This window comes from Chenopodium album, chromosome 18 (genome assembly GCF_948465745.1).
Source record: "Chenopodium album chromosome 18, dcCheAlbu1.1, whole genome shotgun sequence".
Taxonomy (NCBI): domain Eukaryota; kingdom Viridiplantae; phylum Streptophyta; class Magnoliopsida; order Caryophyllales; family Amaranthaceae; genus Chenopodium; species Chenopodium album.
Genome location: NC_137851.1, coordinates 28,345,105 through 28,489,283, shown reverse-complemented (window position 1 = coordinate 28,489,283; position 144,179 = coordinate 28,345,105). Strand labels below are relative to the sequence as shown.

Here is a 144,179-nt window from a genome sequence, read left to right as displayed (position 1 = left end):
TATTTTCTTTTGCGCTTTATATTCATTGACCTTAAAAGTTGCAAAACTGGATGTTAGTTGCAAAATTCGGTTTACATAGCCCACCAAAATTTTAAAACTCATCATCAATAAAAAATAAAAAAAAAGGTTTAGACTGTATAAAGGGTGAGTAAATTAGTAATTTCTTTTGGTTCTTGCCTTGTAAACAAAAAAGAAAGGTGCATACCCTTTCGTACAACCACTGACAAAGTGAACAAAATATCCCCTGCCCCCACTTCTGTACAGAAATTTTCAGATTATCAAATTAGTTATAGTTGTTTAGAGACCACTAGATCCTTTTCTCTAAACTCCCTGAATACTTATTTTTTTGTTTTTCTGGCAAAGATCACATTTATTTTTTCTTTAAACCTTGTTATTCCCTTTTCTTCTTTATTTTTCTTCCTGCTAGACTTTCTATGTATCATTTATACTTGACTTAATATTATATATATATAAATTAAGAAGTAAAAAAAAATGATAATTTCTTGTGAAAAATATCAGTTTACAAATAACTCATATTTTGATAACTCAAATGAAGTATGAAATTTGTTACTATTATTTGGCTATCATAGATTAAGTTAAACTATTATTACTCTTTTCAACTTTTATGTTACTGTAAACTTGTATAAGTGACGTCTAAAGTTGTATGCTAAAACTAATGTTACGGAATTTGCTAGCTATAACCTTTGAGAAGTTTTTATCGATACAATTTAATTTATATCTCCAATTGTATGCAGATTAGGATATGGAAGTTTGCTAAGGTGCCTTCGTTGTGGATGTTGAAAGAAGATGGGTATTAGTTTTTTGGGCATTGAATGAGCTGATGATGTATTTTTTTGGAATGATTGAAATACTATCTTGAATGTTGTGGTAGGAATAGATCAGAGTACTACCAATTTTTGGGCATGACATTAAACTATGTATATTTTGAATATTGTATGACATTGATGTCATATTTTGGGCAAAATGGAAAATGTTTGTATTTGGAACAACTTCCATTTTTTATATATCCAAAATTGTTAATACAAGTATCTTGGTAATTGTTATGATAAAACTAAAATAAATAATTACTATTAAAAATTAAATTAGGTAACAATAGTGTATAGTCGTTGCTAAAAAGAATCAAAATCATACATTACATAATTTTTGCGACGACTGTTGTTGTTGCAAAAACGTTGAAGTAATACAACGAAAAATGTCGTTGTCTTTCCTAAACTAATCATTGCAACGACTATTGTTGTTGCAAAAAACATGATGTAAAACAACGACATTTGTCGTTGTCTTTCCTAAACTAATTATTGCAACGACTGTCGTTGTTGCCTAAACTATTTACCATCGATCAAGTTTAATGCATATTCAGCAACGACAAATCTTTCACAACAACTAAAGTCGTTGCCAAAACAATATTTATCGCAACAACAAAAGTCGTTGCTAAAGTCTTTGGCTACAGGCTTACCGGCAACGACAACTGTCGTTGCAAAATACATCTTTAGCAACGACTAATCATATATTGCAACGACTTTAATCGTTGTGAAAAATGTGTTTTTTTGTAGTGATTGCATAAAAATTAAGGAAAGAACCAAATACATAACCACCATAAATATGCCATAAAGATTCAAGGTTAGAAAGACTTAAAAATTTTCGTCAAAACGAAAAATCCCTCGAAAAAGGCATTTTTGGTTGGATTTTGGCCAAAAACACAGTGCTTAAAGGGTAAAACCATTTCTAAAACACCTTTTCCACCCAAAATTCACTATTTTTGGGCAAAAATCTGGGTTTTGGGCTGAAGACAGCTCTAATACGGGCTTAAAATAATAAAATCGAGTTACTAATGTAATTAGCAACATAAAACCAGAAAAATTAAGCCATAAAAACACCTTGAAAAATATGATTATAAAAATAAATGAGCAAGGCTCCGATACTGCTGTTGGGTTTCGATGAGTCCGACTCACCGCGGAAGAAAACCCGAGCCTAGACCACACTCACAATTAATATAATCACAAAGCATAATTAACTTAAACAACAAGAATTAAGAAAAGATTAATACCTTTGACCCGTGCTTCGCTCACTACAAGAGCTCTTACTTCGAAAGCTCTAAGTCTCGCTCGCACGAAGACCTCCAACGGAAGTCCACCCGCAACTCGACCCTAACAATGGTCCAATGCTTAGAGGTTAGCTAAGCCCGACCTAAACACGAGTAATTATATGTGTTTAAAGGTTTTCTCAATGGAGATGCCTTTTTTAACACCTTACACAAGTGAGTAATCCCAACTCCTAAGGTTGGTATTTTTAGGCAAAGGCTCTCCAAAATTCCCATCATCCTTCCACGTGGGAGAAATAATAATATGAGAAAAATAAGCAATTAATTTAATTCTAAATTAAATTAAATAGCAACACAAATAGTCAAACAACACTTGGCACACACATGGGAGTGGTTAGGTTTGGACCACAAGGAGGACCACATGTTTTCCATAATCCCCAAGCTACCAAACCCATAAATTACAAGGAGGCATGACCGGTCAACATCCTTGGGCACCAAGGAAAATCGGTCAAGGCCATCCTTGACTTGGTTGGGCCTCATAGCCACCTGCAAGCCTATTTGCCCACTTGTGCGCTGCTCGGCCTTGGCCTGCCAGCACGCACCGCAAGCCCACACGTGCTGCTGGGCTACTGTGCGTTGCTCGGCTGCCATGCCGAGCTTGCTAAAAGGCTTCGCAAGCCATGCTTGCTTAGCGCATCACTTGCTAGCTTTGTGCCAGCGATGCCCGTACTCGGCCAACACGCCCATGCTTGCGGCTTGCTGGGCTTGTTTCTCGTTATTTGACTCTATTTGTTATTTGACTTATTTGTTATGTCTCGTTAATTCCTAGAATATAACTCGACTTACAACGCTCAGTTTCGACGCTCCAAGCTCGACATTCCGACGTCTAAATATTAATTACTCGAGTGACTCATTAATTCCTTCCGAATTAATTCATCGCGTCGGTTCGTTAGTTTCTTGGGTGTGACCCGAAGGGTTCAGTGAAGATTAAGCTGTAATATTAATTATACATTAATATTACTGACCGGAAGCCCTCCACCTAGGCATTCCGATCACTAGACCTCACAGAATAATTAGCTTCCTAATAATTTCGAACTCTCTATTGGAATAATACACTTGTTCGAAGGACACCATTCCTATCATCAATAATCTCGGGATGATAAAGATCATAGATCCCATAGATGAATGCACCAAGACAAGATTCAAGCAAAGAAGAGGAGCAGCAAGGGCGCGGGCGCGCAGCCAAGCCATTCGGGCGCGTACCCCTGCTGCGCGGCAGCACAGGTGCCTAGGCCGCACCTATTTCTTCTTCTTTCTCCTTTCTTTCCCTCATTTCTTTCTTACCCTCACCCTCGTCCGCACTCTCCCTCCTCCCAAACCAAAACCCTAACCCCTCAAAAAACAAATTTCATCACTCAAATCCTCTAAACAACTCACAAAATCAACAAATTCTTTCTCAAATTTCATCATTTTCATCTAAAGTCATACTACTTTCCTCCGATTCATCTTCTCCATTCTCTATCCTCCATTAAAGAGCAATTTGGGGAATTTCGTTTTGCTGTATTTTGGAGCTTGAAACATGATCAAATTTACTTCTTGTATGGTATAATCATCTTCTCTACCTTTATTTTACATTATAACATCAATTTGTAGCAAGAATTTGATTATGCATACTTGTGAATAGTAGTAGTATTGTTTTGGTTGAATATGATGATTGATTGAGTAATTTGGTTGCTTATATGTATTGTTTGTTGATTAAAGTTGCCTTACATTGTGTTATTGTTGATTGTATAAATTGATTGTGAAATTTGGTGGCTATTTGTGGAAGATTGAAATTTGGTATTTTTGGTAGTAAGTTGTGGTTGAAGTGGTGGTTTGTTTAAACCAAGTGGTGTGGTAGTGTTGTGGTTGCATTGTGATTGTGGTGGATTGTGGAGTTGTGATTGAATTTTGGTTGTGAAAACTTGGTGAAGCAAACATGTCAAAAATCATGAAAGCCCTTACTTCCAAAAAGAGAAACAAACCATAAAACCCTCACGACACTATCATCGAGAGAGTATGATTAAGTTGGGAATCGATAAGGACTTGTAGGTTTGTTCGACAACCTTCGGTTGGATAGCTTTGTCAACAAGTGCTACCGAACCTACCTTAAGCCGAATAGGGAGTTCTTAGCTTCATTGACTTCCACTCCGGCCGGCGACAAGGACTACCAAATTTCCTTTCAGCTCTTCAATGTGGTGACGACCATGTCTTTTGCCGAATTTAATGCGACCCTTGATTTTATTCTGGGGGCGGATATCCTTTTTCCCGAGCATGAGTATTTTGATGGGTTCGCCCAAAATGCATGGTGGCGTGATATCTCGGGGTTGGATGAGTTCACCACTCACTACTCTCTTGCTAGTGACATTTTCCAATCGTGCCTTCGAGTGCTTCATCGGTTATTGGGTTACTCGGTAATCCCAAAGCAAGACTTGGGAAAGATGTCGCAGGTCGAGTTGCATGCTCTTTGGATTGCAACTTGAGAAGAGTTGCGTGGAAGGGTTAACTTTGGGAACATCTTTTTGAGAAATTGCATGGACATGCGTGGTAAGAAGTCGAGGGACATTCCATGTGGTAGCATGGTGACAAGATTAGCTACCAAGCTTGGTTATGGTCGATATCTCCCTTCTTGTACTTCGGTGGGGGATGTCGACACTCTCTACCTCGACATTGGTCAGCTGAAGCAAGTTCAATTCATAGCAAAGAGCAATGACGATGAGGTTTTTTATTGGTTATTGAGGAATTCTCATCGTTCTTACCTTCCTAACCCCTCTTTGACCTCCCTCCACTGGCATGTTCCAAATGTCTGGTTGTTTCCCTAAGCAACCGCATCCCTGGTGAAGATGAAGACATGTAAGATGTCCTCAATGAAGAGCAACAAATCAAACAAAATCAACGTCAACGTCAACAACAACAACAATAAGAACAAGAGCAAGAAGTGCCTCAACCTCACCATCAACAACATCAATTCTCTAACCCCGACATGGAGGCTTTGAGTGCCCAAATGGCGGGCATGCAAGGTCGAATGGAGGGGATGTACAATCAAGACTTTGAGGCGATCTACAACCAAATGAGAGGCATCTTCGAAATGCAACAAGGTATGTTTCTCCAACAACAACAACTCTATGATGCGAGTGTTAACCGTGGGGAGATTACCCCCGCGGTTAACTACCCGTATTTCCCTGCTCAACTCGGTCCCGTACCTTCTTGGGGAGATGATGGGAAGGCTACCTACCCATATTGGTAAGGATCTCAAGAGTACAACACCGTGACTCGCTCATTTTCGGATGAGCACGGTAACTATGATAACACTGTGCCCGGTGGGAGTGACTATAGGGTGATCCTAACTACCCCTATGTCGATCCCACCCATCCGTTGCCACTTGAGTTGGCCGATCAATATACTCCCTTGTCCCCTTGGCAACAAGATAATTTTAGGGGTCACTATGGTTGGTGTTGGGTTTCGATGAGTCTAACTCACCGCGGAAATAAAACCCGAGCCCAAGGAAAAACTCACAATTAATATAACCAAAATACATAAATAACAAGATTAGAGAAAAGACTAAATTACCCTTATAGTGTGCTTTGCTCGACCACCGAAGCTCTTACTTGAGAAAGCTAAGCCTCTCAAGCGCAACAGCCTCCGACGATATACACTGATGAGGGGTCATTTATGGCACTCTTAAGCTAGGTTTTATATGTAGTTTTATGCTCGTTTTTAGTCTTTTATGTCATGTTTTTACATAATAATGTTTGTTTTGTGTGTTTGTGTGTAAGTTTAGAGAAATGTGTGCCTTTGATGGTTTTCTTTCTATTTTATTCATTTCTCGGTTATTTTTCTCGCTTCTTTGTTTCTTTGACTTGTTTTGTAGGTATGTTGAGTTTCCCGAGGTTAAATTATCAAGGAGGAAGCTCGAACACATTCAAGGAAGTTGATGGAGCTAAGTTCGGGAATCCAAACATGCAATTCAAGCTAGCTCCGCAAGTTTAAGCTCCTAGGAAGCAATGTTTTGGTTCGAAGTGTTTAAATACTTAAAGAATAATAGGACTTCCCTTCTCGAGGGCATCACCTCGAGTGCACCAATGATAGGGATGCTCGATAGCACGGAGATCGATCGAGCAAGCGAAGGAGGCAAGCCACGAGCACCACAGCAGGGGTGCGCGCGCGCAGGCCTCACTGTGCGTGCACGAAGACCCTGCTGTGCACGCGCGCGGCTTGGGTGGTGCGCACGCACCAGGGGCTCCGTCCTTCTTCGCTCGATTTTCTATTTATAGCTTTTAAATTTTCCTTTTTTGGGGGGGGGGACGACTTATTTTGTACTTGACACTTATTTTCTAGAATTAGAAGAGAGAGAAAGTAAAGAGAGAAGCTTAGGATTACTTGATTGTACTTGAATTTGATCTTTGATTTAAACTTGAACTTGGATTTCTTCTTCAAATCAATGAAAGTTTGTGAGATTTCTTTCCTTTAAAATTACTTTTATTGCAATTTCCTTTTATTCTTGATGTTTGATTTGAATTTCAATCTTTGTTTTAGAAATTGTTGAATGATTGATTTTCTTCTTGATTAATCTTGAAATTAATATATTTGTGATTCAATTTGTTTGTTTTTCAATTTCACCATGATTAGTGAGTAGATTAGTTTCTAGGGAGAAGGGGAAGCATGCTTGATTGATGATTTTTGCTAGTTGATGATCCTTGATTGATTGAATTAATGCAATTAAATTGGTTGACATAGTTGTGCATGTGATTAGACTAGGAGTGATCAACCTATAAGATTAATCAAGATTGCATTGCAAATTTCAATGATATGAACCCTTGATTTGAGAATTGCTTTAATTGATTGAATTTGATTGTGATTTTCCTAGTTAACCATTCAAAGTGAACCCTAGCTTGGATTATAGGAGATAGCTTTTGGATGTCTTTGGTTGCAACTATTGTTTGTCCTTTGTAATGTTTGAATTGATTGAGTGATCCATTAATTAGCATAATCATTGAGCTTGGATGTGGAACCTATATCCCTAGTGTTTAGTATATTGAATTTATCGATTTATCTAGCTTTCTCGATACCTTAGTTACCAACCATATCTTTCTACAATCTTCGAAGTAGCTTGACCTAGGCTATAGCTTGCACCTACTCATTCCTTTGGGTTCGACCCTTGACTTACCATATACTCGTATTAGCTTGGTCGAGTGTTTATAAATTTTGTTTGGCTCTAGGGGAGGGGAGAAAACGACCTACTTTTCCCTACGTCAAAAATTGGTGCCGTTGCCGGGAGTGTTACTGGTGCTTTGTTATAGTTGTTGAGTCTATTTTATCCTTAATTGAAAATACAAAAAGATTTTTCTTTTAGGCTACACTTGTAGCCATGCTTCTAATCATTTCTTTTGAGATTGATTGCATAGAGCACGTGGTCGTTCACTAGTGCCATTTGATCCGGAAATTGAGAGAACTATTGCAAGGATAAGGGTTGCTAGACGATCTTTGAGCCCTAGCACTTCAAGTGAAGAAGAACCATAACAAGAGGAAAAAGCAAGTATGGGAGAAAATTCAAGGGTGGCGTTGAAAGAATTGGGGATTCCCGGTGCATATAGATTTAAGAGTGGGATTGCTCCACCTACAACACCGGCAAATGATTTTGAAATAAGGCCGACAATGATCACTTTGATAGAGAGGCGACAATTTAGTGGGGCCAAGCATAAAAGCCCGCTAAATCATCTCAAGGAGTTCGAAAAATATTGCAATACTATCAAGGTGAATGGAATTTCCCAAGAATTCATTCGCCTCAAGCTTTTTCCCTTTTCCCTCATTGGGCGTGCCTTGGAATGGCTACACAAGGAGGTCAAGCCGAATTCTCTAAGGACATGGGACGAAGTGACCAAGGAATTTCTATCCCATTTTTATCCACAAAATAAAACGGCGGAGGCTAGAGGTTTGATTTAAGGTTTCAAGCAAAAGCCTAGTGAGAGCCTCTATGAATCATGGGAGAGATACAAAGAGTATTAAAGAGAATGTCCTCACCACAGGATTCCTACTTACCAAATTATTCAAATTTTCTATGGAGGCCTTAGTCCTCAAGGAAAATCATGTTTAGATGGAGGAGCCGGAGGTCCTATCATGAATAAAACGGAAGAGGAAGTGGTAGACATAATTGAAGACGTAGTGAGGTATTATAGAGATTGGCAAGATGGAGAAAGAGATTCAACTAGCAAGAGTAGCTCTTTGGTGTACTCGGTTGATCATCTAAATGCAATCAACAATCTATCCTCACAAATGATAAACTTGGGGAAGGAGATGTCCCCTATCAAGGCAAAGTTGGAAAGTGCTACCTACCAAGTTTCAAGTCTTCCCTCCAAACCTAATGGGAGAGGTATGTCTTCTAATTCTCAACCCCCTCCCTCTTCTAATAACATTCCTAGTGGATGCTTGTTTTGTGATGATTGTGGATCGTATGATCATGATGTTTCTAATTGCCCTTATGCATGTATGGATGTTTGTGATGATCAAGATGGAAATGTGAATGAGCATGTGAACTATGTGTCAAACAATAATGATTCTAGGTTTGCGAATCAAAGAGGTCAATGGAATAGGAATTACAACAATCATGGAAATTTTGACAACTACAACCAAGGTGGTGGTATTAGGAACCATGGGAACCAAAATTCCCGAGGTAACTATAACAACCAAGGTTATAGTAGCCAAAATCAAAACCAAAATTATAGTAATCATAACCAAGGTTATGGTAACCATAATCAAGGTAGAGGTAATTGGAACAATCAAAATAGGGGAAATTTTCAAAATAGCTTTCAAAGGGGTCCCCCACCCGGATTTGCTCCAAAGACCCAAAATGATAATTCCTATGTTCAATCCTCTTCTTCTTCTTCTCATAGTACTAATTTGGAAGAAATCATTGAAAACCAAACAAAGTTGTTGAACACTTACATGGCCGTAAGTGACAATAAATTTAATGAAATGATGACTCATAATAAGATGCTTGAAAACCAAATTTCTCAATTTGATAATACTTTAAAAGACCATGCTAGTCCTTCTTCTTTACCTTCCCAAGGCCTAGATCCTAAGAGACTGGTCAATGCTATTGTTACAAGGAGTGGTAAGGTTCTTGAGGAGAGTTTTCCTAGGAAGAGTGAGACCAAAGAGGCCACAAAAGAGGTTTTGGTAGAAGACGAGAGAGATGGTGCATCTTTGAGTGAGGTTGTGATTGAGAAACCTAGTGAGGTGAGAGTGGAGAAAGAATTGTGAAACCCAAGCTTCCTTATCCACAAAAATTAATGAGACACAGGTTAGATGAACAATTTGGAAGATTTATTGACATGCTCAAGCAACTTCACCTTTTTCTACCATTTACAGAAGTTGTCACTCAAATGCCCAACTACGCAAAATTCCTCAAAGACATTTTGAGTAGTAGGACTTGTGATGTTGTAGAGACGGTGAACTTGACCAAGAATTGTAGTGCAATCATAATGAACAAGATGCCACCTAAGCTAAAACATCCCGAAAACTTTTCCATCCCTTGTGCCATTTACAAAATGCAAATCGAGAACTCCTTATGTGACCTAGGAGCTACTCTTAGCCTTATGCCATATTCGGTGTACCAAAGACTTGAGCTAGGGAAACTCTTACCTACTAACATCACCTTGCAATTGGCCGATAGGTCAATTAAGTTTCCTAACGGTAAGGTGGAGGATGTCCCTTTGAGGGTTGGGAAATTTGTTATTCCGATGGATTTTATGGTGCTTGAGATGGACGAAGATGCTAGTATTCCTATCATTCTAGGAAGACCATTCCTTGCTACTTAGGGTGCTATGATAGATGTGAAGAGTGCTAAAATTTCACTCAAAGTAGGGGATGAAGTGATAGAATTTGACTTGAATGGTAGTATGAAGTATCCAAGTTCTTCTTTAGAAAATTGTATATTGATTGATTCTCTTGATCATATTGTGTCTTCCATGCATGAGCAATTGCTCACCCTTAACGATGCTCTTGAGAATGTTTTGTTGAATAAGGAAAAGATAGGTGCTCCTAGCAAGGAGATGGCTTTGTATGAAGATGTGCTCAATGGAAGCCTTGAGGATGTTGAAGCGTAAATGTGTATGAGAATTTCTAGCCAAGATGCGTTGCAAGTGGCTACATCAAAGGAAGGTAAAGGTGTTCCAATGGTTGAGCTCAAACCTCTTCCTTCACACCTTAGGTATGAATTCTTGGGACCTAACTCCACCTTTCCCGTGATTGTTAGCTCTTCTTTGATTGAGCGCCAAGCTCAAGAGTTTTGTAATGTTTTGAGAAAGCACCAAGGTGCTTTGGGTTATTCCATTGATGAACTCAAAGGTATAAGCCTCGCTTTATGTACACATCACATAACCCTTGAGGAGGGTGCTCTACCTTCTATTGAGAGACAACGAAAGTTACATCCCTAAATGGGAGAGGTAGTGAAGAAGGAGATCACCAAACTTTTGGATGCGGGAATTATATTCCCCATCTCGAGTTCTAGGTGGGTCTCCCCCGTTCATGTTGTCCCAAAGAAAGGAGGCATGACCGTCGTCGAGAATGAGAGAGGTGAGCTCATTCCGACGAGGACCGTCACGGGATGGAGGATGTGTATAGACTATAGACGTCTAAACACGTCCACCAAGAAAGATCACTTCCCCCTTCCTTTCATTGATCAAATGCTTGAGAGACTAACGAGGCACAAGTTCTATTGTTTTCTTGATGGTTATTCGGGATTTTTCCAAATCCCTATCCACCCGGATGACCAAGAGAAAATAACCTTCACTTGTCCCTATGGAACATTTGCTTATAGGAGAATGTCGTTTGGCCTTTGTAATGCTCTCGCAACATTTCAAAGATGCATGATGAGTATATTTGGAGATATGTTGGAGGAGGAGATGGAGGTGTTTATGGATGACTTCTCCGTAGGAGGTGTTTCATTTGAAGCATGCCTTGAAAATCTTGAGAAATGTTTTGCAAGGTGTGAGAAGGTGAACTTGGTTTTGAATTGGGAGAAGTGTCATTTCATGGTGGAAGAAGGCATAGTCCTTGGCCATAAGATTTTTCACAAGGGGATAGAGGTGGACAAATCAAAAATTGAAGTTATTGAAAAGCTTCCACCTCCGATTAATGTGAAAGGAGTGCGATCTTTCTTAGGACATGCCGGGTTTTATAGAAGATTCATCAAGGATTTCTCGCTCATTGCAAAGCCCCTCAATGATCTTCTTCAAAAGGATGCCGAGTTTGTATTTAATGATAAGTGTTTAGAAGCATTCAATAAATTTAAGAAGGCTCTAATCTCTACTCCTATTGTTCAAGCCCCAAGATGGGATTTACCTTTTGAGTTAATGTATGATGCGAGCCGACAATTGGAGGTGCCTTGGGTCAAAGATTGGAAAAGAAGCTCCATGTGATCTATTATATGTCCAAGACTCTAAATGGTGCTCAAAGGAACTACACCACAACGAAAAAGGAGTTTTTAGCTATTGTTCATGCTTTTGAGAAGTTCCGTTGTTATTTGTTGGGTTCCAAGACCATTGTCTTCACGGATCATGCGGCTCTCAAGTACCTTTTTGCCAAGAAGGAATCCAAGCCTAGGTTGATCCAGTGGGTGCTCGAAATTCAAACTTTTGATATTGAGATTAAGGATAAGAGTGGAGCGAAAAATGTCGTGGCGGACCATCTCTCTCGCCTTGAGGATTCTCAAATTCATGATGATGGTTCTCCAATTGAGGATAGAATGCTTGATGACTTCTTATAAGCTATTGAGGCAAAAGAGCTCCCATGGTTCGCCGACTTAGTGAACTTTCTTGCATGTGGGGAGTTTCCACCTTCCTTTTTTAAGAATCAACAAAAGAAGCTCAAGAGAGAGGCAAGACACTATGTGTGGGATGATCCCATCTTGTACAAGCGAGGAGTCGATGGCTTACTTAGGTGTTGTGTTCCAAATGAAGAGATGCCTAGTGTTTTGAAGATGTGCCACTCGGATCCTAGTGGTGGCCATATGGGTGTTTCTAAAACCCGCCACTAAGATTCTTCAAAGTGGTTTATGGTGGCCACATCTCTTCAAGGATTCATGGGGTTTTGTTAAGTCATGTGATCGTTGTCAACGAGTTGGGAATATCTCCAAGCTAAATGAGATGCCTCAACAACCTATCCTTGAGTTGGAGGTATTTGATGTATGGGGAATTGATTTCATGGGACCGTTTCCCTCATCCTTTTGAAATTAATACATTCTTGTGGCAGTGGATTATGTGTCTAAATGGGTTGAGGCCATTGCTTCCCCAACAAACGACCACAAGGTGGTAAAGAAATTGTTCAAAGAGATCATTTTTCTAAGGTTTTGTGTACCTAAGGCGGTGATAAGCGATAATGGTTCTCATTTTATTCACAATACCTTTTAAAAGATGTTGCAAAAGCATGGAGTTCATCAACGATTTGGCCTTCCGTATCATCCTCAAACAAGAGGCCAATTCGAGGTCTCCAATCGTCAAATCAAGTTAATCCTTGAAAAGACGGTTGCAAGAAATAGGAAGGATTGGTCGGACAAGTTGGATGATGCTCTTTGGGCCTATAGAACGGCTTTCAAGACACCTATAGGTACTACTCCATACCGCCTAGTCTATGGCAAATCATGTCATCTCCCGGTAGAACTCGAACACCGTGCTTTGTGGGCAATCAAGAAGATAAAATTTGACTTGGCAAGTGCGGGGGAGAAAAGGTGGTTAGATCTTCATCAGCTAGAGGAGCTTCGACTTGATGCTTATGATTGTGCTAGTATTTACAAATCTTGTTCCAAGGAAACTCATGATAAGCTTATCGAGAAGGAAGAGTCTTGTGTTGGTGATAACGTTCTTCTCTACAATTCAAAAATGAAGTTGTTTCTCGTAAAGCTAATGTCAAGATGGAGCGGTCCTTACTTGGTTCAAAACGTCTTTCCTAGTGGTGTTGTAGAGGTTTTAATGATGGATTCTTCATCTCCGTTTAAGGTCAATGGCCATCGGCTAAAGAAGTATTTCGATGGTGCTTTTGTTGGCCTTATTCACATATTGCTTCTTCGACAACCACGTTAATAGGAGGAGAACGTCGAGCTATGACGTTAAACAAGCAATTCCCGGGAGGCAACCCGGTTTTCTAACCCTTTCTTTTGATTTTTCTATTTCTTTCCATTTCTGTTATTTTTGAGAACTTCTCTTACCTTTCCTTGTTTTCTTGATTTCAGGCACCTCGAGATTAAATCGATGATGATTTCCGACAATTTTGATGTTTATTCAAGGTTTCTTGAGGTTTGGTTAAACATAGCACTCGACCATGACGCTTTTTAGAGCTGATGAAAGCGCAAGCACGAGAGTGTGTTCAAAGAGCGTAATTTCCTTCCCTATGCTTTGATTAGTACGCACGCACCAAGGGGGTCAGAAATTTGGCTCGTTTTGGTGCAAAAATCTCAAAATTTGAGCCCCCCCATGTCCATACCTGGTGCGTACGTACCACCAGGCTGCGCGCACGTACCGTCAGATTTTTTTGCTTGTGTTGCGCAATTCCGAGCAAGAAACTTCCCCATGCCTTGGCTGTTGCGCACGCACGAAGGGGTGTGCGCGCGCGCACCAGCCGTGACAGCACCCCAACCCAAATCTTTCGTGCCCACCCTCACAAGAATCCCCCCTCATACCCCTTTCTCTCTCCTCCATTTCCCCCTTATTCACCATTCACTCTTCTCTCTTGAAACCCTTCCAAACCTTTGCAAATTCACACAAATACACATTTTTAATCTCTTTTCTTCACAAATTACATAAAAACATAACCAAATCTTTTAAAAAACAACAAAAAAATTTCAGAATTTTTGAGCTTGTAATTCAAAGATTGGGCATAAATTTCGAAATTTTGGGGTTTTGTTTTAGTGCTTGGAACTTGACTTTGGGTGTTCTATTTGGTCTATATTCTTCATTTCTCCAATTTTTAAGTGATTTAAAGCTTCATTGAGGTATAATTTCTTATTCTCTAGTCATCTTCTTCCTCATTTTTGAAGCTTGAAACCCTTGTTTTTGCTTTCATGGTAGAACTCCATTGTTGGTTATTTTAGCTTGTATTTTTTGTTGAATGATGTTATTGGATGTTAAATTGAAGCTTTTTTCATGATGAATTTGTATACCTTGCTTGAATCCTTGAATCACCATTGTTGGTCATTTTCTCTTTCATGGGTATTCTATATGATAGTTTCATTTCTTTGATAATTCAATGTTTTGGGATTAATTTGCTCATAATGATTCATGATTTGGTCTCTTATGTCCAATTTTTCCTTTCATTCTTGACTAGTTGTTTCAAGCTTATGTTTCTATACTCATGGCATAGTTCATGTGTGACCATTTCTTGTTTCATTTTTTATTGAATTATATTTATGCTTGATTCTTGAGCAATTTCTTATGAATATTCTTGAACAATGATAATTGTAAACGAATTGCTCATGAAGCTTTGCTTCTTGTAGATGGCCCCTATTTTTCATAAGAAGCGTGCTAGATCAAGTTCAAGCAAAGCTCGGCACGTTGTTCCACCTCCTCCCGAGGTGGTAGAAACGTATGGCATTGAATTTTCCAAAGAAATGCATTAGGATAGGTTCAAGCAACTTACCAAGAGGAAGCTTAATTCGACAAGATTTTATGATCAAGCAACTACCAAATTACTTGGAATTGATGATGACGTCCGCCTCCTTGCCAAGAACCTCGGTCTTTTGGAGTTTTTAGACTTGAGTGCTCCTACTTATGCTAGGGTGACGTATGAGTTTCTATCATCCCTCGAAGTTGTTCGAGAGACAAGTGGTGACTCTTCAAGAACTTTGACCTTTCAACTATTCAACAATGATCGTCAGTTTTTGGAGTCACAACTTTGTTCCTACTTCCGGTTTCCTTGGGCCGTCGATGAAGACCATCTTGTCTATCCGGCCAGTGGTAAAATGTCTAGTGACCATGGGTATGATGAACTCAAGTGGTGGCGGTGTATCTCCGATGAAGGGAAATATGAGCCTCAAACTTTCAAGTCCGCATCGATCATTCATCCGGCTATGAGATACTTTAATCGTATTCTCACCTATGCCCTATTCTCCAAGGACTCTTTGGGAGCTATTTCCCGTGGGGAACTTTGTTGGCTATGGATTACCGACCAAGAGTCGCATGAGATCGAGCTTGTAGATTTCACTCAACATTTGATCAACCGATTTCTAGACATCCAAGATGGTGTTTCACTTTCGAGGAGCATCCAAATTGGAGGCATGATCTCTATCCTCGCACCTTGACTCAATGACTCATATAAAGATTTGCTATGCGAGCTCCCTCCAATAGTCGACCCTCGGGAGAGGACACCTTCTCATTTCCTCAATGTTTACGCCCTTGTAAACCAAAAATTCATTGATCATACCAAGAGGCGTAATATTTTCATATGGAAGGTATCCCGAGTGAAGGATTGGTTCTTGATTCCGAGCAAGGAGGCTACAAACCTTAAGACGAAGATGGATTCATTAGCTCAGAGACCTCCAAGGTGTAACATCGATCCCTCTCTTTGGCTGAAGACTAATCATACAAGAACCGCCTCCAATGATGCTCTCTCGACGGACTTCCAAGCTTTACCCCCTGTTGAACGGGGAGGTACTCCTATCCCTCCTTCTACTTTTTCTTCTACATTTGATTTATCTACTATTCATGCTAAGTTAGATTCCATCACTAATGTCTTGTTTTCCAGGACTTCGGGGCGAGGTTCGTCTCTTGGCTATGATTTTCATGCCAATCAAGTGTATGACTATCATGTGAGGAGGGGGGAGATTGACCCTTACTTGAACTATCCATACCTCCCGGTCCAACAAGGACCTATCCTTCAATGGGAACCCTTTGACCCATCCATTGGTCTTAGACCTTGTTACCCCTATTGGGAGGGTCCTCATATCCATCCTAGTGCTATTGTTGGCACCACCCCGGCCACTTACGATTATAAGCGGTCCGATGGTTGCGATTATACTTATGATCCTGCGAACCCTATGCCTTTCCCGAACCCCGAGACTTTTGTTAGGTGGGGATTATTGGGCGCGCCGGTCTTGGATGATTGGTCTCATTTCTTCGCGATAGATCGTGCTAGGAGGGAGGGGAGGCTAAAGGAAAAAGCTCCTATAGAGGTGAGTGAAATGGCTAGCTCTTGTCATGTTTTAGAGACCGATGAGGGGAGTTCTCATTCTACCCCTTACTATAGTGCGGAGTGAGACTATCGTGGCTACCCCCCCCCCCCTTTCTTATGCGCTTTATATTATGTTCTCTTTTGCCTATATGTTATTAGGTTTAGAGTTTGGGGGGTAGTTCATTTCGAGCTTGGGGGTGATTCATGTTGTTTGTGTGCTTCACCGTTTCCCCCCTCGCTTTTGTAGTTCACTCTTGGTCTCTTTTGCTTTTGGTATTGATCACTATGTATCTCTTTCTTCTCTAATGATGATGATGATGTACTTTTAATGATTTCTCTATCCTGTTCTTGGTATTGTTGTTTGTTTCACTGATTGCTATCTGTTGTGTATCTCTGCTTCTTTATATTATGCTTCCTAATGATGATTGTTTGATGTCTTGTTTCCTGACTCTGCTTCTATCTAATGATTCTATGTCCTGATTTCGTTACTTGACCCTATTCCTGATGCTATCATATATTACTTTTTCTTTATTTGCATACATTTTCTCTTTTATTTCTTTCTTTTCTTTTGTATTGAAGTTACTAACATTTTTCTTTGTATATAGTTTATTTTCTTTCTCACCTTGCTTCGTCGCTTATGCTTTGGATATTGGTGCTTCATTAAGGTGCTCTTTCACTTTGTTTGATGTAGCATAGCTTCGACGCCCGGTGAGATCCTTCTAATATTCTTCTTTTTATTTTCTTTTCTTGGATGCTTAGTTTAGGTTTAAATTAGGAGAAGTTGAACGGTTCGAGGATATTTGCTTTTTAACACCTTACTGTGTTTGGGAACATTGGCGTTGTAGCCGAATGTTCACTTGTTTGTCGATTGGGATTTATGTGTTGGCTTACTTCCTCGATACATTTCTATTTCTCCTTTGCTTTTCTATTTTTCATTTTATTTCTTTTTCCTCCTTTTCTATTTTCTTTTGTTTTTCCTTTTTCTTTTTGTTTCCTTTTTCTCTTTTCTTCTACATTCCTTTCTGCATTTTGCTTTCATACGTTTTGATTTTAAACTTTCCTTTTCTTTAAAAAAAAATAAAAAAAAAATAAAAAAAAAAACAAAAAAAAAAACCGAAAAATAATAATGAAAACAAAAGAAGAAAAAAAAGAGCAAAAACAAATATCACAAAAATTTTTGTAAATTAAAATAACATGTTTTTGAGGCATTGCTTTTCTTTCTTAATAATTTTGCTTTTGCTTTGGACTTAGTAACACTTGGACTTGCACATTGGCTATCATTCTTCCTAAAAATAATGGTTTGCACGGTTTGAGAGTATCTTTGGTTGACTCTAGGATAGAACATGCTAAGGTAGTCGTTTAGAACTAAGCTATTGGGACCTTGAAGTCGGATTCTTTTATTTTTGGAAACTCGCAATCGTTCCCCTTTGGTGAATTTGAAGCTTTTAGTGAGTTTTTGCCGCATCCTTGTGAGGTTTCAATGTTTTCAAGCCTTCTACAATCACTTGCATGAGCGGCATGGATCCTTGACTATTGCAGGCCTAATCTTAAATCTTGACTCATAATTCTCAAACACGAGACCAAACCAACTAGGGAGGGCAAAGACATCTTTTCGGGGTGGTAATTTTTATTTTCTAGGATAACTTTATTTATTTCTAGTTCTTGGGTTTACATTTGCCTACTTGATAACCATTTGAGCCTTTTCCCTTCTTTTCAAGCCACATCTTTAGAACTTTGAGCCTTTTGTTTCTTTTTGTTCCATTTTTGGTTTTTGTGAAGCACATGATCATGTTCTTGGAGAGTGTGGTATATGAGTTTGGATATTGGTCCTCATTTGCAAGCAAGCTTGTGTTTTGTATATCTTGTGAATAATGGCAAGTGAATAAATGAAAAAGACGTCCATAGTTAAAAGAGGCGAGGACAATGAATAGACTGAATAATGAAAAATTGAAAAAATGAGTAAAAGCAAAGCAAATTCAAAGGGCTTTGGCAAAAATTGAAAAAAAAAAGTGAAAAATACAAAAGTCCAAAATCATTTTGATGTAAATGCTTCTTCCTATTTTACGCATTGAGGACAATGCTTTGTTCAAGCTTGGGGGGAAGCTTTTTACGCTTTTTTATATATGATTGTGGTTATAGCTTTGAATAAGCTTAGGGGTGTTAGTTTGTTTTTGTTTGGTGACTACTTGGTTTTGGTGTTGAGATTTGGCCAATCTTTGCCTCACAACTTAGGTGTACCACCAAATTCTAAATTTTAAGCCTACCCTCAACCTTTTTCCCTTATGTTACAACCTTTGGGAAAGCCCTTTCGACCTAGTGGCTGAGTCACATACCGAGGGAGGGCATTATGAGTTAAAGCCTAAGGAGAGGGGATGCAAAGTCAAGATGTCGAGAAAAGCTCAAATCTATTGCTTTTCCAGTTCCTTCGAGGAACTATAGAGATGCTTGCTAAAAGAAGATTTGAAGCCAATTGCGAAAAATGTGCTAAAATTTTTTTTAGATGAAAGTGAATTACGTTTTGGTAGTTCCCTATACTTAGCATGTCCTATGTTTCAATTAACCCTCGATATCTTGGAACGTGTTTACCATTGTTGTTTTAGAAAGTTTGATATCCTCTCGTGTTTTGACCATGTGCAAAAGTCCATTGTATAAGCACCTTTTTTCCTTTTAAGTTTTAACTTTCTCTTTTCTCTTTTTATGCTTTGCCTCCTTTTACTTAAGAATTATGGGTTAATCTCTTAGGAAACCCTTACGAGAGAATTACTCGTCCTCTAGAGCGATCTTGAGGTTTAAATGGCTTGTCAATTGTTGCTAAAATTGGCCGTGATTCCTACAAAAGTTAGTTAGTGTACATTCTTTTATTCTCTAGTCTTTCTCGTTTCTTGCTTGCCTAAATAATGTTATCATTTTCCTTTAAGTTTGATTTTGTTTTACTCGAGGACGAGCAAAAGTTTAGCTTGGGGGAATTTGATGAGTGTCATTTATGGCACTCTTAAGCTAGATTTTCTTTGTAGTTTTATGCTCGTTTTTAGTATTTTATGTCATGTTTTTACATAATAATGCTTGTTTTGCGTTTTTGTGTGTAAGTATAGAGAAATGTGTGCCTTTGATGGTTTTCTTTCTATTTTATTCATTTCTCGGTCATTTTTCTCGCTTCTTCGTTTCTTTAACTTGTTTTATTGGTGTGTTGAGTTTCCCGAGGTTTAATTATCAAGGAGGAAGCTCGAGCACATTCAAGGAAGTTGATGGAGCTAAGTTTGGGAATCCAAACATGCAATTCAAGCTAGCTCTGCAAGTTTAAGCTCCTTGGAAGCAATGTTTTGGTTCGAAGTGTTCAAATGCTTAGAGAATAATAGGGCTGCCCTTCTTGCGGGCATCACCTCGAGTGCACCAATGATAGGGATGCTCGGGAGCGCGGAGATCGATCGAGCAAGCAAAGGAGGCAAGCCCCGAGCACCACAGCAAGGGTGCGTGCGCGCAGGCCTCACTGTGCGTGCGTGCAGGCCCTGCTGTGCGCGCGCGCGGCTTGGGTGGTGCGCACGCACCAGGGGCTCCGTCCTTCTTCGCTCGATTTTCTATTTATAGCTTTTGACTTTTCCTTTTCTTGGGGGGGGGACGACTTATTTTGTACTTGACACTTATTTTGAAGAATTAGAAAAGAGAGAAAGTAGAGAGAGAAGCATAGGATTACTTGATTGTACTTGAATTTGATCTTTGATTTCAACTTGATCTTGGATTTCTTCTTCAAATCAATGAAATTTTGTGAGATTTCTTTTCTCTAAATTTACTTTTATTGCAATTTCCTTTTATTCTTGAATGTTTGATTTGAATTTCAATCTTTGTTTTAGAAATTGTTGAATGATTGATTTTCTTCTTGATTAAGCTTGAAATGAATATGTTTGTGATTCAATTTGTTTTGTTTTTCAATTTCACCATGATTAGTGAGCAGATTAGTTGTTAGGGAGAAGGGGAAGCATGCTTGATTGATGATTTTTGCTAGTTGATGATCCTTGATTGATTGAATTGTTGCAATTAAATTGGTTGACATAGTTGTGCATGTGATTAATTAGACTAGGAGTGATCAACCTATAAGATTAATCTAGATTGCATTGCAAATTTCAATGACATGAACCCTTGATTTGAGAATTGCTTTAATTGACTGAATTTGATTATGATTTTCCTAGTTAGCCATCCATAGTGAACCCTAGCTTGGCTTATAGGAGATATCTTTTGGATTCCTTTGGTTGCAACTATTGTTTGTCCTTTGTAATGTTTGAATTGATTGAGTGATCCATCAATTAGCATAATCATTGAGCTTGCATGTGGAACCTATATCCCTAGTGTTTAATTTCTCGATTTATCTAACTTTCTCGATACCTTAGTTACCAACCATATCTTTCTACAATCTTCGAATTAGCTTGACCTAGGCTATAGCTTACACCTACTCATTCCTTTGGGTTCGACCCTTGACTTACCATATACTCGTATTAGGTTGGTCGAGTGTTTATAAATTTTATTTGGCTCTAGGGGAGGGGAGAAAACGACCTACTTTTCCCTACGTCATCCACCCAAAACACGACCGCGACGGGTCTCTTACTTCGAGGTAAGCCAAGTCGGACCAAAACACTACTCGAGTAATTAATGAGCTTAAAGTTTTTCTTTCAACTGCAAATGCCTTTTTGAGCTGTTACTCAAGTGAGTTTTTCAAATTCCCAAGTGGGATATTTATAGGGAAACTCAAGTGAGAAATCCATTCTCCCATCAATGTGGAAGAGTTGGCAAAATCAATTTTCCCCTTTTATTTTTAAATAAAAAATAAAATAAAATAGGTAACAACTAATTAATCAACAAGTGGCATTCTAAGAGGAGAGGTTAGGTAACGACCACAAGGGAAAGGGGGAACCAATACTTGATCCCCAAGGCTTCCCTAAACCGGCTGGCATTTGGCAGGCCAAGCCTTGGCACCCAAGCAGCCTTGCTGGCGCTTGGTATGCGTGGCTGGGCCTGCTGCTTTGTGCGGCAGTGCTGCTTCCTTGGCCCAACATGCCACGCATTGCTTGCAGGCTGCTGGTCGAGGCCCCTGCGCGCCACGCTACTAGTAGTGCTAGCATGCTAGCGTGCTGCCAGCTAGCTAGCACTGCTAGCTTGATGCTGCTGCTGCTGCCTGCACATGCTGGCACAGCTTGCTAGCCATGTGCTCGCATCCTTGCTAGTAGTGGTGCGCTAGCACGCCGTAGCACCAACCAGCCAGCCTAGGCTGGCTTGGTACGCATGCTAGCACTTGGGGCATTCCGATGCTAGGGGTATTTTGCTTAATTGTCTATTAATTATTGATTTTACCGTCTCGTCTTTTATTTATTCAACTCGACTTGCGACGTTTGGTTTCGACGCTCCTAGCTTGATTTCTGACGTCTAAATATTTAATACTCGAGCGACTCATTAATTCCTTCCGAATTAATTCGTCGTGTCGGATCGTTAGTTGCTTGGGTGTGACCCAAAGGGTTCGGTCAAGATTAAGCTGTAATATTAATTATGCATTAATATTACTGATCGGAAGCGGCCTCCACCTAGGCATTCCGATCACTTGAACTAACTGAATAATTAGCTTTCTAATAGCTCCAAACCCTCTATCGGAATAATACACTTGTTCGAAGGACACCATTCCTTTCAATCTCCCACTTGTCCTTTCGGACAAGTGTGCCTTGAGTGTATAGCCTTTTTCCTATGTCACTTAATGTCTTTTCATGAACTATAAGGTAATATTATTTGTCATCCTTATTACATCCAGAAGTGTTTCTCGAAATCCAAGTTTGACTGTCGGGTAATAGATGAGAACGGCCATACATTTTCACAGTCTCGCTCTTCGAGAGGCCTTGTTAACAACAAAGACACGTTCCCTATTGTTAGTAAGGGGACATTCACCAGTCTTGTAATGTCAGCTTCTCTTACTAAGAGGACCTAGCCGCCCGAGTGTTGCCGTTATAATCTCCATATACGGAAGACGTTTGACTAACATCAAAACAGACTAGTAATCAAACAAGAGAACTCACAATACTCATGGTCGAGGAAAGAGGTTCCAATAGCCATAATGAGAAGTATACTTATGACGATTTTTAAATCTCTTAAAGTATTCTCATTGGTCGATCCAGAATGGTTCTAAACCATTACTTGTGCAAATGATTTATGACAATCATGTCCTTGTAGCACAAGAAACGGTGCTATAAATCAAACTACACACTAATCTCAAGCAGTCATTAATCGTCCATCATTTAAATTGACCTCAATTAGGGATATTTTTCGATTATAATATTCAATGTTCACTTAATAGGTGTTTTTTTTATCCAAGACTAGTCTTGATACCCTATTTTGAATATTCTCATAATCAAATGGACTCAATATTTAATTCTAAACCACAATTAAATAGAAACGGAGTGATAAAAATGCATAAAGTTAAATTACTCCAAAACCTGAATGGTTCATCTTAGTGTCTTACATTAAAATGTTCAAAAATTAATTAAAACACTAAATAGGGAAATCAAAGCCAATCTCCAACGTGCTTATTGTGATTCACTTGAGGCAGAGATTTAGTAAGTTGATCGGCTACATTGTTGTTCGTTCCAACTTTACAAATTCTTATTTCACCCTCTGATTTCCATTCCCTTAATGTTCCCTTGGCTCTCTGGCCTGAGCAATAGCTTCATTGTTGTCACAATAGAGGGCTATTGGACCCTTGATGGAGGGTACAACATCAAGTTCACCAACGAACTTACGAATCAAAATTGCCTCCTTAGCCGCTTCAACAGTTGCCAAGTATTCGGCTTTAGTTGTAGAATCTGTAGTTGTGTAGTCCTTGGCACTCTTCGAACTAAACGCTCCTCCATTTAGACAGAACACCTATCTAGACTGTGATTTGAAATCGTCTCTGTCTGTTTGGAAGCTTACGTCGGTATAACCTTCAACAACTAATTCTTCTGAGCCACCATATACAAGGAATTTATCCTTGTTCCTTTTCAGGTACTTTAGGATATTCTTAACCGCAGTCCAATGCGCCTCTCTTGGGTCTGATTGGTATCGGTTCGTAGCACTCAAGGCATACAATACATCCAGCTTAGTGCATATCATGGCATACATGATCGATCCAATAAGCGAAGCATATGGAATCTGATTCATCATTTCTCGCTAATCAGGTGTCTTTGGACACTACTTCCTGCTTAGGGTTATGCCATGTGACATGGGTAGGTGACCTCTTTTGGCCTCCTGCATACTGAATCGTGTCAGTACCTTATCGAAATAAGTACTCTAGCTAAATCCAATCATCCTCTTAGATCTATCCCTGTAGTTCTTGATGCCCAATATGTACTGAGCCTCTCCCAAGTCTTTTTCATTGAAAAACATTTTTCGAGTCAGGGCTTTATAGACTTTAACATCGGAATGCTATTTTCAATGAGCAATATGTGATCAACGTATAAGACTAGGAAGGCGATGTCACTCCCACTGACCTTCTTGTAAACACAAGATTCATCTAGATTCTTGATAAAACCAAACTTACTGATGGCTTCATCGAATCGCAGATTCCAACTTCTGCTAGCTTGCTTTAGCCTAGAAATGGACTTTTTAAGCTTATATACCTTCCCATCATTGTTTTGGTCTATAAAACCTTCAAGTTGTGTCATATACACAGTTTCTTCTAAAATTCCATTGAGGAAGGTGATTTTGACGTCCATCTGCCATATTTCGTAATCGTAATATGCAGGAATTGCTAGGATAATCCCAACAGACTTAAGCATTGAAACTACAGAAAAGGTTTCATCATTATCAACGTCGTGAATTTCCCTGTAACCTTTTGCTACCAGTCTAGCTTTGTATACAAATACATTTCCATCTTTGTCAGTTTTCATCTTGAAAATCCATTTACAGCGGATAGGTGTGTAACCTTCGAGTTAATCAACCAAGTCCCATACTTGATTTTCAAATATGGATTCCATCTAGATTTTCATGGCTTATGTCATTTTGCGAAGTCGGGGCTCGTCATAACTTGCTTGTAGGTTATTGGCTCATTTCCATCCATAACTAGGATGTCTTGATCCTCGGTTAATACAACACCAAGATATCTATTTGGTTGAGATCTTGGCCTCTACGACCTACGTAGGGTAACGGACTGAGAATTTGCATTGTCGGTTTAACTTTGCACATTTTAACTAGCGTTAACAGATGTTGTTTGAGCACTTTGACTGTCAATCTGATGTTGTTTCTTGTCCTCTCGAACTTCATCGAGTTCGATTTTCCTTCCACTTATCATTTTGGAAAGGTGTTCCTTCTCCAAAAAGACACCATCGCGTGCAACAAACACTTTATTCTCGGATTTGTTGTAGAAGTAATACCTTTTGGTTTCTTTTAGGGTAGCCCACAAAGAAAACCTTGTCAGATTTGGGGTGAAGTTTGTTAGAAAGTAAATTCTTGACATATGTTTCGCATCCCCATATCTTGAGAAAAGACAACCTTAGAGGTTTCTTCGTCCATAGCTTTTGATGTAGTCCTTTCTACAGCTTTTGATGGAGCACGGTTCAGTGTTAGTGTCGCGGTTAGAAGTGCGTGTCCCTAGAAAGAGATAGGAAGATCACTAAAATCCATTGTTGATCGTACCATGTCCAACAAGGTTCGATTTCTCCTTTCGGATAATCCATTCCATTGTGGAGATCCTGGAGGTGTTAATTTTTAAAGTATACCCTTTTCTTTCAGAGGGTCATCGAATTCTTTGATCAAGTATTCACCACCTCGATGCGATCAAAAGGCTTTGATTTTCTTGCCAAGATGATTATCAACTTCACTTTGAAATTCTTTGAAGTTTTCGACGATAAAAATTTGTGTGACATAAGGTAGACATAGCCATATCTACAATAGTCGTCTATGAAGGTGATAAAATATCGATGACCGTTTCTTGTGGTTGTGCTCATTGGTCCACATACATCGGTGTGTATTAGGCCCAACAAGTCAGCTGCCCTTTCTCCCACTTGGGTAATGGCTTCTTTATCATCTTACCTAATAAACATTCTTCACAGACTACAATGTGGCTAAGACTACAATGCCCAAGTACGTCTGATTTGACTCAATAGTCTTAGCTTTCTTGGTGGTATTATTAACATTATAAACTTGTTTGTCTAGCGAAAGGACACATTTTAGATAAACGTGTCATACCATAAACATATAAGCAAGACTTTTAAAACAATAGTCTTGTGGTCAAAACAAAATGACATCCAACGTCTGAAGATTAATGTATGGTTGATAGCAAAAACTTAAACAAGTTCTATATCAAGACAAACTCTGTGATTACAAGCCTTCCCGAAAGATTATCTTTGATGAGTGTCATTTATGGCACTCTTAGGCTAAGTTTTCTTTATAGTTTATTCTCATTTTTAGTCCTTTTTGCCGTGTTTTTACATAATAATGCTTGCTTTGCGTGTTTGAGTGTATGTTTAGAGAAATGCATGCTTTTATTGGTTTTCTTGTCATTTTGTTCATTTCTCGACTATTTCTCTCTATTCTTTGTTTCCTTGATTTGTTTTGTAGGTATGTTGAGTTTCCCGAGGTATGATCACCAAGGAGAAAGCTCAAGCGCATTCAAGAAAGTTAATGGAGCAAAGTTTGGGATTCCAAAAACGCAATTCAAGTTAGCTCCGCGAGCTCGAGGGCCTTGGAAGTTATGCTTTGGCTCGAGGCATTCTAATGCTTGGAAGATAAAGGAGCTGCCCTTCTTACGAGCATCGCCTCGAGTGCACCAATGATAAGGATTGTCGGGAGCGCGGAGATTGATCGAGCAAGCGAAGAAGGCAAGGTCACGAGCACCAAGCAGGGGTGCGTGCGCGCAGAACCACCTATGCGCGCGCGGCCTGGTGGTGCGCGCGCACCAGGCGCCCCGCCCCCCTTCGCTCATTTCTTCTATTTATACCCTTAATCTTTTCCTTTTTGAGAGGACGACTCATTTTTTGTACTTGACATACATTTTTCCAGAATTAGTAGAGCGAGAAAGTACAGAGAGAAGCTTAAGATACTCGATTGTACTTGAATTTGATCTTAGATTTCAATTTGATCTTCGATTTCTTCTTCTCATCAATGAAAGTTTGTGAGATTTCTTTCCCTTGAATTTACTTCTATTGCAATTTCCTTTAATTTTGAATGTTTGATTTGAATTTCTGTCATTGCTTTAGAATTTGTTGAGAGATTGAATTCCTTCTTGATTAAACTTGAAATGAATATCATTTTGATTGAATTTGTTTTGTTTTTCAATTTCACCATGGATAGAGAGTAGATTAGTTGCTAGGGAGAAGGGGAAGCATGCTTGATTGATGATTTTTGCTAGTTGATGATCCTTGATTGATTGAATTGTTGCAATTAAATTAGTTGACATGGTTGTGCATGTGATTAATTAGACTAGGAGTGATCAACCTATAAGATTAATCTAGATTGCATTGCAAATTTCAATAACATGAACCCTTGATTTGAGAATTGCTGTAATTAATTGATTTTGATTATGATTTTCCTAGTAAGCCATTCATAGTGAACCCTATCTTGGCTTATAGGAGATAGCTTTTGAATTCCTTTGATTGCAACTATTGTTTGTCCTTTGCAACGTTTGAATTGATTGAGTGATCCTTCAATTAGCATAATCATTGAGCTTGCATGTGGAACCAATATCCCTAGTGTTTAGTATATTGAATTTCTCAATTAATCTAGTTTACTCGATACCTTAGTTACAAACCGCATCTTCCCTCAATCTTCGAAGTAGCTTGACCTAGGCTACATCTTACACCTACTCATTCCCTTGGGTTCGACCCTTGACTTACCATATACACGTATTAGGTTGATCAAGTGTTTATAAATTTTCTTTGGCTCTAGGAAAGGGTAGAAAACGACCTACTTTTCCCTACGTTAATCTTCTTCTTCTTCTTGTATATCCACATCCACTTTGTAAGCCCTTCTCACTTGGTTCTTGAAATACGAGCATATAGTGAATCATTAATGGTATCTAATACCTTATGAATTGCTTGTATTCAAGTGTAAGTTTATAAAGAAGATACCTAAGGTAGAGATTTCTCTTCCTTTTGCCTTATCTTCTAGGTACATGATGCAATCTCTCTTATAGTGGCCCTGCCGATTACAATAGAAGCATCGCATCTTTTCCTTATTCTTGAACTCCTTCTTCTTTGCCTTTAGAGCAAGCTTGAATTTATCACTTTTGCAAGGATCGGCCCATTGAAGCTCGTGGACAACCTCTATCAAAGAGAGTTTGTCCCGATTAGAAGTTAGCCGTATCTTCAATGCAATATAGCTTGAGTGGAGAGAACTCAATAGCATGTGAACCGCTTGCTCATCCTCCACCGCCTTGCCAATGAGCGCCAAGTGAGTGAATATTCTTGTCATTCGAAGCACGTGGGCTCAAAGTGGCATTCCGGGTCTTAGTCTAGCATTGCAGACTTGTGCCCATACCTCTTGCCTCTCCTTGGTAAGGCACCCTTCTTGCGGTGGCTTGATCTTCATGTTAGAGAGCGACCTAGTCACATCCTCCACAAGACCATCATAGTTGCCTTTGATGCTCTTGGTGACCCTCAAATTGACTATATCCTCTAGAGCTTTGAGAAGCATGTCCAGAAAATAGTTGGAGAACTTCCCCTTCCATTGTTCCGGGATGGAGTTTGTCATAAGTCGTGAGACTCTTTTGCAATCCCAACTCCATTCCTCATGAGCCTTATCGCTCATAACCCCTTTTGAGTACAAACTCGAGATGAGTTGTCGAGAATGTGCTCAAGGTAGCAATTTCGAAGGGTCTTTCGAAGTTTTTCTTCCCACTCCTTAAAGTTCACCAAGTTCAAGGAAAATGGTAACTTTCTGGGAAGTTCCGGGCATATTAGATTGTTGTCGTTGTTAGTTGAATACATGATTTAACAATTGAAAGAATTTAAAATGAAAAACCATTCATAATACTTAAATAAGATTCAAATCATGCATATTAATAAAACTTATTTAAACGGCTTATTCACAAATTAAATTGTCCCCATTTGGTAAGAATAAGTCGATTCCAAGATCCAAAGAATCAATGAGTAGTTAAGCATGCTTTGGCTTATCTTAACACTCAATATTCTAAGGTAAGAAACTCTTTGCTAATGGCTCCAAGCCACTCTTGGTTAGATAAATCGTCGCATCTAATGCTCTCTCAACAATTTATCCACTTTACCATGACATGTTAGGACTTTATCACTCATATCGTTGAGTATAACCAAAACCAACATGCATACCCGGTATGCCTTACGTGTCCTAGGATTTATAGTGATGCCTCGCTTTGGCGTAGCCCATCACTACTTTCAATAAGTCGGTAAGTGTTGTTTTGCAATGGCGAATTTTACTCAATATTTTAGGGACCTAGGGTTCTATGTTGGTTGATTTAAGTAAACTTAATTAACCATCGCAACATTCGAAATCCTAAATGTTTTGGGTGTTTTTGTCCCGCGGGAGAGTTACAGCTCGAAGACTGGTCCGGCGCGGTCCGTACCTGCAAAACACGGAGATTCCGATTGGATGGAGCTCCGCCTCCGACGATCAAGTTAGAACGCGTTGGTGAAAGTAAAAAGTTTGGAAAGGTAAAAGTAAGATCTTCTCGGATTCCGAGATCAGGTGTTTTCTCTGATGTGAGAAAATTTAGGGTAGGCTATAATAAATTGTAGATGTCCCCAAAATAGGGGAAATCTCCCTATTTATAGGGTTATTGGTAATTGTGCCCCTAATTAGGTCACTCTGACCTAATTCTAATGGGTTGCGCCGAATTACGGGTTTCTCGGGACTTGGGCCCTGAAGGCCGTCTTTTTTCCTAAAGTCTGAGAACGCCACGTGTCAAATGGTGATAGGTCCAGTTTGAACAAATCCGGGCTGACACGTGTCGCCTTCTGATTGGTCCACGTGGCTTGGGTAAAAATTACCCAAAACATTTGCCCCTTACAGATGTGACATGGCACGCTATGTGGCATCTTTAACACGTGTCACTCTGCCACTGGTTGAATTTTAACTGTGAATTTTAACTTTTCACATTCTGGGGAAATTACAAGAATGCCCTTGTATTTACCCCTCAATAAATACAAGTTTTACCCCTCTTATTTTGGACGTTTCCAAAAAGTTTTTAGAGAGAGAAAGTCAAAGAGTTCTAGAGAGAGAAGCTCTGACCACCGTTTGTGTTAAACACAAACAACTCCTTTTTCACCCGCCTGCCCAGCTAGTTTAGCAACTGCTTGTGCTATTTACAAGCAAGATCACCTTCAACTTGTGTGTTGTAGCCGGTCAACGCTTGACCCCTTTAAGAGTTAAATTTAAAGGTACCGTCTCTACCCCTTTAGCTCATACTTACTTTTTCCGTTTGTATACTTTCATTCAATAAATGGACTCATCACCAACACACACGGCACAACCTAGGTCAGTAGTCAGCCAGTCTCCTGGTACTGCTGACTCTATGACTGGGGGTGCCGGCTCTGGGTGCATGGAGCAATTTTGTACATCCCCCAAACCGACCGTCTTTGTGTCTATGCAGGACACAATGACTAGAACTAAACAAACAGCAAGTTGACTCGGGGGAATACTCCCCGTCTGATGAAGTGACCCCAGTTTAGGGGGAAGACATGGAAGTCGACTCGGGGGAATACTCCCCGTCTGGGATCCCGAGGACCCCAAGTGACGGGATCTTGAATGAAAATGAGAATAGAGACGTTGAGGAGGCCGCCTTCAATGCTGGGTCTGAAGAAGTTGGCCCCGAAAATGGAGACGGGGAGGAAACCGCATCTGCCTCAAGGTCAGACGGTGAAGAGGTTTCCTAGGAGAGAGACGGGGGAAACAACGCCTCAGAGTCTAGCTCTAAGGATAGTAATGATGATGATGATCTTCCTCCGCTTTAGAACAGCGAGGAAAAAGAACGCAAAAACTGGAAAGAGAAAAACAACCCGGTTGAGATCCATGTGTCAGCCAAAGATAGAGCTGCAATGGAGAAGGGTTTAGAAGATTTTAAGCTTAAGTACCCTCTAGGAGACGGATTCGACATCCGGGTGCCGCCTAAATTAGGCACCATTTCTTGGGAGGACGAACAAGTGAACGGCAACAAGTACTTTGGCTATTATGAGGCAGCGTTCCTAGCCGACCTCCGCTTCCCTCTTCATCATGCAATTAAAGCCATCCTTAGGGTATATGGCTTGGATGTATGGTAGTTGACTCCAAATTCTTAGGTCAACATTTTGGGTTATATAGCCGCCTACGAATGGCAAGGGCTCCACCCCGATTGGGAGGCTTTTGCGCACATGCATTACCTCAGTCGAAGCCTATGCGGATGGAGATCGTGGTACACTCTTACCACATACCCTAAGTACCAAATGACCTTAAACAAGCTGTCTAAGTAGGATAACTGGAAAGAGCGCTTCTATCTGGTGTCCAATGTGTATGTTCTAACAGGCGTTCGATAGACGTATGTCTAATGTGTATCCGGCAGTACTTATGCAGTCTGCGTTAAATTCTTGATTTTATTTCTGTTATGTATGTTTTAACAGGCGTTTTGTTTGCAGAGACGGGCAGGAACATGGTTTCTGAAGAAAAAACCCCCAGAAGGTCTGCAGCATAAATCCGCAAGGACAAAGCGGAAAAACAAAGGGCGAAAATTGCCGCCAAGGGTCAGGTATTCACCGTTTGACCTGTTTACTTCGAATTTCATTTTAATCTTCTACTAGAAGCGGCTCATTCTCGGCTGTATACTCATTGTACCATTTGTCTTTTAGAATGTTAATGTGTTTTAGTTCATGGTATGTCAATGAATTTGAGTATTGGTTTGTAACTTTGAGTAATGTTTGTATGACTCAATATTATGCACATTGAGGAAGATGAAGGCATTTGTTCTTTTAGGTTGCCTTCAGATGATATTAGATACATTTGTTCCCTTCTTGCTACCCATGTTGTTGCCTTGACTTTTTGTAGTTTATTAGCCACATTACAAGCCGATTTTTCCCTACTAGTTACTAGTCCAAAGCTTGGCTTGGGGGGAGCTATTAGTGAGTGAGGTGAGGGAATTTGTAGTGTGCTTGTTGTTTGCACAGTGTGGGTGGGTGTTGAGAAGTTGTTTTGTTCTGAATTGTGTTTTGTTTTTGATGGTTTTGAAAGTTGAAATTCTTGAGAAAAATAAAGCATGATAGTGAAAATAAAAAGAAGTTCAAAGAAAAAAAATGAAAAAAAAAAGTGAACTTCAAAAGAAAAGAAAAAAAAAGAGCAAAAAGAGGAAAAAAATTGTTAAATGTTCAAATGTTCTAAGAGAAGGTTGATTAAAAGAAAAAAAAAATGATGATGATCAGTTTCAATGAAAAAAATCAAGTTTGAAAATTAAAGTTTGTTTATTCACTCAAGTTCTACATTGTTATATTTTTATGAGTGAAATTGTAAGTGTTGGGAATTATTGTTATGATAAGAGTTGTATTTGGTGAATTTTTGGTGGAGTTGAGTATGTTAGAGTTGTTTGATCATTATTTATTTTTTACCTTGGGTTTTATTAGGATTTGGCTCCCTTAAGCATGGCTTTTCTCTCATATTTTCCCAAATATTTCCTACCCTTTTACCTCCTTAAGCATGGCTTTTCTCTCACATTTTCCCAAATATTTCCTACCCTTTTACCCTAGCCTCACATTACAAGATTTAAAGACCTTCCGATCTTTGTGCATACAGTTTTATGAATGTGAAATTAGTTGTTTATCAATGCAAGAATGATTTGACATATTTCGAGTCGACTATTAGGTTGAGTGCTTGTCTTTTTAAACACACGAGAGTGTGAGTTGGGAGGGCATTGCTCACATATAAAGGGGTTGGGATGGAGAGTGATCGAGTACATCTTTTACTCGCCACATAAATGAGAGTTGAGTGTGTGAGCACTAGTCTTGAATTCTATATGCTCTTGTGGTTTGCTCTACTTGGCAATTGTTAGGGAGGATGAGTGATTGGATGGATGAGATTGGTTGATGTTGAAGCATATTTGTTAGATTCGCCTTGAATTTGTTGTTCTAGATTTTGATTATTTGGGGTGAGGCATGTTTTATTTATTCATTGATGAGCTCTTTGATTAGGGACAAGCAAAGGTTTGGCTTCAGGGAGTTTGATATGTCTGTTTTATATAGTGATTTACCCCCGTCCCTTGGTCATAATTAGTAGTGTTTTTGGCTCTTTAGAGCCACTTTTATTACTAATTTGTGTTTTCTAGTGTTTTCATTATTTTGGTTGAGTTTTGTAGGAAATTGCACACTTGGAGCATTTTCCAAAGATTATTTAGAACAGCTACGAGCATTGGAAGAGCACGATCACCTTTTGTAGCCCAAGGCCGGTTGGAGTCATTAAACTGGTGATTAAGGGCTCGACATATGAGAAGACGAGGCATTGAACCGAATTATCAAGTCCCAAGGGGAAATCCGGAGTGGGCTAAGAAGTGAAGCCCAATCGAAGTACAAGAGTGCCCAAAGACTCGTCGTCCGGTTCAAGGGGGGTTCGCCCTGAGGCGCGCCCGACCGGGCAGGGCGGAAGAACAAGTTTGCAGCTTCTCTTGCCCTGTCTCGCGCCTGACCGGGCGCGAGAGAAGCATACTTGAAGAGGGCCTCGCCCGATCGGGCACGTGTTTCTGGAGGGAGATTAGGCGTCGTTTTACTTTGTTTTAACTTAGGATTTTCTAGCTTAGTATAAGTACACTTTTGTTAAGCGAGTTTAGCACTTCTTCTTACTCTCTTTCTCTCTCTCTAAATTTTCTCTCTCTCCCCTTAATTAAACTCTTAGTATTATTTTCTCTCTTGTTTTTCTCTCTACAACTCTTGGTTTAATTCAATCCTTTATTTCCGTTAACTTTGGTAACGATTTCTTCTCTATTATTTTTAGTACTTTCATTTCTTTAATTCATCATGTCTTGTTTATTTGCTTCAATTAGTTTAGATTTAATTATGTGTGAGTAGTTTTCTTTCTAGGGTTTGTGGGGATCCATAAATAATATGAAGGGGTAATTTATTATTGTTGATTGTCAATGCTTGATTAATTTCCTATTGATTGTTTTAATGTTATACAATTAGATTTGCGCAGATTTAATTTGTATGAGTTTAGCAATATTAATTCGAGATTCGAGAGATGAGAATTGATGTTAAGGCTTAGTTTCAATAGGCAGGTTAATTTATAAATGGTTAAGTCAAGATTCGAGAGATGCGATTTAATACCGGTAGATTAATTCTGTGATTGTAATACGTAGCGAAAGCCCTTTATAATCTGATTAATTAATGCATTGATGATTGATTGTTATGTTTTACCCTGGAATATTATTTATTGGTGAACCTATACCCTAGGCCTCTTTTTCATTGATTCTCCCTATTCTTAATCTTAGTAGTTTAGTTCCCTTTTAATAATAATAATTCGATTACTAATAATTTAGAATGCTTTAATTAATTAGGAATAAATCAACTTGTTTCCCTGTGGTTCGACCCTTCTTCCCTATCTGCATAGTTAGAGGACTTAGGAATTATTTTTGATTAGGTGATACGACTTTAGCCTGTCAGTACCGGTTCCTAAGAAGGATGGTAGGGTAAGAATGTGTGTCGACTACAAAGATCTAAATAAGGCAAGTCCAAAGGATGATTTTCCTTTACCACACATCGACGTTTTAGTAAATAATACAGCGAATCACGCTCTTCTCTCGTTTATGGATGGATACGCAGGATATAACTAGATTCTCATGGCCGAAGAAGACATGGAAAAGACCACTTTCATAACACCTTGGGGCACTTACTGTTACACGGTGATGCCATTCGGGTTGAAAAACGCGGTTGCCACTTACCAAAGAGCAGCTACTACTTTACTCTACGACATGATGCATAAAGAGGTTGAGGTATATGTTGACGATATGATTGTAAAATCAAAGGACCGTCCAGGACACCAAATAGCCTTAAGGAAATTCTTTGAAAGATTAAGAAAATATAACATGAGGCTAAACCCAGCCAAATGTGCATTCGGAGTCACTTCAGGAAACCTTTTAGGCTATGTCATTAACTCTAGAGGAATAGAGATAGATCCAACTAAGATCAAAGCAATCATGTCAATGCCGCCGCCCAAAACCGAGAAACAAATTTGAGGATTTATTGGCCAGTTGTAATATATAAGTAGGTTCATATCTAAACTCACTACGATATGTGAACCAATATTCAAAAAGCTCAAAAAGAATGTACCAGTAATATGGGATGACAAGTGTCAAGAAGCTTTTGATAAGATCAAATCCTACCTCACTAATCCTCCTGTATTAGCACCTGCGCTTCTAGGATCCCTCTTTAATTGTACCTAACAGTTACCAAAGAGACAATGGGAGCTATGCTAGCACAAGAAAGTAGAAAATAAAGAAAACGCCATCTACTACTTAAGCAAAAGGATGCTTGAATATGAAGTTTGCTACACACCACTTGAAAAATTACGCCTCGCATTAGTATTTCAAATGGATCCTCTTAAATACCACTTTGAGAAGTCTACACTCAACGGGCGAATATCTAGATGGATAGTCAACTTAGTCCAATTTCACGTAAGATTCATGCCTCAAAAAGCTATCAAAGGATTAGTGGTTTCGGACTTCTTAGCGGATTTCCCGATCAAAGATTCGACACTAGTGCATGAAAATGACTTTCTGGACGAAAATCTAATGGTCACGGAAGATGATACTTGGACATTATACTTCAATGGAGCCTCAAACCATAAAGGATGTGGTGTAGGAGTACTATTAGTATCACTAAAAGAAGAACACGTCCCAATCTCAATAAAGTTGGATTTCGACGTTACCAACAATGCTGCGGAATACGAAGCATGTGTGGTAGACCTTGAAACCGCTTTGGTGTTGGGAGTAAAGAAGCTATGCATATTCAAAGAATCTTCTCTCATCATCAACCAGATCTCCAAAACATGGAAAGTAAGGAGTGAATGTTTGGCCCCTAACCAAACGTACTTAGAAACCTTTACCGACCAACTCGAGAAAGTAGAATATACATATTTACCAAGAGAAGAAAATCAATTTGTTGATGCCTTGACAAGACTAGCCTTGATGGTTAGAATTCCTAAGGAGATTGAGCAAATTCCTTTAACAATGGAAAAAAAGCAAAAGCCAGCTTAAATTCAAGCAATAAAAGATGATGAAACCGTTCAAGAAGAAGAAGAAAAGGAAGAGGAACCTTGGTACACTGACATCCTCAACTATGTCACCAAACGAAAATATTCGCTTCATGCTGGCAAGAGAGCAAAACGCGCTCTAAGATTTTTGGCTTCCTAATTTGTGCTCATAAACGATGAGCTACGCAAAAGGGTACCTAAAGGAAGAGCTCTCTTATGTGTAGGCAAAAAGAAAGCGCAAAGAGTGATGAGAATAATCCACGAAGGAGCGTGTGGAACTCATATGAACGGAAAAATGTTAGTCCAAAAGATAATGCGTCAAGGATAATATTGGACTACCATGAATAGGGATTGCCATCAATTTGTAACAAGATGCCCTAAATGCTAATTATACGCAAACTTGCAACATATTCCACCATCACTACTTTACACCTATACATCTCCATATCCATTCTCAACGTGGGGAATAGATATCATTGGAAAAATCACCCCTCCTAGGACAGGAGGCCACGAATACATCCTAGTTACAATTGATTACTTTACAAAATGGGTTGAAGCAGCATCATATGCGAAACTCACTGCAAAGCATGTAGCACTCTTCATCGAAAGAAACATTATATGTCGATACGGAGTCCCATATGAAATGATAAGTGACAATGGAACTCACTTTCAAGCAGAATGTGAAGAATTACTGCAAAAATACGACGTTCAACATCATCACTCTTCTCCATACAGACCTCAAGCAAACGGCGCAGTGGAAGCAGCCAAAAAAAAACTTAAAGACTATCATCGAAAAGACGACGAAAAACTACAAGGATTGGCCTCACAAACACCATTTTTCTCTTTGGGGTTATCGCACGTCAATTCGCTCATCCACAGGAAATACGCAATTTTCCTTAGTATATGGAATGGATGTCGTACAACCTTTAGAATTGGAAATACCTTCCTTACGCATTGCATTAGAAAGTAAACTCGATGAGGTTGAATGGACAAAAGCAAGATATGAGGAGCTAATTCTACTCGATGAAAAACGACTAGAAGCTCTACATCATACTCAATGCTATCAAACTCGCATGGCTAGACACTTTAACAAGAAGGTCAAGACAAGAAACATCAAAGTAGGATACTTGTGTTAAAAGCATTAAGAAAAAATGTTCTACACCCAAGAGGCAAATTTAGGCCTAATTGGTCTGGACCATACATAGTTAAACCATTCTATCATGAGGTGCTGCAAAACTAACTGATATGGATGGTAATGAGTTCTCGAACATGACAAATCTTGACCAACTTAAGAAATTCTACCCATGATTGCTTGAATCTTGTACTCAAAAGCGCTACGTTTGGCCTGAATCCTAAGGAAAGGATACGTAAGCAACCCTTTACGGGGCGCAGCCACTTTAATTTTATAAATATCGCATGTTTACATCAGCACGCTGAACTAGAGTCAGCATCGCACAAAAACACAAGCCATCGTGCCACGACAAGGACTGTTACGCCGCGATGGATTTTTATTTCCAGCGTCGCAATATTTTCGTCAATCTGGGCAAGTTTCAGTGAATTTCGGAAAATTTGGACTTTCGTACTCGAATTATTTTTTCGAAATTATTTCAAGTTGTTTTCCATTTCTTAAAATAAAATAAAATTTTTATATAAAAGTTAATTTATTTTTTTAAAGCTGAAAAATGTATTAATAAATAAAGTAAAATTATTACATTATTAATGGAATTAAAGAAAGCTTAAAAATAAAATTGACTTGAAATAAAAATTATCTAAAAAAAAATTGAAAGTAAAGCAATGCTCTAATCGGCCTTCTCTTTTCTAGCCCTTTTCCCATTCTTGTATGCTTCCTCTACATCATCCATCTCTTTCACCAACAGGGATCCCTCAGATGATCAGCATACAATTTTAGTAGAGATAGTTTCCCCCTTGGCCATTACACCAATCTTTTTCTCAACCCATGCTTTCTTCTCTGTAGAGTCGGCTTTTCTTTTTTCTTTGCCTTTTGCAATACTTTTCTTTTTAGGCATCATAGAAGTCTTGAATCTAACTCTTGAACCTAGGAGATCCTTAGGAGGAATTTTATTATCCCCTAGGCGGTTTTAATGTTCGCTTTGCCCTTATTCAAGTTCCGAACATTGTTCTTGTCCTTGTGAGATCTGCCAAGTAAACACTGCTTCACATCTCTAGATAAAGGGGGAGGAGCTTTGTAGGACACAACTTCCCATAAAGGCCTAGCGCACCAATACTCATCAAATCTTTCCGCATCCTGAGAAACAGAAAATTCATAAGGGCGGCGAAGGTCTCCCGAAGGAGTGGTTTGAGCAAGACCTTATTGTCTCTTTACCCTAGAAGGGCAATAAGAAGTTTGTTTTGATAAACTTGTAATACGGCAGAAGGGTTGAGCATTGATACCGATTATCTTCTCAATTCTCCACCAAGGAACGGTCCACTTGATGGAAAAGTCGCGAGTTTCAAAGATCCTACTCCACTCCCAACGCCCCATCTTTATGGAGAAGTGTTTCTTCCTTCTTACAAGACAATTAGGAGTATATTTTTCAATGTTGTCAGGAGGGCTAATTAGCTCTAACCTTTCCATTAGCCAAATCTGCAAAAGTTCAATGCAATAAATTATTATTACTATACAAAGTTATATATTTTTTATTTCTATAATTAAAAATATTGATTTTCTACCTATAATTAATTTGGAGAGCCTCAAAGAGGTGCTTTTGGATCTCTTTTTATCTTATCTAAGCTAAGCATTGTTTCTCCAACGATTAGTGGCATGAGAATCCTCCCGGCATCAAATTGCTCCATGACACAAGCTAAAATAGCTTAACCTTTATGCATACTACCATTAGTGAGCAAATATTGGCTAAACATAGAAAAAAGGAAGGCTCTTCTCTTGTAAACATGAAAAGATTCTGACTTTGGTCTATTAAAATAAAAAGATGCAAACTTTCTAAGATCAACGTCAGTACCATCAACTATGACTTTCAAATCATTACCCTTGAGGATAAGAAATTGCTCAAAATCTTTGTAGTAATATTCATCCAACCTAGGAATTACTGCGAGATCTAGAGAAGGGAAGCCAAGGATGGCACTAAATTCTCCCGACATAGGGGAAATTTCATCATCTCCTAGTGTAGGGAATATTTCAAGCATTATCCCAAACTTGAACCCCACTGTGATCATGCACTTAAGCATGGAGGCGTCCAAAGGGAAGGAAGCTAGAGCAAAAGAGTCGCCAACAAGTTTTAGGAACTTGTAAACCGATCACAAGGTGAAGATTACACCCCTTAACGATCCAAGAGATCGTCAACTCCAAAAGGTCTTGAACCAAATAGGGTTCGGGGATGAAGGTACAAATCCAACCTAAAAGAGATTGAACCTGCCCTAATAATAGGCCTCTACTTCATTCTACTCGTATTCATGTGCGCTTTCTGACTAACATGCAAACATTAGATTAACCCTAAACCTGTTTATCTATGTTGGTTGAATTTAATGCACAGATAAAACTATTATTGGCGATCACTTGAATTATAATCAAATTAACCCTAAACAAGATTATTAATTATCCTATTAAGCGTGATTACAAGTACAAATTCCCTTTAGACGTGAATAAAAGGCGTGATCAAGCAATAACAATAAATAAGCATCAAGCAACATGATAATCATAATAATCATAACAATCATAATTATCATAATCATGTTAAAGCATAATATTAATAGCAAGATCCTAGGCATGATACTAACAAGATTAATAACAAACCCTAGCATGTCACTAAACATCAAAGAATCAAAGCTTTAGCCCTAACACGATACTATCATGATATTAGAAAAGAGTAAAAGGCATCCTAAACATGTTACTAGAAAGCAATAATAACATTCTAAGCATGATACTAGGAATTAAACAAATTTAAACATGCTTTCTACAAGAATAGAGCAACAAGATTACATACTTTGATGCCTCGTACCTCTTTCTAATAACAAAATACACGCGTTAGTAACTTCAAGGAAAAGTATAAAACAAACAATCAAATGAAATAATGGAAATAGAGATTAGGGACCAAACCCTCAGAAATTATAACCTTCCACGTATAGGGCGAAGGCAACTTCGAACTTGGCTAGGTGTGTCTGGATCTCGTGTATGCGGAATCGTGTAAGAGGGAAGGTTTAGAAAAAAAATAAAGAGAAGGAAAGCTTCTAGCTTTAGAGAGAGAAAGATGATTGTTATAGATAATTAATTGATTGTAAATGATTGTTGATGAATAAAAACGGAGGTTTAGGACCCTATTTATAAGAAAACAGTCCGGAAATAGGTAGAATTTGATAAGGAATAAAACTCCACGCTGTCGCCGCAAAACCGACCTTGTCGCTTGGCGACAAGCCTTGTCGCGTAGCGACAGGCCTGTCGTTTGGCAACAGCCTGGATTCCTACGCGCTTTCAATCACGAAGTCCGCTTATCAACCAAAATCGATTTGTAAAGTCCGTATGGAAATCGAAATCGTATTTTCCATAAAATAATATTTTATTCGAAATAAAATTTATCAAAATATAATTATTAATTCTAATTCTATTAGGACTAAAGAGAACCTTCTAAAGAATTCCAGAAAACTATAATTAATTCTAATAACTTTAGGAATAATAATTATCATTGGGCCCTCCCCTAGATCATTGGGCCGCATGTAAAGATCAAACCGAGCCCAATTTAGTATTTTGGCCATAACTTCCTCATTATTCATCGGAATTGGGCTTATAATATATCGTTGGAAAGGTCTTTTCAAGCCCCATCCAACTACACTATTATTGCACCTGTGTCGTGGACTAAACTAAAGTAGATTGGCTGTTTTTATAAAATAGAGTTGTTTTCGAAAACAGAAAGAAAGAATTTTTAAATAAAAACCAACCTCAACACTTGACCTTTCACACTTTCACCTCATTCGATTATGATTCGATGCGAAAGGTATTCATCACCGGGTTTGGTTTTGGGGAGACACATTTGGGTGTCTACAAAAGCCCCCACATTGACTGAGTTTGGAGAAACGCAAGTTTCGAAAACAAAAGTCAAAGTAGCGATAGGGACGGAGAATGATTCAGAACGTTCTGCGATCCCAAATCACTCTTGTAACGCCGATACCTGTAATGCCGTCGAAGACTGCCCATCTCGTGCTATCTTCTCAAATCTTGGTGACAACCTCCATAATCTTAGCGAACGCTGTCGAAGATCGCCCATCTCGTGCTATCTTCTCAAATCTTGGTGACAACCTCCACAATCTTAGCGAACGCTATCGAAGATAACTTCGCTTGAAGTCATCCTCAGTTGTTACGATAATGTTCCAAAGGAAATTACCGAAGACCAACGCTTATCAATCTTAAAGCTCGCTTGAACTTTGCTTCCGATATGCCAGTACGTCGGCGCTTTTGCTACTTGTGAACCTTTATGTTGGTGCCTCTATTGTTTATGAACCAGTATGTCGGTGTCTTGCGATGAGCCAATGTTTAGGCACTTTAAGCTAAGTGAGACGATCTTTCGTCAGGTCGATCACTTATTGCGATTGTAATCAAGCCGACTACTTAATCATGTCAAATTGCTTATAGGGGCTAACTGGCGTACCAAGGAACCCGAAATTGCTGAAAGAGGTTGAAATAATTGCTCTGAGTGGTTGAGCGTTCTGTCGCCACTACAATGCCTCTGGCGCCGTGATTTGGCTCTGTCGCCAGACGCTGGGATCTAGCGCCAGGCGCTGAAATCTGTTGCCAGACGCTAGATGTTGTCGTCTGGCGCTGGAGTAGGGTCTTCCCTATTCTGCTCTTGTTGTCGCTGGGATGCACCTGTATTTATCTTTGACTATAGGACTTTGCTTATCTTTCTTTAGGGTAAACCTAAGACTTAGTGTTGCTTGACTCATTGACTTGACATGACTTAAGGTATAAACTTGACTCGCTGTGATTGACTCGAGGTTGACTCGACTCGAAGTGAAATGACACGTGTGACTCATGACACGTGTGTGCAAAAATTTTCCGTCATTTAAGAAAGACGCGAAAAAGAATGAAAGTGAAGTTTTTGAAGGTGCATGTTGAATGAGCTTAATCCGTTAATGTTGTCTCTCACAGTACAAGGATTGTAACATCTTAGACTATCCTAGTTGACTTGATGATGAAAGTATTTAGGTAGCTTAGGCGCGGAGGCTAAGTACTTCATACTTTGTGATGCAATGATGATTGATCTTGATTTTGACATGACAAGGCATGCTTCAGCATTGTGTTAAGATTTCATGACAAAGGGTTCCTAAGGGAAGTATATTTGGTCATGTATCTGTGTAGTGTGTGATAGTGACACTTAAGTTAGGCCACAAGGGCTAAGTGTTTGGAAAAAGTATTTTGAGAAGAGTCAAATGATGATGACTCTTAGGCTAGGTAAGCTAATAATGTAGGGATCAAGCCCCCAAGTCTAGCCCTAAATGGAAAAGGATGAGCATTGGAGATCTTTTGATATGATCATGGTGTGAGTGTGTGAATGTGAATATGAATGCATGTTTATTACGACCGCACCTCGATGCGAGGTTGCCTACGTATCCGTTAGGAATCAGGCCGAACGTAGCTCTAGCCGAACCTCGCACAAGTGTGTATACCTCAAAAAGGTCTTTTAAGGGTTGTAACGTGGTTAGGCTAAAGGTTTGAAGAAGAAAGGGATAAAGGCTCAACACCCTAGGTAAGCCCCCAAGATGTGTAACCTTGCTTTTGAATCTTTGTATTTTTATGCTTGAGTGTTTTAACTCTTTATATTTTGCTCTCTCTTTTTGCTTTATCATTTTTTATTTGGATAAGTGTGGGCAATCCCGATCATGCGGTCTATCACTCACTTGGCATTCATGTTTCTCAGGCACGGTACCGAGCACTCGATAAGAGACGCAATCTGAGACGTGTTCATATCAAAGATATGTTCATGTCAATGACATTGGAACACTTGCCCTTTTGTACACTTTTATCATTTTTTCTTTTTGAATTTTTGAGTTTTATGTAAAATCACTCAAGCTTTCGTTCTTTGAAAATTGCATAAGTTGCACACCATCCCATCCCAAGGTTAGGTAGATATGGGTTGAAAAATGTCAGGTCTATCGTTAGACGAGGCTCAAAGTGGTTTATCAAAAAAAGATTTATTTTTTAAAGGGTGAAAGGTGATATGATGTGGCTACAAGGGGTGCCTCAAATCATTGGTATACCTTATGCTTAGTTCGACGTTTTTTTTTTTTAATGCTATGCAATGCGATGATCATATGTAAGAAAATAAATGCTTATTTTATTATAGGGAAAAAGAGAAAAACCTAAAAAATAAATCTAAGAAAGGTGCCTGTGCTAGACTTATTGGGGAAAGGAAAAAATGAAAAAGAAATAGAAAAAGAGGTCATGAAATCTTGTCGTTGACGCTCGCCTCTTGTCTTGTGTCGTTTGCTTTATCATCACTCGCTCTTCTTGCTAGCTGGAGGTATGGAAAGCTTGTTATTATCGATCAAATGTTGGATAGCCTCTTTTAGCTTCCAACAACTCTCAGTAGTATGACCCCTACCTTGATGGTACTTGCAATGTGAATCTTGGTTCCAACTAGGAAATCTCTTCTCGGGTGCGGGATCTTGAATAGGTCCAATGGGAGTAATGAGTCCCTTGGCATGGAGTCGGTCGAAAGCAGCATCATAGTTCATCCCAATGGGGGTGAAGTCTTTCTTAGTTGTTTCTTAGATCCTTGGTTATCCATGGCTAAGACTTCATTGAGATCAAAGGTACTAACATTGTTACTAGAGTGGGCGTTTTCGGAAGAAGAAAGATTGTCGTTCTTCTTTCCTTTCCAGCCACTGTGGTTACTATTGTTAGCAGCTTTTTTCTTTGCGAGGTCATCTTCGATCTTGATGCCTATGTCATAGACGGCCTTGAAAGTATTCAAGTTGTGTTGATATTTTAAGTGCTTTGAATACTTTTCTTGTAAATTTTTAATGAACATCCTCACGGATTCTTTTTCAGTAGTCACCTCAACCATCTTTGCAGAAGTTTCCCTCCATTTATTAAAGAAAGAAGTAAATCCTTCATTCTCTTTCTGCTTAAGTATTTCAAGTTCCCTATGATCAGTTTCAACTTGAATATTGCATTTATATCTATCAATGAAAGCGTTTACAATTGACTCCCAACTAGAGGTTTTCTCTTTATCAAGAGAAAAATACCATTGCTGACAAACAGTTTCTAAAGATAGAGAAAACACAGAATGAAAAGCTTTCTTATCTATTCCCTTAATATTCATTACAGTTTCAAAGGCTCTTAAATGAAAATAAGGGTTATCCATTGCCTTGAATTTCGGGATGTCGTTGGCATTGAACTTCTGCGGAAGAAGATCCTTGTCCACCGAGACCCCTTGTGAGCTAATGCCCTGGAATCTATAGTCGTTGGATAATCTGCTCAAACTTTCTTGGATGACCTCCATTTGTTGTTGTCTCACAGGGTCATTGATTTGAAGAGTCAGATTCTTCAACATTTCAGCCATGTTAGCCACTTGTCCCTTGAGTTCGTTGACTTCTTCCTGACTTGCCATTATCTTCTTAGCTTTCCTTTTTCGACCGATTGGCTTATCGAAAAGTTGAACTTGAATAAAGATGTTGTCTTTGATTAATCGTCCTTCTCTCCTTGACCAAGTACTGTGGAAAGGGAAATTAAGGGATATTCATTGTTAATTATTTGACTCAACTCTATTCAACATGAAATAGATGGAAGAAGTTAGGAAGAATGAATATTGTGATATGGGGAAAGCATGTAGAGAATGGAAAGATGATGTAGATGGAGAGATATGAAAAAATTAGGAATAGAATGTACCCCCAATTCAAATGACGGAAAAAACCGACTCATGCATGAACCTAAGACATGGTCATGGTGACATATACAAAGTGGGTGCTAAGACTAGTGAGTGTATGTGACATGTTAAGGCTCTCGTGTAAGACCATGCGGCTAGACTATGTGACTAGACTCAATTAAGGACTTAACAAAGGTACTGTTTATTAGTAGAGTAATCGAACTGATTAGTAAACTGTTTAATTAGACTCATCGTGATGACTCGAGTAAGAATCTGGACTGTCGTCGGAACAACAAAACTGTCGCCATAGTTTGAAGCTTATCGCCAAACGACAAATTTATCGCCGGGTGACAAGCAGTAAACTACGGCGCCACAGCCCAAACTCCTGCGCCATTGTTGGAACATTAATCTGGGATTGTTTCTAGTAAACTTACTTTAGGGGACATGCCTACAGTCGTACTAAGTCAGATTAATTACTTTATTAGTCTTTAATTAGTCAAATTAATTAATTAATTACTTAGACAAAGTCCTTTTAAGTCATTAATTGGTTTATTTAGACTTAAACACAAGTCAAACAAACGGTTAGCACATATATGATATGCACAAACAAAGAATGCACAAATAGTTCAAATAGTCACAATATGATGCAATGAGTTTGCAACCTAACCATAGCTCTAGTTCTCTAAAGTTTAGGATATGGGTTAGTCAAAGAGGGTCCATGGTTATGAGTCCGGATGCACCGCGCAGAAGCCTTACCTTTGGAAGGTTTGGCGCGAGTGGATGGGACCCCGCAAGTTAAAAAACTTGCTTCCACGGTTTGGTGGATTCACAAACTCGGATGTACCCGTCAATGCCAGGAGCGTTCGATTGGGTAGATGGAGCGTGAACCCCCAGGGGGTTATGTTTATATGTAGAACACATATGGGTTTCAGAAAAGTGAGAAAAACTCAATCAGGAAGTAGAATCGAGCCAACAGTGCTAGAAATGGTCAAAACAAGAAGGCAGAGTTCTAGCTCGGTATTGGAAGAACTTGGCGCCAGACTACAGGGACTGTCGCCGCAAAAGTACTCCTGTCGCCAAGCGACAGAACTGTCGCCAGGCGACAGAAGAACTTTACAAGCGACAAGCCCTATTTTCTAGACGCTAGTTCCTACATGCCTCATGAGGTAGTTACGTTCTTAGAATTTTCCAAATTTCGCAGCATTATTTCAATTCTAGTTGTGAAAGATATTTCTCAAGTTTCCTACGTGTAAAAATCCTATGTTTTTTACTCATTTTGAATGGTCTCTCCAATGAGGACCTTTTTTATGCATATGACAATAATGCTAATCAAAATTACGCACATGAAATACTTAGAAATTTTCGAGTCTCATCCACTCATTCTAAATCATTGCCGAAATAAATTTCAGGAATTAAAATAGAAATCCTCCCCAGTGGAGTCGCCAAAAACTGTAGGGAATATTTCAAGCATTATCCCAAACTTGAACCCCATTGTGATCATGCACTTAAGCATGGTGGCATCCAAAGGGAAGGAAGCTAGAGCAAAAGAGTCGCCAACAAGTTTTAGGAACTTGTAAACCATTCACAAGGTGAAGATTACACCCCTTAACGATCCAGGAGATCGTCAACTCCAAAAGGTCTTGAACCAAATAGGGTTCGGGGATGAAGGTACAAATCCAACCTAAAAGAGATTGAACCTGCCCTAATAATAGGCCTCTACTTCATTCTTCTCGTATTCATGTGCGCTTTCTGACTAACATGCAAACATTAAATTAACCCTAAACCTGTTTATCTATATTGGTTGAATTTAATGCACAGATAAAACTATTATTGGCGATCACTTGAATTATAATCAAATTAACCCTAAACAAGATTATTAATTATCTTATTAAGCGTGATTACAAGTACAAATTCCCTTTAGACGTGAATAAAAGGCGTGATCAAGCAATAACAATAAATAAGCATCAAGCAACATGATAATCATAATAATCATAACAATCATAATTATCATAATCATGTTAAAGCATAATATTAATAGCAAGATCCTAGGCATGATACTAACAAGATTAATAACAAACCCTAGCATGTCACTAAACATCAAAGAATCAAAGCTTTAGCCCTAACACGATACTATCATGATATTAGAAAAGAGTAAAAGGCATCCTAAACATGTTACTAGAAAGCAATAATAACATTCTAAGCATGATACTAGGAATTAAACAAATTTAAACATGCTTTCTACAAGAATAGAGCAACAAGATTACATACTTTGATGCCTCGTACCTCTTTCTAATAACAAAATACACGCGTTAGTAACTTCAAGGAAAAGTATAAAACAAACAATCAAATGAAATAATGGAAATAGAGATTAGGGACCAAACCCTCAGAAATTATAACCTTCCACGTCTAGGGCGAAGGCAACTTCGAACTTGGCTAGGTGTGTCTGGATCTCGTGTATGCGGAATCGTGTAAGAGGGAAGGTATAGAAAAAGAATAGAGAGAAGGAAAGCTTCTAGCTTTAGAGAGAGAAAGATGATTGTTGTAGATAATTAATTGATTGTAAATGATTGTTGATGAATAAAAACGGAGGTTTAGGACCCTATTTATAAGAAAACATTCCGGAAATAGGTAAAATTTGATAAGGATTAAAACTCCACGCTGTCGCCGCAAAACCGACCTTGTCGCTTGGCAACAAGCTCTGTCGCTTGGCGACAAGCTCTGTCGCGTGGCGACAGCCTGGATTCCTACGCGCTTTCAAACACGGAGTCCACTTATCAACCAAAATCGATTTGTAAAGTCCGTATGAAAATCGAAATCGTATTTTCCATAAAATAATATTTTATTCCAAATAAAACTTATCAAAATATAATTATTAATTCTAATTCTATTAGGACTAAAGAGAACCTTCTAAAGAATTCCAGAAGACTATAATTAATTCTAATAACTTTAGGAATAATAATTATCATTGGACCCTCCCCTAGATCACTGGGCCGCATGTAAAGATCAAACCGGGCCCAGTTTAGTATTTTGGCCATAACTTCCTCGTTATTCATCGGAATTGGGCTTATAATATATCGTTGGAAAGGTCTTTTCAAGCCCCATCCAACTACACTATTATTGCACCCGTGTCGTGGACCAAACTAAACTGGATTGGCTGTTTTCATAAAATAGAGTTGTTTTCGAAAACAGAAAGAAAGAATTTTTAAATAAAAACCAACCGCAACACTTGACCTTTCACACTTTCACCTTATTCGATTATGATTCGACGCGAAAGGTATTCATCACCGGGTTTGATTTTGGGGAGACACATTTGGGTGTCTACACCTAGTCTAAAGCAATGGGTATTGGGATCCCAATAATCTAAGGCGGTATGAATAAAATCTATGTCAAGATCTACCCCCTTAATACCATATAAACCCCCCAAATGAAAAAAGTGAAGCTCTTTTCTCTCTTTAGCAGTCAGACAACGACACAACTCACAGGAATTAACAAGCTAAATTTTTGTTGGTTCGAATTATGCTGGAATCGGCAGATTTGGGGGCTATTTATAAACAGAAATTGACGCAGATCGAATTCTAGTCAAATTCGAAAAAAACAAAACCATCGCGCCACGACAGCCTTTATCCTCTACGACAGAATAGCGTGCTATATTAAACGCATTTTCTTCGACTTAGGCTCGGATCTATAAATTGACTTCACGGTTTCCCAACCCCTCCAACCTTATTCAATTTTATTTTTGGCATTTTTTCCATAATTGATTATTTTAAGTTTAATCAAGCTTATTTTAGTCAAATTTCATTTTATTTTACATTTTTTTCTTTTTGAGGGAGAAAGTCGGATACCCTCCAAGATAACAAAAATAATGACGGAAATTTTGCGCAAAATTTATCACATTCCTTTCACACATACACATGCATAAAATGAAAAATAAAAATGCAAAAGATAAAACTACATAGTAATACTAGTGTGTATATACATCGCATAAGAGTCAATAACATGAAAAGTCCTATATAGTCAAAAGAAATAAGCACAGGTACATCTACGAAGCCGAAGGACGATTACCAAACGTATCATAAAACTGCAAGGTCCGCGGAGTCACCTCATGTCCAACATCAGCCTCTCCAGCTGTAGGAATAAAAAGAGTAGGGTCAGCCCATCCTAGCTCACCCTGCTGAGGCTCCTGCCGCAATGGCTGCTGCGACGACGAGCCAACCTCGTACGTCCCACCGGCCGTGAAAGGGGAAAGTATCGGCGTACCCTGACCAAGTGGTCTCATCGCCGTACCCTCAGAAAAAGAGCCAGAGTCCTCCAAGACAACAGTATGATCCGACCCCTCTCACCCGTCCCAGTTCTCAACCGAGGTACGATGGCGTCGCGATCCAGATCTCTCCCTCCTACCCTCTGGCCTCAAACGAGTACGAGACGGAGGAACAGGTTGAAATTAAACAGTAAGCCAAGTCAAATAAGAAACAGAAATGCAAATATAAAACAAGATAAGAGACATACCTCTCTCGCACCACCATCTCGACGGCATGATGCCTGATGGCTCAACCTCACCAGCTGATAACGAAAGGCGTCCATAGCTCTTGCCATCCTCGTTACCACCTCGCGAGTAAACTGTTAAAGAAAAAGATTAGATACAATCAAAATATACATACGGACGGAAATAAGAGATAAACTTACCCAAGTCTGATGTCGGGGGATTGATCTCTCCACTAAGCGCCACTCCTCAAGAGCCGGGGGTATCATCTCCTCGACCGGTCCATAAGACCCCTGATAGGCGATGGACATAGTCGGAGGTACAAACTCCTCAGCCTGCGGAAATAAAATTCCAACAATTAAACATCATTGGGGGCTACCAAAGTAAAAATCAAAAAATACAAGAACATACCTCTGCTTCCTTCGATATCGAAGGTGGTGGAGCCAAACGCGGCAAAAGCCTCTCAGCGTAGTACTGGGTCGGGTAAATGAAAGTCTGCCAATCGACGCTAGCTGGCGACAAATCCATAAAAGTCGTGAGACTCGCCTGGTCCATCATGTACAATGGAGGACAAGTCGGAACAATGAAGAACGCGGACGAGTGCTGAATCGCAACCCTCTCGCCCAAATACACCACAACGTCGTACGTCCCCTGGAAGTAGCGTCGCCGAGCTGTATACTAAACAGCTTGCGTAAGAACGTCCAGTCCGACCCATGGATGGAAAACAAGCCTCAGGATCCTGTAAAGAAAGATAAGCAGAAATAATGATAAGTGATTCTTACCGCTAAAATCGACTCTCGCACGAGTCCGGTAGCAACCATGTAAGGATAGTGGCCTCCCCAACTAGAAGCAATAGGGAGCCCTCGAGGCAAAGACCTAGCTGGAGACAAGGTCGAAAAGTACTCGTAGAACCAAACCTGTAATAATAGAAAAGTCAGCAAAAACTAGCTAGCATAGAATAGTTAATTAGAGGAAAACAAGAGTATACCTCTACGATCCTCCAGAAGCTATAGAGGGTGACCTCCTCATTGTATCTCCGATGGCAACAGGCGAGTCGCAATCCAAGCAGGAAGTCATCATAAGCCAAGCTGACCCAATCAAAAGCCCCGACCTGTCTAAGGTCGCGAAGAGCAGGGAGGTAGTAGAGCAACGCTCGGCTACCCTTGTCAGGGGAGAAACTCCCTAATAGAACAATCAGAATAAAGATGCGCACCCGCTGCTCTAGGGTGGTCGTATCATCTCGGAAGGCCGCCATTAGCAAAGACCGGCGGACGGATCGACCGCTCAGTTGTCCCGCTCTAGTCTCAGCACGAGCTCGGACGACGATATGACCTAACAGCTCTTCCACCTCGGGAGAAGAAAGGGTAAGGTCCCTACCAAGAGGAACAGTAGTCGATCGGAACTCCAATCCAGTGATAACAGAGAAGTCAAGGGGGGTGACAATCATCTCACCCCAAGGAAAATGGAACGTGTTGGTGGTGTCCCAAAAGAACTCCACTAGAGCTCGCACCAGGAAGTGACTCGACTCTAGAGAGTGAAGCGTCTGCGTAGTCTGAAGCAGAGGAGTCAAACCGCATGACTCCCAAAGTGTGCGCAGCTCTACATTGTTGTGAAAGTAGGGTCGTAGAGATGCCCAATGTCGCTGTTGCCCGAGCCATGGCAATGAACGCGAACATCGATGATACCACGCTGAACGCGCTCCGAAATGTGAAAAGTGGGCGTAAAGTAAAGAGTACGTCTATCCCACTTAGGGAACTCCCCAAGACTGGTGGACATACCCTCACCTGCGTCGACAGGCTCGTCCTCTCGGTGAGCCCCACAAGAGCGTGAGCCGGAACCACGATGTCGAGCCATACTAATTATGTCCCAACATAAAGAAAGTAAATTAAAAGGTTCTATAGTATCTAAGGTTGCGTAGCAGCATGATACTATGTTCGTCCAAAAACAAAGTATGTAGTACTAAAACAGAGCATGTTTTTTATTCAAGCAATAACAGCATTTTTTCAACAATTAAACAATTTCTTACAATATTATAGCAAATATTGTGACAAGTTAAGCACAAAGAGCAATCAAAAACATGAAGAACAAGCCACATTTTGCTCACGAACTCAAAATGCCCAACAATGGCAAAACGTTCGTTTCTTCGCCAAATTGAGTCAAACAAGTCTCAAAACACTGCTAAGGTGATATACAAACATAAACAAGCGTCATGATGGCATGTAGCAGCACGCGTCGGCTTCTCTTTGTTCAGCGATACAATTCTTGGGCCCCATAAATAGCTTATGTGGACTTAAATCAACATTTTGGGTTCCTTAGTACGCCAGTTAGCCCCTATAAGCAAATTGACATGATTAGTAGTCGGTTCGATTACAATCGGAATAACTGATCGCCCTGACGACGAACATCTCACTTTACTTAAGCGCCTAAGTATTGGCTCATCATAAGCACCGAGGTATTGGTTCACAAGCAAACGCAAGCACCGAAGTATTGGCTCATCACAAATGCGCAGAGTAACTGGCACAGCAAAATCACATCAAGCATTCAAGCAAAGCATCAACACAGCAAATGTTCAAGCGAAGCATTAGCAAATTAAGGATCATTACAAGCAGCGATCTTCTACAGCGGCGAGGTACTACCGTGGCGAGGTAATGCCACAAAATTGGAGAGAGCTACAAGCAGCGACCTTCGACTATGTCTTGAGGTACATAGGAAATTGTCTACAGCGGCGAAGTACTGTCGTGGCAAGGTGTTGCCACAACAACTGAAGATGGCTACAAGCAGTCACCTTTGACGGTGTTCCCTAGCTTGAGGAAGATTGTCACAGCAAAAATTGAAGATGGCTACAAGCAGTCGCCTTCAACGATGGAGTTCCCTAGCTTATGGAAGATCGTCACTACAAAATGCAGCAACAAAACTGGCTACTCTAGAGACGTGTACTCGACGGTGCAAGATACGCGTTTCTAACTCTTTTATCTGTTTAACTAACGCTAGTTTGCAGGTATCGGCGTAACAAGAATGATTTAGGATCGCAGAACGTTCTGAATCATTCTCCGTCCCTATCGCTACTTTGACTTTTGTTTTCGAAACTCGCGTTTCTCCAAACTCAGTCAAAGTGGGGACTTCTGTAGACACCAAATTGTGTCTCCCCAAAACCAAACCCAGTGATGAGTACTTTTCACATCATTTGATTATCAAACGAGGTGAAATGTGAAAGAGTCTCGTGATGCCTCTATTTTTAATAAAAATACTTCTTTCTGTCTTCGAAAATATTTCTTTTCGTACTTTATTATGAAAATGTCCAATACAATTTAGTTTGGTTCATAACATGGGTCCAATAATAGTGTAGTTGTATGGAGCTCGAAAAGAGTTTTCCAACGATATATTATAAGTCCGATTCCGATGAATAGTGAGGAAGTTATGGCCCAAATATTAAATTAGATATTAAATGAGTTTTATGGGTGACCCAATGATCAAGTGGAAGGTCCATTAATTATCATTCTTAAAGTCATTAGGAATTACTTTAATTTTCTAGAATAATCTAGAAGGTTATTTTAAGTCCTAAAGGGATTAGGATTAATAATTATATTTTTTAGAAAAGATAAAGAATTTTAATTGGAATAAAACAAGTGTTTTAAAGGATTTAATCTAATTTTAAATGATAAAGTATGGACTCTCATTATCCAATTATATTAGAAAAAGGATTATGTACGACTAAAAATTATCCAGCAGCACCATCGCGCTGCGATAGAGCCATCGCGTCGCGATGGTCTTGACGCGCCGCGATGGGTGCAGTTTTATTTCGATTAGAATTCGATCTTCTCTGATTGTTTTCGGTCGTTTTTCTCTATAAATAGAGTCATATGTCCCCGTTTTCAATCATCAACAATCATCTTTCTATTCTCTCTGTCAAAGCTAGAAGCTTATTCTTTCTCCCTCTTTCTAAGCCTTCCCTTTTCAAACACCATTCGCCCATCACGAGACTTAGACACACATAGCCAAGCTCGAAGTTGCCTTCGCCCTAGACGTGAAAGGTTGATAACTTCTTAGGGTTTGGTCCCAAATCTTCTTTCAATTCTTTTATTAGATTTACTGTTTAATATTTTTATTGAAGTTACTAACGTGTGTATTGTTTTGATTAAAGAGATACGAGGCAATAAAGTAAGTAGTTTTATTGCTATATATCTTTAGGAAGCATGCTTATATTATCTTACTTCCTAGTATCATGTTAGGATGTTATTTATTGCTTTCCAATATCATGATTAGGTTGCTTCCTATTTCTTCTATCATGTTAGTGTCATGTTAGGGTTAAGGCTTTAATCTTTATTGTTTAGTGACATGCTAGGATTTGTTATTAATCTTGTTAGTATCATATCTAGGATCGCGCTAATATTATGATCACAGTGGGGCTCAAGTGTGGAATGCTTGAAATTATTCCCTACAATACTACATACAATTATATAAACTATTAGAGCATCTCAATTGTGTTTTTTAAAGACCTGCTTGCAAATATGAAAAAAAAAAAAAAATAAAAGTGTAGTTTAACCATTAGAGCACTATTGAAATACCTGCTCTCTTGAGCAGTACTACTGAATTAAGCTACACTGCTTTGAAATTCTAAGAATTTATAAATTAAATTAAAAACAACATTTTTCTTAAAAAAAAATTAAATTATTATTTTCATCATTATCAACTAACGTATAGCTAGGTAGACTATTTTCTTTTTTATTTTTTTATTACATTGACTATAGTTTACAAGATTATAGGTTGTACACATTCACTCGTACTGTATGTTTCCTTTTCATTGTTTTTTTTTTTTTTTTTTTTTTACAATTTTTAAATTAAAATTTTTTGATTACTTAATATAATAACAAACTTGACTTTGTCAACATAAGATTTTGCCAAAATTTTAGCCAACTTACAATATTTAGTAACCATATTTAGCTTTGAATTATTAGCTAATGCATCTATAAAAATAAGTTTTTAAAACTTAAGAATACAACCAGTATATTGTTTCATAAAAACATAATCTTAAAATACTTTCATATTTATGATTAGTTCCTTGTAAATTTAGATGAATGATACAGATAATCCATTTAGTCAATATTTTGGTTTGGGAAATTCATCAAACAGTGGAAATTTCACCTACGAAAGTTCCTACCCTCAAACACACTACCACCTTAGCTACTATTATCCCAATACTACAATGCCTAATTTGCAAGACACCATGTCAAGCTACTATCTTCAACCTCCATTTTCAAGTGAATCTAATGTGGTTCATGATGCTACAAGAAGAGAAAGTTTAGGGGCCTCTAGCATGCACTAAGAATCATCACTCCAAAGGTCTCAAATGGAATCTGACACTCCTCAAAGTGATAATATACAAGAGGTAAATGCACAAGCTACTAGTAAGTCGATAGATAAGCTTTCATGGACCCAATACATGGAAGAAGATTTATGTAATAATTGGTTAGATTTTACAATTGATTCAATCAAAGGCACCAATCAAAGTAAGACGGATTATTGGAAAAAACTTGTAGAGTATTATTACAAGTGGAGAAAGGAAGGCCCTCCAATAACCATTGAGCAAGCAACAAATCACTGGTATAAAATGAGTTCTGAGGTTAGAAAGTTCAATGGGTGTTATATACATATTAAAAGTGGTCACCCAAGTAGCAATGACGATGACCAAATGATTAGTAATGCCCAAAAACTTTTTACTAGCAAAAGTGAAAACAAGAAAAAAAAAATTTACTTATTTACATTCTTGGAAAATTCTTCGAAATGCCCCGAAGTGGAAGGATTATGTTTCTACACAAAGTAGTTCTACAAAAAGAACAAAGATTTCTATTCCTACAGATAACACTACCTTTTCCTCAAATCCTAATACTAGTGAAATTGATAACGTGGAAATAAGAGATAAACGACCAATGGGATGAAAAGCGGCTAAAGCAATTGCGAGGAATAAAAGTGAAGTAAAAAGAAAAACAACTCATCTTGACGAGAAATGGGGTAATTATCAAGAAATACAATAAAAAAAGACTTTCATTATGCAAAGAACACATTCGACAACAAGATTTCGTAATAATTTGCAAGGACACATCTAATATGGACGAAAAAGCTAGAAAAAAATCATGAGCAAGTTTGTGAAATCATTAAGGCCAAATATGGAATGTGATAATCACAAATCAGATATAAATGATGACTATTAAGTCAAGCATTTTTAAGTTATTTTCTTTTATTAGAGGGGAGTATTTTTGGTGTTTTTATGTTGAACTCAATAAACAAATTATTAAACTTTTCCTTTTATTATGTAATGTTTAATTTATTATTAAAGTTAGGTATTAAGTCTCATAGCATTCTTGATCTCTTTGTTATTTTTCTATCATTAGTGGTGGTGTTGAAAAATTTGGAGAGGTGTACATAAGAAGTCCCAATGCTAATGATGTCCAAGAATTGATTGAAATGCATGAGGAATATCATGGCTTTCTAGGCATGCTTGGAAGTCTGGATTGTATGCATTGAGCATGGAAAAATTGCCCTATTGGATGGAAAGGACAATACACCCGAGATGATTATGAATATCCAACAAGAATGCTTGGAGCTGTGGGCTCAATAAATCTGTGGATTTGGCATGCATATTTCGGTGTTGCAAGATCAAACAACAACCTTAATGTGCTATGTAAATCAAATTTTTTTCAAGAGAAATTGCAAGGACGAGCTTTGATCTGGAGGTTAATTTTTGATAGGAATGGTGTCCTTCGAACAACTGTATTATTCCGATAGAGGGTTCGGAATTATTAAAGAGCTAATTATTCAGTGAGGTCAAGTGATCGGAATGCCTAGGTGGAGGCCGCTTCCGATCAGTAATATTAATGAGTAATTAATATTACAACTTAATCTTGACTGAACCTTTCGGGTCACACCCAAGCAACTAACGATCCGACGCGACGAATTAATCCGAAAGGAATTAATAAGTCACTCGAGTATTGTGAACAAAGATGTCGGATTCCGAGCTTAGAGCGCGGAACCGAATCTTAAAAGTCGAGCTAAAATTTAGGAATTCGCGAGACGGGAAAATGCTTCAAATAACAAGTAAAAACCCTAGCCACGTAAAGGCTAGGGAAGCGTGTCACGTGGCAGCCACTAAGTGGCGGTGTGCCATGTGGCAGAGCGCCAAGGTGGCGGCGTGCCACGTGGCAGCACGCCACGTTGGCAATGCCATGTGGCAACGGACGTAGACCCGGGTGACGGGTCATAGACGCGGACCCAAAAGTGGCAGCCCAACTGAACCTAACTTGGGGCTCAAGGTTGGGTGGCACATGGTTAGCTCACAATGCATGTGAGTTGTCTTGGGGTGCAAGTGAGGACGTGGTCCTCACCTAACCATGTGACACTTGTTACTTTGTTATTCCTTGGTTTATTTAACTAAGGATTGAATTCAACATTCTTTCTATGTGGGATCTTTTTGTGAAAAAGTCCCACATTGAAAGATGAGTGGAATTCACAAGGAAGCACTCCTTATAAATAGTCAAGGCATACCTTGGGATTGTTCACTTGAGTAAGGTGTTAGAAAATACATCTCCATTGAGAAAACCTTTAAACACATATAATTACTCGAGTTTTTGGTCGGGCTTAGCTAACCTCTAAGCATTGGACCTTGTCGGAGTCGAGTTGCGGGTGGATACCGTTGGAGGTTTTGCCCGTGCGAGACTAAAGGCTTTCTCAAGTAAGAGCTCGGGATTCGAGCGAAGCACGCGTCAAAGGTAATTGATCTTTCCTTAATTCTTGTTAATTAAGTTAATTATGTCTTTTGATTATATTAATTGTGAGTGTGATCTTGGCTCGGGTTTTCTTCCGCGACGAGTTGGACTCATCAAAACCCAACAATTTTACCATTAATGGCACTGAGTATGAAACGGGACATTATCTAGTTGATGGTATATATGTCCTAAGTGGGCTCCATTTGTTAAAAAAATTTCACATCCTTGGGACCCGAAGAGGCTTTTGTTTAAAGAAAAGTAAGAGAGTGTAAGGAAAGATGTTGAGAGGGCATTTGGGGTACTCCAATCTCGTTTTGCTATAGTTCGTGGGCCTGCACGTTGTTGGCATAAACGTAATATCCACGATATTATGGATGCGTGTATTATATTACACAATATGATTGTTGAAGACGAGTGTCACACTTATAACAAAAACTTTTCTAACGATGAATTTTCACCAAGTGTTGTTGATGATGTGCATCAAGGACATGAGGAGAATTTCGAGTCATATTTTGAAAGAGATGCAACAATCCGAGATAGACAAATGCATCATCAGCTAAAGGCTGATTTAGTGGAGCATATTTGGTCACATTTTGGTAGCTATAACTTGAATTGGTCTTAGTTAAGTTTGATTTGATTTGATTTATTTTATTTTAATTTTAAATAAGGAATGTTGTTTTGTTAATTAGTTTTATTTAGTGTATTGTCAAATGTTGATTACAAAATATGCTAATAAATTTAGGGAAAAAAATTATCAATACTCTTGATGAAAATATTTAATACTTCATATAAGCTCAAATAATCAAATCGCAAGCATGCCATCTCATAGTACGAGTACAATACAACTTATATGAAATTATATTATTTGAGTAAATTTTAATATTGATAGTGGACACAACTTATGAAATTATATTATTGGAATTTTTTTTTGGTAAAAGTAAGTAAATCAGCATTGAAATTTTCAGTTCATATAGTGTAGTAAATAAAGTATTACATGCAAGCTACAAAATTTTATAGCCAATCATTGGAATACTTTATAGCTTGAAATATTGATGTGGCAAAACAAGTTATAACTTCTTGTAGCTTACCATTAAATTACTTTGTAGCTTAAAAATGTTGTAGCTTTAAAAGTTGACGTGGCAAAGCAAGCTACAATTATCATTGGAAATGCTATTAGATGCTACTCCCTCCGTTTTTAAATATTTGCTTCACTTTCCATTAGCGACCGTTTTTAAATACTTGCTCTATTTCCTTATTTGGAAAGTTTTTACAATATTTAATTCATTTCTCTCAACTAATGGAACCTAATTTAGATTTTCTCTTTCAATTTACCTTCCACTAACCCTACTACCTCCACATTTTATTACTTTTCTCCAATTTTTCCTAAAATTCTGCACATGAAAAAATAGAATTAGTATTTAAAACGGAGGGAATATTTGCAAGTAAAAGTAGTAACTCGAGAAACGCCCGGGCTAACCATTGGTTTTTTTTTCTAACACACGGTTTAGGGTTTTAGCATATTCGGTGCAAGCAAGAACTCCAGTAATCTGATCTCTTCATTTGCAATTCAATCAATAATTCCCCTACTATCCGTCCATGTTTCGTTGCAGAGTTCTATGGCGGAGAAATCTCACTCTCAGCCGCAAAAATCCCACTTCTGCAGCACCATTTTATGTGCATAACCCCATTTCAGGCGACATTGTGGAAAATGAGCATAATAGGTTGTTCAGTTCGATTGTTAGCAGGCTCAAAACCCCCGAATTTGTTCGAAGTTACTGCTCTGGGAAGCCGAATTCGGGTGAATGGACTGAGGAAATAGAGTATTTAGATGAGAAGGGAGGTGTTCTTTACACCGGTAAAGGCGTTCGTTCTGTCGAACCGGGTGTTGATGATCATGTAATGTCAGGTGGGGTTAAGAAACCATTTCTGAATGCTTCTGCAGTTGCAAAACTTGTGGAGATGGTGAGGAGGTGGAAATGGGGGCCTGAGATGGAAACCCAATTGGACAAACTTCAATTTGTTCCCAATATGACGCAGGTAATTCAAGCTATGAAGATAATCAATGATGGCGAAATGGCGGCTAGCTTGTTCCAATGGGCAAAGAGGCAACAATGGTATGTTCCAAATGATGAATGTTACTTGTTGTTGTTGGATGAATTGAATAAAAGTAGAGATTATGATAAAATACAATCATTGTTTGATGAGATGATTCGCGATTATGTTGATAATGGTAATTCTTCTTTTAGTGCTTATAATCGTGTAATTCAGTATTTAGCTAAAGCTGAAAAATTAGAGGTGTCATATTGTTGTTTTAAGAAGATTCAGGAAGCTGGTTGTAAGGTTGAGACACAAACTTATAATCATTTGATAACCTCATTTTTGAACAAGGGTTTGCCTTATAAGGCGGTTGAAGTGTATGAGGGTATGGAAGCAAGTGGATGTTCATTAGATAGTTCAACATATGAGTTAATGATACCTAGCTTGGCACGATCTGGTCGTCTAGATGCTGCTATTAAGCTTTTTCAAGAGATGAAGGAGAGGAAATTTCGTCCTAGTTTTTCTATATTTGCATCATTTGTTGATTTGATGGGGAAGGCAGGGAGGCTGGATATGTCAATGAAGCTGTATATGGAAATGCAGGGCTTTGGATATAGGCCATCAGCCACTATGTTTGTTTCACTAATAGAGTCTTATGTCAAGGCTGGAAAATTAGAAGCAGCTCTTCGGATTTGGGATGAAATGAAAAAAGCTGGTTTCAGGCCAAATTACGGACTTTATACGATGGTTGTTGAATCTCATGCAAAATCAGGAAAGCTTGAGACCGCAATGTCTGTTTTCCAGGACATGGAGAGAGCAGGGTTCCTGCCTACGCCCTCTACCTACTCTTGCCTATTAGAAATGCATGCTGCCTCTGGACAAGTGGATCCTGCCATGAAGCTCTATAACTCAATGACAAATGCAGGTTTAAGACCGACACTCAGTACTTACACTGCACTTTTGACCCTTGTAGCCAGTAAGAAGCTGGTGGATGTGGCTGCTAAAATTTTGCTTGAAATGAAAGCCATGGGTTATCCTGCAGATGTTAGTGCCAGTGATGTTCTTATGGTCTATATTAAAGATGGTTCTGTAGATCTTGCATTAAGATGGCTTCGGTTCATGAGTTCATCTGGGATAAGGACTAATAATTTTATCATCCGACAGCTTTTTGAGTCCTGCATGAAAAATGGTTTATATGATTCTGCCAAACCTCTTCTTGAAACATACGTGAACTCAGCTGCAAAAGTTGATCTGATACTTTACACATCAATTCTAGCTCATCTTGTCAGATGTCAGGATGAGCAGAGTGAGAAACATTTAATGTCCATTCTTAGTGCTACAAAGCATAAGGCACACGCCTTCATGTGCGGTCTTTTCACTGGCCCAGAACAAAGGAAACAACCAGTTTTACTCTTTGTTCGGGATTTTTTCCAAGGAATTGATTATGAACTAGAAGAAGGGGCAGCTAAGTACTTTGTTAATGTACTCCTCAATTATCTTGTTCTAATGGGACAGATAAATCGTGCACGTTGTGTTTGGAAGGTCTCCTATGAGAATAAGCTTTTCCCAAAGGCAATTGTCTTTGATCAGCATATTGCTTGGTCCCTTGATGTCAGAAATTTATCGGTTGGAGCAGCACTCATTGCTGTCGTGCACACCCTTCATAGGTTTAGAAAACGCATGCTTTACTATGGTGTTGTACCCCGAAGGATCAAACTTGTTACTGGGCCAACTCTGAAGATTGTGGTTGCCCAGATGTTGAGCTCAGTTGACTCTCCGTTTGAGGTTAGTAAAGTTGTTTTGAGAGCTCCAGGTGATTCTGTCCTGGAATGGTTTAAGAAACCTATAGTTCAAAAGTTCTTATTAAATGAGATTCCATCCCGAGCTGACATTCTGATGCACAAGTTGAATATATTATTCCCCAGTTCTGCACCTGAAATGCGATCTTTATCACCACCTAAACCTCTTCTTGGTGGGAAGACGTCTTGAATAGTATGTACCTATTTATCAATGAAATGTTGTGCTGTTTAATTTGTTCTTTAATTTAGGCATTTAAAAAAACAAGGTTAGTTTATAGACATAGAAGTAGAAGTTTTTGGTTCTCCTGTATTGATGGTACTCATATATGTTAATTGGGAGGATGTCATTCTCCTGTTCCATGTAAATCCTATTACCTTGTGGTTACTTTTGTTTGTCAATCTACATTTTTTTCACACAAGGTTTTTTTTTATTTTTTTATTTTTTTATTTTTTTTATTTTTTTTTCTCTCTTCTTTTTTATGCTTCTAAGAATAGAGTTTTAAAAGATTGTTACTATTTAACCGTCATCTATTAACAATTCAACGTTTTTATTTATCACATTTTTATTTATTTATTTTTTCCTAAAAAAAAAGAGGAATTAATGTGGGTGATCTGCTATTGATTATTAACTTGTTCTATTTCATCGAGTACAAATCACCACACCGTTAAAAAAGGTAAATTCTTCATCCCATTCTTCCACTGTTTTAATTCGGTGCTCAATTAAGTGTTGGTTTTGGTCGTTGAGGTAGTATCACACAAATTACAACCTCACAAAAGTTGAAACAAAGAATTTTCAGGTTTTCTAGAGTTCAGGGAAATCCTTGCTGTGGGTGCTGCAACGTGACCAGATGTCGAGCTTACTGTGACAGTATGGTCATCGAGCTTACCTTGACATTATATTCATGTTGTGATGAGTCTTGTAACTGTCTAATCAACATTGTCGTGGTCACTACCACGACTTAATTTTGCCATTGTTGGCATTCTAGCATGTGATCTCATTGCCTCAATTGATGCAAAATCTTGTGTTCAGCATTTTCTGCAGATTTAACGTGTCAAGTTGGTCATGTTGTGACAGTCAAATTGGCCACAATACTGTGGTCAGTTTTTGCCACCGTTGGCATTATAGCATGTGCATCTTATTGTCTCAATTGATGCAAAAATCTTTGTTGTTCAGCATTTCCTGCATATTGTGTTTGTTCTAATAAATTTTGCTTATTGCTACATAATCTCTCTGATTGTATAATCTTGCACCTTCTCTTTTATAAGATACTGTTTCTTGTATTAGGAGCCACATACTTTTTGGCTTAATTTTGACTCTATATTAAATTTACTATATATTCATGAATACTATCATAATATGTTGTTATGGAAGTACTTTATATTGTGATTGTGTTGCTACAACTTTTATCATCATACTTTTAGCTGTATGGTCAAAATTCATTCTTGACAGTAAGGTTCTTAAAATAAGAAGCTATTTTTGTTTTGTTCTTCTGATCGTTTTTGCTTTCTCAAGCCATGTTATGGAAGCATGATGTAAAAATGGTCTGATCACATTGTTTGGGGGGAAATAGTCACGTTTAATCCTGTTCTTAGTGTTCAAGAAAAGTAATTATCTATGTGGTACACATCATACCTTTCATGCATGGTTAGTTAATCTTATTACTTTTTTTTTGCTGTTGTCCCATTTATCTCCGACTGTTCTGTTGTTTCAAGCTGATTCTGCTGTGCTATTGATGGGCAATTTGTAAGTGATCATAACTTCTGGCAGCTAAACAGTTTATGATGAGGCGAAAAGACTTGAAAGAAAAGCAAGATGGTAATTCTGAACTTTTTCTTTCCTTTTCTTATGAAATTTCTTATTCGGAATAGAGTATATAATGATTTATGTATGTGCTCATTATGGTATTATGGTTCGGACATGTCACGTCAACTTTCTTCATTATGTTGGGTCTTCTCTAAATTCTGCTGGAAATGTTGAATCATCAAAAATAAAAAAATCATACACTTTGTTCTGCTCTTCTGTTATTTTGACTGATAAAAACTGCAGCAACATGTTTATGGTTAATTATATAGAAGTGAAATAAGCAAATATTCAAGGATCCACACACCATACGAAGGCTATGAGCATTAGGACTTCTTTTTTCCTTTTTTGGTACAAGCAATTTCGTGCCTATAAACAAGCTGATGAATTCTGTTTTGTTTCCAATTATTGCTATATGGCCTTGCCAAATAAGCCCAATTAGAACTTGAAGCTAAAAAATAGCTGAGTTTATGGGTGCTTATGTAGATTCATATATATCTTATGTTGTGGAAACTAAACAAAATAAATAATCATGAGGGTATTCAAGATAGGGTGATAGTGACTATTTTTTTGTTCAAAATAAGATGCCTGAGATGAGAATTTTTTGGTTTGAAATTTAGATAAAGGCAGCATTAAAGATACAATTGGAAAGGTCTAGATGTTGAGAATATGAAGATACTAGGGAAGGGGAACATTGGATGGAGTTTGGCTTAGCTAAATTTATTAATTTGCCTTTTATGTCTTCTTACACGTTTGCGGCTGACAGTCCTGCGGATCATTGTTGCTCATTTTAGTCGTGTTTTGCTCCTTTCATATATGTTGTACTGATTTATTATTATGTGTTTCTCATGCCACTCTACTAGCATTTGGCTTCATATTATAATTTACATCAATCAGACATCTTTAAGATTACATTAACTACTAGTACATTTTCTCTATAACCAGCTATTTCATCTTTTATGCATCATATTATCATTTTAAGTAATTCTGTTTGGGGTTTATGAATACTCTATCTCGTATTCAATCTATTCATAATATTATTACTAATGTTATTGATTGTTTAATGTCCAATTTTCAAAGACATTCCCATTGTCGAAGTTTTGCAAAATTAATTTGAGTAATACTCCGTATGATTTAATGGCGAAAAGGGTTCAATGGAGATGGGGTGTCAGGTGTGTATTGACAGAGCAATCATAGACTTGAACCGGCAATTTTTTGCTGTGCATGCCAGTAACGACAATTTTTTTGTCAGCCTCTCCTGTGATTGATTTCAGGTAACATACTCTATACCTTTGCGGGCCTAAAGCTCTATTTTTCAACCTTCTTAAATGAATGTGCTCCTTACAAGCCCAGGTGATACGCATCTGATGCATTGTACAAAGATTTACCATGCTATCTTTTTAAACTTCCTGTGCTTATGGTGAAAAGGTGAGAAACAAGTATAGATTGTCCTTATGGTTGCATTGTTGCAATCCGGCAAAGGTTTTGTTTTTTATTTGTTTGTGTTTTATTTTATTTATTTATTATTTGTAATCCGAGGTTTTTTCTGTTTCTCCCTCGATAAAAGTGAAATGTGAGTGTATTACAAAGTCTCCTGGCAATTGGTTACTTGTTAGGGATGTATAAATCGTACAAGGTATCATGTTATGAGAATAGTCCTTTTTTTTTCATTTTAAAATTATGTTTAGTTCCCGGATAGGAGGAATTGAAGACGAACCTGAAACTAGAGACGAAAAACACCAATCGTAAAAGATTTAATTGCGACTAGAATCGGGTTTCTTTTTCCCATGTTTGTTCAAAACACATATACAATTTTCAAGGCATAATAGATACATTGTTTTTTTTTTTTTTTTGCCCTATTAGTTTCTTAGGTCCTTGCAAAACAGATAGCCCTTGTTAGTCTGCCTACATTGCTGTTGTATATCAGATTAATCATTACATGATTGCTACAGGTGGCAGCAGGTCCAAGACACATTTTTCACCCGCCTGTTTCTCACATCCTTTGTTTTTTTCTTCTTATGTCTCTATTACTTCTTTTCTTTAAGGAAAAACTTTATCTTTATCTAGCTAGTACTAGTTTTTTGGAAATTGACAAGGTTCAGCTGTTATTAAATCAATTCTGTGAGTATTTATAGCAGTTGATTGAGAAAATCTAGATGAGTATCAGGAAACGGGTGCATTGCAACATCAAATGATGTATGGCCTTTTATAGTAAGTTTATTGATACCAAATACTGTTATACTATTTGCGAAGGAAAGCTCAATAGAATTCTAGACATGTACATGTTATCTGCCACAGGGTGCTTTCTAATACTATAAGGATGCCATGGCCGAAAGGTCTTATTGATTAAGCGGATGACATCAAACCTTCCTTTTTTTTTTCCCTCTTGGCCATCTTTACCAAGAGTTAGTCCTATTTTCTTGTGGGGAAGATCCTGCTGACAAGTGACAATGATAGATGCTGGTGTAGTATTGTAATTTTGTTCTTCTTTAAATTGACAAGGCTGTGCTGCAGCACTATTTAATTTATAAGGACGGATGAGGATGGCATTTTTTTCCTGCCTTCACTTTTGAGGAAAACTCATGATCAGGGAAAGATGTAGTAAGAGTTGTATAAGCTGTTGAAGTTGAGAGATGAGACTAACTTTGTGTGAGGAAATGGTCTTTGTGGAGCTTCAGATGCCCACCAATCATGCATACACAGAATGTATACGTAGTAAATAATATTAGAGAGCATGACTACAGGACTGATGGACTGATGAAAAGAGAATAAGCTGCTTCTTTTGTTGAGGGAGGTGAAAAACATGGCCGGCAAGTATAGCAGATGGAGTGATATGGTTGTCAAGGGAGCATGAATTTTGCTTTTGGGAATCTGCTACTGAAATGCAGGGAGAATCAGTTTGGGGTAATTGTTTGGTGAAGAAGGAAGAACTTGATGCAGAATGCGCCGCTGCTCACAAATCATTTGCAAAGAAGACAGAACATTGACATGTTCTTTAAGTAATATGAATAATTTAAATGTTGAAAGGTGAGGAAGCATGATGTGTATGCTTAGCTATAGCTCAACATCATGTTGATAGTGGATATTGGGGCTTGTCATACAGTACACCAATGGGATTGAGAAATAAGAAAGAATCTGTGTTTGCTTTACTGAAGCAATAGTTTTAACACCAGGAAGAGGCTACACACATAAGAATCAAGTCCTTTAAGAAAAAAGTGATTTGCCAAAATGAGGCTTAGTTTATGGATGAGAATGAATTTAGATGTGTAGAATTCTTCACAAACCCCTTACAGCGCTATTGGAATTCCTGTAACGAAGACTTGGTAGGGATTGCAAATCTAAGTTGTCTTGCATTGTTTAGGAAAATGCTTGTACATGCTTGTCTGGATGTTAAAAAGATGGGATATCCTCTAGAATTCATCAATACCGCTCTATTCGTCTGAAAATTTTGTAAGGATGTAAGTTGTGCATTGCTTCTGCAAATGCTTATCCATGCTAATCTGCGTATTTAAAGGAAATGGAAATCATAATATATGGAAGGATTAGGCCTGTTATGCTCAGCTGGTTTGTGAAGCTGTCAACTGCTGAGTTGCAGACAGAATTAAGGCAATTAACAATATAAGCTCTTGGCAAGCAAAGTCACACAAACCCTAAACCTTTGGCTTCATGTAGTAGAAATTATGCATGAATTTTTACTTCCATCAGTTTTACAGGTCTTATATGAGCTTATACTATGTAATAAGGTGCCATTGTGGTAGATGCTGCTTGATGCCGAGTATTTGGAGGGCATTAAGAGATATTTCTTCCATCTGTTTCTAGATGATAATTCTGATGATCAAAATGCTTGGTCAGTTTCACAGGGCAATAGCTTGGCAATTTTTCATTTGAGTCTGAAGCTTCAGCTATTCTTTACTCACCTTTTTTCAAACTCTTTTAAATGATGGTTTTGTTATGTCCGTTTCTTTATATCGTACGATTCCTTAAGACGATTCATGTTAGCTTATCCCGAATCATTTTGGGACTAAGGTTTTATTGTTGTTGTTGGTAGAAAGGAACGCTAATTAGATGAAAACAGAGTTTGTTACAAGAGTTGCCCTGCTAGCATTCGAGTCTAGCAAATTACTGTCATCCAGAAGAGAGTGAATTCCAAGTTTCACAGACAAAACGATATCATTCCAGACAAGGGGCAGGGTTTTGAAATATCATTACAGAGTTTCAAGCTTCAGCTATTCAACTATTGGAAGCATGACTCCTTCATTTGTGTGTTTGAACCTGTACTATATGGTAAGATCCGAAGGAGAATCTTGAACAGATGAGATAGGCACTGAACAACTGTTTTATAACAATGATCATAACCATGGAAGAAATTAATTAGTTGAGGTTATGGTGAATTTCTTACAAATGCCTTTACCGGTTTGATGCACGTTGAGGTGGTACAGCTCAGTAATAGTTTCTGAACCAGCTCTTTTTTCATAGTCTAGATGACTTGGCTTCCCTGAGGGTGGCTAATAAAATGTATGCTCTACCATTCGATTTTGTGGGGCTATGGAACAAGCTAAGCCTTGCATTAAGGTGCTGATTTATTACTTCAAGTACCTGTTTTTAAATAAGTTTTGTGGGGCGTATCTTTAGGATTTGTGATTTTTTTTTTTTTTTTTTTTTTTTTTTTTTTTTTCTTGTATGTGCTTTGGCTCCAAGGCTTTCTTTTCCTTTGCGCTGTAGGATTACGATACTTAGGATGTAGCTTCTTGCTCTTAATGATTATTGTTAAGATGTTATCAGTCTGTAACTACCCATGATTATTTCCTTTGTTTTAATTTGAGAAATGATCGATATAATTCTGATATTGTGTGCTTCTTATTTGACTCGTATCCCTCATAACCTGATTCTAAGTGAATAGGATTGAAGTTGTTCTTATATTTCCGTTATACATGTAGATGGAGTTGGCTGAAATTAATCTAAGAAAATTTGTTTATATTGTTTTAATCACCACTTGATGTATAGGATTTCGTAGCTTTGAAATATGAACTTCTATTTAGACTTTCTTTCACATTGCAAGTACAGTTGAAGTGGTTTTGTACATTTTAAACCTGCAAATTTCTTGTTTAAACAGTGTCTTTAAATGCCTTACTGGTATAATTTAAGCTGTTAGTATTCTCTGTCTTGTAAGGATTGATTGCCAGAAACTGATTTTATAGTGAATGTTTCGGCTCTCTTGGTAATTCATAACAATTCAGCTTATTTATACGCCTTCCACCAAGAGCAATGAACTATTCGTTGGGGATTTGAGGGCACAACCAAAGCTTACAGTATGTCGGTAACCTTTTAATCTCACGATGATTCTTAATTATCTTTCATAAATGATATGAATGTTTAACGTACAATAAAATCTTTGAAATTCTGTCCAACTTTAAAAATTCTGATGTTTTCTATTTGATTTCTATTATTTGTCATCTTAGAAACTTAGAAGAGCTTTGTGGAAGTAGAAGGGTTGAGTTAACCACTTAACCGCGTTTTTCCTCGTTCACTGTCTATAGAATTCATCTTTGGAAAAGATTCAGGAATTTCTGTATACAATACAACTTTGTCACAAATAGAAAGGTTGTAGTCAAAGCATACTAATTGAACGGTGGAAGACGACTGAAGAAAACAATATAAGTGGGTTCTTCAGACTCTGAAGCCAGTTGAACCAGTATTTCAAAGGTGAGAATCTCATCTCATACATTTATTTATTTTAATTAAGGGTTCTTAAAGCTTTGAGCTGTTTGATTCTGAAAAGAATACCATATAAAATTATCAATTAAAGTAGTAAAGTACCTACAAAGCTAGAAAGGGTAAAAATAATGGTGGTGCTATTACAAGGAAAATTAACCATCTTATATGCCTGTGACTTTTGCGGTGTATTTCTTTTTAAAATTGACTGTTCTTTTGGAAGGGGCAACAACCCTATCATCTCTTAAGGAGGTAGGTTATAGTTAATTTACTTAATTTCATAGGTTAATTTTTGTCACATTGCTTGACATGAGCCACAATGATTGAGAGTAGTACTGGGATGGGTGACCTCCTAGAAAGTCCTCATGTTAGTTCATGTAGTCGACTCAACTTATGGGATTAAGGCGATCAAATAGAAGATGAAGAAGAAAAGTTAATTTTTGTGTCAGATACTAAGATTCATGTTACTGCCGAGTAATTTGCTTCAAATCTAAATTAAAAAAACAAATAATTAAGAGATTAAAGAGTACTAGCCATTTTTTAGTATGGCAGTGGGCTGTGCCTCATGTAGTGTTAACAGGCATGGAACAACCACCATGTTGGGTTGTGCTAGTTCGTACGTTGAATTTTTTTCGTAGTATTCTTGCTACAGACTACTGTGGCCAATGTTAAAAGAAAAACCATGGCAAGCACAAGCCACGCCCATCACGCTCAATGCTGACTTGGGTAAATACGTGTTAGACCATGCCATACCTGCCTCTGCCCTTCCTAGCTTATTACCAAGATTGCCAACTTATGAGCGATAGAAAACATGCCCAAGGATCCTGAGTTAAATGCTCCTTCCATCCCTTTTTATTTGCTACGTGGAAATTTACTTTATTATATTGTGGATTGTGTAAAGTTGACGAGCGAAAATAATAATAGCACCAACAATTTTGTTTATGAGAGTAAAGTAGTGATGTATAACGTTTAAACTTTAAAGGGACCATTCAAAAAGGAATGTGGAGCAAATAAAAGGAACCTAAGAAACTGAGAGAGAATAAAGTTTTGGCTGATGTCTACTTTTAGTCAATCAAGATCACATTATTCAAATTTGATCAACTAGAATCTTTTTACACTTGACTTTTAAAGCAAAGCTTACCGTAGTGAAATTCTTCAAAAAAGAAAGTCTTGGTATAAGCTGGTAGTAGAATTTGTTCAAGGTTTACAGAAGTCGCAAACTCGCATCATTGTCTCATTGATGCAACGGCAATGTGCATAAGCTGTTAACTAAATCTATCCAATTTTTTGGGTATAAACTTTTGTTCGGAATAAAAAAACTCATTTAATTGATATAATGCCCACTTACTTTGGGGTCGATGGTGTAATTTATAGTTACAACCTTTTTTTTTTTTTTTTTTTTTTTTTTTTTTTTTCCTAATTGCATTATTAAATGTTTTATGCTTGTCAATCCAAAACATTTGGATATTTAATAATTTGATTTTAGTAAATATTTTAAATTTTGATAATTGTAATGTATAATTGAAGACAAATCTATTTAATTCCACACGACCATATTTTCATACGTAAAAACACAAAAGAGAAGAACGAATTATGAATAGTGAAAAAATTCTAATGATGCGATTAAAATAATCGAGGAATTAATTTAATCATTTTAAACGCTACCCTCGAAGGTAAGAGATTACCACCCTCAAAGTGTACGTAGTGGGGGATATAATGTCTAACCTTACAGTTATAAGGTAAAATGCTTACCATTAGATCAAGCTTAACTTATTGTAGTTAGATACACAATTGTTTCTTTTGATATCTACTTTGGAAAAATTGACAAGAATAATACGATATTTGGTCGCAGTCTTTCAAATATAAAACGACCATTTGATTATTCCAAATAAAACGACCATTCACGAATATCTGCTCAAAATTGAACGTGACCTGTTGCAAACTAGGTTAACAAGCTAATCATTACACGTGTTGTATTGTGATCGGTATTTTATTTTAATTTTTACAATTTTCTTAATTGATTCTAATTAAAATAATACACCCCTCCCATCAGCCCACTCTCTCCACAACAGCTCACCCCACACCACCAAAACCTCATCCACCTAAACTCCTCACCCTATCCTCACTTAAACCCCCATTGACCCTAATTTCTAAACCTCCTGCCAGACAGCCCCTTGAAACCATCAATTGTGGTTGGTGCATTGTTGGCATAGGAAGGGGGTTGATGGGGTGGCGGAACGGAAAAGAGGGGCCGATTGGGTTGCCGAACGGGAAGGAGGAGGGGGCTGACAGGGTGGCCGAATGGGTATGGAAATGGAAATGGGACTTTTTTAAAAAAGTTTTTTTGAATCAAAAATCAATTTTTTTTATTTTTTTTATTTTACAAAAGATAAAATTAAAATAGGAAATCCTAACCAATGACAATGTGACACATGTTTGGTTATTAAACACGGTACCTATGATTATACATTGAGTAGATGTTTGTCAAAAGTCAATTTAAAATAATCGAAATGCAGTTTTAATATTTGAAATACCGATCATTATTTCTGACAATTTTTCTATTTATTTTTTACTAATCCTTTCATTCATCACAAATATGTACAATTGAGAAGTTGATTATACGCGTGAATTGGATATTTTTTGACTCAAAAAGTTGTCAAATTGGAAGGAATAATAATCATTTGCAAGTTTGAACATCTTTCTAAATATTGGAAGGTTTAGAAAGTTTGACAGAAACATTAAAAACGGCCTATGAATATTTGGCAAAATTTGTCCACTTACCCCCTACAAAGCTAGTACGTATTTACTTTTCTTTAGGGGTTTCTTCTTGGGAAGAAGGGCAATTAGCATTTCGATTGCACATTGAGTTGCTAGATAATATCAGGAAAGCAAAAGTAAAATAACCATTAAACGAACATGAGCAAAGCGTATGACAAAATTTGGTGGGATTTCCAAACCAATGACAACAACAATAATGAATTGCGTTTTTACCTTATATTACTTAATTGCTTATACTTCCTCCATTGTTTTTTACTTGACTCGTTTTGACTTTTACACTATTCATCATTCATTCTTTGATCATCTTTTGTGAAGTATATATAAGTAAAAACATATCCACGTGGGATTTGTTAGATTTGTTTCAATAAGTAACATATAATTTCTATTGTTTTTACTTATGAGGAATAAAAGTTTTACATTAACAAACGTGATAAATGAAATATGTCAATTGAAAAATAACAAAAGGAAGTAACTAATGAGTTCTTTGCTCCTTAGAGCATCATCACTCGTGGCATAATTTTATACCACGATGTAAAAACTCATCAAAAACATGCAATTTTTTACTACATTGGTGGTATAAAACTATATTATTTGATGGTATATATCATCCCATGGTAAACAATTGCTTTGGTCCCCGTGAAACATGAACCAATCAGGTCACGCCATGTGGCCTGGTTATCATGTATTTTTTTCTTTTTTTTTTTCAATTCCATTTTAAGAAAAAATTATAAAGTAAAAGATTATGTAAAAATTACCATTGTTCATAATTTTTCAAGACCTACACATAGACACCCATATTGATATGGTTTTATATATTTTTTCGAATTCACTTTTTATTACATAAATTGCTTATTTTATTTAATTAACTTTACAAATATTAATTAGTTATTTCCAATAATAAAATGAAATATAATTATAATAAAATTAAGTGTATTATTAATACAAATAGGAAAGAGAGAGTGTGGTGGTAAACTTTTTTTATACCATGAGTGGGATGATTTTTGGAGAAAGTATAATGTATTGTGGTATACATGATGTGGAGGAGTGAGAAAGTGGTAGAGAGAGAGGGATGGTATAAATTTTTATACCATGAGTGATGATAGTCTTAGGAGCATAAATGTTGTGCGTTCTCATTTATGTAACATTGTAACATTATGAATTAAACCAATTTCTTACTAAGAAAATTAAAAAATAAAATAAAATAAAAATGTTACTATATCATGCCCATTTAGCCAAAACAGACATACAACCAGCCCCTAAAAGTAATGAAATATGTGAGCCTAATTGAATCCTAGTATTTGCCTGCATCCTTGGATTCATGAAGTCTGCAGCAAGTAGATCAACAAGTGCCATATATATTAGTATCCCTGCTGCAGCCGCCTCGAATATCCCCTGTATAATTAGTGATCGAGGGCTACTTTCGTCGTATACACCGGCGATTGCAATGCCAATGCCAATACCAATTGGTGTCGTAAGTGAGAAAAACAGTGCCATTGTCGCCATAGCTCGTGACTTGAACTTCGCCTGTAAAAAAATGATGATTTCATCGATTTATGAGTGCTATAATTTTTTAAAAAATCATATAATGAATCAAATATTAGGCAAATTAAAAATTGACAACAGAAAAATAGAAACACTTTTTTCTCGTTTCCAGTTTTTTGTTTTTAAAAAAACAGATAACTGCAAACAAAAACCGATACCAAACAAGCAAGAATAAATTGTGTTTTAGTTGTTTACCTGAGTGATGCAGCCACCAAGTCCCATGCCTTCGAAAAATTGATGGAAACTTAATGCAACCATTAAAGGTTTAATGGTATCAAGCCTTTGAGATGTTCCCAGTGTTATGCCTATTATTACTGAATGGACCACAATTCCCAGCTCTAATACCTGAATAAAAACCATCCAAATAATAGTTAATTTGCTAGATATAGATATTATTGATAAAATCTTAGGTATAAAAGAAGGGTGTGTGTTCATGTTTGTTAGCAACTTTATAGTACTACTTTTATGATTGAATTCAAAATTTAAGAGTTTTATATTAATTTGAACTTTGAAAGTTGAAACTTGTTAGGTGTGATATATAAATTAGTAAGTAGTAACCATTAAGTTGGCACCTAATAATGCTAAAGAATATAGGAGTAAAGAAGAATATGACATCCTTTGTTTCAACTTTTTGACCCTTTAAAGTTTGTTTAAGATACTAAGATTTGTAGTCCACTCACTCGTGTTTCAAACATTTTACTAATATAAATAAAAATTAAATATATTTTCTCTTATATTCGTACTGTAAATATTTTGGGTTGAAATATGATTTTATCTGATTTTGAAAAGAAACAAAATTGACTGAGATACTTAGATTTGTAGTCTAGTCACTTGTGTTTCAAATATTTTACTAATATAAATAAAAATTGAATACATTTTCTTTTATACCTGTAATAAAGTACGGTAGACATCTTGGTTTAAAATGTGTTTTCATCTAATTTTGAAAAGAAATAAAATTGATTGAGATAGATAGATACATATGTAAATACGCGATAAAAATAACTATCGTACCTGAGCAGTAACACGATGCCTAATAAGTTCAAGCTTACTCAATTGTTCCCCTAATTCATCACTACCTTCACCAACATGACCATGAGAATGACCATGAGTAGCATGAGTATGAACATGCACGTGACCAGCATGTGCATCATTACTCTCTTTATGCACCACTTTACTATTAATAGAAACTTCCTTATTACCTTCTTTCCCACCAAAGTGAACCCTTCTATAATGCCCTGTTGCCAACGAATCCACCATTAGGCTCCCAATCGAAGCCACCATCGCGATGAACGCGGCAAAGGGGAACTTCTGCCAAGGAGTTTCCCCTATACAAGGAGACGTCAACCCCTCGAAAGCTTCCGGGAGTATGTGGATGAATCCGGTAGCGAGGATTACTCCTGCGGCAAAGGCCTTGATCATGAAGAATATATCGTTTTCAGGCCGTAAAACGGATATCCGTTTGCCTAGTAGAGGAATCCCTACCCCGAATGCTCCGGCTCCAAGGATTGCTCCTATGGCACCTAACTTAAACTTGAGGGTTACGGACTTGCCGTTGCGGGGTAAGTTATCAGCTTCACAACTACACTCAGCTACTACCATTGCAGGCAGGAGTAGCATAATAGTAAGCACATAGTAAAAAATTGTTTTTGCCATGTTTTTCATTTTTTTTTTTTTTTTTTTTTTTTTTTTTGGGAACTTATGATTTGAGATATATATTATGAAAGAAGGTTGGTTTTTATAGGAGTTTGAATGGTAGGGTTATGGAAGAAAAGGAATGACATTCACATTCATATAACAATATTGGATGGTTCATGAGAGAACTAAGAAAGGAAGTTAAAATAAAAGAAATTATGTTAGATGGAAAAAGGGGAGATCAAAAAGGTACTATGGATAAAAGAGTATCTTGAAAATGTCGACATTATTTGGTGATTATTATAGGGATGTCAAATTTTGTTATTTTTTGATCCATGGCTTTGTTTGCTACTTCGTTTGAGCAATTTGTTATATAGGTCTCTCTTTCCATATGATACTTCCTTTTCCTTTATTTTTTTTATTTTTTATGCATCACTTGAGTTTACACGTATGTTGAGACATAATTTTAACAGGCAATATTTTAAAATACATATTAGCAAAAATTAAATAGATATATATTATATAAGTAGACATTGTAACAAATTCAACAACATATTACATTATTATATTTATTAATTGCATATTAGTTACAAAATTAAGTCAAAGATAACATATGAATAGTCCAAAATATTAAGTGATGCATTTTTAAAAAATAGAAGATATACTTCTTTCATTGAATATAGGCAGAGTAAAGTAACAAATATAACAACAATAAAAAAAAAATGTAATTAAAAGAAGTATGCCATATAGAGTGAGATGACTTTAAGGGTCGTTTGAATGGATCATTTGGACTGGATTGTAATGGAGTTAGAACCTATTCTATCTATTTTTTGTTTGGTTAAACTTTTTAGTAATGGGATTTTATACCTAAGGTGTTTTAACTTTACCCCATACCCCTAGAATCCCACACCCACCTCCCCTCTAAGATTCACACAATTCACTTTATTAATGAAGTATAAAATCCATCCTAACAATAAAATCAAACAATCATAGACTAGTTTAGGTTGAAGAATCCATCTCTCTAGTATGAGATTCTATACCAAATTACTAATCCATTTCAATTTGATAAACCAAACCTTAGACTACTCTCTCGCTTCCTCATTATAATTTTATCAAAATAAATTCATCATCGATCCATTTTCTCTTTATAATAGTACACTCCCTTTGTTCCTAACACAATCTCGTTTTTCTGTCATTTCTAAATAATTGACACATTACTAAAAATGGCAATGACCCAAAACTCCTTCGAAAGAAAGGGTCTTTCTCTCTAGCGACTAGGGTTTTGCTACTGTTCATTTGGTCGGCTTCTCTGTGCTTTGCTGGTGGTGTCTGGTAGCTATGGCAGATGATATCATCGAGAGGTATGCTAACCTTAATCTGGAAGATGAAGACAGTGGTGTAGTGGACTTAGAAGTCGTCGATTCTTCTAATATGACAGATACATTCCATTTGATGCTTGTACGAAGACTTGTTACAAAAAGACCTTATAATGTTGAAGCCTTTAAATCTACTATGATTAAAGTATGTGTTGGACTTAATGATTTTGATGATGACACAACCTCACTTACTTACAGACTAATAAGAGCTTGATTGTTTAAGTGTGTGATCAGATGCAATGACTAGGAGAATTAAGTGTCGTGCAAAGATACCATGAGGAACAAGAAGGCCAGAAGCAAAGCTATCCAAAAAGAAGAGTTCCTTTGGAGGAACTGGTGCTTCAGAAATGGAGACTTGAGAAGAGAAGGTTCCCCTTAGGGAACAAAAGCTTCAGAGCAGAAGCTTCACTAGAGAAGAGAAGTTCCCCTTGAGGAACAGAAGCCTCGGAGTAGAAGCTTCATCAGAGAAAAATGAAGACTAAATATATTTTTATATTTTAGGATTTATGTAAGTATAAGAAATTAGTTACACTCGAAAAAGCTGTGTGGAATTGGTCTAAGTTGATAAAATTGTGCATGCTAGTTTTTAGGAAAACTGTTATTTTCTAACGATTATCTTTTTCTCAACTGAAAAGATTTTATTTTATTTCTGATTTTCGAAAATATCTTTTGGAAATAAAATCTTCCATGTTTTCCAAAAACTTGCGGCCTACTTCCCATGATCTCTTTCATATCATGGTCAAAGCACATTAAGGAGTTCATGCTTCCTTGAAATTAGGAACATGTTCATCTTAGTGGATTAGAGTAGTAGCGTAATGGATTTGCTGCACAAAGAAGTTTTTCCTAAATGAATTTTGATCTATAAATAGCTGTTGATTTCAGATGGAAAAACTTACCCTTGCTCAACTAAGATTTCAACCTTTGTTTTCTTTAATCGAGTCAAGAGTTAATTCCACACTTGTGAAAAAGAGTGTTCTTATGTTCTTATACTAGAGTTATTTCATTCGAGTTCTATTTTGGGAATGGGGAAGTTTGAGTGACTTCTGTATGTGAGAAAGAGAAGAGAGAAAGAGAAGAGAAAGAGAAGTGAGAAAGAGAAGAGAGAAAGAAGTGAGAAAGAAGAGAGAAAGAGAAGAGAGAAAGAGAAGAGAAAGAGAAGAGAAAGAGAAGAGGAGAGTAACAAGTTGGGTGACTTGTTCCTCGGGGTTTCAAGTTCGTTGAGGAACTTGAAGTTCGAGTCTTTAGTTTGTAATAGGACCATTTGCCCAATTCTAGTGAAGATTCTTTTCCTAAAATCCCAAGTGGTCATGGTTTTTCTCCTTGTTAGGGCCAAGGAGTTTCCACGTAAAAATCTCCCTTGCATCTTTTAGTTCCTTCAGTTTATCTTTCTGTTCCTTTAGCTTACTTAGTTTTAATTCCGCAAAAAGTTTGGCTAAACTCACATACTACAATTCAACCCCCCCTTCTTGTAGTATTCATTGAAATAACAATTGGTATCAGAGCCTAACTTCTAGGAAAATCAGAAAACCCTGAAGAAAAAAGGTCTTGGAGAAAATGAATACTCATGAAAAGCTCGAGGAAGGATACTCAACTCAGAGGCCTCCTATATTCAACGACAAGTTCTATACCTACTGGAAGAATCGCATGGAAATCTTTATCAAGGCGGAGAACTACCAAGTCTGGAGGGTCATCGAGGTTGGTGATTTCGAAGTCACCAAAACAAATGCTCAAAATGAGGTAATCCCTAAGCCTATGAATGAATATGAGCAAGAGGATTTTGATAAAATGGAAATAAAGGCTATGGCTGTGAAGTTTCTCCACTGTGGACTTGGACCTCATGAACACAATCGTGTTATGGGGTGCAAGAACGCTAACAAAATCTAGGATTTGCTGCAGATTACTCATGAAGGAACCAATGAGGTTAAACGCTCAAAAATCGATCTGCTTATGTCAAAGTATGAAAGATTTGAGATGCAACCTAAGGAAACCATCCAAGAGATGCTAACCCGTTTTACTAACATCATAAATGAGTTGGTTTCCCTTGATAGACAGATTCTTACAGATGAGAAGGTTAGGAAGGTTCTTAGAAGTCTTCCGCAAGATGAGAGATGGAGAGCTAAGGTGACATCCCTTTAGGAAACCAAGGACTTTACCAAGTTCAACATTGAACAACTAGCAAGTTCTCTCATGACTCATGAGCTGCACCTTGGAGTCAACAACAAATCCATGAGGAACAAGGGATTTGCTCTTAAGGCTGATGAGGAGGAAGACTCAGAAGTGGACGAGGATGAGGCTGCCCTAATTGTGCGAAGATTCAAGAAGATGTTCAAGAAATGCCGCACCTCAAGGAACTTCGGGGAAAAGACCTCAAATCCAAAACCTGACTACAGCTGCCACAAGTGTGGATCCTCAGAACACTTTATCAGAGACTGTCCCCTCTGGGAAAATGATAAAGGAAAAGGAAAGGCTAAGGAACAAGGAAGAGAAAATTCAGCAAAGCAAACTACCAAAAGTCAGACATGAGGAAGGCTATGATAGCAGCCTGGGGAGACTCAGACAGTGAAGAAGAAGATGATGACCAACCAGAAGAGGAGACGACTAATCTTTGTCTGATGGCTAAATCAGATGATGAAAAGGCCTACCTTGAGGAACTCCAAAAAGAGGTATTTCTTGATCCTAAACAGCTTAAAACTCTCTCTAAAGATGTCCTAATAGATATATGTCTAGAAGAAGAAGAATTCTTTAGAGATACTTGTGTGAAACTGAATAAATGTGAAAAAGCCCTTAAGGTTTGCAAAGAAAATAGTACTTGGTTGGAAACAGCCTATGCAAAGTCTCAAAGCAAATTAAGAGAGCTTGATTTTAAATATAAACACATAACAGAGATAGCTGATAGAATCAAGAATGAAAGTATTCTTCTGAATGTTGAATTAACTCAGTATAAGCTCATGAATTATGATATCAGTTCTAGCAGTTCCTCAAGCGATCAGTTGCTTAAATTCAATGTTGATTTTGAAAATTTGAAAAATGCGCTCTCTACTTTAAAAACTCAAAAGGATCAACTTGAATCGGAGCTGAATGCTAGAAAGGATACAAGTATTGACCCAAAAGTCATACCTAAGTGGATAGCTGAAGCTCAAGGAAAACAAACTGAAGGTCTTGGTTACATGACCAAGAGAAAAGGTAAGCAAAAGAAATATGTTGAGCTTCCTAACATGAAGGTATGCACTTTTTGTGGTAAGTCTGGAAATCTCTATGGTCAATGTAGAATAAGAGAAGAAGCTGATAAAAGAAATGTAAAACAAGTGTGGGTCAAGAAAACTGATATTGCATCCACGTCTAAGGAACCCAAGGAAACCTGGGTTCCTGATCCTAATGCTTAGTTTTCTTGCAGGTCCTAGTGAGGGGGAACAACTCGTGGTATCTCGACAACGGGTGTTCAAAGCATATGACAGGTGATAAATCAAAATTCCTCTCACTAGAAGACTACCCTGGAGGAACAATAACCTTTGGGGAAAGGGCGAGATCATTGGAAAAGGAAAAATTGGAAGATCAAAATCTTATTCCATTGATAATGTGTTCCTGGTCGAGGGCTTAATGCACAATTTGGTCAGCATATCACAATTTTGTGATAAAGGAAATTCTGTAAGTTTTACTTCTGACTCTTGCAACATCATCAACAATAAGTCAGGAAAGGTTGTTCTAGAAGGAACAAGAAGAGGGAATACTTATACAGTTGACCTCAACTTAATCCCAAGAAACAACCTTACATGTCTGAGTGTTGTTGAAGATGATCCCCTGCTATGGCATAAACGTTTTGGACATGCTAGCTTTTCATTACTGGACAAGCTAAGGTCAAGGAACCTGGTTGTGGGACTTCATATAATCAAGTTCCTACAGAACAAAGTTTGTGATGCATGTGTGAAAGGCAAGCATGTTCGTTCATCTTTTAAATTGAAGAAAATGGTAAGCACTACAAAGCCTTTGGAATTAATCCATATGGATTTGTGTGGTCCCATGAGGATTCAAAGCAGGAGTGGCAAGAAATATGTTTTGGTTATTATTGATGATTATTCTAGATTCACTTGGGTTATTTTTCTTGTTAGTAAAGATGAAAATTTTAATGAGTTTGTTGTTTTTGCCAAGAAAATACAGAAAATCAGTGGTCACTCCATAGTCCATCTCAGATCAGATCACGGAACTGAATTTGAGAACTCAAGATTCGATGAGTTTTGCAGGGAAAATGACATGAATCATAACTTCTCAGCTTCAAGGACTCCCCAACAGAATGGAGTTGTAGTAAGGAAGAATCAAACCCTTGAGGAAATGGCTAGAACGATGTTGATTGCAAGTGGATTGCCAAGGAACTTCTGGGCTGAAGCCGTGAATACAGCATGTTACATCCTCAATAGAGTAACAATCAGAAGTATCATCAACAAGACTCCCTATGAACTATTCAAGGGAAGGAAGCCAAACATACCTAATCTTAGAGCCTTTGGTTGTAAGTGCTTTGTACATAACAATGGTAAGAAAAACCTAGGGAAATTTGATGAAAGAAGTGAAGAGGCCATATTTCTTGGATATGCCTCTGATAGCAAAGCTTATAGAGTTTACAATAAAAGTTCAATGTGTGTTGAGGAAAGCATTCACATAATCTTTTATGAAGTTAACTAGTTTGTGTGTGTGCAGGAACAAGAAGATGATAATGATTTTGAAATTGGATTGATAAGAGACAGGGATGAAGAAGAGACTCAGAAGCAAACCAAAGAAAAGCAGCCTGCTCCAGAAGAGGATCATCAAGAGAATGAGGAAGTTCCTCAACCAGATGAACAGGTGAATGAGGAACTAGCAGAAGAAGAAGAAGCAGAAGGAACAGAACCAGAAGCTCCTCAAATTGGAGTTCCTGCTAGGGAATTTCAACCTAGGACATTCAAGTATAAAAGTTCCCATCCAACTAATCTCATAATCAGTGACATAAGAAAAGGAACTCAAACAAGATCGCAGATGAGGAACTTCTATGCGTTCCATGCATTTCTGTCCATCTTAGAGCCTCGAAATCATCAAGAAGCCTTGGGAGATGCTGACTGGATAGTGGCCATGCAAGAGGAACTAAATGAGTTCGAGAGGAACAAAGTTTGGCACCTTGAGCCAAAGCCTAAGGGTAAGAAAGTCATTGGGCTCAAATGGGTGTTCAGGAACAAGCTTGATGAACATGGCACTATAGTAAGGAATAAGGCCAGATTGGTTGTGAAGGGCTACAACCAACAAGAAGGTATTGATTTCGATGAAACCTTTGCTCCTGTAGCTAGATTAGAAGCTATTAGAATCCTAGTAGCTTTTGCCTCTTTTATGGGTTTCAAACTCTATCAAATGGATGTGAAATGTGCTTTTCTTAATGGTTTCTTAAATGAGGAGGTATTTGTTGAACAACCTCCAGGTTTCGAAAATCCTAAATTTCCAAATCATGTTTTTAAGCTTGATAAAGCTCTCTATGGGCTTAAACAAGCTCCATGAGCCTAGTATGAAAGGCTTTCAAAGTTCCTACTGAAAAATGATTTCAAAAGAGAAAAAGTAGATAAAACTCTTTTTCTTAAATTACGAGGAACTGATTTGTTAGTTGTACAGATTTATGTAGATGATCTTATATTTGGTGCTACTAACAATGGTTTGTGCAAGTACTTTGCTGAGCTAATGGGTGGTGAGTTTGAAATGAGCATATGGGTGAATTAAATTTCTTCCTTGGACTTCAAATAAAGCAAACAGCAAAAGGAATTATGATTCACCAACAGAAGTATGTCAAGGAACTTCTAAAGAAGTACAACATGGAGAATGCCAAGACAAATCACACACCTATGGGAACAACAACAAGACTTGACGAGGATCCACAAGGAACAAGTGTGGATCAAACCACTTACAGAGGTATGATTGGTTCATTGCTATATCTAACAGCCAGTAGGCCTGACATTTCTTTCAGTGTTGGATTGTGTGCTAGATTTCAATCTAATCCTAAAGAATCACATCTAACGGCTGTTAAGAGAATTTTAAGATACCTCAAAGGAACAGATGACCTGTGTCTGTTATATCCTAGAAGTGATGACTTTATGCTTAGAGGATTTACAGATGCTGACTATGCTGGTGACTTAGTCAACAGGAAAAGCACCTCAGGTATGGTTCAGTTCCTTGGCTCTTGTCTAGTTTCTTGGGGTTCCAAGAAACAAAATACTATTGCATTGTCGACTGCAGAGGCTGAGTATGTAGCAGCAGCTGCTTGTTGCTCTCAAGTCCTTTAGATCAAACAACAGTTGCATGACTTTGGTATTAAATTTAATTGCATTACTATCTATTGTGATAACACTAGTGCAATTTGCATATCTAAAGATCCAATCCATTATTCAAGAGTCAAGCATATTCATATAAGGCATCATTTCCTTAAGGATAATGTTGAAAAGGGTTTGATTAAGTTAGATTTCTGCCAAACTGACAATCAAATTGCAGATATTTTAACAAAACCCTTGAATAGAGAAAGACATGAGAAGATGAGAATGGAACTTGGGATGATTAAGTTATACTAAGAAAAATGCATCAAGTTCCCTTAGGTATGAAACTCAAACTGATGTGCTTAATCATTGCATACTGTGCACAAGTATTATATGTTTAATTACATAGTTAAGACAGGTTGTGAGCAGGAATAACATTTGTTAAAGGCATGTAAATTTGAAAGGCATAGAATATGAAAGTCCAAAATTGGTTGCATGAGCTTTGTTGAATTGTTCCGTGTATCAAGCTGCATTTGCAAGTGGTCTTTACTGATTAAATTCAAGAGATAAAATTGTTGTGTTTATCTATCTTTCAAAATTCCAAATTCTTTTTATCTAAACACAAAATTCGGATGAATACATCTAATATTCATCATTATCCTTTGTTCAAAAGTAGCCCACTCACATTACTCTCTTAAAACATGGTTTGTGTTTCCTTAATCAATAAATATGAGTGTCAAATCAACTTAATTCACTTCACCTTCCAAGAGACACCTCACTTCACCAATTTACCTCCACCATAAAAGAGATGTCAGCCTCACAAAAATTTACACCACACAAAAATTATCTTCTCTTTCATCACTCCGATTAAAATTACTCTCCAATGTCTACCTCTCCAAAAACCCAAGTTGAAACCGAAGCAAACCCTATCCAAGACATCACCATGGAAATCCTTCTGGAAAACTCAACCAAAGAGATCTCTGAACCTCCAAAGAATGAATCAACCACCTAATCTCAGTCCTCTCGCAAAAGGAAAACCAATGACATGCAAGAGGAAAAGGAAAGTGTTCTGGAACTGGGTGTGAATGGTCGAGACAAACCTGATGCTATGAAAAAGCTAGAGAAGATGGGCGAACATTTTGTGATAGGTTTGACACTTAATTTACCTTGGTGTAGATCTGTAAAATTGTATGAATTGCTTGATCTGCTTGAGTTTCAAAATTGGGTAAACTTGCTGAGTGAATGTTTTAATCGGAGTATGTATGTTGATGCTATGAAAGATTTTTGCAAAAATTTTAAGTACTCAAAGGGTATTATTCGTAGCATGGTGTATGGGAAGGAAATTGAATTTGATGCTGTGTATTTGGCTGAGTTGTTTGATGTGCCGAATGCTGGGTATGATTTGTATTTCAAAACCAATGTCATTAGAAACCCCCTTCCTGAAGCTAACATTGATGAAATTGTTGAGCATTTAGGAGGTGACCTTGAGGAACCCTACATAAACCATAATGACCTAACCCCTCTTGACAAAATTCTGCTAAAATTTGTGTTCAATGACATAATCCCTCGCTCTCAAAAGAGAGACAGTGCCAACAAGCTTGACTCTGTCCTAATCTACTGTCTAGCCCGAAAAATACCTATCAATTTTCCTTCAATCACGATCCAACACCTTACCCACTGTGTTCCAAAAGGATGGAAGGTTGGATATGGAAACTTAATCACCTTTGTCTTCGAAAGCTTTGGCATTTCCTTCGCCAAGAAAGAGCCCCTACCTCTCAAAAACATCGAATTCATACAGCCCATATTTCTTGAAAACCATAAACTGAAAATTGTGAATGGATGTTTTGAAGTAGTGCTAGAAGAAAAAGATAAGAGGCCAAAAGAAGTGAGTGATGTAGCTGAGGAGGAAGAAAAGAAAGTAGTAGGGGTCATTGAGAAGGTTGTTGAAGATATTCAGAATGAGGGAGATCAGGAAGAAGAGGAAAAAGAAGATGTAGGGGAGATGCTGGAAACAGGGGGAAGGAAAAAGAGAAAAAGTTTGAGGTTGTTGAAAAAGAAGGGGAATCCATCTCCAGTGTGCATTGATCTTTCTGGTGCCTAGGAGGAATTGTAGAAGCTCCCTAGTATTCCTACTTCTATTAGGCATGCATCTGCTGGTTTTGCAGCTGAAGAGAGCTTGAAAGAGGTGAAGGAACTGCTCTAGAAAATGCTCAAGGAACAGGAGAAGTTCCAAGCAGAGATGAAGGATTTGAATAAGAGTGTGATCACTCTTAATGCTGATGTGAAGAAGCTGGTCACAAGCACTAATAAAGGGAGACAGTCCATTGTCAAGGACATTGTGTCTCAAATTAGCAAGAAGCTGGAGGATCTTGCTGTTGATGATGACCAGAGTGCTGCTTCATGATCTTACCTTATCTTGCAGCCTTTTTATGTTGATGAAACTTTTATTTTATTTGCTTTTGGGAACAATTTTATTTTGGTCTGTAATATTTTGGGCACTTTTAATTTTCTTTTGGTGAACTTGCAAATTTGGTACATTTGGCCGATGTTTTAAATCGGTTTTGGATGATTAATACCTATGTTTATTCTGCCTATATGCTTTGTGAATGTTTTCTCTCTATGCATGCTTCTCGTCTTAACACCAAACCACTTAGATGGTGCTGTGTTATGGTATACTATTGCTTGTGTGTTGGGTTTTGATAATGCCAAAAGGGGGAAGAGATGCAAACTATCAAGGAAACTTAATCATTCTATGGTCTCTGTTCGAAATCTTCACAAGCTGCCTACTCTCTAAGCAGGTATAATGTATATACAAGTTTTTCCTTAAGTTTTTCCTTAGTTTTTCATTTCAGCATTGCTTTTATTTCTTAGATTAGTTCCCTTTCTGCATTGTACTTTGTTTTTGCATTTTCTTTCTTTTAGAATAGGTTGGATTATCTTTGTTTCCTTGTAAGTAAGTTTGGTTTGTTTGTCATCATAAGAAAGGGGGAATATTGTTGGACTTTATGATTTTGATGATGACACAACCTCACTTACTTACAGACTAATAAGAGCTTGATTGTTTAAGTGTGTGATCAGATGCAATGACTAGGAGAATTAAGTGTCGTGCAAAGATACCATGAGGAACAAGAAGGCCAGAAGCAAAGCTATCCAAAAAGAAGAGTTCCTTTGGAGGAATTGGTGCTTTAGAAATGGAGACTTGAGAAGAGAAGGTTCCCCTCAGGGAACAGAAGCTTCAGAGCAGAAGTTTCACTAGAGAAGAGAAGTTCCCCTTGAGGAACAGAAGCCTCGGAGTAGAAGCTTCATCAGAGAAACATGAAGACTAAATATATTTTTATATTTGAGGATTTATGTAAGTATAAGAAATTAGTTACACTAGAAAAAGCTGTGTGGAATTGGTCTAAGTTGATAAAATTATGCATGCTAGTTTTTAGGAAAATTGTTATTTTCTAACGATTATCTTTTTCTCAACTGAAAAGATTTTATTTTATTTCTGATTTTCGAAAATATCTTTTGGAAATAAAATTTTCCATGTTTTCCAAAAACTTGCGGCCTACTTCCCATGATCTCTTTCATATCATGGTCAAAGCACATTAAGGAGTTCATGCTTCCTTGAAATTAGGAACATGTTCATCTTAGTGGATTGGATTAGTAGCGTAATGGATTTGCTGCACAAAGAAGTTTTTCCTAAATGAATTTTTATCTATAAACAGCTGTTGATTTCAGATGGAAAAACTTACCCTTGCTCAACTAAGATTTCAACCTTTGTTTTCTTTAATCGAGTCAAGAGTCAATTCCACACTTGTGAAAAAGAGTGTTCTTATGTTCTTATACAAGAGTTATTTCATTCGAGTTGTATTTTGGGAATGGGGAAGTGTGAGTGAACTTCTGTATGTGAGAAAGAGATGAGAGAAAGAGAAGAGAAAGAGAAGTGAGAAAGAGAAGAGAGAAAGAAGTGAGAAAGAGAAGAGAAAGAGAAGAGAGAAAGAGAAGAGAAAGAGAAGAGAAGAGTAACAAGTTGGGTGACTTGTTCCTCGGGGTTTCAAGTTCGTTGAGGAACTTGAAGTTTGAGTCTTTAGTTTGTAATAGGACCATTTTCCCTATTCTACTGAAGATTCTTTTCCCAAAATCCCAAGTGGTCGTGATTTTTCTCCTTGTTAGGGCCAAGGAGTTTTCCACGTAAAAATCTTTCTTGCATCTTTTATTTCCTTCAGTTTATTTTTCTGTTCCTTTAGCTTACCTAGTTTTAATTCCGCAAAAAGTTTGGCTAAACTCTCATACTACAATTCAACCCCCCTTCTTGTAGTATTCATTGAAACAAAAGTATGGAACTTGCAAGATAAACTGGTTATTAGGGCTCTTGGACCAAACCTTTACGCTTTTCTATTTTTCCATTGGCGGGACAAGGAGAAAGTTTTAAAGGGTTGCTTGTGGTGTTTTGACAGTCTTTTGTTGATTTTGAGAGAGGTACAGGGGGATGAACAGCCCGAGACAATTCCCCTGTACCATTCGCCGTTTTTGATTTGGATTAAACATCTCCTCTTAATTGTCGATCCGATGATGATATTGAATTAATTGCGAATTGGGGAGAGATATTGGAGGTGGAGGTGGAGGTGGAGGAGGATGTTCTGGGGTTGGATCGTTTTTGGCCGGGCTAAAGTGCTAATTAATGTGACAAAAAATCTCCGTTGATTGTAGATAATCCTCGATAAAGGAGGTATGCAAGTCTATGTTGAGTTTGCTTATGAGCGCCTACGATTTTTCTACTTTGCTTGCAGTATAATCGCCCATTCTGAGTGTGATTGTTGCATGGTTTCTGAAGAATCGAAGAAGGTGAAGCTTGGGTTGGTGGTCGGTGGTTGAAGGCCTCACCTAGGAAGGGGAGAATGAAAGAGCTAAAAGAGGTAGAGGCGGCGATTGGGGCAAGGAGAACTCTGTTCATAAATAGAGAGGGTGAAAAAAAGAGTTTGGTGGGGAAGGAGGGGTGGGAGGCTGAGGTAGATAATAGTGTAGCTAATAGGGAGGGGGGATGGGAAGAGGATGTGAATGCTGGTAGGTTGATTACGGGGGAGGAAGAGAAGGAGAATGAGGAGCAGGATGTCATAGCAGGGGCTATGATAAGTGCAGGGGGGGATAAGAATCATAATATTGATAAGAGGAGTGGGATTGCCAAAGTTAGGAAGGAGGGGATGATGTGTTTAACTTTTTGGGAGGAGTTGGAAGTAATGTGATAAAGGGTAGAAATAAAAAATTATAAGAAAATTGTGAGGAAAAGGGATCAATATGATTGTCACATGGAGGTGGTTGATGATGGCATGTTGGGAAAAAGGGAGAGGAGAGTGGAGGAGGTGCAGAGGGGGCTGAGGAAGGGAATGGGAAAAGATTATTGCTAGAAGATGAACAAACAAGATTGCAATTAGCAATAGCTGTTCAACAAACCCACCGAGCTCAATGAGTATTTTGTGTATTAACTACAGAGGGTTAGGCAACACCTCTACAGTTAATAATCTTCGGAACTTAGTACGGAGAGAGGCCACGTCTCTTATCTTTCTTATATGGAGACGAAACTAAGTAGTGGGGAGATGGTAAAAATTCGATCAAAACTAGTTGGCTCTGAGGGTTTGGTGGTGGATAGCCGTGGTAGAGTGGGAGGAGTGGCTTTGTGCTGGACGAAGTATATTGATGTGGAGTTACGATCTATGTCTCTTCATCACATTGATGTATACGTGAAGAGATTACATTATGCTAGATGACGCTTTACTTGTTTCTATGGGTGGCCTGAAGTCCATAACCGCCATATGTCATGGATTTTACTCTCTGAGTTGACGACTTCGGATGATGGGGCATGGGTGTGTGTAGGTGACTTTAATGAGATTCTGTCCGATTCTGAGAAGAAAGGAGGAAAAGATAGAGCTATGTGGAAAATGGAGAATTTCAGGGAGGTGGTGGATGCCTGTCAGCTTCGGGATGTTCCTTTTACAGGCTATACTTTCACATGTGATAATGGTCAACCCGGGGATGACAATATTTAATGCCGTCTTGATAGAGCTCTTGGTAATCACAGTTGGTTGACTGAGTTTTCGCGGAGCAAGGTGTTTAATTTAGAACGTGAATGGTCGGATCATGCTCCGATTAAGATTATTTTAGATGAACAAGAGGGGGAGAATAAGAAGGTGGAGGAGAAGATCTTTTGTTTTGAACAAGTGTGGTCTGAACATGGTGGGTGTGAGGGAATTATTTCGGATGCTTGGCATCTAGGAGGGGCTTCGGTGGACCAAAAGCTGGAGGCATGTGCTGTAGAATTGCGAAGCTGGAGTGATAAGGAATTTAGGAAATTTTTTAGGGAAATTCGAAAGAAGAGGAAGAGACTTGGAGTGTTGAATAAAGAGGGTCGTAGTGTTGCGCAGGTGAATGAGAGAAGAAAGGTAGTGCGTGAGATCTGTGAGCTTTTTGCATCAGGAAGAGATTTATTAGAGGCAAAGATCGAGGGCATTGTGGTTTGAAGCGGGGGATCGAAATTCGAGCTATTTCCACCGCAAAGCTTCTAGCCGGCGCAGCAAAAACGGGATATCTTCCTTGACAATTGAGGATGGTTCTAAGCACGTGGATGATGAGCAGATTTGAGGGGTGGCTACCTCGTCTTTTCAGTCGCTTTTTTCCTCATCAACACCGACTGATTTTGATGCAGCTTTGGCCGGGGTGGATTGTAGAATGACAGAAGAGATGAATGCGGGTCTTTGTGCTCCATACTCGAAGGATGAAGTGGTGGATGCTCTTAAACAGATGAATCCTCTTAAGGCCCTAGGGCCGGATGGTATGTGTCCTTTGTTTTCCAAACATATTGGCATATTGTTGGTTCTGCGGTTACTACTCTGGTTCTTAGTGTTCTTAATGGTGCTGCAATTCCTGATTCTATTAATAAGACTTTTATTGTGCTTATCCTGAAAAAGAAAGATCTGGAAAATATGACTGATTTCAGGCCTATTAATCTTTGCAATGTGGTATATAAATTGATCACTAAGGTGCTTGCTAATAGTCTGAAAAATTTTCTTCTGATATTACCTCTATTGATCAGAGTGCTTTCATTCCGGGAAGGTTGAATACTGATAACATCCTTGTTGCCTTTGAGTTATTTCATCATATGAAAAATTCAGGGAGTGAGAGCGGTTTGATGACTTTATAATTGGACATGGAAATGGCTTATGATAGGGTGGTGTGGGGTTTTCTAAGAGCAGTTATGGAGAAAATGGAATTTGCGCAGAGTTGGGTGGACCGAGTGCTACATTGTGTTTCAACTGATTCATTCTCGGTTCTAATAAATGGTGCACCTTCAGGGGAGTTTACTCCGGTTAGGGGTTTACGGTAAGCTGATCCACTATCCCTATATCTCTTCATCTTATGTGCTGAAGCGTTGTCAAGACACATTAATAAAGCGGTACTAAAGGAGCGGCTTCATGGTATTAAAGTTGCTCCGTCGGCTCCGGTTGTTTCACATTTGTTCTTTGCTGATAATAGTAAGATTTTTTCTAAGGCCAATGTAGAGGAAGTTAACACTATTAGAGAGATTTTGCGAACATATGAACAAGCTTGGGGACAAATGGTGAATCTTGGGAAAACAACCGTGACATTTACTAAGTGGGTTCTGATAGGAATGGTGTCCTTCGAACAAGTGTATTATTTCGATAGAGGGTTCGGAATTATTAGAAAGCTAATTATTCAGTGAGGTCAAGTGATCAGAATGCCTAGTTGGAGGCCGCTTCCGATCAGTAATATTAATGTATAATTAATATTACAGCTTAATCTTGACTGAACCCTTTAGATCACACCCAAGCAACTAACGATCCGATACGAAGAATTAATCCGGAAGTAATTAATGGGTCGCTCGAGTATTATAAACAAAGACGTCGGATTCCGAGCTAACCAAATCTCAAAAGTCGAGCCAAAATTTAGGAATTGGCAAGACGGGAAAATGCTTCAAGTAATAAGTAAAAACCCTAGCCACGCGAAAGGCTAGGGAAGCGTGCCACGTGGCAGCGCACATGGCAGCACGCCACGTTGGCGGTGCCATGTGGCAGTGCGCCTCGTTGGTAGCGCCATGTGACAGCGGGCCGCGGACCCGGGTAACGGGTCATGGACACAGGCTGAAGGGTGGCGGCCCAATCGAACCCATCTTAGGGCTCAAGGTTGGGTGCCACATGGTTAGCTCACAATGGATGTGAGTTGCCTTGGGGAGCAAGTGAGGAAGTGGTCCTCACCTAACCATGTGACACTTGTTACTTAGTGATTCCTTGGTTTATTTAACTAGGAATTGAATTCAACATTCTTTCCATGTGGGATCTATTTGAAAAAAAGTCCCACATTGAGAGATGAGAGGAATTCACAAGGAAGCACTCCGTATAAATAGCCAAGTCATACCTTGGGATTGTTCACTTGAGTAGGAACTCAAAAACACATCTCCACTTGAGAGAAAACCTTTAAGTTCGTATAATACTCGAGTAGTGTTTTGGGCCGACTCGGCTAAACTCCAAGTAAGAGAACAATCGGATCGAGTTGCGGGTGGATACCGTAGGAGGTCTCTGCACTTGCAAGACTTGGCTTTTCAAGTAAGAGCTCCGGAGTGAGCGAAGTACGCGACAAGGGTAAGATCGTCTTTTCTCTCTTTCTTATTATTTATGTCATTTAGTTATATTAATTGTGAGCGGGTCTTGGGGTCGGGTTTTGTTCTGCGGTGAGTTAGACTTACCGAAACCCAACAGCGGTATCGGAGTCTTGCTTATTTATTTTTGTAACTAAAATTTTCAAGGTGTTTAAAATGGATTTAATTTTTGGTTGTGTTGCTAATTAGATTAGTAGCTCGATTTTATTAATTTTAATCTCGTTTTATTTAGAATTTTGGCTCCAGAACCTAGATTTTCGCCCAACACTAGTGAATTTTGGGTGGAATCGATATTTTGGAAACATTCTGATCCTTTTAGGGTTGCGAAAAAACCAAAATTTTCCCAGAATTGCCTATTTCAAGGGTTTTTCATTTTGACGAAAATTTTTAAATCTTTTAAACCTTGAATCTTAATGGCATATTAATTGTGATTATGCATTTGGTTCTTTCCTTTATGCTTCTGCAATTTTAGACCACTTTTGAGCATAATTACTTGGTAGTAATTGGTGCTTAATAGTTGGCTCAAATTTTCACATAATTGCAAATAAATTGCTTTAAGTGTGAAAGTTTGTATCTTGAGGCTTATAAGTACTAAAGATTCAATCTTTAATTATTTTAAGTGATTGGAACTTTGCAGTACTAAATTCTATGTATGTTTATTGAAATTTTTTGATTTAATCATTTATTAAGTTGATTGGAATCATAAAGTTTCAAACTTGTGATAAAATTTTAATTAATCTTCATATTGGAATATGCAATTTTTCAAGGATTCACAACTTAAAGTTGAAATCTTTATTTGAATATTTATGTTCATAATTCCAACTCTCTTTTAATTTTGTCAAATCTCATAATTAACTTATGTTGGTTAAATTAATGGTGAGAATAGTCCTTTTTTAATTTATGTTGCATCAAGTTGAACCAAATTTCATTAAAGAATAGTTCTTGGAATTAATTTGGTTTTGTGCACTTGAATGAATTTATTAAGTTAGACTTGTTTTATTTTCATTTTTGCTCAATAAATTTATTCTAAAATTAATTTAGAATTGATTAAAAATGTCACACAAAAATCGGAAATTTTTCCGAGATACGAGCATATAACTCGAGGCCTAAGAGCCCCAAGCAAGCTCTTGACCAGCTGGGCTGCTAGCGCAGCCCACATGAGGTTGTTGAGGCTTCTGGGAGCCTCGAGTGCTGTGTGCGTGCGTGGTGTGCACATGGGGCAGCAGCTTGGTGCGGCAGCCTGTGTGTGCGATGTGTGCGAGAGAGTGTGGTGCGATGCTTGTATGCGTGTAGAGGGGTGCGCGAGGGCTGTGCGGGCATGGCTGCTAGGCAGTACGAGCCCAACACAGCAGCAAGGCCAGTGCGAGCAGTAGCCTCGCACCCCCCTGCCGAGGCTTGGTGCCTAGCAAACCAAGCCATGTTGCTTGGTGCTAGGCACACGAAAGGAATGGGCTATGTATTTTGCGTTTTTGCCGATTTTAATTATTTTAATTATGTTTATTTATTTTAATTAACTTTTAGAGGCTAGGCCTTGGGTTTTGAGCGGCACTAGCAAAAATTTATTTTGGCAAAGTTTTGGGATTACCAGCTTAATTAATTGGATTAATTAAGTTGGATGCGGAATTTAGTGGGAGCTTCAATTTTAATTGCGCTTAATCACATAATTGGTTAAACAACTTTGACTAGTTTTAGTTAGGCACATTAATCGGATTAACCACCTAAGTTAGTTTCTAGTTTATGCGTGTTTATGCATTATTACTTGTTTATCGTTGTAAAATGCATGGGCCATTCACATATAGTGAATGGATGATTGGAAAGTATGTTCTCTCACAGGTTTTATAAAATGACAACTAGTGGAGCCCGATTAGGATAGAAAATACGGACTGCGTTCCGTCATGTAATTTTGTAAATCTAAATACGGTCTGCTAACCGTTGAGTATTTTTGTACCTTAATATTTAGATTAGTCCTAATCGTAGATACTAGTATTTGCATTGTTTTGGTTATGTCTTAAAGATGGAGCTTCTTGGAAGACGAAGCCGTGAAGTTGCAAGAAAAGACCCTTGAAGACTTGAAGACTCAAGGGGTCATGCTAGTTGCCAAATGCATCATTTACTTATGTTTTCGATATATATTTATGCTTGTATATATGAATGATATGTTAGATGCATGTTTAGGATTTTGAATGTTGTGATGATTAATTAAGTTCACTTAAATTAACCGAATAGAAACCCTAAGTCCCTAAAATATTGAGTAAAACTTGTCATTCCAAAACAACACTTACTGACCTAATGAGAGTAATGATGGGCTACGCCAAAGCGAGGCATCACTATTATTCATGGAAACATAAGGTATGTTGATGGGTTTGCCAAAGCAAGACATCACATACATGTTGGTTTTGGTTAGACTCAACGATATGAGTGATGGAGTCCTAACATGTCATGGCAAAGGAGATAAATTGTTGAGAGAGCATTAGATGCGACGATTTATCTAACCAAGAGTGGCTTGGAGCCATTAGAAAAGAGTTGCTTACCTTAGAGTAATAAGTGTTAAGACAAGCCAAAGCATGCTTAATCACTCATTGATTCTTTGGATCTTGGAATCGCCTTATTCTCGCCAAATGGGGACAAATTTAATTCGTGGATAAGACGCTTAATAAGATTGAAAGTTTGCATGAATGCTTTTAAATTTCAAACTTATTATGTTATTTTCTTGATAAATGGTTATACTTTGCGCTTATATTTGTAGAATCCTAAATCAAATTATATTTTTTTCAATGATTGGTAAAGGAAATCTTGGAGAATAGTTCTCAAAGAAAGGAAAGGCATTTCTAAAATACAATTCTCATAATTGACTTTTGTAACTAAGTCCATAAGGATGGTTGGACATCATGTATTCAAAATACTAGGTAGTTTTGATAAACATGAAGTATTGAGTTGGAAACTCAAAATTGTCAATGCTTGACAACCAACATATCTTTTCGCTTTATACATTAGTGAGTACAACTCATTGATGTATTAATTCAAGTACAAATTAAAGGAAAAGATGGAACTTTGTTTTACGGCGCACTAGATGCTTAATTATGCCTAACAAATTATAAAAGTCAAAACTCTTACAGAAATGGTTCTTGAAGGTTATGAGATGATTTATAAATAAGAAATATAGGAAACAAGGAACAAAGAAAAGGAATAAAATTCCATTTCTACTAAAGAGTTCATGTTATTATAATTAACTTAGCAACTCATCATCTTCACAAGTATCGGATACTGCTTGAGTGTTCCACTTTGATAGTGACCTCAAACCATTGAAGTAAAGCTAAGTTATTGACTTACAAGCTCAGAATGAAGCAAGAAGATCTACATCGGTTGTAAGATCATATGCTTTGTTTAAAGACCTTTTAAGCTAAGGCTGGAACAAATAAATGGTTATTATGTTCCATAATCAGCAAACAATCTGTTAACACACGGAAAGACTCACATTCAAAGTAAAGAGCAATAGTTGCGAATTTATTTTAATGGCATGGTTGTCTAAACTATGAGTCAAGAATGCTTGATTATAAACAAACATTTCCTAACATGAAAACTCTAAACGCTAAAGAAGATTCAATTACTTCAACATTTCACAAAGAATTTGAAAGAATATGGCTATCTTCATCAAATGTGAACCAAGTTGACCTTGAGTAGCTCAAAAGTGCAATGAAGTATAGAATCAACTTGGCAAGATATCAAACAACGTCTAGATTAGATCAAGCGATATTTGCTTGAGCCAAGTGTGACCATCTCAAAGCTATGAAATTGAAATTTTCATAAATAACTCCACAAAGAACATAGTATGTCTTCACGGAGACCTCGATGCCATTTGAAAATGACTCGAACGATGAAGGATCACATCCCTTCCTATAAAACACTTAAAGATTTGCACAAATGAATAACTTTACACTAAACAAAATGTCGGAGCTAAGAAAGGACACCATATTCAGTTATGGATAGAATTAACTTCTAAATGTCTTTTTCAAGTATATGTCTAAGGCTCTTAGCCTCAGTGGGAGCTCACTAGCTCAGTGGGAGCTAAGTGGCTCAGCGGAAGCTCACCGGCTTAGCAAGAGCTAGGTGGCTCAGTGGGAGCTTAATGGCTGAATAAAGGCTAAGATAGCTCAAGTAGGAGCTAACTGTTTGTTTCACAACGAACGTTTACTCAAAGACAATACACATGTCTCTTAGTAAACATTCAAGTAAGACTACGGGCATTACCTCCACAACCTAATTGAGAACATATGTTTGTTGCTCTACGTGGTGTCTTTCTGGAAAGTAACACATTTCCAAAACGACAAGTGGGAGGAAAATGAACTCGATGACCATCGAGCTTAGCAACAAACTAGAACTGAGAATCTCGGAAGACTCAAAAGGGCTTCATGAGAATGATTGATCAAGAATACTCAAAAGGACTTTACAAGTGCCTTAAAAGAGAATTCATTACTCACAAAACATCAGAAATGATGGAGTAAGATCAACATAATCAAAGGGCTTTGAAAGCGCCTTGAAACTCAGTGTTTGATGCAGTTACCCCGTATAGGTATAGAATTCACCAAAGGCTTGGATTGTATTTTATAAATTTCTATTAAGTTAGAAATAAACCTAGGACTTACAAGCATACTATTTACTATTAGATAGTAAGGTAATAATACCTTGTAAGATAGCTACGACAAATCCAAATTCCGAATAATGGTTAGAGGCCATAAAATCCAAAATAGACTCCATGTTTGGAAATCATGTTTAAAACTTGATTAATTTGCATGAAGGGTGAAAGACCCATCGATCGCAAATAAGTTTTCAAGGAGAAAACTAACAAATGTGGAAATGTATATGCATACATAGCTAGATTGGTTGAATAGGATATAATTAAATTTACGGAGTTGATTTTAATAAAAACCTATTCACTAATCGGAATGCTCAATTCTTTTCATGATTATTCTAGAAAAATTGCACATATGAAATATGGCAAAATAGATACCAAAACCGCCTTCCTAAAATAGGATTTTGGAAGTGACTATGAAAATAGTCTAAGGGTTTTGAAAATCTAAATAATGCTAGATTTGAAAGGAAGCTCAAGAAATCCATTATGGGATTGAAGGAAGTATTGCATAGAGGAATTGGAATGTATTTTCTCATAAAGTTAATAAAAGGATTGGCTTATGGATAAACATAGAAATTCTTATGGATAAGAAGTTTAGTGGGAGCAAGAGTCAATCTTATAAGGTGCAACAAGAAGTTTACGAACTCTGTTATAAATTAACTATCAAATGCTAAATGCTTAAATTTAAAAGTATTTTCGACAATGGACCAAGCTAATGGCGACACTTAGTACATATTGCGAATTAAGATCTATTGTATAGACTTAATAAAATGTTTGAACGAGTAAAGGAATTTACCGTGTTAAACATGAATTGAAGGACTTTAAAAGGCTTTCAACCTACATGTATAAAACTAAGTAATTGTTTGAACTAAGTGAGCTAGGCTAAATACTAAGTCAAACAAGAAAGACTCTAGTAGAGACTTTCAAACGTATCACATAGCAAACAGTTTAGCAAGACTCGGTGAAACTGGATGAGCTAAAAGGTTACATGAATGGAGTAAAATTGAGAATAATTCTGCAATTGAAACCATGGTGTATGCTATGGAGTCGTCACACAATTTACATGTTTAGAGCATGAGAAGAATAAAGTACCAATCAAAATAAATCTAAATCATGGACTGTTAGATTATGATCACACTAGTAGAAAAAAGCAAAAGGGCACCGGTTCAAAACCCCCTAACCCACCGGTTTTGAACCATTGAGTATTTGAGGGATGCCAATTCATCCAACAAATGACACTGGTTCAAAACCGGTGGGAAAACCTGTTTTGGCACTGGTTAACCGGTAATGCCACCGGTTAACCGGCGCCAAAAATATTCTCGGGCTATGTTTTTTTTTTTTTTTTTTTTTTTTTTTTTTTTTTTTTGCATTCTAACTTATTGGAACCGGTTAATTGGTGCCATTTCATGTAATTTTTTTTTTCTGTTTTCATGCAATAATAACCTGCTTTTCGTGCCATTATAATTGATATTAACAAAAATAATTATAATTATAAAAATTATTATAATTATCATTAATAATTATCAATGATAATATTATTATTATAATTATAATTAATAATAATTATAATATGAATAATTTCTAAATTGAAATAAGAACAACAATACATATATAGATATAAATATTCCCAAATACAATACAATAAATAAAAAGTGTCTTATATATATACAAACAATACTAATTAATTAATGAATAATGTAGTTAAAAAAGTAACAAAACATAAATTCAAATAGAAGTGACATTTAAAAGTTAAAGGTGATAAAAGGCGCCAACATGTCTCGAACTTCATTAAGTTCCTTGCTTGTCAATGGACCATCCTTTTGTACCTTGCAAAACTTGAAATACATAAAAATTATGTTAGAATTAATTAATTAGGTTAAACATTATGTATTTTCTATTTGTTTCTCATAACATGTAAATATTAGCTAGTCTTAGGTGTCTAAGGATTGAAATCACATTAAAAGATCATTTTACTAAATTTAAGACGTATTTTAACAAAAATGGCCCAAATATAGCCTATATGACTTCTATTTAGCCCATTTTCTACATTTGTTATCAAATGAACTATTTCTTTCTCATAACATGTCAATGTTACCTATATTTTAGGCGTCTAAGGATTGAAATCACATCAAAAGAGCATTTTACTAAGTTTTAAGGCGCATTTTATCAAAAATGGCCAAAATATGGCCTATATGACTTCTATTTAGCCCATTTTTTACATTTCTTATCTATTTCTTTCTCATAACATGTCAATGTTACCTAGTCTTAGGTTCTTAAGGATTGAAATCACATCAAAAGAGCATTTTACTAAGTTTTAAGACTCATTTTATCAAAAATGGCCCAAATATGGCCTATATGACTTATATTTAGCCCATTTTTTACATTTCTTATCAAATGAACTATTTCTTTCTCATAACATGTCAATGTTACCTAGTCTTATGTGTCTAAGGATTGAAATCACATCAAAAGTTAATGTTACTAAGCTTTAAGACGCATTTTATCAAAAATGGCCCAAATATGGCCTATATGACTACTAAATCACATGAGTCAAACATGCATAGCTAATTAGCAATAATTTACACAATATTTATTAAGATAATCACAATATTGTGTAAATTACCGTCGGTGATTTCCATGTAAGATCCTGAGGAGCTCGACAATGTAGCTTCTTCATAACACTGTAGTAAAGTACATTCAAATTTAATTAGTCGTCTGGCTACTAAATGAGTTAGGTAATGATAATCATAACTAGGTAGCTATATATATTTACTTTTGCAATATAGCCTTCACGAGCAACTTCTTTGTTGATCGAGCTGAATTAAGGTGAAAGATTGTGTTATTGGAAAAACAAATCACCATGAGGGTCCAATGCAACCTACATAAATTCACAATACACAAACAAATCAATAATTAGGAGTCAACATATAATGAGGGGAAACGATTGAATTTGACATGGTTAGACATACCCATCATAACATGGGGTGAATATGAACTTGTTTCCCGTACGCACTAATTCCTTGATACTCTATTCAATATAATACATGACATCAAGGTGGTTGCCTAAGATTCTAGTAGTGGATATCTGCTCGGGGCGTAACCACCCAACTTTACAAGGAGAATCAGTGTAACATAAGTGCTCCTATAGTGCTCTGCGTGCATGAACATTGAAAAATTAATGGAAATGAAGGATAATCACCACTAATTTGAATAACATAGATTAAGTGGCATTGAAATACCTAATGAATGTTTGAATGAGGGAAATGTAAAGCATTGAACCACGTAGAAATTCCTTCACATCTTCTTTGGTAATCCATGCAACTGCATCCTCATCATAGTGAACATTTCTTTAGGAAGTGCAACTTCAATGGGATCGACCAAATGACTAACACGATTGTGAAGAAACATCAAATCCTTATAGAGCGATTGAAGTACAATGTATTCAACAAGTGTAGTAGGTTGCATGGGTGAACCTCTCGAAGAGTTCTTCTTCGATGCTTGTTCACTCTTGGAATGTTGTTCACTCATCTTCTTTTTAGGTTGATTAATGCTTTCAAGCTTCTCCACCCTCCTTCTCTTTGAAGTTTGGCTTCTATTCGAAATCTGAAACTTCAACGAGTGAGTGATAAAAAAAAAATGCAATCAGGTGCAGCTGCCAACGCCGTAGCAGCCCAGGCAGGTGCTACCAAGGCCATAGAAGCCCATGCAGCCGCAGCCAAGGCTGCCGCAACCTCGGCATCGGAGATGGGGGCCCGGTAGTCGTGAGTGAGTGCTATTTTTGGGTTTTTTTTAAAGAGAACAAGTTAGAGAGTGCAGATTGGTTATTTAACACAAAAAAAAAATAAAATAAAAAATATATTACCTAGTTGATCAACCTTACCCACGCACGTGGCCATTCCACAAAGCTACTTTGAGCTTGCCAAAGTTCAATTATCCCAACCTCTTCTATGGGCACCGGTAGTGGGATGTCTTCAAACCCCATAATCACTAAATTGATCCCAACCGAGTAATGTTGTGGCCTAAGCAATCGAAAATGGACTGTATCACCGGTCGTCGCTTGTGCACTAACATATGCCACCAAATGCAATTCTTCACTATTTGATAGCCCGGGGCCTAGAAGTGCACACCGGGTGTCTTCCTACACTTGTAAAAAGAAGTTATCAAAAGAGGTCTTTTCCTACACAATTGATAATACAACGAAATTCATTACGCTAGAACTAAACAAATCACCTGTAAATATGGAAATTCATGCGGTGTTGGATTATCAAGCTCCCTCGAGTCCGCATGTGTAGGAGTAGCAACCTGCAATAGTTCATCAATAATGCCAACTTAGATCACACGTAACTCAATATTTTAAACTTGTAATAGATTTGAAACTACCTCATGTAGCACATCTTCTCCATGTAACTCATCTCCTCCATGTCTCTCATCTTCTCCTTATCCTTGTGGGTGACTACATGAGTCGACCGGTGTAGTCGAGGGGAACGGCAGGCTCGGTAAGTTCATCTGCTTCGCCTAAGCATTGAATTCACCTACTATCTTGTTGCGTACTTGTTCCTTAATTGATGCCACCTTGGCATCCAAGTCATCTGGTGAGTTAACACTTGCTTGAGATCGACCCAATTTTTTGTATTATGGACCCTGTAGACACCTAAAAATGTCTCCCCGAAACCAAACCCGATGAGGAATAACCTTTCACCGCCATTATGGTCGGGTACAGTATTTAATCTCGAGAGTGCTTAAAAAATCATATTTAATTAAATTCAGTTTTTAAAATAGTCCATGGATTAGTCTTGATGTTTAGTCAAAGCATAGTTTTATTTTTATTTTGGCCAAAATATTTTTATTCTTTTTATTTTATTTATTATTTTAGCCCAATTAATAAATAATAAATCAGAAATGGCCAGAAATTATGAATCGGCACTTAAAAAGGCTAAACGAAATTAGGGCAAAAATGTATTTAGATGGAAAAATGGATGCAGGATTTGCCGCGTCACGGAATATAGTGCCGTGTCACAGGACACTAAGCCGCGCCACAGTATTGTTCCCCGTGACACGGTTCCTGTGCTGTGACACGGGACACTCCCGTGTCTTTTCTGCGTAATCCCTTCACGCGTTTTACCTCTCGTAGGTCAGATATTTCCCGTGTCACACAAAAATGTCCCGCGTCACATAAATGTTCACCGTGCCACGGCAATTTTTGCCGTGTCACGGCATATTTTGCCGTGTCGCGGCAGTGTTTTTAGGGTTTTTTTCCATTTTAGGGTTCCGTGTGTTCCCTCTGCTCATTTTCCCTATAAATACCCCCTCATTTCTGATTGTACGAGGCATCAATGAACTCTCTTTTTCTCTCTTATATGCTTTAGCCTAAACACTAGCCTACCCCTATTCTTTCAAAATTCCTTCCTTAAGCACTCCAAGGAGTCCGTACTTTACTCGAGGTTATGTCCTTAAGCCAAGGCGTGAAAGGTAGAACTGTTTGAGGGTTTGGCCCCAAATAAACTCTATTTAATTTAATTGTTGTTTCATTAATTTTCTTTGAAGTTACTAACTCGTTTAGTGTTTTATAGTTGCAAGCAAACAAAATCAAAGTAAGAATTATGTTCCTTTGATTTCTATTATTTTTCTAACGATTTTATATTGTTGGATTTATTGTTAAATTGCTTCCAATATTAATGTTGATTTCTATTATTATTTGTTACCACCATATTGCATGTTAAAGGGAATATGTAATTGAAAATCACGCCTAATAAGATAATTTGGACAACCGGTTTAGGTTCCTTTTTAATCTTGTTGTTAAATCAAGCGATCACTAATATTTTAGAATTATGTGTTGCATTAATATTCAACCAATTTAGCTTAATAATAGTTTGGAGCAAATTGAATCTTTGTTTGCATGCCTTTGAGATCGCAGGAATTACTCTTCACTATAAGAATCGAGTAGAGGCCAATACGGGCGAATGTGACTCCATGATTCACTTCGTACCATCATCCCCGATCCTCCTTTCGTGGTTCCGAACCATATGGAGTTAGTAATCTCATGGATTATGAATGGGGTGTAACCTTCACGGGTTAATCGTTGTTGTCTTCGTTGTCCCTTATTCGCGGTTGCCTTATAATGATCCGTTAACGGTTTACAAGTTCCTTAAAAACTTGTTGGCGGCTCTCTACTTTCCTTGTTCCTAATCATGTATGTCAATTCCCACTTCCTATGAGTGCCGAGCATATTCACACATACTTTACGTAGGCGCACTTCAAACGACGCCTACAATTTGGCGACTCCACCGGGGAGGATTCTTGGTTATTTATCGATTTGAGTGATCGGTATTTAATTAAGATGAGTGGATGAGACTTGAAAGATTCTTGAAAAATATTCCTGTGATTAATTTGGCATTTTTGCATAAGCATAGACGTTTTTGACCGTAGGAAAAAATTGAATAACTTGATTGCGAACGAAGGAAAACAGGGCACCAGTCAGATTTTCTGACTGCCGCGCCACGGCAGATGCTGCCACGTCACGGCGCTGTACACCGTCACACGGTGTGCAGCACCGTGACACGGTACATTCTCCTGTGTCACGACAGTCCATAAATCTGTCCAGTGGCTTATTTTCTGTTCTCACAGTCAACTTCCTTCGGTTTTTCTAAAAAACCATGTGTGTTCTACATACGTCTTAGCCCCGGGGGATTTAAGCTCTATCAACCCAAAAACGCTCATGGCAAAAAAGGTTCATCCGAGTTATTAAATCCACCCAAACCATGGAGTCGCGTTCGATTTCATCACGAACTCGTAGAGCCGCCCGTTGGCATACACCCTCTAGGGAGGCTGGCTTGCTAACGCCTCCAAAATCTTAACCATGGTACCCTTTTGACACCCAAAGCTTGACCAATAGTTGAACATAGATCTTGACCTTAGGTTGCGAACTCTTTTTACATCATCGTGACTAATGCTACGTGGTTTATTTGGTGCTAACCCACATGTGTTTGCTCATTTTGTTTAACTTATGACCGAGGGTTTTTATTTCCTCATAGTAATTAGTACGGACGTGGAATTGATTAAAACCTGGAAATTATGCAAATTTAGGCCTGGAATTGTGCACCGTGTCACGGCAGATCTGCCGCACCACGGTGTGAAATGCCGTGACACGGTGCAATGTGCCGTCTGACGGTGCACAGTATCGTGTCACGACAGTTAGCACCGTGACACGGTGCCCAGGGTTTTGTCCATTCAATCTATTTTTTGGTCCTTGTGCGTGCTTGTGCGGTTTGTATGTCCAGTTTGATGTCATGTCTAGCTGTACGGCCTTAACACGCGTCCGTAACCTTTAATCACTCACATGTCGTGTCAAGTTCACACACTTTTCCTTTAGTCGTGCACCATTTTATGACCGTACTTTAGGATGGTATTGTGTTTTTTTTTTGTTTCATTTTTTTTTCGGAGTAAGTCGGATGGTATCCTCCCATACATACTTTTTTTTTTTAAATAAAAAATTTTCGAAAAAATTTTGATTTTCTTTTCCGGATGGGTCAAGGTTAAGTCTAGTCATTAAAGGTGTGTTTGTTTCGATTTCACAGCACTTAGTCAAGAAGCAGGGGTAGATTATTACGGTTCGAGTCAATACCTCAACAACCTCTTATACCAAAGAGGCGTACAAAGAAACCACCACAATCATCTCCACAAAGTCCGTCTCCAGTCTACTTTCAACCAATGGCTTCTAAGGAGGATATTGAGAACATTAATAGGTCCATCGAGAGATTGTCTACCATGATGCAAGAGCTCACTACCAGGGTCAACACGGTAGAGCAAGACAATCAAAACAATGTCACTATGGCTGCAATGGACAAGATCAAAGAACAGATGAGTAAGATCTCTGAAGAGTTCACCTATGTAGAGCAACCTGTCACCTCTTCGTCCATAAAGGACAAGCTTCCTAAGAAATTTTCCACTGCTGACATTCCCGAGTTCAAGCCTACTGATAATCCGATGTTCTACCTGAAGGCTTTTTCTGCGACTATGGCTCTTAAGGGATTAGATGTGACACTCTTCCCTAATGTGTTCCCTCTTTCCTTGGAGCATGCCTGTCAATAGTGGTTCTACTCTCTGGAATCCAAACATGTTGCGACTTGGGAGGATGTTACTGAAAGTTTCATGAACCGTTACAAGTGTAACATCCAAGCTAAGACTTCTGAACGTGAACTCTCCATTCTCAAACAGAAAGAGAATGAAGGCTTCACTACTTATCTAAGCAGGGGGAGAGAAACAACTGCACTCTTGGTGGATCCTCCCAAGGAGAAGGAGATGGTTCGCCTTTTTATTGCGAATTTGACTCATAAGTACAAGCAGCACTTGAAGTTTCTACCTTTGAACACCTTCGAAGTTGTGTACGATATTGGGATCAATATCGAAGATGAATTGATGAAGACTGCTGGTAGCAATAACAATAACAACACTTGGAAAAACAAGAAGAACGACACTCCTTCTTCGTCTTCTTAGCCCAATAATGCTACCAACAACGTCAATGATGTGTTTGCTCTTAATGCTCCCACTTAGAAATTCCAAAGGCAAAGGAGGGTTTACACGCCTTTAGGAATGAGCTACGATGCTGCTTTTGATCGCTTGCATAGTCAAGGATTGATTATGCCAATTAGACCCTTTCTAGAACCTCGACCAGAGAACAGAACTGCTAGCTATGACCCCAATGCTCATTGCAAATTTCATCATGGTAAAGGTCATACTATTGAGAAGTGTTGGAGGTTGAAGGATGCAATCCAGGACCTGATTGATGCTAATCAACTTCCTGTCCCTCCAGGGGGCAAGAAGCCCAATATTCAAACAGGTCCCCTTTCTGATGCTTTAGCTATCATGGGAGATGAAATCTCCTTTGATCGGTCACTACTCATTCGACCTGTGAATAAACCTCTACCAGAAGTTGTATTTATTTCAAGCTGTGAAGAAGTGAATGGAATTTGGGATAGTGACGATGAAGACGTCTATCTCAAAGATATAGCCTGTTCATCTCTTGGCACTAGTGAAAATGTTTGGGGAGACCTTGAGGTCAAGGTTCTCACCAGAAATGGACGGTTGCAACAACCTATTCCACCTCCACCTCCACCGTAATCACAACCAATAGTTGATCCCATCGACCTTGTGAAAAACGATGTGATCAAACAATTACAAAAGACTAAGGTGGAAATGAATTTATGGAAGCTTTTGGCCACCTCCCACGAGCATCGAAAGGCTGTGATGAATGCTTTGGTGAAAAAAGGAGTTGATAGTGATATGACTCCTCAAGGGCTGGTCAGCTTTCTCACTATCGAATTGCCAAGTACCAGTAATCTGATTTCCTTCTCTGACAAGGATTTGCCCCCGGAAGGGGACCAACATAACAAGGCCTTATACCTCACTGTGGTGTGTAGGCAGATGAATGTTCCTATGAGCCTAGTTGGTAATGGCTCAGCAATTAATGTATGCCCACTCCCCGCACTGCAAAGAAGTTGGGCATAAAAAATGAAGAATTGATTCCCTCTACTCAAGGGATTCGTGCTTACGATAATACTCGCCGTCAAACCGTGGGTACTATCACGCTAAATATAACTACTGGAGCCATTGAACGTCGCACCAAGTTTCAGGTGGTGGACATTAAGGCTTCTTTCAATCTGCTGTTAGGACGTCCTTGTCTTCATGAGCTAAAGGCGATTCCGTCATCACTTCACCAAAAGGTGAAAGCTATAGTTGGAGGGATTCCAATCACCATTGATGCCTCCCCCATGCGCATTCAAGTTATTGATACTCCCATTGTCCATGTCGAACATGACGAGGAAGATGAGGATCTTTAGGGTCTTTCACTAGATGATGTTCTCATAATCGAAGAAGAGGAGAAGTGTCACCTCGACTTCGATCCTTATTCGAATACCAACATCAATGCAATTATGAAGAAGCAAGGGCATTTCCCTAGAATGACCCTCGGACTAAAAAAGAAAATAGCTGAACTTTGGGGCCATCCTGGAGCACCTAAGAAAGATACCTTTGGCTTGGGATTCAAGCCAACAAAAGAAGATATGAAACAGGCTCTCCTGAAAATGAAGGCTCGCAATAATGCTCGAACCATGAAGACAGAAATGGCCATGGATCCATACCCCTTCACTCTCAACGGTCAGTACATCAAAGAAGGGGAAAATTTCCCATGCTATGAGTTCCCCGAGCCTTTCGTCCACGATGGGAAGCGTGAGCCAGGTTTCGAGATGTTCCTTGATTGTGACTTTGTCGATGAAGGCAATGAGTTCTTCACAGCTGAGAAACCACCTAGTCCAAGCTTTGATGATGTGAACATTAATCTTCTTTTTGGACTAGAAAAGAATGAACCCAAGCCTGTTTGTAATGACGATTCTAAGCTCATTCAAGCTGTCATATCAAGCAAAGATTTTAACCCCTCTGAGTTAATCGTCCCGGCTGATGGTGTTTCAAAAGGATGGCGCAAGATGGTGAAGATCACTACGCCAAGTGGAGAGAAGTTGGAAGTGACCGCTAGCGAAGGTCCTATGTTTGATGAATCTGAATCGTCTGGGTCCGAGTCCGAGTCTGAGTCTGTAGACAAGTCTTTAAGATCTGAGGCCGACCCCCTTTCTGCTATTGAGTCTAATGTAGTTCCCCTTAATTTTGAGCCCCTTGTTGAGTTTCCCCTCCCTATCCCAAATAATTCCGGCGAGGTCGCAGCTGACCTTACCCTCCTTAATGTAATGACCAATGAATTCAATGAAATGAGTACCTTTGCTTACGATGCATGTCATTCCCCTAACCCTGATCAATATTGATTTGCTAATGATAAAAATGACAAAGAAATACTAAAAGCAATGGAAGAACATGAAAATAAAACAGCAATCATTGAAGATACAGAAACAGTTAATATTTCCAATGATGCGACTATCAAAGAAGTTAAAATTGGATTAACACTAAGTCAAGACGAACGCGAAGAGCTAATTAAATTACTTAGTGAATTTGTTGATGTATTTGCTTGGTCATACCAAGATATGCTAGGAATTGACAGGGATATAGCTCAGCATATAATACCACTCATTCCAGGTATGAAGCCTGTCAAACAAAAGTTACGCCGTATGAAACCAAATGTGGCTCTCAAAATCAAGGAAGAAATCAGAAAGCAATTGGCTGCAGGTTTCATCAAAGTATCCAAGTATCCGGAATGGATAGCTAATGTGGTTCTAGTTCTGAAGAAAGATGGAAGGGTCAGAATGTGTGTTGATTACAGGGATCTCAACAAGGCAAGCCCAAAATATGGGTTCCCTCTACCTCACATTGACATTCTGGTCAACAACACAGCAAACCATGCACTCCTATCATTCATTGACGGCTACGCTGGATATAATAAAGTATTAATGGCCGAGGAAGACATGGAGAAAACCACATTCATCACACAATGGGGTACATATTGCTATATGGTAATGCCAATCAGGTTGAAAAACGCGGGTGCCACCTACCAGAGAGCAGCCACAGTATTATTACATGATATGATGCATAAAGAGGTGGAGGTGTACGTTGATGATATGATCGTCAAATCAAAAGATCGGCCAGGCCACATCATTGCACTTCACAAATTCTTTGAAAGACTCCGCAAATATAATATGAGGTTGAATCCAGCAAAATGTGCATTCGGAGTTACATCAAACAAGCTACTTGGCTACATGATCAGTTCCCGAGGAATTGAAATTGATCCCACAAAAGTCAAAGCAATCATGGCCATGCCACCACCCAAGACTGAGAAGGAATTACGAGGTTATATCGGAAGATTTCATTACATAAGTAGGTTCATATCTAAGCTAACTGCAATATGTGAACCTATATTCAAGAAGCTCAAGAAGAACGTTCCAGTTACATGGGATGACGACTGCCAAAAAGCTTTCGACAAAATCAAGGAATACTTGGCAAACCCACCCGTGCTAGCACCAACAATGCCTGACTTTCCTCTTCGACTCTACCTTACGGTCACAAGAGAAACAACGGGGGCAATGCTAGCACAGGAGATCGAAAGTAAGGAAAATGCAATCTACTACTTGAGTAAAAAGCTTCAGGGTTATGAGACCAGGTACACACCACTTGAGAAGTTGTGTCTTGCACTCATGTGGGCTACGCAGAAATTAAGACATTACATGCTCACTCATACAGTGCATATTGTATCCAAGATGCACCATCTCAAGTATTTGTTCGAAAAAGCAATACTCAATGGTAGATTATCGAGGTGGATATTTAACCTTGCTCGGTTTGACTTAAAATTCATACCACAAAAGGCTATCAAAGGTTATGCGGTTTCTGACTTCCTAGCAGATTTCCCACTAGAATAAGTTGAGAAAGAAGAAGAAGAGTATGATTTCCCTAATGAAGATCTACTCATGACCGAGGATGATAGCTGGACACTCTATTTCGATGGAGCTTCGAACCAAAAGGGTTGTGGTGTAGGAGACTTGCTCGTATCACCCAACGAAGAACACATCCCGATTTCTAAGAAGCTCGACTTTTATGTCACCAACAATGCTGCAGAATACGAAGCATGCATCTTGGGATTGGAAACAGCTGTGGCCCTTGGAATTAAAAAGCTCAGAATCTACGGTGACTCATCACTAATCATCAACCAGATCTCCAAAAGATGGAAAGTGAGAAGTGAAAGTCTTACTACGTATCAAGCTCATCTGGAAACTCTCACAGAGCAACTAGATGAAGTGGAATATACGTACTTGCCTAGAGAAGAAAATCAGTTTTCCGACGCGCTGGCTAAATTAGCATCAATGGTGCGAATTTCAACAGACACAATCAGAATGCCATTGACCATAGAAAGAAGATATGAGTCGGCTTATGTTCACACACTTGATGATGAACAAGAAGCACAAGAAGAAGATGAAGAGCCATGGTATACAGATATCCTTAATTATTTGACGAAGGGAGAACACCCTCCTAATATTGATAAAAGGGCACGCCGTGCTTTGAGGCTCCTGGCCTCACAGTATGTGCTTATCAGGGGAGAACTCCACAAAAGGACCGCTCAAGGGAGAAATCTCTTATGCATAGCGAAGAAAGACGCATACAGAACCATGGAAAACCTTCATACCGGAATATGTGGAACGCATATGAATGCTAAAATGTTAGTCCAAAAGATTCAACGACAAGGATATTATTGGACTACCATGGAGAGAGACTGTCACGAATACGTCAAGAAATGTATGAAGTGTCAAGTCTACGCAAATATGCAGCACGTTCCACCTTCACTTCTCTACACATATACTTCTCCATGGCCTTTCTCTACTTGGGGTATCGACATCATTGGAAAGATAATGCCACCAGGGCAAGGGGGACATGAGTTCATCCTTGCAGCAATCGACTACTTCACCAAATGGGTCGAAGCTGCCTCATATGCTAAGCTCACATCAAAACATGTAGCTCAATTCATTGAGAAAAATATCATATGCCGTTATGGGGTACCTCATGAGATGATCAGTGATAATGGAACGCATTTCCAAGCCGAATGCGCAAAACTATTAACGAAATATCATATCAAGCATCACATATCATCACCCTACAGACCACAAACAAATGGTGTGGTTGAATCGGCCAACAAGAATGTGAAAACTATCATCGGAAAAATGACGGAAAATTACAAGGATTGGCCAAGTAAGCTACATTTCGCCCTCTGGGCAAAATATCATATCAAGCATCACATATCATCACCCTACACCGTGTTGGAAAGCCAACTAGATGAAGTCGACTGGATTAGAGCAAGATATGATGAACTAGTATTACTCAACGAAAAACGCTTGGCAGCTTTGCATCATGTCCAAGCCTACCAACAGCGTATGGCACGACATTTCAATAAAAAAGTCAAGACTAGGAACATCAAGGAAGGTGACTTGGTGCTTAAGGCACTTCGCAAAAATGTGTTGAATCCAAGAGGAAAATTTAGACCAAACTAGCCAGGTCCGTACATTGTTAAATCCATTTTGTCTGGCGTAGCGGCACAATTGGTAGACATGGACGGTAACGGTTTCCACAATTTAACCAACTTGGATCAATTCAAGAAATTTTATGCCTAGTTGCATAGGTTCATGACCCAATAGAGCTACATTTAGCCTGATTCCTTTTAAGGATACGTAGGCAACCCCTCAAGGGGGCCCGGCCACCTTAAAAAAAATAATAATAAAATCCTTCCTTCGTCGACCAAGTACAACACACAAGGGAGAAAAATAGAGCTAAAATCATGAAAATCCCACAACAGCAGCTACAGCGCCACGTCAGCTTCTACCGCGACACGGGAAATTTTACCGTGGCACGGCAAATTATAAAAAAAAAAAAGATGTCGCGCCACATCAGGTATTACCATGCCACGACAGCCAACACCATGTCACTGCAGCTCACACCGTAGCACGGTGGAATTTAGACATATAAAATGCAGCTGACAAAGCCCCGTGTCACGGTATTTAACAGCGTGACGCAGGATATTTTTCCGTGGCACGGCAGACCCTGGACTTTGCAAATTCTGTTATTTTACGAATATTCGACGATTGTTATTATTCTTCCATTGCGTCCAACTTTGTGACTCGGATATTAAAAAAAAAAATAAAAAAATAAAAAAAGTCATTGTTATTTTTATTTAAGGCAAATATAAATATGTTATTATTATAAATGTGACTACAATTATTGGCATCATGCACCTTATTTAAAAAATTAAAATTTAAATCATATAAGCAAAGCAATATCGATCTAATCCTTCTTCACTTTAGGAACCTCCTTCTCTTTTTCAACTAGGTCGGCCTTCACCATTAATGTGTCTTTTGTAGCCCGAACCGTCACACCTCTAGTTGAACTTTCACCCCTTTCATCTTTCATAGAATTCTTAGGTTGCTTCTCTCTATAAACCATCTTTTCTTTACCCTTTCACATAATTCTTCTTTTTTTTAGGCATTATAGGAGTCTTAAACTCAATTCCTTGTGTTCTCGGACCTAGACGATCTTTAGGAGGCGCCTTCTTACTTCCAAGACGTCCCTTCACATCAAAGTTGCGTGATCCGACTCGATCCCTTCTACTTCGAGGATTCAACCATGCCTTGTATGCACTAGACAAGGAAGGAGGAGCTTGGTTACTTGCAGAAACGGTCCACAAAGGCCTTCCAATCCAATAAGTCTCGTACTTGTGAACATTACTTTCATGCAACGATACTTCACGAGGACTATCATTATAGCGTGGAACTACTTGTTCAAGTCCATATTGTCGCATCAATCGGGAAGGACAATAAAAAGTCAACTTTGAAATACTAGGAACGCGACAATACGGAGTATCATTCGTGCCAACCATCCTAGTAAGCCTCCACCAAGGCACCACCCACCGAATGGAGAATTCTTTCTTTGCAAAGAACACCTTCCAATCATCATAAGACATGTTTGCAGAGTAATTCTTCTTCCTACGGACTAGATCGTTGGGACCATATTTTTCAATATCGTCGGGGGCTTTGAAAAGTTCTAAACGCTCTATCAACCAAATCTGCATAATAAAAAAAAATAATAAAAAGGTGCAGAAAAGAACCGTGACACGGCAGAATGCACCGTGTCGCGGCAAACATGTACTGTGACATGGCGCCTGCTATATGTCACGGGGGCTAATCAGGGCGCGTTTTCACCTGGCACAGTACTAGAGAGCCCTTCCTGATGGCTTTCCGGTCAGCTTTTGCTTCGTCAAGGCCACGCAACGTTTCTCCAAGGCAAGTAGGCATAGGAGATCTTCCAGATTCAACATGTTCAAGCACAGATGCTAAACAAGCATGTCCTACCCTACCGTTTGCAAATAAAAGCTTGCTAAACATGCAAAAAATATAAACCCTTCTACGGTATACATGATAAGACTCATAGACAGGACGATTGAAATACAAATTTGCAAGCCTTTCTAGATCTACTTCATTACCGCACACAATTTTATTTAAATCTGGATCTGTCAGATTTAGATAATGTTCAAAATCTTGGTAATAATATTCACGCAGGGTTGGCATTGCAATGAGATTTCTCGCAGGAAAACCAAAGATGGCACCGAATTCCTCCGGCAGGGGACAGATTTCATCATAATTAAATTTGAAACAATGAGTTTCTAGACTCCAATAATCTAAAGCTGCCCTCAGAAAATCATGTTCAATTGCTACATGCCTTAAGGCTAATAAGCCTCTGACATGAAACAATTCCAGCTCTCTTTTGTCTGCATTGGTCAAAGAATAAGACCAGTCACGCAATGTATTATCAAACTTTTGAGACATTATTATTGAAATATGAAATTCTAATTATTTTATGTTTCATAATTATGTATATCATGAATAAACTGGTCCTATTTTATAGCCAAAACGCTTAGAAACGCTCAAAATCTATCATTCTATACGCGCAAAGTACACCGTTGTAAAATACGCGCACCGTGACACGGGAAAATCCACCGTGTCACGAAATCTGTGCCGCGACACGGCATATTTTGCCGTGACACGGTATATACTGCCGTGTCGCGGTGCCCACGCGTTTTCATATTTCTATCCTTTACCCATTTTTATCCGGAGTTTTATTGTTTTTCCTTCACCGTCTATCTTCTAATCTTATTTTTCGAGAATTTTATTCCTAATAAAATTCTCACTTTTTTATTTTCATGTTTCATTTTATTTTTATTTTATTTTTATTTTTATTTTACTTTTCTTTTTGGGGAGGTTGTAAAACTTACCCCATTTTTATTTTCTTTTTATTTTGGAGAAGTTGTAAAACTTGTCCAATTTTTATTTCTTTTCCTTTTGGGGAAATTGCAAAATTTGTCCCGTTTTCTTTTTCTTTTGGGGAAGGTCGGTACCCTCCACTTACGATTTTTTTTGCGTCATTAATAAATACACAATCACACACAATGAGTCTCAAGCACACACTAATACGCACACTAATAAATGCATAAAGTGTGAATAAAATATACAAAATGAGTCATGATACATAAATAGTGTCAAGTATCATCAATCAAAGTACATAATAAAAACCCTCGGTCAAAACTCTCCAGAACCCTCCGCCTGCGAATACGGGAACGGCAGACCAAAGAGTCCCTCCATCATCCGGGTACGAGGAGTAGTATCCCTACTAGTCCCTATAGCTCCAGTAGAAGACAAACTCAAAGCAGGACCGGTCCAGCTGGTAAATGGCGTAGGCTAACTCCAAGAGGTAGGAAGCGTCGGTGGAGGCATCGTCCTAGACAATGGAACTGAAAATAAGCCCTGCACCAGTGGAGGCAGTGCCCCAAACAATGGAACTGAGTATAAACCCTGGTCCACGGGAGTAATGACTGGCCTAAACTCAGGTTGTGAAGGCTGGAATGGCTGGGAAGAAGAAGGCTGCTGCCATTGACCTTGAAAGTGTTGAAATAGCTGAGAAGACTGAGGCCGCTGCCACTGAGCCTCATGAAATGGCTGAGAAGTCGAAGGTTATTGCCACTGAGATTGAGAATGCCGACGAACCTCAGGAGACCATCTGCGGCGACTAGGCTCCCCCTCGTCCGAGTCTTTATGCCTCGAGCGCGAGCGAGACCTCCGTCGCTCTTGAAAGACACAAAATGAAAAGATGTCAATAGTGCAAGATAGAACAAATGGTAAATCTGGGAAAGCAGGTGAATATACCTCGAGAACATCGCTAGAACCGCCCCGACAACTCTCGCCACGTGGAAGCTTGATGATGCAGTACTTCAAAGCGTCAATCAACTTCATAAATCCCATCATGTCCGAGTGCGTAGGCTAAGAACAAAGGAAAATCAGTAACAAGTAGTATTAAAAAGGGTGAATAACGTGTCAAAAAGCTTACCGGCTCAAACACATCAGGCAGAGACTCCTGTGCCTGTCTAAAACCCTCCGGTGCGTCAGCAATATGATCCTCAGTAATACCAATCGGCCTTGGGTAACGGACAGATTGAGGCGGGACCTCAACCTTCCCCATACGACGAGCAATCGTCTGAAAACATGATCGAATAATCAGGTTATTCGACAGTTTAAACAGAGACTAATAACAAAATTCTCAAAGGAAATCATACCTCGGGAAGACGGGGCAGAGGAGCCAAGGAAGGAAGCAAGTCCTGTGAATAATCTCCCTCCATACTCATGAGCTCCTACCAAGGAAATGTATAGCGCCCCCCCCCCCCTGTTCAGCAATGCCCCAAGAAAACATGAATCCAGCATCGACTCCGGTGGAGACAAAGGCACCACAAAGCGGTCAGCGTTGTGCTGACGAACAACGCGATCCCCAAGATACCAAACAAAGCGTGTTGTACCAACAAAAATAGTACGCACGCTGAAAGCTCCAAGGCCTCAGGAAGATCGGTCATCCCAGCCCAAGGCCGAAACTGGATCTCAACAGCAACCTGAAAACCATAAAAGTCGCAATGAATGCTGAAAAATAACATCAAAGTAGAGAATAACATGCTGCGAAATCAATTCTTACCCCAACAGAAGAGGTGTCTCGACGCAGCAGCTCGCGCAGCGCAGATACGGACTCCACTCGTGACTTGCCTCGGTCACGCCAGCTGGCTCCAACAGGGAAATCATGGATCGCTCCACGCCGCCGTCAAGGGGCCAATCCCGGAAAGTACTCATAGAACCACAGTTGCAATAAAAAGTAATCTCTAAACATGAGTTAAACTGGTTTAAAACAAAACAAGAAGAAGAAAGATCGTCGCCTCTACGACTCTCCATAAACCGTAGACAGCAATAGGGGCCTGGTCATTCAACTGCCTGCAGCCATGACGCAGCGACGAGAGTAAATCAGCATATCCAATGCTAGCCCAACTATAAGATCCTATCTCGCCGATCTTTACCAGATAAGGTAGGTAGCAAACAAGCGCACGAGAAATCCTATCATGAGAAAGAGTCCCGAAAATGAGAATCAAGATAAAAATTCGCACTCGCTGCTCAGGTGTCGTCTCAGCCATGTCAAAGCCATGGGCAAGAACATAAGCCAACTCTGATCGCCCACTCTTAAGACCACCTCGAGGCACCGGCCGAGTCCTGATATGCTGAATGACCGGACCTAACAAATCTGCTACCTCAGCTGCTGATGAGCGTCGTTTATGGTGCTCAAAAGAATAAGATTTAGGTTCATTTTCTTTCATCATTTTCATATAATTCTCTTAGTTTTATTTGATTTTCCATTTTTATAATTCACTTTAGTTCTCGATTGGTTTTTACGTGTTTTTCATATTTTTAGTTGATAATTCATAATTTTAGTTTAATTTTGCCTTGCTACGCTTTCTCTCTTTGTTTTATTTGTGTTTTGTAGGTGAATAATCAAGTCAATTTGCTCATTTTGGGACTGCCTTGTTCGCCGGCATCATCTCGAGTGCACTGATGATGGGGATGCTCGGGAGCGCAGAGTTTGATTAAGCAAGCGAAGGAGCCAAAGCCTAGTGCATCGCACAAGGGTGCGCGCGCGCAGCACAGGGGTGCGTGCGTGCAGACCCAGCTGTGCGCGTGCGCGGCTGGGCTGTGCGTGCGCACGGCCTGTGCGTGCGCACGGCTTGTGCGGCCCTCTTCGCTCAATTTTTCTTATTTATAGCTTTTGAGTTTCTTTTTGAGGACGACTTAACTTTGTACTAGAGAGAATTTTTCCAGAAATAGTAGAGAGATAAAGTAGAGAGAGAAGCTTAAGATTTACTTGTTTGTACTTGAATTTGATCTTAGATTTCAATTTGATCTTGAAATTCCTTCTTCAATTCAATGAATGTTTGTAAGATTCCTTTCCCTTGATTTACTTTTAATGCAATTCCTTCTAGTTTCTTGGATTTTGATTAAGATTACATTCCTTGCTTTAGAATTTGTTGATTGATTGATTTTCTTTTGATTAAGATTTAAATGAATATGAATTTGATTGAATTTGTTTTGTTTCTTAATTTCACCATGTTTAGTGAGTAGATTAGTTGCTAGGGAGAAGGGGAAGCATGCTTGATTGATGATTTTTGCTAATTGATGATGCTAAATTGATTTAAATGGTGCAATTAAATTGGTTAACATAGTTGTGCATGTGATTAATTAGACTAGGAGTGATCAACCTATAAGATAAATCTAGATTGCATTGCAAATTTCAATGACATGAACCCTTGATTTGAGAATTGTTTTAATTGATTGAATTTAATTGTGACTTTCCTAGTTAGCCATTCATAGTGAACCCTAGCTTGGCTTATAGGAGATAGCCCTTGAATTCCTTTGATTGCAACTATTGTTTGTCCTTTGCAATGTTTGAATTGATTGAGTGATCCTTCAATTAGCATAATCATTGAGCTTGCATGTGGAACCTATATCCCTAGTGTTTAGTATATTGAATTTCTCAATTTATCTAGTTTTCTCGATACCTTAGTTACCAACCGCATCTTCCCGCAATCTTCGAAGTAGCTTGACCTAGGCTATAGCTTGCACCTACTCATTCCCTTGGGTTCGACCCTTGACTTACCATATACTCATATTAGGTTGGTCGAGTGTTTATAAATTTTCTTTGGCTCTAGGAAAGGGTAGAGAACGACCTACATTTTCCTCGTGCTAGCTGCCCCCCAAGTGAGGTCAGGAATCTGCCGTACAGCCGCTCGATGAAGTGTAAGCCGCTGATCATGCTAAAATCCATAGGGGTCACTGTCATCTCCCCCCAAGAAAAGTGAAAAGTGTTGGTAGTATCCCAAAAATACTCCAACAATGCACGAACAACTGTCGAACCACAACCCCGGGGGCTGCGAAATCCTACGACCGCTGAATAGAAATCTCGTAAACCAGCAGACTCCCACAAGGCGTTAGTGATAGGATCCCTCGTGATAATCCTGTATAGCCGGGGAATCAAATCTCCAACTCCTGATCCATGATGGCGAAGCATGCCATCAACTATGCCTGTAAGTGGACGGTGAGAAATATGGTTCTCACGATAGAAAACCAACTCGTCTGGCGTCCACGAAGGTGGAATCCACCTACCCCTACCCGTAGAAGGGCGAGGCTCAGTCTCTAAGGCATCGTCGTCCATGCCCTCGGGAATTGTGGGAGTGTCCTCTCGAAAGGCCTGACGCCGGCCACGAGTAGAAAGATCGCGATCCCGTTGTCTAGGCATGCTATTACATTCAAACAAAAATAAAAATCTAAATACTTAGCATCATTTCCTAAGCTATTTAGTTATTAACAGCTACCTCAAGTTGCATTTTCTATTATACGCGAAATTTTTACCTCATGGCTAAAAAGTAGCAAAATAATGGAATTATATCTAGTACTTAGTTTCTCCATGACGAACTAATACTACAGTTCTCCTAATTGCATGATACTATGTTCTCCATGACAATATAGTACATACACAAAATAGAGCATGTCCCGAAATTGCACAAGAACAATAGATCGGCACATCATGGCATATCTTACAAAATCTACAACCAATATATCACCATTTCAAGTGCAAAGAAATAACATGGACAACAAGAACACCATTTCACACAAGTAGTACCAAAAAATGGTGATTTGCTCGTTTCTTCACCAAATCACACAAACTTGGTCTCAAATTGCTCACAAACAAACATACATTCATATACAAACTAATTCATGGCAAGAATTTTGACATAGAATCTCAAAATTAAAAACCCCCAATTTGATTTTTTTAGGGTTTCAAGCAAATATGGCATTTACAATATGATTTGAGACATAAGACAAGGAAACTTACATAGATCCTTATAGAGATTCAAATTTGAGGAAGTTAGCAAGAGATTTGAGAAAATTTGATGAAGATTTGAGCTCCAAAGCTCGAAAAACCGCAGAACCTCTACAACGCAACCACCGTGACACGGTAGTTCAAGCCGTGACACGGTACTGCTTCCCCTGTCGCGGTGATCCTTTGACGGTAGCGGCGACCCTCTGACAGCAGCGGCGAACACCCGGACAGCAGCAAAAAAAAAAGTCGTGACGCGAGTACAGACGCCGTGATACAATGGAGTTCTTCGTGCGCCGGTGCTGAAACACCATGGTGCGATTTTTTGTGCAATTAAAAAAAAAGAAGAGAGAGAAAAAGAAGAATGAGAAAACGAAAATGGCGAAGAAGAATGGGAAAGCAGGCATGGAAATGGCAGCTTAAATTTAAAGCAAAATGAAGCCGTTACGGGCTCCTTTCCCTGTGCCACGATGGCCGTTACCTTGTAACGGTATTCCTGACGTGGCACGTTGACTTGTTCAGCAAAGAGAAAATCCCGCGTCACGGGATTATGTACCGCCTGACGGGAATGGCCACCGTGTCGCGGCATAATGCCACGTGACACAGTGCCTGGATGCGTATCCTGCACGCTCTTGAAGATTCCTGGCGAATATTCTGAGCATCTTTGACAAAGTTGAACGATTTTCTGCAGCTCTTGGACAATTATTTTCTCACCAGAATTACGCGGAAAATTCTAATTGGTATTTAAAGGGTACAAGCATCAGAGTCACATTTTCGACATTTTAAACACCTAATATGGTCGGATAGTCGACTTGAAGGTAAATCATCTACGGCCCACGTTCGGGGACGATCGAACCATTATTATTTCATGGCGCAAGGTTCTCGATACACAGAGACTTGCAAATTTCATTCGACAAGTTTTTTTCCTCAAGCATGGAAAATTGTCGGTCGTTGTCACCTCTCAAAGCAAAGAAGTCAGAGATTATATCAGTTGTCGGCTTTCCTCAAGCATGAAAAGTATTATCGGTGGATTTCTTCAAGTATAGAAAACCGCCCAGTCGGCTTTCCTCAAGCATGGAAAGTATTATCGGTGGATTTCTTCAAGTATAGAAAACCGCCCAGTCGGCTTTCCTCAAGTATAGAAAGTATTATCGGTGGATTTCTTCAGGTAAAGAAAAACCGCCAAATTATTCTGTCGGCTTTCCTCAAGCATGGAAGGTATTATTCGGTGGATTTCTTCAAGCATAGAAAAAACACCAAATTTAAATGTCGACTTTCCTCAAGCATGGAAAGTATCATCTGGTAGGTTTCTTCAGGCTTAGAAAGCTACCAAATTCATCAGTCGACTTTCCTCAGGCATGGAAAGTGTCTCAACGAAACGTCATCCGGGGGATTCCTTCAAGCATAGGAAGCTACCAAGCTCATTTGACGCCGATACACTGGTGTCAGATACGCATTTTTATCCCTTTACTCTTTTATCTGTGGAACTAACATTTTTCTGCAGGTATCGACATATATAGAGTGATTTAGGATCGCAGAACGTCTTAAATCATTCCCCGTCTCTATCGACTACTTTGACTATCATTTTCGAAACTGACGTTTCTACAAACTCAATCAAAGTGGGGGCTTCTGTAGACACCTAAAAATGTCTCTCCGAAACCAAACCCGATGATGAACAATCTTTCACCACCATTATTGGTCAGGTATAGTATTTAATCCCGAGAGTGCTTAAAAAATCATATTTAATTAAATTCAATTTTTAAAATATTCCATGGATCAGTCTTGATGTTTAGTCAAAGCATAGTTTTATTTTTATTTTGGCCAAAATATTTTTATTCTTTTTATTTTATTTATTATTTTAGCCCAATTAATAAATAATAAATCAGAAATGGACCGAAATTATGAATCGGCACTTAAAAAGGCTGAACGAAATTAGGGCAAAAATGTATTTAGATGGAAAAATAGATGCAGGATTTGCCGCGTCACGGCATACAGTGCCGTGTCACGGGACACTAAGCCGCGCCACGGTATTGTTCCCCATGACACGGTTCCTGTGCTGTGACACGGGACACTCCCGTGTCTTTTCCGCGTAATCCCTTCACGCGTTTTACCTCCCGTAAGTCAGATATTTCCCGTGTCACACAAAAATGTCCCGCGTCACATAAATGTTCACCGTGCCACGGCAATTTTTGTCGTGTCGCGGCAGTGTTTTTAGGGTTTTTATCCATATTAGGGTTCCGTGTGTTCCCTCTACTCATTTTCCCTATAAATACCCCCTCATTTCTGATGTACGGGGCATCAATGAACTCTCTTTTTCTCTCTTCTATGCTTTAGCCTAAACACTAGCCTACCCCTATTCTTTTAAAATTCCTTCCTTAAGCACTCCAAGGAGTCCGTACTTTACTCGAGGTTCTGTCCTTAAGCCAAGGCGTGAAAGGTAGAACTGTTTGAGGGTTTGGCCCCAAATCAACTCTATTTAATTTAATTTAATTTAATTGTTGTTTTATTAATTTTCTTTGAAGTTACTAACTCGTTTATTGTTTTATAGTTGCAAGCAAACAAAATCAAAGTAAGAATTATGTTCCTTTGATTTCTATTATTTTTCTAACGATTTTATATTGTTGGATTTATTGTTAAATTGCTTCCAATATTAATGTTGATTTCTATTATTATTTGTTACCACCATATTGCATGTTAAAGGGAATATGTAATTGAAAATCACGCCTAATAAGATAATTTGGACAACCGGTTTAGGTTCCTTTTTAATCTTGTTGTTAAATCAAGAGATCACTAATATTTTAGAATTATGTGTTGCATTATTATTCAACCAATTTAGCTTAATAATAGTTTGGAGCAAATTGAATCTTTGTTTGCATGCCTTTGAGATCGCAGGAATTACTCTTCACTATAAGAATCGAGTAGAGGCCAATACGACCGAATATGACTCCATGATTCACTTCGTACCATCATCCCCGATCCTCCTTTCGTGGTTCCGAACCATATAGAGTTAGTAATCTCATGGATTATGAATGGGGTGTAACCTTCACGGGTCAATCGTTGTTGTCTTCGTTGTCCCTTATTCGTGGTTGCCTTATAATGATCCGTGAACGGTTTACAAGTTCCATAAAAACTTGTTGGTGGCTCCCTACTTTCCTCGTTTCTAATCGTGTATGTCAATTCCCACTTCCTATGAGTGCCGAGCATATTCACACATGCTTTACGTAGGCGCACTTCAAACGACGCCTACAGACCCATCACCTTTTCCCATCCTAGCAATGACCTTCCCGAACCTACTACCCGTCCTGGATGGTAGCGCTTTTCTAAAGCCAAGGTGAAAGGGTCTTTCTCTACACTTGGGACCAACTTGCCCTCTACAAGTTCTTTAGTGTACTCAAGCTGCAGCAAAAGGAAAAAGGATGTTAATAATACAGTTAATGTTTTGTATAGTGATAATTAAGCTTCATAAAATTCAACAGTTCATAGGTAACTTACAAGTTTATCTATCATATTTTTGGTTTTCAGACCCATGATGACCCATTTTCCGCTTTTCTTATCAAACGTATAGAGAGAACAAATGAAATCGCTAGCACAACTCACCAAAGTAGTGATCGTGGAATTAGAGGGTTCTTTCGATGACCCTAGAAGCGAAGTGGGGTATACTCCCTCTTGGATCCACGTTCCCCTCCATTCACCAAATGTCTTGGCCTCCATAAGATGGGTGTACTGCCTCTACAATGCATTTTTTGTATTTTGCTCTCGAAGTTCCTACAGAAATACAAATGTTAGTATCATTACTTCAAAAAGAGTCAATATATTATTCAATTGGCATCAGATTTACCCAAACTTACAATTGCTTTCTCTTGACTTTTTTGAATAACGAAAGATTCCCATTCATCTTTTGACACGTTTTGCCATTTTTTCCACGGGAGTAGGTCATCCTCAACAACTTCGTCATTTCCACCTTCATTATCCTTTCCCTTGCAAGATTTCTTCTTCTTCTTATAGATCCATTCATTAGTTAAGGTGGTCTTGAAGCCTCTGAATCTTTCCACTACTAAATATTCAAACACCCTTCTCTTGTCGGCATCATTAGGAATATTAAACAGCTTCTGCAAGCACAAATAAAAGCGATTATTAGTTTCCATTTACAAACAACCGTAAGGTGAAGGTATTTATAATTGTGTAAATGTGCCAACAAAACACTTACCCTTGTATCATCCCAAAAGTTTTGGATCAAGCCTGGAGGTACTTCCCTCTATTTAAGTGTAATGGGGATTTTGAGCGCACACATGCCAACTTGGTTAGCATATTGTCGATGCCATTTTCCCGTAGGTTGGCCTCTGTTGTCATACTCCAGGACCATAGGGCCGGTAGGTTTCTTAAAACTTGTCGTCGGACCTCTACCCTTTCTCTTAGCTGGTGCGTTTACCCCCCTCCACCACCTGTGTTCTTTTGACCCTGTCCTTGGCTTTGAGTTTCAGGAGTCGGGTTCTCACCTACAATCTCACGCACTGTATTTTCAATAGGAGGCGAACGTTCAGCTGAAATTTCAAATTCTTCAAGCCTACACTCAAACTCATCTTGAGCCTGATCTTCTGGCTCACCCAAATCAACCTCCTTGTTCAAATCATAAGGCTCATCCTCGTCCTCATCCTCATAGCCATTATCATCATCATCCTCCATATCCTCTACACAATTAAGGTCATAATCATCCTCCATGAGATATAAACACCTGTCATTACAAACATAAAATGTTATTAGTTTATAGTAAAGTAGAAGCTCATTTATGCCATTTTGGCCTACTTATGCTCCTATAACCTTGTATTTGCATGAAAATGAATACTCTTGTGCAATTTCAAACTACAAACATGTTAAATATAATGAATATGAGTTGTTAGAATGATTAAATGTTAGTTTATACACAAAACAAAGGATTTGAGTAAAGTAGAAGCTCATTTATGCCATTTTCACCTACTTATGTTCCTATAACCTTGTCTTTGCATGAAAATGAATACTTTTAGGCAATTTCAAACTACAAACATGTTAAATATAATGAATATGAGTTGTTAGAATGATTAAATGTTAGTTTATACACAAAACAAAAGATTTGAGTAAAGTAGAAGCTCATAACATGTCAATATTACCTAGTCTTAGGTGTCTAAGGCTTGAAATCACATCAAAAGAGCATTTTCCTAATTTTTAGGATGCATTTTATCCAAAATGGCGCAAATATGGCCTATATGACTTTTACTTTGCCCATTTCCTACTTTTCTTATCAAATGAACTATTTGTTTCTCATAACATGTCAATATAACCTAGTGATAGGTGTCTAAGGCTTAAAATGACATCAAAAGAGCATTTTACTAAGTTTTAAGACACATTTTATCAAAAATGGCCTAATATTACACATTAAGACATACCAAAATTCAACTAATTAAGTAACAAGGTTACTAATCTCTAATTTATTCAAAATTTCCATCAAAACAACTTAGAATTAACCATTAAAACATACTAAAATTCAACTAATTAAGTAACAAGGTTACTAATCTCTAATTTATTCAAAATTACCCATCAAAACAACTTAAAATTAACCATTAAAGCATACTAAAATTCAACTTCTTAAGTAACAAGGTTACTAATCTCTAATTTATTCAAAATTACCCATCAAAACAACTTAAAATTAACCATTAAAACATACCAGAATTCAACTAATTAAGTAACAAGGTTACTAATCTCTAATATATTCACAATTTCCTAATCAAACAATCTAAAATTCAGAAAAATTGGAGTAAAATTATATTCAAACCTTAACTTTAATTTGCCTAACAATTGTTCAAAATGCAAAAGAAAATAATATAAGTTTATAATTGGAAAATAATTTTGAAAAATGCCAAAAAAATTAATACAAACTCTAGGTTGAAGAGATGGAAAGCAAGGAGAGAAGGAGGGCAGAGGACGGTGGTCGGTGGTGGAGGAACCAGGGGCGGTGGCGCGGCGGCTTGAAGCAGCGCCTTGGCATGGATTGAAGTTGTGGATTGGGCGAACCTCAGGGCTTGGAGGAACCAGGGGCTTGAAGGAACAAGGGGCTATGGCCTGTGGCGAACCTCAGGGCGGTGGATGTGGAGAACCTTGACGGTTGTGGCGCGGCAGCGCGGCTATGGTGGAGAACCTCGACTTAATTGCTAACCTCGACTTGCTATGGTAGAATGAAGAGGGAAAGGAAGAGGGGTGGAGGGGGTTCTGAGGCAGGTCGCGCAGTGGTGGAGGGGATTGTGAGGCAGGTGGCGTTAGTGGTGGCATAAGTGGTGGAGGGGTTTCATAGAGGAGAGAGCGCGAATTGGAGTGAAGTGATGAACTGATGAATTGAAGTGAGAACGAAGAAGAAAAGGTAAGAGGTGGGTTTTTTTAAAAAAAATTTGGCACCGGTTCAAACCGGTGGGATAAATATTTTTGCCACCGGTTTGGACTGAACTGGTGCCATTATGCTTGGTATACAATCCCGCCCATTTTTGGGCCATTTTTTACCACCGGTTTGGAGTGAACCGGTGGCCATTGATCGGTGCTAAATTGGAATTTTCTACTAGTGTCAAGAACATCCAAAGTACTTAGATAAGTAAAAGGGATGAGTTCTTGACGCATGGAAACCAATGTAATTTGAGAATTGATGTTGCAAGCTGTAGACACCCAAATGTGTCTCCCCAAAACCAAACCCAGTGATGAATACTTTTCACGTCATTTGATTGTCGAACAAGGTGAAAGTGTGAAAAGTCTAGTGATGTGGATGTTTTTATTAAAATATCTCTCTTTCTGTTTTGAAAATATTTCTTCTCTTACCCTATTTATGAAAATAGCCAGTCCAATTTGGTTTGGTCCATGATAAGGGTCCAATAATAGTGTAGTTGGGTTGGGCTCTTTCCAACGATATATTATAAGCCCAATTCCGATGAATAATGAGGAAATTATGGATTAAATTAAATTGGGCTCGAAATGATTTTTATGTGTGGCCCAATGATCTAGAGGAGGGCCTATTAATTATTATTCCTAAAGTAATTAGGATTGATTTTGATCTTCTAGGAATACTTAGAAGGTTCTCTTTAATTCCAATAAGATTAGGATTGATAATTATATTTTTTTTAAAAAGATGTTTTATTTTGAATAAAATATATTAAATCTGATTTTAAATCTGTTTGGACGCAGAATTACCTGTAACCGGTTTAAAAGGTGATTCCGCGTGTAAAAGCGCGTTGTACTTTTGAACCAGCGCGAGACGACATAGTCGTCACCTGGCGACGAGCTTGTCGTCTGGCACTGACTCCTGTCGTTGGCGACATGAGGTATTTTATTCCGAATATGATTTTCTTTGATCCCGTGCTATTAGGATTGATTTTATTCTTCTAGAACATCTAGAAGGTTCCTTTTAATTCTAATGGAATTAGGATTAATAATTATATTTTAAAGAGTTTTATTTGGAATAAAATAAGTGTTTTATGATAAACCTGATTTTAATTTGATAAACACGGAATTTGCTGCTTAATCGTATTAAGAATATGATTCCGCGTACAAAGCGCGTTTTAATTTTGACTTAGTGCGAGACGACAAAGCTGTCGCCTAACGCTAACAGTTGTCGCCTGGCGCTGCTCCTGTCGTCTGGCGCTAACTCCTGTCATTGGCGACAAGAGGTATTTCATTCCGAATGGGACTTGATTTGTTTCTGGACTTATTTCTTATAAATAGGGGTCGTATGTCCTACATTATCATTCATCAATTATCATCAATCATCAACAATCATTTAATTCTCTCTCTTTCTTAAAAGCTAGAAGCTTTCTCTCTCTCTATTCTTTTCCTAAACCTTCCTTCTCACAAAATTCCACATTCACAAGTTCTAGACACACCTAGCCAAGTTCGAAGTTGCCTTCGCCCTAAACGTGAAAGTTGTAATATTTCTGAGGTTTGGTCCCAAATTCCTATTTCAATTATTTAATTTAATTGTTTTAATATTTTTCCTTGAAGTTACTAACATGTGTATTTTGTTATTAGAAAGAGGTACGAGGCATCGAAGTAAGTAATTTAATTGCTTTATTGATCTTTTGATATAGAAATCATGCTTAGATTATTTTGTTAATTCCTAGTATCATGTTTAGGGTTAACTAATATTTCTGATATTATGAATGTTTATGATGCTTCCTATTTCTTTTCTAATATCATGTTAGTATCATGTTAGGGCTAACTGATTTTTAATGTTTAGTGACATGCTAGGGTTTGTTATTAATCTTGTTAGTATCATGCCTAGGATCTTGCTATTATTATTAAGCTTTATTGAGAATATTATGATGATTGTGATTATTATGTTGCTTGATATTATTGTTGTTGTTATTGCTTGATCACGCCCTCTCTTGCAGGTTTAAAGGGAATTTGTACTTGTAATCACGCTTAATAAGATAATTAATAATCTTGTTTAGGCTAATATGATTATAATTCAAGTGATCGCCAATAATAGTTTTGTTGTGCATTAATATTCAACCAACATAGATAAACAGGTTTAGGGTTAACCTAATGATTGTATGTTAGTCAGAAAGTGCACATGAATACGAGAAGAATAAAGTAAAGGCCTATTTAGGGCAGGTTCAATCTCTTTTAAGTTGGATTTGTACCTTCATCCCCGAACTTCCAGTCATGGTTCCAGACCTATTGGAGTTATAACGACCTCCTTGATCGTTAAGGGGTGTAACCTTCACCCTGTGAACGGTTTACAAGTTCCTAAAACTTGTTGGCGACTCTTTTACTCTAGCTTCCTTCCCTTTGGACGCCACCATTCTTAAGTGTATGATCACAGTGGGGCTCAAGTGTGGGATGCTTGAAATATTCCCTACACAAGCAGAAACCTTAACAAGGATCAGATCGTTAACAAGGAAGCCATTTATAAGCACGAGCTAACAATGCGTTGTGGCTTGAGAATGGTAACATGGACGTGCATCCATGTGTGATGTGCGGGAATTTAAGGTAAATTTCCATTATCACAAATGTGTGGGACGAATTTGTGGAACAAAATTTGGCATGCTAACACTTTACCACGAGTTAAGTTGTTTATGTGGAGGGCTTGTAGAGGTGCGCTTCCCATGTTGGCTGGGTTGAGTAGGAGGCTGCTAGGGAGAGGTTGCTCACTATGTGAGGTTGAGACTGAGACCGAGCTGCATTGTTTGCGGGACTGCATTATTGCCCGTTTGATTTGGGATGTAAGCAGCTTAGGTGGTGACGTCCAAGGAACATTTTGTAACTTTGGGGACTTAGTTGCAGCGTGTTTAACTCGCTTACAAAGAGCAGAACATGGCTTATTCATGATAGTATGTTGGACAATTTGGAATGCTCGAAATAGGTGGATTTTGAAGGGGAAGAATGTAATCTGAATCATTCATTGGAATATGTGAAAAAGCTCATGAGTGAGCTGAAGCGTGAAGAAGACAACAATGTAGGGGTGGGAGGAGGGTGCGGCAGCGCTGGAAGGCACCAAGGTCGGGCTGGGTGAAGCTTAACGTTGATGGAGGGGTTTGTGAGGGGTGGGGGTGTTGTACAGGCGCTGTTATTCAAGATGATAGGGGGGAAGCTCTCACTCCTGCTGCTATAGGATGATGGAGGATCGCTGGGCTGCCTGCTGTTGCGGAAGCCAAAGCCATGTTTCTTGGGGTTGGCTGTGGAGTCGGGTTTTAGAAGGGTGATAGTGGAGACCGGTTGCCTTAGTCTTTTTAATGCAATTTCATCACAAGAGAAGGGAAGTAGTAGTATTCAGTTGATTTTGAATGATATTCATCATTATAGCAGTTATCTTGATCAAGTTAGGTGGAGTTTTGTGCGTTGGGAGGGAAATAAAGTTGCCCATGAGATTGCTCATTATTACCATGGGTTGTAGGTAGTCGTATATGGTCAGCGGATTTCCCATCTACTGTTGTATCCCTCTTGAATGCTGATCGATTTGATTATTAATGAAAATTAGTTGCTCCTTGGGAGCTTTTTATAAAAAAAAAAAGGCAATTACCCACCAATATTATTTAATTGTTTTTCTATTTTACAAAATGGCCCACCACTTTAAGGTTTATACCCCCAACTCAAACATTTCGCTAACTTTATGGTATAATTTTCCAGTAATTTCACTTTATAATAAACAATTCAATAAAAGTACCTCACTCAAATATTTCGTAAAGTTCGTGCCCATTTTAATGTGTCAATTAAACAAAAACGAAGGGAATATGTAGTAACTAACAATCCTAAGACTACAAATAATCAAGTGATACAAATAAAATAAAAAATTGTGGGGATACCATATAAAGTTTCATTCTTTTCACTTTATCCTTTTCACTTATTCATATAAACATCTACCAGATAAAAAAAAATTAGGACAAACCAAATCTTATAATGTTATATGGAAGAGACCAAAGCCTTAAATGATCTTTACCAAATTTTATAATTAGGTTTATTTATTTATTTGAGGGAATTATAATTAGAAGGTAGTTAGGAAAGCTGATTCCCTGAGAGTGAGGGATAGCTCAAATGGCTAAAGCTTCTTTCCCGATTTCAGAAGATCGTGGGATTGATTCTCACCCTTTCCCGTGTCGCTCTCTAAACACCAAAAAAAGGAAAGTTGATTCCCTTATACCGAGAAGACAAATTTCTAACAAATAATATACTATAATAAATAAATACAAATTTTTGTGTGCGGCAAGGGTTACTTGTAGGGTGTTACTGGTTTGGTCAGGGATTACTTATAGGGTGTTACTGGTTTTGGTAAGGGGTTACTTGTAGGGTGTTACTGATTTGGTATGGGGGTTTAGTCTGGGGTTACTTGTAGGTGTTACCGAGAATACAAGTAACCCTAGGATATAAGTAACACCTACAAGTAGCCCCAGAATACAAGTAACACTTACAATAACCCCTGACAAAACCAGTAACATCATACAAGTAACTCCTGCCGCACCATGTGGCCTGCCGCACTAAAAAATCTCTAATAAATAAATCTATGACATTAGGAAAAGGAGTAAAAGGAGTAAAGGATAAATCATACGAGGGAGGACAAAATTAATGTAGAAGATGACTTTTCCACATAAAATAATAATACAAATGTTTATTAAAGGTTGTTTTACACTAATTTAGTGTAATTCAGCTTGTTAAAGGAAACAAAATTTGTTTCCTTTTTTACTCACACGTGCCTGACAGTTTTTTAAATTTTATCAAAAGAATTTTTCTCTCTCTTCTTCATTATTCATCACAACTACTTTCTCTCTCTTGTTTCTTTCTCAATTCGGCACTTTCTCTCTCTTTGAACGATTTTCGCAATCCTCAATCTCTCTTCTCTAGTTGATTGTTGCTCTCTGCGTTTGAATTTCGAAGTTTATTTGCTAATTTCAGGTTTGTTTACTTAATTTTTTGCGATTTTTGTTAGTTTTAGTTATTTTTATTCTTCGATTTTTAGGTTTTTTGATTTTGTTTTTGTTTTCAATTTTTACAGTGTTTGATTCTACAATGGTGAAGAAGAATAGTACAAAGAAGTCTTCAAATTCTGAAGAAGGTGTGTTTACTGAATTTTTTCATCAATTTTTCAAAATTTTCAGTTCAATTTTCGCACATATATGTGTCGAATTACTATTACATGTTATTTTCAGAGTTTGCATTTGCTTTTTTGCTTATTCTGTATGCAGATTATGATAATTGGAGTTTAATTTTGAAGTTAATGTGTTTGATTTTGTTTTAATTTTTTGTTTATTGTATTTAATTGGTTAAAAATTGCTTATTCATGTGTTGTTATGTGTTAAACAACTTTTGCATGTTATTTTTGGGAATTTGCTCTTTGATTTTTTGCTTTTTTAACAGAGATTATGATAATTTGAATTGATAATTGTATTTATTTGTTTGTGCATTAACTAGTGCATGTTATTTTCAGAATTTGCTTCTTTTTTATTTTTCAATGCTTAGATTTTAGGTAGAGTATGCTAATTGGAATTGATCTTGGTCTTAGGTTGAGTATGCTAATAGGCAGTATGTCATTGTGTTTAGAAGGTTCAGTTTATGCATATTTTTTGCTATTAAAAGGGTCACTTTTTGCTGTTAAAAGGGTCACTTTATGCTGTGAAAAGGGTCACTTTATGCTGTGAAAAGGGTCACTTTGTGCTGTTAAAAAGGGTCACTTTGTGCTGTTAAAAGGGTTTCTTTTTTCTGTTAAAAAGGTCACTTTTTTCTGTTAAAAGGGTCACTTTTGTAGTTTATAGTTTTGCTAGAGTAGCTTATGAATTGTTAATTTTTGTTAATTTTTTCTGTATTAATCACATGTAGGTGGTTTTGGTTTTATAGGTGGATATCGGTATAAAGAGTCTGTTGTGAAGGCAAAAGTAGTACCTAAGAAAGCGAAAGCAGTCTCTAAGAAAGCTAAAACAGTACTTGAAGAGTCTCCTAAGGATAAAGTGGTGCCTAAGAAGGCCAAAACTTTGACTGAAGAGGCTCCTAAAGGTAAAATAGTACCTAAGAAGGGCAAAGCAGTGCCTGAAGAGTCTGCTAAGGAAAAAACAGTACGTGAGAAGAGAAAGATGAGTCCTCAATTGGAATTGGATTCTGATTCTGACTCTGATACTTCATTGTAAGAGAACTTGTTTTGGATTTGTTTATACTTGATTTGATTGATACTTGATTTGATTGATACTTGATTGGTTCTGACTCTGATTTATTTTTTTTTAAAATTATATAGGGACTAGAGACGTTTGATTACAAGGTGTAGACCATATACTTTGGAAAGCTTGGTGCAGGGATTTAGTGTTAATAAAAACAAGCTGTTCAAGAAGTTGGTTTTGGTGGTTTATTAGATTTAAAGTTGAAAAATCTCTGTCGTAAAATGCTTCCTTGGCTCGTTAAAAACTTTAATGGTGGTAGCTGGATTTTTATTATTGGTAGTGGTAAAGAATTCATAGTTACTAGGAATGATGTATGTGACTTGTTTTGTTTGCCTATGAGTGATATTCCTATTCCTGAACTGAAGAAAAATGCTGAAGATGCAAATGTAGACAACTGTATTATTCAGGCATAGTGATCTGATTTTGATATTTCTGATAAGCAACCTATTCCTTTGTCAAAATTGGAGGCTCGGGTGAAAGCTTTGGTTGGTGGAGGGGAGGAATTTAAGAGGTATTTTGTGATTCATGCTATGTTTAGCTTTTTAGCTCCTACTACTAATAGGACTGCTTCATTGAAGTTGCTTAAGGTTGTTGAAGAAGTTGATGAAATCAAAACTTTTGATTGGTGTTCTTATGTTTTTGAGAAGTTAAGAAATTTGTTGAAAACTATAACAATGATCCAGCTGCTCAGAATGTTAGTGGATGTTTGGTGCTTTTGCAAATTCTGTACTTTCATCATTTAAATTTTCAAGGAGTAAAGGAGAGTAGTAGCATTCCTTTAATTCAGCATTGGACAGATGCTAAGATTAAAAGTCAGATTAATTTGGAGATTAAAGCTGGTGGTTTTGGCCAGGGACCATTGGATACTACTACGTATCCTATGTCACAGTCTCCTATTAGTCAATCTGTTGTTGTTAAGCAACTTGTTACTTTGGGATCTGCTCAGGGTGGTTTAAGAATTGGTGGAGGTTCTTCAAGTAGTACAATTTGCCGTTTTGTTCAATTTGAGCTTCCAGAAGGTGTGATGAGTGATGATGAAATAAAAGAAATTTTGACTAATGTAATTGTTTTTTTTTCATGTGTAGAAGTTACCCTTTTATGTGCATAAAAGTTACCCTTTATGTGCATAAAAGTTTCCCTCTATGTTTACAAAAGTAACCTTTATGTGATCAAAAGTTACCCTTTTTGTGCACTAAAGTTACCCTTTCTGTGCACTAAAGTTACCCTAAATATTCAATTTCAGTTACTTTTTTTATTATTTTTCTTTGTCATATTTGTTTAATTCTTTCTTTGTTTCTATGGTTTGTAGGCTATTCATGAATCATTTCTTTTTCTTAAAAGAAACATGGATGTTCTATCAAGTGTTCAGACAAATGGTTTTAAAACCTTGGGTGATTTGGTTTCCAATGTTCTTTCTGAAAGAACTGTTTCATTATCTTCTGAGGATCCTATTCCAGTTTCTCAAACTCAACATTTACTCTCTGATCCTCATTACCATAAGCTTATAGATGGTATTATTGAGGAGTGTATTAAGATGAAGTCTGCACATGAGTTGTTTCGTGAAGCGTATGGTGGTAAACAACATAATAAGGATGAAAATGCTTATGAAGTTGTTCCTGAAGTTAATGTTGATGTTGGTGGTAGAGTTAATGAATATGTTTCTGTTCGTGATGTTAATGAGGATCAGGGAGGAGGAGTTAATGAAAATGTTTCTAAATCTAAAGAAGTTGTTTCTGAGCGTATTATCAGACCGAATAAATCTTTGTGCTCAGTTAACTGTGGGCCATTAGGTCAGAATGTTCCTGTTGTTACACTTTTTTTGAAGGGTAATGCTCGGATTTTCAACGGTTTGCCTCGTTTACATTTGGAAGTTCTTGATTATTGTTTACTGAAGGATGAATCGATGCATAGGAAGTTAAGTGTCATTTTCTATGAGTATTATTTTTTTTTCCCCTTTTTTTTCCCTTTTATTTTTTTAAATGTTGATCTTATTTTGTATCGTTGCAGTGAGAATCTTGTGACATTTGGAATGAATTTTCTAATTCCAAGAGAAGATATAGTGTCCCTTCATGCTCCTCTTAAGATTCGATGGTACATTGTTGATTGCTTTGCTCTGTATTTGAATGAGAGAGCTTGTTTTGATTCTTCTGGTCCTCGAAGATTCTTTTTTGGTTCGAGGAAAAGTGTAAGTAATTTGATATTTTTATTTTTAAACACATTCACTTTATATTTATATATAAACAAGATTTTATACTTTAATAGTTTGCGTTGTTTCATGTTTGTGAAAACATTGGTCGACGTGACGTTTCTAGTGATGTTAACGATTTGCACGGTGTATGGGAAGGGTGGGTCAGCTATGAGAATCCTGAATGTGATATAATGGATGCTGAACTAGTATGATTCATGCTAAACTAATATAATACCCTTAAAAGAGTTATGTCTGTGAAATGCTTTATCTAAATCACTTTTAATTTTTCTGTTTCAGATCTATATTCCTATTCTTATTGAGGATCACTATATTTTGTTTGTTCTTGATCATTTGAAAGAGTTGATCTATTATCTTGACAATATTATTTGGCGTGATTCTAGTCTTGATTCCATGAAAGATTTGTCTGCTCAAGTGGTACGTTTCTGGCTAAAAGGGTAACTTTTTTTTAGTTAAAAGAGTCACTTTTTGCAGTTAAAAGAGTTACTTTTTACTTTAGATTTTAACCTTTTTTTTTTGTATTCAATGTATTCTAAACTTTTGTATTTTTTTATCAGTGTGATCAATTTGGTGCTTTTCTTGGCAAAAGAAATCATCCAAAGAGTTCTCAGATACCTTCTTATCGCTGTGAAATTGTTGAGTTAGAATGGAGAAAGGATAAGGTTGACAATTTGGACTGTGGGGTCTTTGTCATGTATCACATGCTCCATTTTGTTGGTCAACCATTCAAATTAAATAATCTCAAAACAAGAATTATTCATTTATCTGCCTTTTGCTTTTCCCTTTCGGTTTTATTAATTTTATATTGATAAGTTTTTTTTTTCTTGTGTTGTTAGGTTGCTGGAAGAAAATTTTTGCGTGGAGAGATCTGTACCACACTTGTATTGTGTGATTTGAATGAATCTAGGGTTGATGTCTTGTCAGAGAGTTCAATGAGAGGAAGAAAGATGTTGAAGCAAGATTAAAGGCTGCAATTGCTGAGAAGAAGAAAAAAGAAGCTGAAGAAAGAAAAAAGATAGCAGAAGAACAAGCAAAGTTAGAGGCAGAAGAAGAAAAGCCCAAAGATAAAAGGGAAAAAAAGCAAACAAAAAATTACACTCCTTCCAAAGAGTGAAATGACTTTTTAGTGATTAGGTGTAGAAATATTTTTTGAAAACTTAATGTATGTGCATACATCAAGTACAATGATGTAATTAAATCTTCTATGGTATAGTGTTCGGTGGGTTTTTTTAAAAAATTGAATGTATTTTTTGGATACTTTGTTTTGAAAACCGAATGTATGTGCATACATGTAGGGAATATTTAACCCCTTAACGATCCAGGAGATCATTAACTCCAATAGGTCTGGAACCATGACTGGAAGTTCGGGGATGAAGATACAAATCCAACCTAAAAGAGATTGAACTTGCCCTAAAAATAGGCCTCTACTTTATTCTTCTCGTATTCATGTGCGCTTTTTGACTAACATACAATCATTAGATTTACCCTAAACTTGTTTATCTATATTGGTTGAATATTAATGCACAAGCAAATCTATTATTGGCGATCACTTGAATTATAATCATATTAGCCTAAACAAGATTATTAATTATCTTATTAAGCGTGATTACAAGTACAAATTCCCTTTAAACATGCATAAAAGGCGTGATCAAGCAATAACAACAATAATATATCAAGCAACATAATAATCATCATCATAATAATATTCTCAATCTCAAAGCATAATAATATTAGCAAGATCCTAGGCATGATACTAACAAGATTAATGACAAATCCTAGCATGTCATTAAACATTAAAGATCAAAGCTTTAACATGACACTAACATGATATTAGGAAAGAAATAGGAAGCATCATAATAATATACATGATATTCGAAATTTTAATTAACCCTAAACATGATACTAGGAAGCAATAAAACATCCTAACATGATACTAGGAATCAACAAAATAATCTAAGCATGATTTCTATATCAAAAGATCAATAAAGCAATTAAATTACTTACTTGGATGCCTCGTATTTCTTTCTAATAACAAAATACACACGTTAGTAACTTCAAGGAAAAATATTAAACAAAACAATTAAATAATTGAAATAGAGATTTGGGACCAAACCCTCATAAATTATCAACCTTTCACGTCTAGGGCGAAGGCAACTTCGAACTTGGCTAGGTGTGTCTAGAACTAATGAATGTGGAATTTTGTAAGAGGGAAGGGTTTAGAAAAAGAATAGAGAGAAAAGGAAAGCTTCTAGCTTTTTTAGAGAGAGAATAGAGAGATGATGGTTGTGAATTGTAGATTATTGAAAACAAGGAAATTCGACCCCTATTTATAGGAAAAATAGCACGGGATCAAAGAAAATGATATTCGGAATAAAATACCTCATGTCGCCAACGACAGGAGTCAGTGCCAGACGACAAGCTCGTCGCCAGGCGACGACTCTGTCGTCTCGCGCTGGTTCAAAAGTACAACGCGCTTTTACACGCGGAATCGCCTTTTAAACCGGTTACAGGTAATTCTGCGTCCAAACAGATTTAAAATCAGATTTAATATATTTTATTCAAAATAAAACATCTTTTTTAAAAAAATATAATTATCAATCCTAATCTTATTGGAATTAAAGAGAACCTTCTAAGTATTCCTAGAAGATCAAAATCAATCCTAATTACTTTAGGAATAATAATTAATAGGCCCTCCTCTAGATCATTGGGCCACATTTAAAATCATTGGGCCTAATTTAATTTAATCCATAACTTCCTCATAATTCATCGGAATTGAGCTTATAATATATCATTGGAAAGCTCTTTTCAAGCCCAATCCAACTACACTATTATTGGACCCTTATCATGGACCAAACCAAATTGGACTAGCTATTTTTATATAAATAGAGTAAGAAAAGAAATGTTTTTGAAAACAGAAAGAGAAATATTTTAATAAAAACATCCTCATCACTAGAATTTCCACACTTTCACTTCGTTCGATAATCAAATGACGTGAAAGGTATTCATCATTGGGTTTGGTTTTGGGGAGACACATTTGGGTGTCTACAATACATTAAGTAATTTGAAATTTTATTTTGTACATATTTTAATTGTGCATTTACTCATTAAAAGGGACAAACACTTGATGCAGGTAAAAAGAGTTACTTCATACAGGTAAAAAGGTTCAATTCAGTTTTTTTATGGGTTACTTTAGTTTATAAAAGGGTAGTGTTTATGCATGAAAAGGGTAACTTTTGTGGGTAAAAAGGGTAACTGTTTCATTCTAGTGAAAACTGAATATCTATGCCTTGTATTTGGAAGCACCTAAAAGGATAACTTTTGCATTAAAAAGGGTCACTTTATGCACTAAAAAGGGTCTCTTTTGTGGATAGAAAGGGTAACTGTTTCATTCTAGTGAAAACTGAATGTCTATGCCTTTTTTTGGAAGCACCTATATTCAAATTAAGTGGGTAACTTTATGCATCAAAAAGGGTCACTTTAACTTTTGTGGGTAAAAAGGGAAACTAAACATATGCTAATTAAGTAATAAGAGCATCATTCAAATTTTAATCAAACTAGTCATAGAGTAAAATTAAAAAAAAAAAAAAAAGTATAACAATACAAAGTAATATAACATTGATAAAAAAAAAAAAAAAAAAAAAAAAAAAAAAAAAAAAAGTAACAAGGTAGTAATAAATTTTTCTAAAAGAGTCGTATGTTTGGTGTCTTTGGTCTAAATTCTGAATGAGGAGGTGGTAGTGCTGGTTTCCTTTTTCTCTTGCCTTTTTCAAGTGCTCCTTTTGCTCTCTTGCTTCTTCCTTTTGTTACAGCTCTTTTAGGATCAAGTATTGTTGGTACACTTGTGCTTGTACTCGATGCCGAAGAAACATCATTGCTCTAAGTGTTATTTGCCACATCAGGAATGTCAGAAGCAGCTTCTGCACCTTCTTCTCTCTGAGCAGCAGTAGCAAGTAAGTCTTCCACCATTTTTAGACTATTTCTAAAGCTTTCTTCCATAAATTCTCTTGTCTCTTCATTTTCTTGACTTTTTAAGATTAGATTGTAGTATTTCCTCATCATTGTTTGCCTCCATGGTATATATGGCTGTGTAGGATCCTGACTCTTCAACCTATTCCATGTCTCTGTTTTTGCAAACTTAGTCTATCTTTTTGTAGCATACTTGTCTGGTATTCTTATTACTGAATGTAGGTGTAGAATTCTGATGCAATGATAACATAACCATCTAGATGCTTCAAAATTTTTGCAAGTACACCATAAACTTTGGCTATCTTGTATATAGTTTACTTGATGTGCAGACCATGGCTTGTCTTCTAGGGTTACTTGATAAAGTAAGCATTCTTCAGTTGTCCCTATCATTTGAACAGTTGTTGCCATAGAGTATCTAAACTCCTCTTCAAAGTCTCGGAAGAGTGACAAAGTGAATACTTGTCCACCAAAATCATGAGCTAGATTTAAGCTGTTATATATTACATGTCATTTATGAACTTTTTAGTGAACTTTTTACCTACGCAACATGCTTTAGCATTCCAGGAAGTGGCAATGAAGTGAATGCTATTGACTTGCTATAGGTAAACTCATCATGTTTCTCTGTGCTTCTCCAATAATTGGTTGTCTTCTTGAATATGGTATAAAATTCTGTGAAGGTAGTTGCTTTACTTGCTTTGAATCCTATAGCATGATTAGTGCTTTCACTCCTTTGTGATGACAAGATTCCTGCTGAAAAGAAATCTCTGCTAAGGGCAGGACACCATTTCTCTTTCAATTCGTACACTCTTTTGTACCAAGACTGTACTGTCAGGGCATACTTGAACTCTTTGTCTTTTTTTAGAGTCCCATATCTGGTTATTGCATTTTGTTCCAAATGCCAGATACAAAGTCTACGCCTTGTATTGGAAAGCACCTACATTCAAAATTAGAGGGTCACTTTATGCATTAAAAAGGGTCACTTTATGCAGTATAAAGGGTCACTAAATGTATTAAAAAGGGTCACTTTTCAAACTAAAATGTGTAACTTATTACTGTCACTTTATGCAGTAAGTATAAACTTATTACCTGCTCAATTGCATTTGCCATTGCTTGGTCCTGGTCAATGAATATTAAAGTTGGTGTTTTACCCTCCATAGCTTTCAAGAAGGTTTCTAGTAGCCACATAAATGATTCAGTTTTTTCATCCCCAATAAAAGCACACGTAAACATACAATTATGCCAGTGATTGTTTATGCCAACAAATGGAGCACATATAAGATTATACCGGTTGGTTCTGTATGTTGTATCAAAGATAAGAACATCTCCATATATTCTATAGTCTTCTAGAATCATCGAATCTCTCCAAAATATATTGGAAATTCTTCCTTCATTGTCAAATTTCACTCTAAAAAAGAAGTTCGGATCCTCTGATTGTTCTTGATTTAAAAGGTTCACTAAAGTTTGAGCATCTCCAGCCTCAATTTACTCCATTCTTAACCTTGAAAAGAAATTTAGGTGATCTACAACAATGTTCCCTATATTTTGTTCTCCTCCAGCTTTAGTAATCATGTAATTGTAACTGTCCATTGTAGTCAAACCTGAAGATTTCATTGTTTTGATTGCTTCAGCTTTTTCTTTTGTCATTTTTCTTTCAGAACGATGCAAGTAATGTCACTATGACCTTGTTAGTTAGTGGCTATGTTGTATTACATGTGACACCACCTCAACCTCTCCTTCTTTATTAAGTTTTGCTCTTATGCTTGCCTTACAATCAGATCGTGTGATGGCTACTTGTCTTTGCTTTCTTGCTTTCACATTTACATTCTCTTCATCAATCATTTCAACCAATTTTGTTTTCTTGTCACTTGAATTTCTTTTACCTTCAGTAGAACACTCATAATATTTTCCTTCAGCATTATTCCCTTACTATCTAATAGTAAATAGTATGCTTGTAAGTATTAGGTTAATTTCTAACTTATTAGAAAATTTATAGGATTCAATCCAATACTTTGGTGAATTCTATACATATACGGGGTTATTGCATCAAACACTGAGTTACAAGGAACTTTCAAAGCCCTTTGATTATCTTGATCTTACTCCAACTTTTCAGAATTTTTGCGAGTAATGAATTCTCTTTTAAGGCACTTGTAAAGTCCTTTTGAGTATTCTTGATCAATCATTCTCATGAAACCCTTTTGAGTCTTCCGAGATTCTCAGTTCTAGTTTGTTGCTAAGCTCGATAGTTATCGAGTTCATTTTCCTCTCACTTGTCGTTTTGGAAATGTGCTACTTTCCAGAAAGACACCACTTAGAGCAACAAATATTATGTTCTCATTTAGATTGTGGAGGTAATACCCGTAGTCTCACTTGAATGCTTACAAAGAGACATGTACATTGTCTTTGCACTACAAAAAAAAAATGAGAATAGGAAACACTTAAGATTGCCACACTTACAGAAATGATACTCTTAATAATCTAACGCAACAATATTATTTGTTACCTTGAACTAAAGTAACAGAAAACAAAGTGTTGCTCTAGACTATATAAGGCAACAGTTGCTTAAAGTGTTACCTTTTTCTTGTCTAAGACAACAACATAAGAATTGTTGCATGAAAAGATAATAATAACAAAACTATTGTTTGAAAATATAACATTAATATCTATGTTGCCATCTATGGCAACATTTATATTAAAAAGACAACATAATTTAAGATGTTGCTTTTATGACGAGTGTAATATATATATATATATATATATATATATATATATATATATATATATATATATATATATATATATATATATATATATATATATATATATATATATATATATATTATATTATATATATATATGTTGTCATCTAGGTTAATTTTTAAATTACCACCCAAAAATGTAACCATTTTCGAACTAATCACCCGTTTAATTTTTTATTTTAAATTACCACCCCTTAAATTAAATAAATGCTCAGATTACCACCCATTTCAAAAATCCGGTGGATTTTCCGTCTGTAGGCCCTACCTAACACTTATTTTGACCCTTTTGACTGATTTTTTTCCCCGATTTTTCTCTTTAAAAACGCTCTCTATACTTAAATTCACATTTCCTTCACCAAATTCTACCAAATTTCAAAGAGAAAAATGTGAATTGAAGTTAGGAGAGCGTTTTTAAAGAGAAAAATCGGGGAAAAAATTAGTCAAAAGGGTCAAAATACGCGTTAGGTGGGGCACACAGACGAAAAATCCACCGAACTTTTGAAATGGGTGGTAATCTGAGCATTTATTTAATTTAAGGGGTGGTTATTTCGAAAATGATTACATTTTTGGGTGGAAATTTAAAATTTTTCCACACACACACACACACACACATATATATATATATATAAACAAGTAAGTTTGGTGGAGTTGGTGGGGAACTTACCTTGTGACTTTGAGGTCACAAGTTCAAGCCCTACCAACTACTAAATGCTTGGGAGTGGCAACATTTAGAAACATTTTTGAATTGTCTCCTTGGATGGAAACATTTTTCTTTTGTTGTCTTTGTAAAAGTGTTGCCTTATGTATCATTTTACCTTGGCTTTCAAAATTGTTGCTTTTGAATAAAAATGTGTTGCCTTATGAATAGACAACGGGGGCATATACTACGCCTCATATGTGTTGCCTTGGCTACAAGGCAACATTTTTTTTATATTAGGCAATGGTTTTGCACTGTTACCTTTGCTTTATTTTGTTGTAGTAGCTAGTTGTATGTTTTCTAATTGAAAACCCGAGTATAGCTGCATGCTTTTCATACAATTCAAAGATTTCTTCAAAAGTTTGTATTACCACACCAACAAATGATCCTCTAAGATATAAACCAGAAGCATCAATTGGATTTGCATCTGTGATTTAACACTGTCACATCAGATAAGCAGTAGCAGCATATAATTATGTTTAAAGAAATACTATGTTTTATATGGGTCACTTTTATGCATAAAAAGTGTTACTTTTATGCATAAAAAGGGTCACCTTTATGCATAAAAAGGGTCACCTTTATGCATAATAAGGGTACCTTTATGCATAATATAGGTCACCTTTATGCATAAAAAGGGTTACGTTTTATCATAATAAGGGTCCCCTTTATGCATAGGTCACCTTTATGCATAATAATTACAAGGTTGATTGTACGTTTTATAACAAAAAGGTAACATGTGAGTTTACAAAAGGGTAACATTTGTGTATACAAAGGGTCACCTTTATGCATAAAAAGGGTAACATTCTTTCACAAAAAGAGTAACAAAATTCAGCACATTAACTTCAAAATTCAATTTCATTCCAAGGTTGATTGTATCGAAATTATCTTCAGTTTGATTTGATTTGGATGTTTGTGCTGAATTTGAATCAATTGACTTACGAAGAACCACTTGATTTTCTTCTGCATTATCCTGATTCGTGTTTATACTTTCTCTATCCTCGTTCATTAATGGCGCTTCTCTGTGTTCATCATCAATTCGAGTAGTTTCAATGTTATCTTCTACCAAATTCTCTGTTTCATCTTCTATTATTATGCGATTTAGGTCGAAATCACCTAACAATGGTGTTTGAATTTTCCTATGTTGTTGTAGAAAATCATGGATCAAATTACTGCAATTTGATGAATTGAAGTTTGCTGATGAATCCTCCATTGATGATCGAATCCCTAAGGTAATCAATTTTTCTCTCTCCTCCATTGTTGCGTTTTCTGTCTCCGCCATTGTTGCCTTTTTTTCTGCGTTTTTTTCAGTTTCTCTCTCCTCCAATTTTCTCACTTTTCGCATGTTTTATGAAATTTATAAAAAAAAAAAAAACCACACGTGTGGCGGCGCCGATTTACAATAATTATTGTAAACCGGTTTGATGCAAAAATTTTTGAAATAATAAACCTATAATACTATAATACACAGCAAAAGTGGCAACTAAAATCCATTCAAAAGAAGTGACCAGCAAAAGTGAATATGTGCATAGAATGTCGTCATTTTGCGAAATAGTTAAATTCATTAGAGAAATTCCTACAGTTTACCTACACGCACTACTACTCTAATAGGGGTGTCAATCGAGTAAATGGTTTGGTTTCAGGGTTAAAATAATTAGCATGTTGGTTTCGGTCGGTTTTGAAAATTATCAAGTTGTTTTGTTTTTTTTTTAAATGCGGTTTCTATCGAGTCGGGTCGTAATCGATTTAGGTTAAATTAGGTCAGTTTGAAAGTAGGTTTTGCTAGTTTAAAGTGGGTTTCAAGTCAAAACAAATTAGGTCCTTATTGGGTTAGGTTGTAATCACTTCAGGTTGTAATTGGCTCAAGCTGAAACTAGAATAAGCCCCATGCAACGCACGATTTTCACAAAATTTTACAATGAATTATAATATTAATTTAAAATCTATCAAAAAAAATCCTCATATTTTTGAATGAAATTAAGAAAGTTTGAATCATGATTTATACCTAGAATTGAACCCCGAATCTGAATTAGCCTAAAGGGTGAACCAAGTGTAACACCAAAAAAAAGTAAAAGATAATAGAATAATATTTTATACACGACAATAAAAGATATGGAAAATATGTGAACATTAATTTCATACAATCTGAATTACATGAGATCATGAGTTGGTGAATTTTTTTTTTTTTTTTAGAAAGTGAATCACATTTATATAAAGTAATGAATATTTTATTAGGAAGTGCATGAATAAAAAAAGAAAAAAGTTTTGGAGGGAAAAGAACAGCACCAGGAAGTGACACGTGTCATTCCTGGTGCCTGTTTTAGTATTATGTTATTGATTGATTAGTTTGAAAACGATTTTGCCAATTTCAAGCGGATTTTGGGTCAAAATAGATCGTGTCCTAATCGGGTCGAGTTATAATTGGTTCATACCATAATTAATTTGGGCTAAATTGGGTTAGTGTGAGAAACGTGTTTCGATTCAAAACAAATCGAGTAAATTTAGTTCAAGTCATAATCGGTTTAGGTTAATAGGTCGGTTTGAAAACATATTTTGGTTCAAAACAGATCGAGTGAAATTGGTCGGGTCATTATTGATTCAGGTCGTAATCGGTTTAGGTAGGTTGAACTGGGTCGGTTTGAAAATGGGCTTGCCCAATTTGAAGTGAGTTTTGGTTCAAATCATATCGGGTTATAATTAGGTCTGATCATTATTGAGTCTAGTTAATCAGATAATGGGTAGGAACGGTTCAATGTCTAATCAAGTCATAAAGAGGTTTATTTTTATCAGATAGTGGGTTGAAATGGGTCACGTCATAATCTAAACGGGGTTTAAACAAGTAGGAGAAAAATTAAGAATCTGGTCCTAAAAAGATACTACCTCCGTTTCTTATTAGTTGCAACTTTGGAATATTTTATATCTCACAAATAATACCCCAAAGTTGCAACTAATAAGAAACGGAGGTAGTATAATTAATCGGGTTGCAAGTATGAATTGATGTGGTTAAAACCGAGTCATGACTTAAACAAGTTGGGTTAATCAAGTAACATATTCAAACGAGTCGGGTTGTAATTCGTCTAATCATATACATCTATACAAGGCGTTTCTAATAACGTCGATGTGCCACGTAGTCCCTTTTGTATTCCGCCATGTCATCTTTCTAACATTTCAAGACGCCACAATATTAGTCCATACGCCACATCACCCAAGAAACCAATATTACTCCATATAAAAACATAACGATAAGGAGAATCGAACGAACCCTCAACCTCTTATAACAAAATTGGCTATTTAACCATCTAAGATAAATATCAACTATATTATTAAAATGTAAAGAAAACTATATATGTGCAAACCACAAGGTTCAATAAAAAAAAATAAAAAAATAATAAAAAATAATTAAAAAAAAAACTCTTATAATAACTCAATTTTGGTTTAATAATGACAATTTCAATTTTGAAAAACCTTTTTAAAAAATTACCTATTGCACGTCTACAACAGTAGCAACCTAGGGCAATGTCCGGACTACTCACTAATGTTAGGTTAAATTGTGTAGTAAATCATAAGGGCTTTTGTTATAAAATCACAATTAATAAGGGTGATAAAAAGAGCTTGGTTGATTGAATCGTAGGTTAAAGGAGGTAGAGAAAAACATGGGAAGTGGGAGATAAAGAAAATGGGGGAAACAAGTTACGGGTTGTAAATGTTTCGATCACATGGATTACATAATGTAAACAATTTAGACATAACGGGTTAAAAGGTTACGACCTGTAAACGGTTCGGTCATAATGGATTACGGGTTATAAACATTTCAATCATAATTTTTTTGGGGTTTTTTTTGGATGTCTCTCAGACCTCAGGAAAACTACAACACCAATTATGTCCTACTAGGTCCTTACACCTGCAAAATAACGAAACTCTAGTTTGATGGAGATTTACCTCCAACAGTCAAGTTAGTATTAGAAGATGAATAGTCAAAGCGGTAAATGTGATGGTAATATACATGTAATATATAAAGAGAAAATGTGTTTTTGGTTGGGAATTTTTGAGCGAACCATTTTATCCTCTCTAAAAAAATTTATTATAACTAAAAAAAAAAAATTAATATGTTTTTTTCTTTTTTTTTTTTTGAAAAGAAAATATATTTAAAGTTTAACATTAAAAAACAACCCTCTTTTCTCTTTAGGATTTTAATTTTCTTGGTCGTTTAGGCCGGAAATAGTATAATTTCTTTGGAAATTAGACTATTTATGACCCTTTTTCTTTAATTTAATTCGCTTTTTTGTTATTTGATTTGTTTTGCTTTGTTTTGTTCTCTCCGTTTGTGTGAGTCTTTCCCAATTTTTTTTGGGGTTTTCCCAATTTTCTGGGATTTTGATTCTCATCTATGGATGAGAATTTTATTTAAGGGTTTTAATAATAAATTAATAATTGAGAAGGTGATTTGGATTCATATGGGTTTAGGGTTCGTCATCAACTCTACGATCAAAACATCAGCGCAAATTGCGAAGGTCTATTTGAAAAAACGCAAAGACATCGAAAATCACTGCTCGCGTCAAGTTTGAAGCGGTGGAGTGTGAGTTATGCCCGATATGCAAATTAGTTATGATTTTGATTGTAAAAGTTATGTTATTTTCTCTAGATATGTGGTTTATAAATCTTTATTATTGTTGTAGATGTCGTATGCCTATTTATTAATGATAATATTCTTCTTCTTGTTAAAAAAATAAAATAAAATTTGAGAATATTTATTTGATGGTATAACTTTGACACTTGGTGTTATAAAAGTCAGTGTTTGTAATTTTGCATATGATTTTCAACTTTTATATAAGTATAAAAGCAACATACTTTAATTTAATTAGTAGTACGAATATTTATATTGTGCACATATTTTACAAGTATGTATAATTTAAATGATATAAATACATTGAAACTTATTTTACAAAGTATGTATGATTTAAATGAAAAATAAATACAATGAAATTTATTTAAGCCGTGTACTGCTAAAAAAAAAAAAAAATTTAAGCCCGTGTAAAAGGAAAATCTAGCATTGTTTTGAATAGGTTTTTTTTTTTTTAATAGCTCATTGCTTAAATGGATTCTTATATTTACTAATTATAAAAAATTACGAAGTAATAAAATTATGTCAATATATATGATATTTATGCAAATAAGTAAAGTATAAAAATAACTTTATGTACAAAGTATAGAGGGGGGATAGTCGTGCACGCATTGCATGTGCCTTTAAACTTGTGGTATTAATTGCAACTAAAGATTCACTAATTGATTTTCAACTGTCCTTTACCATCATTTATGATGAGATTTTATAGTGCATGGGCGTGCGTGCTAATTAGGTTTTTTAAACCTAATTACAATGGCTATTATCATTTTAAAATAATTCGGTGATCAAAAAAAATAAAATAAAATTGGAAATCCAACTGTTTAACAGATTTTGTAAAAAAAATTGTAAAATC

General features: G+C 37.5%; 3 protein-coding genes and 1 non-coding gene across 4 annotated transcripts; 2 read left to right on the top strand and 2 right to left on the bottom strand.

The window, feature by feature from the left end:
* Positions 1–8,021: 8,021 nt before the first annotated feature.
* On the bottom strand, positions 8,022–8,127 carry LOC145593408 (small nucleolar RNA R71). The gene has a single exon (XR_014102737.1). It is a non-coding gene; the product is annotated as a small nucleolar RNA R71 (small nucleolar RNA).
* Positions 8,128–58,016: 49,889 nt separating this feature from the next.
* LOC145590746 (pentatricopeptide repeat-containing protein At1g79490, mitochondrial-like) lies at positions 58,017–60,729 on the top strand. Its single transcript, XM_081647147.1, has one exon. The coding sequence runs from the start codon at positions 58,105–58,107 to the stop codon at positions 60,532–60,534; it is 2,430 nt and encodes an 809-aa protein (XP_081503273.1). The 5' UTR covers positions 58,017–58,104; the 3' UTR covers positions 60,535–60,729.
* Positions 60,730–71,827: 11,098 nt separating this feature from the next.
* On the bottom strand, positions 71,828–73,988 carry LOC145590743 (zinc transporter 1-like). The gene is made up of 3 exons (XM_081647146.1): positions 73,189–73,988; positions 72,373–72,522; positions 71,828–72,159 (listed from the first exon to the last, which is right to left on the bottom strand). The coding sequence occupies exons 1-3, from the start codon at positions 73,837–73,839 to the stop codon at positions 71,854–71,856; spliced, it is 1,107 nt and encodes a 368-aa protein (XP_081503272.1). The 5' UTR covers positions 73,840–73,988; the 3' UTR covers positions 71,828–71,853.
* Positions 73,989–88,153: 14,165 nt separating this feature from the next.
* LOC145592028 (uncharacterized) lies at positions 88,154–112,264 on the top strand. The gene is made up of 5 exons (XM_081648494.1): positions 88,154–88,269; positions 88,326–88,443; positions 88,518–88,608; positions 88,852–89,042; positions 112,082–112,264. The coding sequence occupies exons 1-5, from the start codon at positions 88,154–88,156 to the stop codon at positions 112,262–112,264; spliced, it is 699 nt and encodes a 232-aa protein (XP_081504620.1).
* The last annotated feature ends 31,915 nt before the right edge of the window (positions 112,265–144,179 follow it).

Bases quoted from the DNA above. Each gene is read 5' to 3' on its own strand.
- LOC145592028 (XM_081648494.1), top strand. From the start codon at position 88,154: ATGACAGAAGAGATGAATGCGGGTCTTTGTGCTCCATACTCGAAGGAT. The intron at 88,444-88,517 runs GTATATAAATTG...TCTATTGATCAG, and splicing joins CTATTAATCTTTGCAATGTG to AGTGCTTTCATTCCGGGAAG. The intron at 88,609-88,851 runs GTTTGATGACTT...TATGTGCTGAAG, and splicing joins AAATTCAGGGAGTGAGAGCG to CGTTGTCAAGACACATTAAT.
- LOC145590743 (XM_081647146.1), bottom strand. From the start codon at position 73,839: ATGAAAAACATGGCAAAAACAATTTTTTACTATGTGCTTACTATTATG. The intron at 72,523-73,188 runs GTACGATAGTTA...GTTTTTATTCAG, and splicing joins GGCATCGTGTTACTGCTCAG to GTATTAGAGCTGGGAATTGT. The intron at 72,160-72,372 runs GTAAACAACTAA...ATTTTTTTACAG, and splicing joins TTGGTGGCTGCATCACTCAG to GCGAAGTTCAAGTCACGAGC.
- LOC145590746 (XM_081647147.1), top strand. From the start codon at position 58,105: ATGTTTCGTTGCAGAGTTCTATGGCGGAGAAATCTCACTCTCAGCCGC.